The sequence below is a fragment of the Zootoca vivipara genome, chromosome 2, assembly GCF_965207765.1.
Source record: "Zootoca vivipara chromosome 2, rZooViv2.hap1.1, whole genome shotgun sequence".
Taxonomy (NCBI): domain Eukaryota; kingdom Metazoa; phylum Chordata; class Lepidosauria; order Squamata; family Lacertidae; genus Zootoca; species Zootoca vivipara.
The window spans coordinates 102,482,378-102,608,870 of record NC_142584.1 but is presented as its reverse complement, the minus strand read 5'-3'; the positions used below and the strand labels follow the sequence as shown (position 1 = coordinate 102,608,870).

The 126,493-nt window shown below is 46.2% G+C and overlaps 4 protein-coding genes and 1 long non-coding RNA gene across 14 annotated transcripts; 4 read left to right on the top strand and 1 right to left on the bottom strand.

Moving 5' to 3' along the window:
* The first annotated feature begins 19,065 nt into the window (after positions 1–19,065).
* LOC118080877 (serine/threonine-protein kinase pim-3) lies at positions 19,066–33,269 on the top strand. 2 transcript variants are annotated; one of them, XM_060271268.2, is made up of 6 exons: positions 19,066–19,298; positions 24,424–24,524; positions 26,709–26,759; positions 26,897–27,263; positions 29,365–29,541; positions 32,249–33,269. In XM_060271268.2, exons 1-6 carry the CDS (start codon positions 19,208–19,210, stop codon positions 32,404–32,406), a joined length of 945 nt encoding a protein of 314 aa, XP_060127251.1. In that variant the 5' UTR covers positions 19,066–19,207; the 3' UTR covers positions 32,407–33,269. The 2 variants fall into 2 exon arrangements, with proteins under 2 accessions (XP_060127251.1, XP_034962740.1); XM_035106849.3 differs by lacking the exon at positions 19,066–19,298 and adding an exon at positions 24,000–24,219.
* A 3,824-nt stretch (positions 33,270–37,093) lies between these two features.
* Positions 37,094–45,943, top strand: LOC118080876 (epidermal differentiation-specific protein). Its single transcript, XM_035106846.3, has 2 exons — positions 37,094–37,339; positions 42,802–45,943. The coding sequence occupies exon 2, from the start codon at positions 42,847–42,849 to the stop codon at positions 43,981–43,983; it is 1,137 nt and encodes a 378-aa protein (XP_034962737.2). The 5' UTR covers positions 37,094–37,339; positions 42,802–42,846; the 3' UTR covers positions 43,984–45,943.
* Positions 45,944–55,557: 9,614 nt separating this feature from the next.
* Positions 55,558–88,299, top strand: QARS1 (glutaminyl-tRNA synthetase 1). Of its 2 annotated transcripts, none has more exons than XM_060271270.2 (24): positions 55,558–55,708; positions 58,049–58,196; positions 59,715–59,824; positions 60,323–60,398; positions 61,743–61,807; positions 62,984–63,037; positions 64,421–64,481; positions 66,698–66,769; positions 68,154–68,239; positions 69,376–69,462; positions 70,736–70,835; positions 72,799–72,877; positions 73,703–73,811; positions 74,481–74,611; positions 75,743–75,835; positions 76,386–76,523; positions 77,720–77,807; positions 79,211–79,357; positions 79,484–79,588; positions 82,006–82,098; positions 83,564–83,691; positions 85,944–86,010; positions 87,000–87,125; positions 88,075–88,299. In XM_060271270.2, exons 1-24 carry the CDS (start codon positions 55,586–55,588, stop codon positions 88,123–88,125), a joined length of 2,337 nt encoding a protein of 778 aa, XP_060127253.2. In that variant the 5' UTR covers positions 55,558–55,585; the 3' UTR covers positions 88,126–88,299. The 2 variants fall into 2 exon arrangements, with proteins under 2 accessions (XP_060127253.2, XP_088518718.1); XM_088662592.1 differs by having other exon boundaries at positions 55,558–57,265.
* On the bottom strand, positions 83,263–90,675 carry LOC148686989 (uncharacterized). Its single transcript, XR_015948300.1, has 2 exons — positions 90,524–90,675; positions 83,263–83,777 (listed from the first exon to the last, which is right to left on the bottom strand). It is a non-coding gene; the product is annotated as an uncharacterized LOC148686989 (long non-coding RNA).
* Positions 90,239–123,841, top strand: QRICH1 (glutamine rich 1). Of its 8 annotated transcripts, none has more exons than XM_088662594.1 (11): positions 94,804–94,877; positions 96,966–97,026; positions 102,519–102,851; positions 109,653–110,675; positions 115,533–115,710; positions 116,483–116,637; positions 117,395–117,509; positions 118,601–118,709; positions 119,929–120,080; positions 121,876–121,966; positions 122,880–123,841. In XM_088662594.1, exons 3-11 carry the CDS (start codon positions 102,540–102,542, stop codon positions 123,070–123,072), a joined length of 2,328 nt encoding a protein of 775 aa, XP_088518720.1. In that variant the 5' UTR covers positions 94,804–94,877; positions 96,966–97,026; positions 102,519–102,539; the 3' UTR covers positions 123,073–123,841. The 8 variants fall into 8 exon arrangements, with proteins under 8 accessions (XP_088518722.1, XP_088518723.1, XP_088518720.1 ...); XM_035106843.3 differs by having other exon boundaries at positions 94,860–94,961; XM_088662595.1 differs by lacking the exon at positions 94,804–94,877 and adding an exon at positions 95,278–95,621.
* The last annotated feature ends 2,652 nt before the right edge of the window (positions 123,842–126,493 follow it).

The window sequence follows — 126,493 nt, the reverse complement described above, 5'->3', positions numbered from 1 at the left end:
TCTGGTCAGACCTCACCTGGAGTACTGTGTCCAGTTCTGGGCACCACAGTTCAAGAAGGATACAGACAAGCTGGAACGTGTCCAGAAGAGGGCAACCAAAATGGTCAAAGGCCTGGAAACGATGCCTTATGGGGAACGGCTTAGGGAGCTGGGTATGTTTAGCCTGGAGAAGAGAAGGTTAAGGGGTGATATGATAGATAGCCATGTTCAAATATATAAAAGGATGTCATATAGAGGAGGGAGAAAGATTTTTTCTGCTGCTCCAGAGAAGCGGACACGGAACAATGGATTCAAACTACAAGAAAGAAGATTCCACCTAAACATTAGGAAGAACTTCCTGACAGTAAGAGCGGTTTGACAGTGGAATTTGCTGCCAAGGAGTATGGTGGAGTCTCCTTCTTTGGAGGTCTTTAAGCGGAGGCTTGACAGCCATCTGTCAGAAATGCTTTGATGGTGTTTCCTGCTTGGCAGGGGGTTGGACTGGATGGCCCTTGTGGTCTCTTCCAACTCTATGATTCTTTGACCCTTGGTGTCCCTTCTGACTGTGATTCTATGAATGATTTTATGATTCTAACCCATTTGTGGCACACACAAAAATCAAATTTTCTCTGTCTTGAATTGTTCATTATCATCCTCAACATGCTGCTTGCAACCTAAACTGGTTCCAGATCTTGCCATCCACAAAGGTGGTTGTGGTTATTTTATGCACATTTGAAAACCCACCCCTTGGTTATATTATCCACACTTTTTCCTCCCTACATTCTTCCTCACCTGTCATTGGGCAGGTGGGTAGACCTTGCTAGGACTGCCTATATCTCGACACACTATGGGATGATGTAGAATTTATATGCAGTGAGCTTTTCTTTTTGGAATGAAACCAGTCTTTTGAGAAGCGCTTTTTGAAAAAAAGAAAAGAAAAATTGCAGGAGGTCTAGATTGTGTGTGCACTGGCTAGGGAAAAAACCAAGTACTCAAGTCTCCATTGAGTCTAGAATCAAATGTCATGTGTACACAGCCATACTCTGTATTCCCTGACTTTATTGCACACCTGCCTCTCCTCCTGTGCTGCTTCTGCTGGTCGTGGCCTTTGCCAAAACGTTCGCTGAGCAAAAAAAACACCAGCATATGTTTCAATGGTGCAAATTTGAGAAATGTGCACATAATAAGCATGATGCATTTTTTTGTGGTTTTGGCACAGCATTCTCAATCTGGAGAGGGCATTTTGTGAGCAGAATGTGGGGTCCTTTCTGCAGCCCTGTCCATGTGTCCCCCCCTAATCCAGCAGCCCAAGCCTGCCCCCCCACCCACAACCCCCAAGAAAGAGCTGGTGGCACTGCAGCGAAATCACCATCGGGTTTTGGCGAAGGCCGGGCAGCCCCTTAGCATAAATTTGGCCCGTTAGCCATGCAGCCATGCAGAGGCTGGAATGTCTCCAGGCAGATTCTTTCCAATCTGGAGTGCAGAAAAGCAGCTGTCAGCGCAGCAGTGTCTGCTCAAGCTGTCGTGTAAACACTGGCAGACTCATCTTTTCCATCAAGTGGCCGACTACCTGTGCACAGCTGCACAGAGGCTAATTTTAGCCTGCTCTTTCCAGCAGTGAGGAATGAGATGAAAGCATCACCCGGCAACCCTCTCTTTTTAACACCGGCCTCCATTCCAGTGAATCCCGGGGCTTGTAAGAGGATAGCCTTCACCAAGCTGGGGTGCCATCCAGCTTATTTTGGACTACAACTTCCATAAACCCTAGCCCTCAACGGTTGAGGTGGGGATGATGGGAGTTGTAGTTCAAAACCTCTGCAGGAACACCAGGCTGGCAAAGGCTGCACTAGGGGGCTTGGAACTTAATGGCACTGGCAAAACCCTCCAACACTTTGAAGCCCAAGTCCAGGATGCCATCTTCCTGGATCCCGATATCTTCACGTTTTTTATCGCAGCCATTTTTGTTGCCGTGATCTTGCACAATTTCGCGCCGTTTCCCCAGCAAAAAAACAAACAAATGCTTTTTCAGGCACCACAAGAGATCTCAAGCGCTGTCGCATGGAAGAGGGAATAAGCTTGTTTTCTCCTGCACTGGAGGTCAGGACTCAAACAATGGCCTCAAGTTACAAGGAAGGTGATTCTAACTAAAAGTCACAAAGAACTTTTTGACATAAAGAGCTGTTTAACAGTAGAACGGTTTCCCTTTGGGAAGTTGTGGACTCTCTTTCCTTGGAGGTTTATGAGAAGAGGTTGGATGGCTATTTGTCATGGATGCTTTAGCTGAGATGCCTGCACTGCAGGGGGTTGGACTAGATGACCCTTGGGGGTCCCTTCCAACTCTGCAATTCTATGTTTCTACATTGAAAGCTTCCTCCCTGCAGCCACGTGAAAAGTTGCCGACGATACCCACCACCCACACACCTGCCTTCCAAGAGCGTGCCAAATGCCAAGGCTGAATATTCCCACGCAATACATTTCCTACTAACTTGGGGGAATAAGCACGTTATTTCCATCGAGCGTTGCTGAATATAGCATTTGACCTGAATTTGCAGAAGGAAATGTTTCAGCGCTGCTCAAATGGCCTTTGGACTTGAGCGTCTTATAAGGCATTTTAATGAGCCGTGGCCAGGCTCCAGGATGGCAAAAGAGAAGCAAAACCCGGATAGCAGAGAGATCCCGAAGGCTCCTCGGCACCCGAATGGGTGGCAAAATGTCAGCTCCTGAGATTAAAGCCAGGACACCTTTTCTCCCAACGACCAACTCTGGTAATCTCCCTCTCTTCCTAAGAAACATTCTTTCCGACGCGACTTATTTCTCCACAGAAGCCTGCCTGATGGCACATTTTATGTGGCCGTTATTGAATTTGCCGTATTTGTACCTATCCAAGCACACTGTGACATCAGCCTGTTGAGCTGTTAGAAATCTAACCGCTCTCCACATGCAGGACTTGAGTCAGAGATAAAACGCAGACGCACAAATGGGGTTGGGTTTTTTTTTTGTCCCACTTTCTCATGAGGCAAGAGAACAGGTGGGACTATAACAGGATTTTTGCTGGTTTTGCTGGTCTTCTTGCTCCAAAGCATGACTCTATGTCTACAAGGTCTAGAGGTCAGTTAATAATAATAATAATAATAATAATAATAATAATAATAATAATAAACAACCAACTTTTATTTGTACCCCACCCTCCCCAGCCAAAACCGGGCTCAGGGCTGCTAACATCAAATATATAACATTAGTATAAAATAAAACAATAATTGAATTACCTCCTAAAAACAAGTCAGGATCAAATTAAAATCTAATTAGATGGCTTTCCGCAGGATTATGACACACGCCATGTTGCTTTCTAAGACCAGAACTAGCTGGGTTTGTTGGAATCCTCCAAACCTTAGCTTTATGAAGGGAAAGATGCACTATTCTAGTCCTCATGATTTGAGGTTATTTATTTAATTTTTTCAAAGCAATGCATACAGACAAACAGAACTAAAACCTGCTATTCGATGTAAAGAATAACTATGCCTGTGTTGTGTTCTGGCACAATGAATTAACTGTGCACTGTCCCCTTAAGTATAATCTAACCCAGGAGCGGACTTTGGTAATATGGCACCCTGAGCAAAGACAAGGGTTTTTTTTGGGGGGGTGGACCCCAAATATTTCTTATTTTCACAATAATTCCTTTTGGTACAGTTGGTTTTTAAATAGGTCTTTGCATTATATTTATTTATTTTGTGTCCCTTTTGCCCAGCGCCCTGTGTGGGGTAAAGGTAAAGGTAAAGGGACCCCTGACCATTAGGTCCAGTCGTGACCGACTCTGGGGTTGCGCGCTCATCTCGCATTATTGGCCGTATAGCTTCCAGGTCATGTGGCCAGCATGACAAAGCCACTTCCAGCAAACCAGAGCAGCACATGGAAACGCCGTTTACCTTCCCGCTGTAGCGGTTCCTATTTATCTACTTGCATTTTTGACGTGCTTTCGAACTGCTAGGTTGGCAGGAGCTGGGACCAAGCAACGGGAGCTCACCCCATCACAGGGATTTGAACCGCCGACCTTCTGATCAGCAAGACCTAGGCTCAGTGGTTTAACCACAGCGCCAGCCACCCTAATTCCAGTGCTGTCTAACTTGGCCTATAGAACACTGTTAATAAATCCAACTTCAGCTATAAATATGTAGGTCAGCCTAAGCAAGCTTGGTCCAAAGTTCTTGCAACACTTCCCCCAAAGGCTAAAGCTTTGACGTGACTCCTCAAGAGAGTTCTGTTGCTGCTGAGCTCTGTTCCTCCTCTATATCCGCAGGTGGGCCAAAGCACCTGACCTCGGTACAGTGGTACCTCGGGTTAAGAACTTAATTTGTTCTGGAGGTCCGTTTTTAACCTAAAACTATTCTTAACCTGAGGTACCACTTTAGCTAATGGGGCCTCCCACTGCTGCCGCGCCGCTGCCACGCGATTTCTGTTCTCATCCTGAAGCAAAGTTCTTAACCCGAGGACACTGAGATCCAGCGCCGAGCGCCTTCTGGCGGTTCCCTCACTGCAAGAAGCAAAGCTACAGGGAACCAGGCAGAGGGCCTTCTCGGTAGTGGCACCCGCCCTGTGGAACGCCCTCCCACCAGAGGTCAGAGAGATAAACGACTACCTGACATTTAGAAAATACCTAAAGGCAGCCCTATTTAGGGAAGTTTTTAGTCTGTGATATTTTAATGTATTTTGATGTGTGTTGGAACCTGCCCAGAGTGGCGGGGAAGACCCGGCCAGATGGGTGGGGTATAAATAATAAATTATTATTATTATTATTATTATTATTATTATTATTATTATATATTATATTAATATTTCTGGGTTAGCGGAGTCTGTAACCTGAAGCGTCTGTAACCTGAAGCGTCTGTAACCCGAGATACCACTGTACTGAATAAACTGAAGCTGAATCTAGACCAGACTGAGGGACTGTTAGTGGGTAGCTCCCACGGCTGGGTGGGGGGTGGCCTGCTCAGGATGGGATCACAGTCCCCCTGAAGGAGCAGGTGCATTTCTGGATCCACATCTGCCTCTAGAGCAGGCATAGGCAAACTTGGCCCTCCAGATGTTTTTTGAACTACAATTCCCATCATCCGTGACCACTGGTCCTGTTAGCTAGGGGTGATGGGAGTTGTAGTCCCAAAACAGCTGGAGGGCCATGTTTGCCTATGCCTGCTCTAGAGGCTCAGGCAATTTCGGTGGTGGGAAGTGCCTTCCATCAGCTTCAGCCTCTTTCTGGATAGAGACAGCCTTACTTCTGTTGCCTATGCTCTATTAACCTCTAGGTTAGATTGCCGCAAAGTGTTATACATGGTGCTGCCTCTAAAGATGGTTCGGAAACTGCAGCCACTGAAGAATTCAGCAGCAAAAGTAAGACAGTCTGAACATATAACGCCAATTCAAAGTGTGTGTTCTACCAAAGCCTTATGTGGCTCAGGACCCCAATATTTCAAAGACCACGTCTCACAACGGTAACTGAACTGTATGTTCCTCATCTGAGGCCTTTCTCTGTGTGCCCCACCTGAGGGAGGTATAGAAGTTGGTGGCACAAGAAAGAGCCTTCTCGGTGGTGGCTCTGAATTGCTGAAAATGTTACACATATCTGACACCTTCACTATCTGTTTTTAGGCACCAGGTGAAAACAGGCTTATTCACCCAGATCTTTGCAGTTTCATTCTCTGCAATCAAAGCTGGAGCTTTGGTTTGCTCTTTTATGCATATTATTGTGCGTGTTTCAGGTTGTTTTTATTCTTGCTATCTAATCTATTTAAAATAACATTGGGAATGTTCTTTAAATAAAAGAAGTGACCAATTGATTGACTGATTGACTGATTGATAGAACAATATGTCCCGTCCCCCCACCCAAAAATGTTTCATTCTGTGCCTTTGGTAGCCGAATGAACTCACAGGCTACATAACCAAGAGAGCATTTCTTAACAGATATGGACAAATCAGGATGGAGGATGGACAAATCAGGATCTCCAGCTATGCAGCTAGATAAATTAGTTGCAAGGAAGCAGCCAGACGTTCTCTTTCATCTTCTGTCAATGGGAAAAGGCTAACTAAATATAGGGAGAAAAATTACAGGTAGGTAGCCGTGTTGGTCTGCCGTAGTCGAAACAAAATAAAAAATTCCTTCCAGTAGCACCTTAGAGACCAACTAAGTTTGTCATTGGTATGAGCTTTCGTGTGTATGTGAAAGGAAGAAGTGTGCATGCATACGAAAGCTCATACCAATGACAAACTTAGTTGGTCTCTAAGGTGCTACTGGAAGGAATTTTTTTATTTTGTTTCGACTACGGCAGACCAACACGGCTACCTACCTGTAATTTTTCTCCCTATATTTAGTTAGCCTTTTCCCATTGACAGAAGATGAAAGAGAACGTCTGGCTGCTTCCTTGCAACTAATTTATCTAGCTGCATAGCTGGAGATCCTGATTTGTCCATCCTCCTTTTATAGGGAGAAAAGACACATACCGGTATAAAATTTTCCATAGCAGATAAATTAAACTGCAAAAAATATACTACCACGCCTTGCATAAAGTAACAGGCAAGTATTTCAGATACAAATGCTCACCTCATGAATATCACCCTCTCTGTCTGTCTTTCTTAACCGGTTATCATTATTTACATCTGGGGTGCTTTGTTTCCAGACAGGGGCCTTCGATCTCAGGCAGGTTGTTCAGATCCTATGTGTGCGTTTGGTCTGCTAACGCCACACATTCCTGCTTGGGACATTAGCGCCACGCATTCCTGTCTTTTCCGTCATAGATATTCATTACTTTTTCATCACTTGCTGTCCACACCAGTGGGTGGAGCTTGATGGTGCGTATCCAGGGATGTTTAAGGGTGGCTGTTGCTGTTTTGCTCCTTCTGTTCGGTCACTCTTCCCCCAGCCCTCAATGGTATCCATTTGTTTGTTTCTTGCTTGTTTTTTTTAAAATTAATACAGAGGATTTGTGCAAGAGCGATAAAGGAGTGTGGTGGAGTCTCCTTCTTTGGAGGTCTTTAAGCAGAGGCTTGACAGGCATATGTCAAGAATGCTTTGATGGTGTTTCCTGCTCGGCAGGGGGTTGGACTGGATGGCCCTTGTGGTCTCTTCCAACTCTACGATTCTATGATTCTATATTTTGAAGAGAGAAAAAAGAACGAATTCCTATGCCCCACAAATAACCCAGAGATTCATTTTAAATAAAAGGACACATTCTACTCATGTAAAAACACCAGGCAGGCCCCACAAATAACTCAGAGTTGCATTTTAAATAAAAGAACACATTGTACTCATGTAAAAACATGCTGATTCCTGGACCATCCGGGGGCCGGCCTTAGTTTGGGGACCCCTGGTCTATGTGCTGTGATTGCAGTCCTCAGGGCAATCTCCCACACATACTTTGCAGAGATCCTAAAAATGCAGTTGCTCCCAACAGGTTTTCTGAAATTCAAACATGCCTTCAGTATACAGTGGTACCTTGGTTCTCAAACAGCTTAGTTGTCGAACAAATTGGCTCCCAAACGCCGCAAACCCAGAGTGTTCCGGTTTCCGAATGTTTTTCGGAAGCTGAACAGCCAATGTGGCTTCCGCTTGAGTGCAGGAAGCTCCTGCAGCCAATTTGAAGCCGCACCTTGGTTTTCGAATGGTTTTGGGATTCGAACGGACACCCGGAATGGATTAAGTTCAAGAACCAAGGCACCACTGTACAGCAAGCAAATGGAAATAGGACTGTGGCAACAGAGATCACCCACAGAAACGTCCCCAAAAGAGATGGAATGGTATTTTTGGTTAAAAATATGAATGATGAGAGTAAAAATGAATTACAATGTGTGTCTGGATTAAAGATTGAAGGGAAGGTTAAGTATTTAGGTGTATGGTTAACAGCAAATAATATAAATCTGTATAAGGATAATTATTTTAAAACTTGGGACGCTATTAAAAGAAATTTGCAGATTTGGAACAGAATGAATCTTTCACTGTTATGCAGGGTGTCAACTATAAAAATGAATGTATTACCAAGAATGTTATTTTTGTTTCAATCAATTTTGGTGATCGGTAAGGCAGATTGTTTAAACGTACGGCAAAAAGATATTTCTAAGAGTCCACACAATGTCATTGGCATCAAAATATAAGCCTGGATTCCCCCCCCCCCAAATTAAATCCGGATTTGCTCTCTACTGGAAAAAATCAGGTGAGTTTTATTAAAACTCTTACCGGTGACCCATTTGTGATATGTGAATGGCCTGCTTTCTACATTAAATCCCTGTCTGGAGGAAGTTTACTTGTGTCCTGGCTATTTGCAGGCTAGGGTCACTGCAGAGATATGTTTTATCTCCCGGCAAATCTTTTTACATGTAGTGCATACCTGTTGATCACAAACATGGCTTACCTCACCCATGGGTCAAGAGATCCACCGCTCAGTCTTAAACAAAGTGTGAACACAGCTGCTCAAGGCTCGGTGACATTTAATCCTTCGCTGCTCCTGTGGTGCTAAGATGCAAGAGGGAACTATGAAGGTTTCTTGGCCCTAAGAAAAAAGGCCGGTTTTCAAAGTTCAGAGGGTGATACAAATTTAATGGAGAGCACAAAAAATGGTTATTTGGGGACAGCCACGAGCGTTTAAAGTGGTATGAGACAGCTTTAAATGTATAGTTCTGATGGGACCTCCAATGTATCTGATGACTCTGCATCATGAGAGCATCAATCTATTTGGAAAATAATATAAACAGAAGACATTGCCTTGTGGGAGCAGGCCAAGCATCATCATAGAATCATAGAGTCATAGAGGTGGAAGAGACCACAAGGGCCATCCAGTCCAACCCCCTGCCAAGCAGGAAACACCATCAAAGCATTCCTGACAGATGGCTGTCAAGCCTCCGCTTAAAGACCTCCAAAGAAGGAGACTCCACCATACTCCTTGGCAGCAAATTCCACTGTCGAACAGTTCTTACTGTCAGGAAGTTCTTCCTAATGTTTAGGTGGAATCTTCTTTCTTGTAGTTTGAATCCATTGTTCCGTGTCCGCTTCTGTGGAGCAGCAGAAAACAATCTTTCTCCCTCCTCTATATGACATCCTTTAATATATTTGAACATGGCTATCATATCACCCCTTAACCTTCTCTTCTCCAGGCTAAACATACCCAGCTCCTTAAGCTGTTCCTCATAAGGCATCGTTTCCAGGCCTTTGACCATTTTGGTTGCCCTCCTCTGGACACGTTCCAGCTTTTCAGTATCCTTCTTGAACTGTGGTGCCCAGAACTGGACACAGTACTCCAGGTGAGGTCTGACCAGAGCAGAATACAGTGGTACTATTACTTCCCTTGATCTAGACGCTATACTCCTATTGATGCAGCCCAGAATTGCATTGGCTTTTTAAAGCATCACACTGTTGACTCATGTCAAGTTTGTGGTCTACCAAGACTCCTAGATCCTTTTCACATGCACTGCTCTCAAGCCAGGTGTCTCCCATCCTGTATTTGTGCCTTTCATTATTATTATTTTTGCCCAAGTGTAGTACTTTATATTTCTCCTTGTTAAAATTCATCTTGTTTGCTTTGGCCCAGCTCCCACATAAGAACTGGTTTCTGGTTCTACATTCCAGTTCTCTTTTTAAGGGACCAAGGGTATAGGCTAAAACAGGGGTGGGGAACCTATAGCCCTACCCCCCCCCAAATGCTGCTGGAGCGCTGCTCTCATCATCCCTGACCATTGGCCATGCTGGCTGAGGCACTGGAATCCAGAAACATCTCGTTCCCCACCTTCGAAGTACGTAGTGGTTGTATATAGAGCTGACACCCCCACTTGTGTAACTGAAGTGGGCCAGTTAGTGGATTGACACACTCAGTAAGTTAGGTCAGATATAGAGATATGCATATTTTGCATATTTTACTTTCTTGGGCTCCTTTATCACTGCAGATGGTGACAGCAGTCACGAAATTAAAAGACGCCTGCTTCTTGGGAGAAAAGCAATGACAAACTTAGACAGCATCTTACAAAGCAGAGACATCACCTTGCCGACAAAGGTCCGTATAGTTAAAGCTATGGTTTTCCCAGTAGTGATGTATGGAAGTGAGAGCTGGACCATAAAGAAGGCTGATCGCCGAAGAATTGATGCTTTTGAATTATGGTGCTGGAGGAGACTCTTGAGAGTCCCATGGACTGCAAGAAGATCAAACCTATCCATTCTGAAGGAAATCAGCCCCGAGTGCTCACTGGAAGGACAGATCCTGAAGCTGAGGCTCCAATACTTCGGCCACCTCATGAGAAGAGAAGAATCCTTGGAAAAGAGCCTGATGTTGGGAAAGATTGAGGGCACTAGGAGAAGGGGACGACTGAGGACGAGATGGTTGGACAGTGTTCTCGAAGCTACGAACATGAGTTTGACCAAACTGCGGGAGGCAGTGCAAGACAGGAGTGCCTGGCGTGCTATGGTCCATGGGGTCACGAAGAGTCAGACACGACTAAACGACTAAACAACAACAATATATATTGCATATAGAGATATGCAGATATGCATATATTGCTGTTCTGCTGTGAGGGGCAGTAGACTGAAATCCACCCTGGATTCCCAAACATGAAGGGTTTCCCAAACATGGGTCTCTAGCTTCTTCTCTTTTGGGGGACTGCAGTTCCCATCATCCCCGACCACTGGTCCTTCTAGCTAGGGATCATGGGAGTTGTAGTCCAACAACAGCAGGAGACCCAAGTTTGGGAAGCCCTCTTCTAAAGGGTTTGAACACATCCCCCCCCTCCCCCTTAGCGTAGGTTTTCCAGATCACTAGATGCCATTGCCTGACCTGAAAGGCAGGAGGCCAGTTCTATTTCTGGCTTTGCTACCGATATGCTGAGGGATCTTGGAAAGGTCACCTTAAAAATGATCAGAGGAAAAAGCGTGTGTGAGAGAGACTTTTTTGGTATGAGTAAAAAAAAAAAGTGATAAAAGGGCTAATGCGGATGAGGGTTCTAGTATAAAAGGATGAGGGCTTTAGCATAAAGGGCGTACAGCTTTGTGGGTTTCTTTTTTAGGTTGTGGGTTCAAGACCACACTTGCTTTGTTTTAATGTGGGGAAGGGAAGGATTAACAGATGGATCAACCCAAAAGGCCAGATATCGTGACACATCAGCAGCACAGCATGGAAAGTACAAAACTGTAGGACCAGAAATCTGATTGACACGATGGAGTCGTGCACGATACTTACCTATTAAAGGTAAAGGGACCCCTGACCATTAGGTCCAGTCGTGACCGACTCTGGGGTTGCGCGCTCATCTCACATTATTGGCCGAGGGAGCGCGTACAGCTTCCAGGTCATGTGGCCAGCATGACAAAGCCGCTTCTGGCAAACCAGAGCAGCACATGGAAACGCCGTTTACCTTCCCGCTGTAGCGGTTCCTATTTATCTACTTGCACTTTGATGTGCTTTCGAACTGCTAGGTTGGCAGGAGCTGGGACCAAGCAACGGAAGCTCACCCCGTTGCAGGGATTCGAACCGCCGACCTTCTGATCAGCAAGCCCTAGGCTCAGTGGTTTAACCACAGCGCCACCTGGGTCCCTTACCTATTACTAAGCCACAATTGTGATGAGGGTTGCCTGGTGAGGAACACCTCAGACCCTGACATATCAGGGCCCAATCCTGAGATCTAGGGGTGGCCCCTGGTGAGGTCAAGGGAGGGACGGGTGGCACTGTGGTCTAAACCACTGAGCCTCTTGGACTTGCCGATCAGAAGGTCGGCAGTTGGAATCCCCGTGACGGGGTGAGCTCCTGTTGTTCTGTCCCAGCTCCTGCCAACCTAGCAGCTTGAAAGCACGCCAGGGCAAGTAGATAAATAGGTATTGCTGTGGCGGGAAGGTAAATGGCTTTCCATGAGCTCTGGTTTCCGTCACCGTGTCCTGTTGTGCAAGAAGCAGTTTAGTCTTGCTGGCCACATGACCCAGAAAGCTGTCTGTGGACAAACGCCGGCTCCCTTGGCCTGAAAGCGAGATGACCGCCACAACCCCATAGTCGTCTTTGGCTGGACTTAACTGTCCAGGGAACCTTTAGCACCTGGAGACAGAGCTTAATTGGGAGAGGGGAGCAGAGAAGACAGGCACAGGCACAGGCACAGGCACAGGCACAGGCACAGGCACACACACACACACACACACGCACCAGACAGTGTATGCAGCCAGCTCCTGCCAGGCTGAAACTTGCATGCTGCATGCAAAGTCTTCTCCTTCTTTAAAATTAGAGGCCCTCTTGGAAGATGCAGACTGTTCCGGTGCATAAACGTTCCGGTGGACATGAAAAGAGCCCAAAAACAGCTTGCATTGTACAAAAGCCTTGTGCTTACAATGACTTGCACAAATTGGAGCTTTTTTTGTGTGGATTTGGGATAGCCTTCCGTACAAAATGTTTGTCTGCTAAGCTGGAAGCAGCCTTTCTATGAGCAAGAGGGGTGAGTTTGGATCCAAGCCAGAGTCATTAAAGGCACCTAATTGGTATTAAATTATCTTGAGTATGCACGGGGCTTAATCTGAGCTGTTCCTGTTCCTTGGAAACCAATTAATCGCCTTGCCAGTGGTTAGGTCTGGGAGCATATGGAGTAATGAGAAAATAATGTCTCTGAGGTTAACTAATACCCACATACCTGGGATTAGAGGCAAGATTTTCAGGTAGTAGTGTACAGCACCTGCCTTTTTAGAAAGCAAAAAGTGAGTACTGTACTCTGATACAAATCCTGTCTGCATTACGGGAGCCATTCTAGGGCTCATCTCCAGGATGAAAGTTGGGTTTTTCGCTTTGATTTTTGCTCATTTATTAACATAGGGAGATGTTTTCCTCCCTCTCCCACCAGAACCAGGGGTTGGGGGGTGGGTTATCCAATGCATGGTGGGAGATTTACAACAAGCTAAAGGAAGGACGTCTTTGCTCTGTGCCTGGAGAGGCAGTGCCGTGTAGTGGTTAGGGCTTCAAATCCCCACTCAGCCAGGAAGCTCACTGACCTTGGGGCCAGTCACATTCTCTCAGCTCTAACCTACCTCACAGGGTTGTTGGAAGGATAATATGCAGGTGGTGGGTGCAGAGCCATATACGCCACCTTGAGCTCCTTAGAAGAAACATAGGATAGCAGTTGTCCCTCCCAACTTTGGGGGCCCCGGCATGTGTGTGTGACATCACATAGTGGGAGGAGGCCATACAGGGTCTGTTGTAGATGTGGGAAGGCGTGGCTAAACCCACCATGGCTTCAGGGAGGCCGTGGGGGGGTGTCCTGTGTGGCTGTGGGTAGGGGCCGCCAGGCATGGCAATATGTAGGTCAGGGTGGGGCTGCAGGAAGGCTTGACAGGGCCTGTCATAAGGCCGTCAAATATTGAGAGGTCCTAGCATCCTCCCTGAATTTTTTTTTTAGGGGCTCAGCCCCCTGCCCCCCACATGACAACCCTGTAGGATAGATAGATGATAGATAGATAGATAGATAGATAGATAGATAGATAGATAGATAGATAGATAGATAGATAGATAGAGTGGAACCTCGGTTTATGAACACCTCGGTTTACGAATTTTCGGTTTACAAACACCGCGAACCCATCTGGAACGGATTAATTCACTTTCCATTACTTTCAATGGGAAAGTTCGCTTCAGTTTATGAACGCTTCAGTTTATGAACAGACTTCCGGAACCAATTGTGTTCGTAAAGCGAGGTACCACTGTAGATAGATAGACAGATAAGGGTTGCCATATTTTTAAAAGTGATGATTTGTTTGTTTGGGTTGTTTTTTTGCCAAAGATGTTGAGCCTTTTCAGCAAAATTGCAAAAAAAAACTGTTTTAAAGGGAAATTGGCAAAAAAAAAAAAAACCACAAACCCCTGACACTGCTGACATGGGTTGCCATACGTCCAGATTTTCCCATGCATTTTCCCCCGATTTCCGCCCGGACATTGCTTCCGACTGCTGTATTCTGGGAAATTCCGGACGTGTGGCAGCCCTAACAGTTAACCAGTTGACTCCAAGCGCTGAATGGTCAACCCCCCTGAAGGGAAACTATCTTAGTTAGCTTCCGTTTCCCCCGGGGTCAAAGGGCAAGCATGCCACGAAGGACACATCCCAGCAGAGTCCAGCGTGGTTACCAGGTTCTCCCCCAGAAATATTTAGGATTTGTTGACTCTGCCGTGTCAGCGAACTCAGTTGACTAAGTTAATGTCACAACAAACTGTCACCGGGCCCTTTGGAAAGGGACAGAGATCAACATGGTTGATAGTGGAACTTGAAAACAGAGAGGCTTTGAGAGAGTTCTCTTGTAACCTCCAGTTTGGATTACTTGAAGGAGTTATTCGTGGGGCTGCCCTTGGAAGACGAATCGGAAGCTTCAATGAGTGGCCACAATGCCAACTGGACCAGCCAGGGCAGATCATATTGCACCAATCCTTAAAGAATTGCATGGGCTACCTGTCTGCTTCTGAGCCCAATTTAAGGTGCTTGCCTTTAAAACCTAAATGACTTAGGACCCAAATATGTGGAGCAATACCTCTTCCAAGTCACTCTGCTGCTTCTTTAACATCGGTCAGGGGATGGGGAGCTGGGGTGCCAACTTGAATAAAATATTGTGGGGGCCCAGGTGAGTCCTGCCCCGCATCATCGATCACATGATGCAGTGCACACACCCCATTTGAATGGGAATGCCCCTCAAATAGGTTATTGTTGGGGCCGAAGCCCCTAGGAGTTGGCTCCCAAGGTGAGGAGCCACCATTTCTTCCCCACCATTAGGAGACGCTTGTTGGGGGCAGCACAGGATTTAGGGATGGGATGGACATTCAATTCAGTTTGCAATTAAAGCTGAACCCTCGCTCATTTGCAAGTCCCAAAACCATACGAGAACTGAAACAGGGCTGCCTTTCAAAATTTGCAATGAATTTCTCCAGGCGTGTAATGTGTACAGCGCAACATAACATAGCAAAGTACACATGAGAAGGCATTTGTTAGTGAGTATAACATACAAAAATGTAGTATATTAGGGGAAAATGTTTTCTAAAAATGTGTATATATTAATCAAAATAGCATACAAATGTGAATATCAGGAGAAAATTGCATTAAAACACATGGCGGCTTTTAAGTACAGTGGTACCTCAGTTTAAGTACACAATTGGTTCCGGAAGTCTGTACTTAACCTGAAGCGAACTTTCCCATTGAAAGTAATGGAAAGTGGATTAATCTGTTCCAGACGGGTCCGCGGAGTACTCAACCTGAAGCATACTTAACCCGAGGTATGAGTGTAATTGGTTCTGGAAGTCCATACTTAACCTGAAGCGTACTTAACTTGAAGCGAACTTTCCCATTGAAACAGACAGACAGCCACCCAATCTTAAACAACTCCTCACCCACAATAATACAACCACCAGACTTAACATGGGCACTGGTACCAGAGCCTGCAATAAACCCAGATGCCAACTTTGCTGCCACATACACCCGGACAACATCATTACTGGCCCCAACAACATCCAACATACCATCTCAGGACTATTTAATTGCTCATCCTCTAACATTGTGTATGCCATCAAATGCCAACGGTGCCCTTCAGCTCTCTATATTGGACAAACAGGCCAAACCCTACGCCAAAGGATAAATGGACATAAATCTGACATCAGGAACCATAAGACTGAAAAACCAGTAGGAGAACACTTCAATCTCCCAGGACATTCTATACAAGATCTCAAAGCAGCTGTTTTATTACAGAGAAATTTCAGGAACAGACTGGAAAGGGAAGTTGCTGAATTGGAAATCATTACCAAGCTTAAAACCATGGAAGCACCTGGGATGAATAGAGACATCGGATTCTTATCTCATTATGCATGATCAAGCTTTCTTTAGCACCTCAGCACAGGACTAATTGCAGCCATCAGCAGCCATTAACATCCATCTACAAGTTTACCACTCCCATCAGCCCATCTCCCATTCCCACCCACCCCCACCACCCTCTGTATATATATAGGGTCTGACACTTCTGTTTCTAGTGTATCTGAAGAAGTGTGCATGCACACGAAAGCTCATACCAAAATATAAACTTAGTTGGTCTTTAAGGTGCTACTGAAGGAATTTTTTATTTCCCATTGAAAGTAATGGAAAGTGGATTAATCCGTTCCAGACGGGTCCGCGGAGTACTTAAACTGAAGAGTACTCAAACCGAGGCATACTTAAACCGAGGTATGACTGTAAATATATAAATCACAAAGTGAGGTGGGAATGTGGGGCACTTAACATAAGGTTAGAAAAAATTAGGAACTGGGAGAAAACACAATTGACAGATTCACCTCTCCCAAGACAGGATAAGTCCTTCTCATAGCCAGTTAATCACTGTCGCTAAGCCATATAAACTGTGTCTCCATCTATGTACAACCTGTATATTTGTAAATTGATGCAAATATAGCAAAATGCCAATAAGCCTCCAGCGACCTCCTTCTGTGGGAAACCAAGCCCAGGTAAGAGCTGAGAGCCTGGAACTTCTCACCACTTGGAGAAGAGGGGTAGGCGTAACCATACGGATATTACAGCCTTTTCTAGAGCATCTAACTACAGTTAGTGCAGTAGGCAAGATCCCGGAGAAAGCAAATTCTCATGGGAAATAATGCAATTTGCTTTGTCCAAAGTCAATTGCTGGCCCAGGGGCAGCTGAGTTCTAGTGAAGAACATCACACGCTGCCACAAGGAAAGAGAATGGACAGTTTGCTCCGGCCCAGCAGCTTGGACACACTGAGAGCCCTCCGCGGTTGCCATGTGATAGTGAGTAGCTCTGGTTATATATCAGTAAACAGGCCTTTAGCTGCTGCTTTGCTCTGCCAGCATGACATCAGGGAGCTGCTTCATAAGGCGTAATGATTAACCATATTGTATTAACCGTCTATTATGAGGGCTTGTGGGGTGCCTGTACAATTTATAATGTGGTCCTCTGTGTGTGTGTGTGTGTGTGTTTGATTTGTAGTCCAGTCCACTTTGGAAGCTCATGTTGGAAAAGCTAATTATATAAACTATAATTCCCCTATAACAATATAATAAAATGAACTTTATATATGTAATTGTTGTTGTTTTAATTGTTTTATATGTACTCATTGTTGCTTTTAAATAAATAATATAAATAATATTATTATTATTACATAAAAACATAGAATATAGAATAATGTTAGATATGCAATTGTTTTCACTGTTTTTATATAGCCAGCAGTTTTTCATGTGTTTCTGTCTTATTGTAAATTGCTTTGAGGTGCCTCATGGGAAGCAATTAATAAATGTTCTTGTTGTCGTCGTCGTTAAATAATCAATACAGTCATACCTCGACATCCGAACACTTCGACTTCCAAAGGTTTCGACTTCCAAAGTCGACAACCCCGGAAGTCTTTTCACCCCGACACGCGTGTTCTACGCATGCTTCGACAACCAAGAACCTCGACTTATGAAGACGGCCGTGGAATGGATCGTCTTCGTAAGTCGAGGTACCACTGTATAAAAATGCCTAATGCACAATGAACAGTTTATTCTTACTCATCAGGATCCAGTTATGATAGGAAAGATTTACAATGTCTCTAGTTAGTAGATGATCAGGCTTTAACTATGGGGCCACCACCGATAAGTTCTGTCTGCCGGGTAGCCATGTCATTCCCTTTCCTACTTCACAAACCTGCTGTGTGAGGGCAAGCAGCCCAATAAGGTGAACAATGTGCTTTGCACTCTGATTCAGTGCTATTAGCATTTTTAGCCCCCAGCAAGGTCAGTGATAACACAAAAAGAAAAGGGATTGGGAGCAAGGAGGGAAAAGAAGGTAGTGGTTCTTGGATATGGGTTTCTTGTAATGACCAGGTGGAACAGAAGCATGCTTTTAATTTTCCTAAGGATGACACAGCTAATTGGCAATACTTGCAGTACAGTGGTACCTCGGTTTAAGTACACAATTGGTTCCGGACGTTTGTACTTAACCTGAAGCGTACTTAACCTGAAGCGTACTTAACCTGAAGCGTACTTAACCTGAAGCGAACTTTCCCATTGAAAGTAATGGAAAGTGGATTAATCCGTTCCAGACGGTCCACGGAGTACTTAAACTGAAGCGTACTTAACCTGAAGTATGAGTGTAATTGGTTCGTTCTGGAAGTCCGTACTTAACCTGAAGCGTACTTAACCTGAAGTGAACTTTCCCACTGAAAGTAATGGAAAGTGGATTAATCCGTTCCAGATGGGTCCGCGGAGTACTTAAACTGAAAGTACTCAAACCGAAGTGTACTTAAACCAAGGTATGACTGTATTAGAACTGAGTCCTAGTACTGGTTAAATATTGTTGCTCACCACCCCAATCCCCAAGAGGTGCAAAATTCCAGGGATCCAGGGGCTAACCCAGGGCTTGTGTTTCCTTTGGACATGTGGCACAATGGAGACGGTGGTGTCTTTATGATATATTTGCACACACATGGGTCCCTTTACCTTTTTATATATATACAACCTGAGTCTCTGATGGAGTGGGTCACAGTATTACACTCCAAGAGGTTCTTGCTTCTCCCATGGGCCAGTCTTGAATGCCAGCAGAAACCAGCCATGGTTTCTTATTTTCACAGTATTTTTTATTTTATTTTTAATGAGGTGGTTAAGCTGAGAGAGCAAGACTGGCCGAAGTCCACCCAATACTCTTCTTGTCCGAATAGGGATTCAAACCCTGGTCTTCCAGGTCCTAGCCTGACACTCTAACCAATACACCACGCTGCCTCTCCGGAGTGATTATTCCGGGATTTTATTTCACGCAACTAATGAAGTCTACTGGGGTCGGCTTAACCCATCATAAAGTTTTAAGTTTCTTAAATGCCACACGGGTCTTATTTTTAACTCGTGTTTGGCGCACTCTGGCAGGCGACCCCGGCCTTAGATATTCTTTTGCGCCGTTTCCACGTGCGATCGTTGGCGGAGACTGCTGCTCCTTTTTGAAGAATCCGCTTCCAGCAGCGCAAATGCCCCTGACAGTGCATGGAAGCGAAGCCAGAGCGACCAATAGCCTGGCCAAGCCCACCCAGAAGGGCGGAGCTCGGGAAGGGGGAAAGGGGGCGTGGCTGTATCAGACGGGAGGGCGTGGCTTAGCCGCGGTGGGCGTGCCTCTCCGCCCGTCTCCAACCCCGAGAGGCTTCCCCGGGGATTCAGGTTGCGGCTCCGGTGTCGTCGGAGCTGCGCTTCTGCTACAACTTCTTCGCAACTTTCCCCTCGTTTTGCCCGAATTGGGGCCGCGATGTCCTCGGTGCAGGTGCTTTACCCTCCCAACATGCACCGCTGCAGCATGCTCAGCTCGGCGGCGTTCCCCAAAGACGAACCGGCGCAGGGTGAGTTGCTCCGCGGCTTGATAAGAGTCGGGGTCAGAGCGGATCCCTTTTCTTGCAATGGGGTCTGACTCGTCTTTGCAGCGGGCTTCCTGCTGCTCAGTGTCAAAACTTCTGAGAGCCCATCAAAATAAAAGGGGAGGGGGCACCTCTTAGTTGCGCCGCAAGCTTTGCATTATTGGTTTAATTCTCGCAGCCTTGTGCAAACTTAATTTGCTGAGACTTTTCTACGAGAGGCTCCCTAACTCCTTGCGCTCCTCCGAATGAGCCACAGTCCCCTGGGGAGATCAAATGAATAGCAGTCCCACCATGGAAGGTGACATCCCCTCTCTGATCAGATGGCACTAGCGAGGCTGCAGTGGGTGGCCGGATCGTGGACACGAGTCTGCGATCAGATTGCTTTTAGTCAATGCTGGGGATCCGTGAGGAGCGACGCGTCCCTCCGCCAAATGCCTTAAAGCCGCTCGCAGGGCCGTGAAACTCCACTTCTCCTCCCCTCCTTTTCTTTGATCCGCTTGCTAAGAATGCGAATTAACGATGGAAGCCCAATCTTGGGCTAAAAGATTCCTGCATTGCAGGGGGTTGGGCTAGATGACCCTGGTGGCCCCTTCCAGCTCTACGATTCTATGATTCCGTCAATGTGTCGTACATTTGCAGAAGTTGGAGCGGTTATTTCCTTGGCTTGTGGGAGCGGGCGCGCGGCTCTTGAGAAACTCGGCTCCGGGAGATTTCCATTACCGCTCAGTGCTGACCTCTGCAGGCGGCGGCTGGTTTTCTGAGTTCCTTTGCTACTGCGTTTAAAAGCTTCATTTTATTATTTTTTGGGGACCTGTTGCTCACCGTTGGACTTGCAGCTCCCACCATCCACAAAACCCTTGGCTATACTGGTTAGGACTGGCAGGAGTTGAACAGCATCCAAAAGGCAACAGGTTCCCCACCCCTGGAAAACCAGTTAGGCGTGACATTCACTGGGTGACACTGGGCCAGTCACCATTGCTCCGCCTAACCTACCTTTTACAGGACTGTTGTTGCTAAGAGGGCAAGATGGGGGCGAGGGAGAAAGCCATGCAAGGTGGCCTTGAGCTGCTCTGCAGGAAATGTGGGAAAGGTGTACGCAATTTAAATGTGTACGCAAATTAAACACCCATTGGTGTCCACTGAGTTGAATGGTGGGTGGAGGAGGAGAGAAGAATCTTGCCTTGTTTTCTGCACATGGCCTTGAAACCCTCCCAGGGTGGACTCTTTGGTGTCACAACAGCTGTTAAAAAAAAGAAAAGAATAAGCAGTCTGCTGGTTGGGTCGGCAGACTTTGCTGACCAGAAAGAGTGTCGCCCTTAAAAATAATTGACCTCTCTCCTTTGCTGCTCTTTCAACGTATTTCACATAATTGCCTCCTTAATTGTTACGACGACCCTGTAAGATAGGCCAGTAATGTTATCTGCATTAGTGAGTTCGTAGCAGAGGCAAGATATAAAGGAGGCCTTTCTCTTAGCTCTCTGCCTTTTCCATCACTCAGCTGCACATGCAACAACGGGGCCGGCCCAAAACACTTTGCTGCCTGAGGCAAGGGACACAGCACACCTCCCGCCCCCCAACAAGCTGGTCAAACTGGCAGCTCGGCACCTGTCCCAGGACAACACCATCCACCTTCCCTGAGGCTTGCTTAGGGGGACACTCGTCCCCACAAGACTATCTGCTGCCTGAAGGAGTTACCTCACTCTGCCTAATGGTAGGGCCAGGCCTATGTGACACCCCCAGCACCTGTACCTATAGTAAATGGGGTTCTCCTTTGTTTTATTGACACAGGGAGATGACTGAAAATCTGAGCTACCTTTAGCCTAACTGAGAGTGGGGTGGGGAGGGGGGAAATAGGTTGGCATGATCCTTTCCTCCTCTGCTCAATGACTACCTGCCCCTGAGGAAGAAACACATGGTATTTTGCATCCCTCTGGGACATTCCCAGTGATTTATTTTTGGAATGATGCTTTAGGACCCAGCCAGGACTTTGGCCTCGCGGCTTTATCCCATGTGGCTGTGCTTGTGTTGTCTCCCACAAAGGTACACAAACAACAAATTTGCCTGTTTATCTGTCCAGCAGGCAGGAAACGACTGCAAATTCTTGCCCCATCACCAAACCCACAGACTAGCCCTCTCTTGGGGCTGAGCAAACATCGCCCCTGCCTCGTGGCTCTGCCTTGCTGTTGTGCTCTGTGACGTGGGCAGTCCCGTATCAAAGCGTTTATGGCTATTGCTCCCTGTCTTGGGGGCATTCCGGGCATTCCAAGGGAGCTTAGATAGATAGGAAAAGGCTTGGCTTATCATTTTGAAGCTCGCCTTTGCGGGAAAGTGAAACTTGCTCTGCTGCGATGGAAAAGGTGATGTGGTCACCTGGTGTGTCGCTGGATGATTTACACTGATTTGGGGGTATCTGCTCGGCTGCAACGTACTCCTCACTTTGAGTCAATGGGATTGTTGTTGTTAGTCATTTCCGTAGCTGGCTCACGCCCTGCTTTAAAGAGGAAAGGATTTATGGCTGAGAATATGCAACGTGTGCTCGGATTGATCAGTCCCAAGTCCATGCACTGGTGGCAGATATGCATTGAGGCCGATCCTATAATATTAGTAAAATGCAGCCTTTTGAAACGATGATGTGGTGGCAGTGATATACGTAGCTAACTACAAAGCCTGGGTTTCTTTATTATACCGGTAGCATTGGAGGCTGGTCTCTGGTGATATGTTTTAGCTAACTTTTGACCTAGGCAGCCAAGAGAGTGTTACACGCCAGGGCATTTCCACTTCCATTTCCAGAATGCAAAAAGCAGTGTCATAGAAGGGGGTACGTTGGCTAGTGCCGCGGGTTTGCAAAACAGCAGTTTTCGTCTTTGTTGACATACGTTCTGAATGGCTGAGCGGCTGGGTCTGGCTTTGTGGCAGGAAATGCTTTGGGCATCCCCAAACTTCGGCCCTCCAGGTGTTTTGGACTACAATTCCCATCATCCCTGACCACTGGTCCTCTTAATTAGGGATCATGGGAGTTGTAGGCAAAAACATCTGGAGGGCCGCAGTTTGGGGATGCCTGGTCTAGACCTTGAGAAAGCGCTGCTGTGCTCCATATTAGGGAGAGCTGTGCAGAACAGTAAAGGTCCCACGAGCTGCAATACCTCTAGGGCCACCTTTCCCGGTCCTTGAGGTTTGAACTGACCCTGTGCTTACCATTTGAGGCTCTTCTTCATGCGAGGCCTGGGGGGAGCCAACACGAGACTGGGCCTTTTTTGTGGTGGCTCCCCACTTGTGGAATGCTCTCCCCTGGGATGCTCACTGGATGCCTTCATTACAGGCAAAAACGTCTCTCTATAACCAGGCCTTGGGCTAACTAACTAATCAATCCATGGTCTTTTAAACTATGTGTGTGTTTTGGGGGGGGGTATTGATTTTGTTTGTGGCGCTGTGGGTTAAACCACAGAGTCTAGGGCTTGCTGATCAGAAGGTTCAAATCCCTGCAACGGGGTGAGCTCCTGTTGCTCGGGCCCAGCTCCTGCCCACCTAGCAGTTCGAAAGCACATCAGAGTGCAAGTAGATAAATAGGGACTGCTCCGGCGGGAAGGTAAACGGCGTTTCCGTGCACTGCTCTGGTTCGCCAGATGCAGCTTTGTCATGCTGGCCACATGACCCGGAAGCTGTCTGCGGACAAACGCCGGCTCCCTCGGCCTATAGAGCGATATGAGCACCGCAACCCCAGAGTCGGACACGACTGGACCTGATGGTCAGGGGCCCCTTTACCTTTATGGTATTTATATTTGTGTTTTTATATTGTAAACTGTCTTGTGATCCTCAAATGAACAGCGGTATAGACATTTAATAAATGAATAATAAATAAACTTGTACCACCATGGCAATGAAGGGGGCGCCAGGAGAATATGCCTTCTGCTGGACACTCAGGGTCTCTGGTCAAGCAAATCAAGTGGGGGGGGGAGAGCAAATCTGCATTTTAAGACTGCTTTTTTTTTAAGTGGGTGGGTGGGACGCTGGGAGCAGTTGTGCCACTTGCTATTTAATTAAAGAGGCGGAAGGCGAGCAGAGTGCCCCGCTCGCCCGTGAATCAGTGGAGGCTGGGCCGGAGGGCGAGGAAAGTTTCCCCCACCTCTTCCTCCTACTTCACAGCCGTTGATGGTTGCAACTCAGCCCACACTTCGGAAAGACGAAAGAGGGCTGATCGAGCGATGGCTTTTAATGTCCAGGACAGGAGAGCTCCCGGCGAAGCTTTCCAAGAGCTGGCCTCAGGCTGCAAAAATTCTGCCGGTGAAGGCGGGGTGGGGCCCGGGGGAGCGCGTTGATGCAGAGGATTTGCAAAAAGCGGACTTTGCGAGCGCCAACTTTAAAATACTATATCGCACGTGGGTAAAAAAAAAAAAGCGGCGGCGGCGGCGAGAAGCGTAAAGGGTCCTCGCGCGCCTCTCCTCGATTGGCTGCCGTTGCCCTTCCAATTCGTTTAAAGGACTCCTGCCTGCTGCGCACCCCGCCACGTTTTTATTGCCGTGCGCGCTTCTCCCCTCGACTGTTTCAACCCCTGCCGGTTTCAAGCCTCGCCCTGTCGGCGGCCGAAAAGTCCTCCTCCTTTTACCCCACACACGCCTCTTCTGATTGGCTCGGCTTTTTCGCGGCTTTCTCCAGCTCGCCCCGCCATTGGCTAGGGTCGGCGTGGAGTTGGAACGTTCGTAAAAGCGAAGGAATTCAAAGGCGCACGCGGTGGGGGGGAGGAGCGCCAAGCGGCCACACACATACACACAAACACACGCGAGGCAATATTTGGCCGGAGAGGACCCGACTTATCAGGCCATGCTCTTGGCTCAAGGCCCTATTTGCCACCAGGGTCCCGAAGGGCCGCCGACCGCCGATGCCGCCGAAGAGGCGCCTCGCTCCGCGGGTACGCAGCAGCAACAACAAGGAGCACGTGCGGCGGTTTTTGTGAATGGAGCGAGCGAGCTTGGTGGTTTTCGTTGTTGTTTGCAAGCAAACCGCAGCCGGTGTGGGTGAAAGTCTGGGTGTCTGGCTGGCTGGGCGGGTCCCGGCAGAACTCGCCACGCTGATGCGCTTCTTTCCTTTTCTCTCCTCCCCCCCCCCACCCCAGGGAAGGCGACCTTGGAGACGCGCTACCGCTTGGGAGCGTTGATTGGGAGCGGCGGTTTCGGCACCGTCTACGCGGGGACCCGGCTCAGCGATTCTCTCCCGGTGAGTGACCGATCGGCGTCTTTTCTCTATATACCGTATACAGTATATATCAGTCGCGCGTGCATGTGTAGATGTACATTACTTGTGTGTTTGTGTGTCTAGCTACACACACAAACGCACACAAACACGTAAATGTATAATACGTATATCTTACACATGCAGCACGCGCTACTGAAATGGCCAAATGTAGCACGAGGAGCCGACCCGGCGGCTTTTAGGAGAGATGGAAATAAATTGTATACTTGTGCTATTCTGAGGGCTGGGGTGGAATTAATGATCCGCGAGAGAGAGAGAGAGAAAGAGAAGCCAGCAACGAACAAAAGGGGAAAGAGAGGCGTGACTCTTGCTCAATTCGGGGCTGCACCATGCGCGCTGGCTGCTTTGAATCCCAGGTTATCGGCTCGGTTTCCCTTTCTCCAACCTGTTCTGTTTCTCAGAAGGGTGCGTTACTGTCCTCGATGAGTGATGCGCCTGAACTCCTGAGCCTTTGGCTCCACTTCAGGCGCTTGGAGCACACAGTGGCTCATCAATCTGGTTTCCTGGTAATAATTATTAAGGGGGGGGGGGGAGAGCGCTCAAGCAACACTCATCCTGTGACGAGGAAAGCATCACTGCTGTTTAATATATGTGCAATAGCCACGCAGGGCTATGCTGAGTTCCGATCTTGGAAATTAATGCAGCGGTAATAGTTTAATAATATACAGCTGCAGCAAATAATGATGCACACCTGTTTATCTGCTATTGGCTGTGCTTGAGTTACAAAATGTTGCATTGGTTGTGTGTGACTTGCAGGTGAAGTCATGGCTGTCCGTGGGCAACTGAAGGGAGTGTACTGAAGGGAGGGGTTGGGAAGGGGTGGAAATTCCCTGGTTCTGTATTTTTTCAAGAACTTTGGGGGGGGGTGCAGAGTCAAGGGGCAGTATGCTATTTTGAAGCACGAATAAAATAAGCCCTGAGAAGAGAAATTGTGGTTTTCTCTTTAGAAGAAAGAGTGTAGGTCCATTGTGGGGTTTTAAAGGTATTCTTATTCCCAAAGGGACAGAATGGCTACTACACCAGTGTTTCCCAAATTTGGACTACAATTCCCATCAACCCGAACTATTGGTCCTGTTAGCTAGGGATGATGGAAGTTGTAGTCCGAAAGCAGCTGGACACCCGGGTCTGGGAAACATGGATCTACACTTTTAAGAGCTCTTGATCAAGTAAATTCAGGTGTTGTTGAAAAATAGAAAAGCTACTATTTCCAACAAATAGTTCTATGTTGCTGAGGGGTGGGGGTAGGGAGGGGCAGTATACTTTTCCAGCAATTAAATGTTAAGACCTTACTTCTTTCTAATATAGAGCATTGAAACAAGTAATGTGGTACACCCTTTCCTTCAAAATCTTACGTGATAAGGGATATTTCTGTTAGAGCAATCTCAAGCCTAAGATGACTTGTGCTGAAATTGAAGAATAATTAATGCTCTCTCGGTAGAGCCTTTGGTAAGGCTTGGTAAAGAAATGTAACAACTCCATAAGGAAATTCCACATTGTTCAATTTAGACATTTCAGTTTGTTGAAATTCTGGTTTGCATGCCATTAAAATATTTGTGAGAAACTCTGCAGTAGACAAGTACCAAGTAGGCCTTTTTGATAAACTTGCTTGTTTATAATCTTGAAGCTTCAGCAACCTGCCATGGGTTGGAATCCTTGTATAGCTTGCGGAAGATGCCTTTCCTTTGTGCAAAAAGTCCACTAGTAGACGGTTGTTGGATCTGGTCTCACTCCTGGGTTGCAGCAGGGCTGGCTTCAAGTTTGAATGGGGTCCTGAGTAAAGCGCCCCCTGGTGGCAGCATAAATCATTACTCTCTGGCCGCCATATAAATCATTACTCTCTGGGGTATCGTTGGGAAATGGCAACTGGGCTTGGCTGCCCAACGCTGCTTGGAACACCGAGTTGGAAATAAAGAAACAAACGAATCAGAAGGAGCCCAAGGCAGGCGGGGGGGGGGGGCAAACCCCTAGCAGCTGCCCAGCATCTTGGGCGCTTCCCCAGGCTTGCAGCCTGACCTGAGACGGGTCACAACAGCCATGCTTATCTCCATGCATGGTGAAATGGGGATTGTGCTGAAGGTGGATCCAAAATAGTGCTGGGAATTCTGCAGTAGGCTTTGCCTCATAACAGCATTCTCCTTCCTTTTGCAGGTGGCCATCAAATATGTTGCCAAAGACAGAGTCTTGCAATTTCAACACATGGTGAGTTGCTGCTCTTTTGCACCATTTCTCTTCCCATTGAGGCTGCCTGACTCATTGAGCTACAGTGCCAGAGGTTTGCGCTCATGCCTGTCTCCCTTTCTTTTTCTCTCTCTTTCCTTCCTTGCTTCCTTCTCCAGAATGGCACCCTGGTCCCGCTGGAAGTCGTGCTGCTGAAGAAGGTGTCTTCGCCGGGCTGCCGAGGCATCATCCGCCTCCTGGATTGGTTTGAGCAGCCCGACGCGTACTTCATTGTGATGGAGCGCCCCCTCGTCTCCCAGGACCTGTTTGACGTCATCACCGACAGGGGCCCGCTCCCCGAAAGCCTGGCCGCCAGCTACTTCCGGCAAGTGGTGGAGGCGGTGCGCCACTGCCACCTCTGCGGTGTTTTGCACCGAGACATCAAGGACGAGAACATTCTGGTCGACCTCCTGCAGGGAGACCTAAAGCTCATAGACTTTGGCTCGGGGGCGTTGCTTCGGGATGCCCCCTATACAGATTTTGATGGTGAGTGTGTGTGTGTGAGAGAGAGAGAGAGAGAGAGAGAGAGAGAATATGCCAGAGACCACCACTCGGTGACAGGGCGCACGCTTTGCTTGCAAAAGGTTCCCGGGTTCAATTTCTGACATCTCCAGGGAGGGCCGAAAGAGTCGGCAGCAGCTCCACTGTGGTCGGTGTAAGCAAGCTGTTGCCAACCTTTGGGCTTGTGGTTCAAAACATCTCGTGGGCACCAGGTTGACAGCTGCAGGGGACAGTTGCTGAATTGGAACTCATTACCAAGCTTAAAACCATGGAGCCACTTGGGATGAATAAAGACATCGGATTCTTATCTCATTATGCATGATCAAGCTTTCTTTAGCGCCTCAGCCCTTGCTTCCCCCCCCCCCCAGGACTAATTGCAGTCATCAGCAGTCGTTAACAGCCATCTACAGGTTTACCACTCCCATCAGCCCATCACCCATTCCCACCCACCCCCACCACCCTCTGTATATATATATATATATAAGGGTCTGCCACTTCTGTTTCAAGTGTATCTGAAGAAGTGTGCATGCACACGTAAGCTCATACCAAAATAAAAACTTAGTTGGTCTTTAAGGCGCTACTGAAGGAATTTTTTTCTATTTAGCTGCTGGGGACTCAGTGGTCCCGGTGCAAAAGGTGGCTTTGTTTGCTTGCATGCTTGCAGAGAAGCACCCAGGAAGGAAACAAGCCAGGAACTTGAATCGTTTGGGGGCGGGGCAGTCACACTCAGCCAATTTTTTTGCAGACTTTGGCCTAAATCTGAACCATAGTTCAGACCTCTGGCAACAGCTGGTTGTCTCTTCCTCCTAGCAGCCTTCTGGGAAGGAGAGTGAGATGAAGAGATGTCAGAAAGAGAGAAGGGAGAGAGAAAAGGGGTAGCAGGAATGTGCTGCAGTTTCCCTATGAGAGGCACAGGAAGTTGTTATCTGGAGGTTTGAGCAATTCAGTGTCTCCCCGCGTCTGGTTTCCACATAGCAAAGCACATTATGTGCCATTGCCAATGTAAAATCAGAGGCTTTGGGTTGCGCCTTTTGTAGTTGACCAAACAGGTGTGCATGTTTGTGCGCAAAGTGTCGATCTGGGAGTTCTCTTCTGAGCGTTTGTAAAGTATGCTAAAGGCCTAAACAATCTGCTCTGTTCTTAGCTTGACCGGCCTTTTTCTTGCTGAGAGATGCCATTGTTACATCATTTGGAGAAACGCAGGTTGCAAAATAAAGTCTTGTGGCAGCGTAATTCTTGGCCTGAAGGTGTACACTCTTGTTGCTGTCATGTTGGATGAGTTAGTCCTTAATTCATCGTAGCCATCCTGGTTTACGCTCTTCTCCCCCGTCCCCTGTTTACACGGAGAAGGAATTCCAGTTGGTCAGTGGTAATTGTTAGCTGGTCTGTTTGCATGCGCAGTTGCTCCAGATTGCCTCATCTGTATTGGTGTCCTCTTGTGTGTGTGCCCTAAGGTCATTGGCCTAGATGTCACTGGCCTGTAAACATGATCTCACGTTGCAATACCTCAAAATGCAGGTAAAGGTTCGTATGATGGAATGTTGTTCCACACAAACCAATTCTCTCTCGGGGCATTCATTTATTTATGGAGGATCATTTATCATCTTGAGGGTGTTTCCAACGCAGAGTGGATCTGCTGAAATAAATTAGTACCTGTCTGTCAATTTCGGTGGGTTTTTATTCTGAGACACGACCCGCAATTTCACTTATCCCCTCGAAAAGCCCTCCCTTCCCATCTCTCATTCTGCTTGTGTCTTGCTTTTTACGTTGCTTTTAAGTAAATAAGACTGCGGAGAAAACACCCCATTTTACAGATGGGGGAAACCGAGGCTGGAGCAGCATTGTGCCAGTGCCAATTCATCGTGGAAGTCTTTTATATGGGCTTCTTCGGGAAGAAATTGTGGGATATATATTTAATAAATAACACAAGAATTTCCTATCTGGTTCTTGGAATTTAGGCAATGGTGGTAGTCATGCTCAACATGGCTGAGGAAGGGGCAACCTGGGAGGGATTTGGTAGCTCTGTTTCTGCTTCCTTTTGCACCTCTCCAGGTATGTTTTCACCGGCTCCTTTCCATTCTTACAGGCACCCGGGTATACAGCCCTCCTGAATGGATAAAATACCACCAGTACCACGGCGTGTCTGCCACTGTCTGGTCTTTGGGAGTGCTGCTCTATGACATGGTGTGCGGGGACATCCCTTTCGAGCGCGATGAAGATATCCTCCTTGGGAAACTCCACTACCCCTGCAGGGTATCCTCAGGTACGGACACTACCCTAGACCCAGGCCAGTGGATATTTGCAAGGGTGCAAGAAGAGGCTGTATCTCAGTTTACCTTGAGATAGATGTTCGGCTAATTAACTTTGGCATTCTGTGGACTATCTTTAGTAGGGGTCGGCGAGCTACGACCCGGGGGCTGGATGCGGTCCACCGGGCTCATAAATCCGGCCCGTGGACCCTGCCGCCCGCTCGGTCAGTCCCCGCGCTAAGCTGGCACGGCGGCTGACTTCTGTGATGCTGGCATGGCTTCGGATTGGCTTCAGGAAGCTCCTGCATCCAATCCAAAGCTGCGGACGCCTCTGGGCGACGCCCCTTCCTTCCCACTGAGACGGCCGCGTATGGCCAAGAGCTGAGTGGGAGGAAGCGGCAGCAGCGGGGAGGCTGCCTCCACCACCCAGGCCAGCAGCCTGGGCTCTAGGCCTTGTGGACCCCCGGCTGAGGCAGAGGACGATGACGAACACAAGGCGGCGGCGTGGTCCTTTTGGGAAAAGGGGTGTCCTTTCGGGAGAGGGTGGGTCCAGCCCCCCACAAGGTCTGAGGGACAGTGGACCGGCCCCCTCCTGAAAAAGTTTGCTGACCCCTGATCTTTAGGACAAGTTTTGTTTTTCTTTCTTTCTTTTTTTTCCCCAGTCAAGATGCTTATTTTTGTTAGGCCAGCAATTTCACCGCTAGGTTCCTTAAGAATTCTTAATGTATGCTTCTTGAATTTGGCAACTCCTTTGTACTTAATTTGTCACTGAGCCCTGGAGTGCCACAGTGGTTTGGACCATGGAGCGTTGGTAGGCTCATGTGACAGGATACTGCCCTCGGGGGCGGATTGGCCTACCTCGTAAAAGCTGATTGAAGTCTGCTCCATCTGCATAGCACTTCCTGCTTGGTTCAGTTGAAATGAGCATTGTTGAATTGAATAGGCTGTGCTCTACTGTAAATAATGTCCTGAATACCCTTGGGGTAAGTTAAAATCTTCCAACTCCTTATCTCTTAAAATAGGACTAATTGTAGGGCATTTTGGGATAAGTTCTTAATGAGGTGCAAGGCACGAAGTGCTTTGCAAGACAGGGATAACATAACTCAAGTAGGCAGATCATGGGGCTGTTAATCTCAGGGTCATGGGTTCGAGCCCCACGTTGGGCAAAAGATTCCTGCATTGCAGGGGTTGGACTAGATCAGTGTTTCCCAAGCTGTTTTTGGACTACAACTCCCATCATCCCTAGCTAGCACGACCCAATGGTCAGGGATGATAGGAATTGTAGTCCAAAACTGCTGGAGACCCAAGTATGGGGAACATTGGACTTAGATCAGGTATTCCCAAACTGCGGCCCTCCAGATGTTTTTGCCTACAACTCCCATGATCCCTAGCTAACAGGACCAGTGGTCAGAGATGATGGGAATTGTAGTCCAGAACATCTGGAGGGCCGAAGTTTGGGGGTGCCTGACTTAGATGATCCTCGTGGGCCATTCCAACCCTGCAATTCTTTTATTCGATGATATGAGGAAGGGCTGTAGCTCACTGGGAGAGCATCTGCTTTGCGCACAGAAGGCCCCAGGATCAATCCCCAGCATCTCCAGGTAGGGTTTTATGGGAAAGGATCCTTTCTGAAGTTCTGGAAAGCTGCTTGCAGCCAGAGTTAGGCCACGGGCAGTGTTAGAAACTCAGATATGTAAGCTACGCACTAAATGGCTCCTTAAACCAAGGATAACAGTCACCAAAACAGAATGTCTGGTTGCCATTTTGGGGCAAGATGGCTCTAAAGTCTTGCATTTCAAAGGATGGGAGTGACTGTGATTGTTCATCAGTTAAACATCTGGCTATTTCAGATGACAATCTTGAGCTATAGGTTAAGAACTCTGAGAACGTTAAACAAGAAAAGTAACTTGATCCAGGGACAGTCCACATATATATTGGCCTGTTCCTACCTCTTTTTCTTAATGGTGACACGGACCATTCATAACGTCAGAATATTCTTCACAACTGTGTGAGGAGGGCAGTGGGATGGGTTAAGTAAAGACGAGCTACAAAAATTAGCTATAACGTCGTTCGCTACCCCTGCTCGGGCTGCACAAGGAAAGCATTTTGGTTCCTGAAATTCATTCCAATTGTGCCGATAAAATATAACTGATAGAATTCTGCAGGATGTGTTATTAGTGTGCGGAAACAGTCAAGATCCAGTGATTCCCCAGGCTTGCACCTCCAGATGGTGGAGATGTCAGGCGCCATCCTGGTGCCCGGGCATCTTCACTTGGTTGCAAGTGGCCAATAGCCAGGTGCAAAATGCGCCTGGCTAATTTCGAACACTGGCCCATGGGTTCAGAAACTGTGGTCCGCGAGCTTCATTCAGGTGATTTGCAGTGCGACCACATTCGATTTTCATATTTTTTCAAAGTAAATATTGCTGCTTTTGTTTCTTACATTGTGTTTGATGCTCTTCTGATACGGTACTACAATATCTAAGAAATGAAAAAAAGCAATAAAAACACAACCACATCACAACTACTACAGCAGGCAGAAAAATCATCAAATGGTGTGCCAAGACCCTCAGAAGTTTTCAAGTGCTCTGTGGTGGTGGTGGTGGAAACAGGTTAGGAACCTCTGGTGTAGGAAGAGTTTAGCTTTCCTTGACTCTTGTGCAACTTCCTGTGTGTTCCTATTGGGCGGGGTAATAACAATGGTTCTTTCCTACTTTGACAGACTGCCGTCACCTGATTGAGTGGTGCCTCTCGCTTTCCCCGGAGAACCGGCCTTCCCTGGAGCAGATCTTGGCCCATCCTTGGCTCCTTGCCTTCTCGGAACAAGGTGGACGCAAAGCCCAGCAGCCCACAGTCCCCAAAGCTGGCACGAGCCTGTGACTCTGGTAGCCTCTGGACAGCAGCACTGGGGCGGGCCATCGCAGAAGGGGATGGACGTAGCTCGGTTTCTCCTGCGACGACGGGCTGACGTACTCGTTGCCTTGTTATTCCTGCTGATAGCTGAGCTCCTGCCCGTGGGGAGGGGGGTGACTTGTGAAATCCCAGGTCTGTGGCAGAGACGCTGCCCACCCCAACTGGACAGGGGGTCTGACGTGCAGCCCCTGACCCCCCAAGACAAAAGAGACCAATGAGCACTGCTCTGTTTACACAAGGACTGTCCCCGTTCACCAGCGGGGGCTGCAGAAGACTGGCGGCGAGTGAACAGTGTTTAAAGCTGTCCGTGCCGGCATCCTCTTGTTACGCCTTTGTCAGTATTGGGAGTTTGGTGGACCCCTGGACCGACCTTCAGGCACCAGGACTGGATCGGCGTTTTGATGTGACGCGGGTGCCGGGGGTTGTTTCTTCTGGTGGTCAGCTTCTTATTTATTTGGCATGACGTTCCTTTGGTGGGGAGCCCCGGGTCCTTCCTTCCTTCCTCCTGTTTTTTTTTTTTGCTAGGCCATCATCTACCTGCTGTGGTTTTTTTGGGCGTAGAAACGTTTTCTCCGGCCCAGCCGGGAAAGTGACATGGTTATTGTGAACAGCCCCCATGCTTCCATTCCTGTCCAGCCATTCCAAGTCTGAATCCAGTTTCCTCTAGTGCCTTGACTTGGTGGGGTGTGTGAATATATATGTGTGTGTGTGTTTTACCCCCTCTTCCTTTCACTTGGGGGAAGTTAAAGGGGTGGCAGGGGGAAAGCAGGCCCCACTTAACCTCATCAATAAGTGAAAACGAGAAAAATAATAAATCCATGAGTTGCTGGGTTTCTTTGTCGGAGTTGATCAAAACCCCTGGTGCCAGGACTGTCCCGTACAAATGAGGACCTGGAGTTGTGTTTGCCGCTTCTAACTTGAAAGGCAAATCGAAGGAAGATTTTGGAACTTCGGAAAGCACTGGCGCTAGATATTTTCGACCTGCCAGCCAGCCAACCACTGACAGATTCTTAGAATCTGAGAGAAGAATAGGATCCCATACCATTGACTCTGAATCTTGGAGGTATGTTTCCCTTGGGGCACCTGAAATGATTAGGCCCCATGCCTCCTTGTCTTTTTAATGGGAGGTGGTTCATCAAAAGAGTGCTGGCAGGGCCTTCGCCAGCTCCTTGCATTGGCCCCAGAGAGAGTCTGGGATATGTATTTTTAAGGATAGCTATAGTGGGGCCCAGCCTCTGGCAGATTCAAGCCTGAGTGGCGGAACAATGCCCTTCTCTTAGCCCAAGTCTCCAATCCCTGTAGAATTTTATTTATGTCAAATCACAGGAGGAGAGGCAGATATTGGCGCTAGGGGCCATTAAATCTGACAGTGGCAAATTGACTTTAGGCCACTTTCACTGTACATTTCAGGCACCGTGATACGCTTTTAAACATTCATGGCTTTTTCAAGAGAATCCTGTGAGCTACAGGTTAAGGGTGCTGAAAGTTGTTAGGGGACCACCCCCAATTCCGCTACAGTTCCCAGAGTTTCCTGTGAAGAGGGATTTAATCTCGGTGAAGGGACTATTGGTTTCTTAACAACTCTCAGCGCCCCTTAAACTGCTGCTCCGCTAGAATTCTTGGGGGGGGGAGCCATGGTTGTGCTTTTAACACACAATGTGTAGTGGTCTTGGATGTTCATCCAGTTATGTCCTCATTAGAGAGGAGAGCCAGTGTGGTGTAGTGGTTAAGAGCGGTAGACTAGTAATCTGGGGAACCGGGTTCTCGTCTCCACTCCTCCACATGCAGCTGCTGGGTGACCTTGGGCTAGTCACACTTCTCTGAAGTCTCTCAGCCCCACGCACCTCACAGAGTGTTTGTTGTGGGGGAGGAAGGGAAAGGAAATTGTTAGCCGCTTTGAGACTCCTTCAGGTAGTGATAAAGCGGGATATCAAATCCAAACTCTTCTTCATTAGCCAGGCATCCACAAATCACGGCCAGCCTTAAGAAGCCAACCTATCGCGTGCTGGTCACAAACATGCCCCTCTGCAGTACGAAAGGGACACAGGTCTTGCATGACGCCACGCTGTGTTCAAGATAGCTTCCTTTTCCCAGCTCTTGCATTGGAAAGGAGAGCCAGAGCTCAACCCTCTTTCCTGAACCTCCAAGACCTTTGGGGAGAAGTGAAGAAGCCTTTTGCAAGTGTTTCCAGGGCTCAGTGTGGCAACGAGACTATTCCCCCCTCACACACCCACTAAGGACGATGCTTCCCTTGCTATACTAAAGCATACATCCCATGGGGGCAAGCCAGCAAGTGCCTGTGTAGATCTCTGCACCCACACCAGCCTGAGACCCCTGGTGAGTTGAGCAGCCTTGCAATGGTTTCTAATACTGCCTCTCTTAAGGCATACTGACACAAGCAGAGTGCTAGCCAAGGGAGATGGGAGCTGTCAGATTCCAGCCTGGGAAAATGCCAGCATCACTTTCTGAGCCTGCTACCTCCGGGCAATGTTGCTGAAGAATTGTTTATATGCCAGTTCAGGGTTTCATTTCCGTATCTCTGGATTTTTGTGTGTGCGCGTGTGAATTTTGTTAACTGCCTCCCGTGCACATTTGTGCAACCACATAACACAGTGCCTCGCCCATTGTGGGCTCCCATCAGCTACAAAGCCCCTTTCCGGGATTAAATAAACTTTTTATAAGAAAGAAGAAGCAAATCTTGTCTTTCGTTCTTACGTGGATCAATCGTAGTGCTCTGCATTTCTGGCAGGGCCGGATTTGGGTTTGATGAGGCCCTGAAGGTATTAATGGGGCCCTTTATATGTCCAGCTGTCCTTTGTCAACAACAAATCATTGCTGTTTATTGTGTTGAATGTATGCTATATAGCAGGGGTGGCCAACTCCCAAGAGACTGCGATCTACTCAGAGTTAAAAACTGGCAGTGATCTACCCCCTTTTGGGGGGTTCAGGGCAAAGTTGTTGAGTTTTTTCAGGGAGGTAAAATGTTGAGCTTTTTTAAGGGGAGCCACAGTTGTTCTGCTTCTTTGGGGGGAGCCAATGATCTACCAGTGATCTACCGCAAACGTCCAGGGATCTACCGGTAGATCATGATCTACCTGTTGGACATGCCTGCTATATAGTAATTTATGGACCTAATGGGTATCTAAAGCCATTTGCACATGCAGAATGTAGGCACCCTATATACTGTATAGAAATGAGCAAACCAGTGATATTTTAGGGAGCAGGCTAGCAGACAAGGGCCATTACTTACATTATAGGAGCTGCTTGTTTAGTCATTTAGTTGTGTCCGACTCTTCGTGACTCCATGGACCAGAGCACGCCAGGCACTCCTGTCTTCCACTGCCTCCCACAGTTTGGTCAGACTCATGATTGTAGCTTCGAGAACACTGTCCAGCCATCTCGTCCTCTGTCGTCCCCTTCTCCTTGTGCCGTCAATCTCCCAGCATCAGGGTCTTTTCCAGGGAGCCTTCTCTTCTCATGAGGTGGCCAAAGTATTGGAGCCTCAGCTTCAGGATCTGTCCTTCCAGTGAGCTCTCAGGGCTGATTTCCTTAAGAATGGAGAGGTTTGATCTTGCAGTCCATGGGAATTTCAAGAGTCTCCTCCAGCACCCTAATTCAAAAGCATCAATTCTTCAGCGATCAGCCTTCTTTATGGTCCAGCTCTCACTTCCATACATCACTACTGGGAAAACTATAGCTTTAACTATACGGACCTTTGTCGGCAAGGTGATGTCTCTGCTTTTTAAGATGCCATCTAGGTTTGTCATTGCTTTTCTCCCAAGAAGCAGGCGTCTTTTAATTTTGTGACTGCTGTCACCATCTGAAGTGATAGGAGCCTACACAGCACAAAACACTGTTGCTGTATGTATGTTTCATTTTATTTCTTTTTTATCTTATATTTTGGAAATGTACATCCAGCTTTTTTCCCTTTAAATTTTTTGAGGCCCCTAAGAGAGTGGGGCCCTAAGCTATAGCTTGTTTAGCCTATACGTAAATCCGGCACTGAATTTTCTGGTGCTGCATGTGTACCCTCCGCCGCCGCCATATCAAGGCTGTGGGTGCATGAGTTTAAGGGTTGCTTTGCAGCTGAGGAACACCCTTGCATTGAGTTCGAATGAGACCAAGAAATGGAGGTTGGGCTGAGGTGTGGTGGTTGGCTCAAGGTCACCTGGCGAACTTTGTGCCCCAGTGAGGATTTGAACCCAGGTCTCCCACTCCCTTGCCCGACACACTAAGCGCCATGTCACGCTGTAATTCATTGCACGGGGAAGCTTGATCTGCTCTGATCAAACTCTGGCCTAGCAAGTTTGGTCTCTTCCATCCTGGAAGTCTGTGTAAACCCTTTCCTGCTTCCTTCAAAGTTGCAGTGGTAAACCTTCCCAAGGGAGTGAAGGGAATTAACTGGCGGTGTTGCAACAGCAGCTGGAAACAACTGCAGTGATTGACTTGGGAGTTGCAAAAGCTTTTGAGACTGATTCAACCTGTTCTCAATAAATTATCTGGTTGCACACAGGTTGATGAAGCAGAGGGAGTTGTCCCTTGAGCCTTTGCTGGGGTAGCGTCCGGTGGGAGGGGTGGAAATGTTGGATGAGGTCACAAGCCAAGCCTACCACAATCTGCGGTAGTCGCCCTGCTAAGGAAGTGGGCAAGAGTTGGTGTGACACGATTGCTGCACGCCCAGGGCGAGGGAGAATCCGGCTCCCCGAGATGTGTGGGATGTGTCTGCTGTTGGCGTGAGGCAGATAAAACCTGTAGTTTTGCTGTTCAGGTCCTGACAAGATCAAAGCCCAGCCTTCAAAGCCCCATTAAAAGGGGTGTGTTTGTAACACGGGGATATAAACACTTCTTGTGCTGGGACGGTCGTTTTTTAAGACACAGCTGTTGATGCCAGTCGTCTCAGGTAAGCCATGCCACCTACCTAAATGGGGTTTAGGAGTGGGGAGAGGGTGTCCTGCTAAATCTGTGGTGGGTTGCTAACAGTCTGGCTAATTCAGCATGGTGATTTTTCAGCAGGAAAGGAACTTAAGAGTCCATCCCAATTTACCCAGCATATTTGCATTTTGTTATTTTTTTATTCTCAGATTCATGGAGTACAATATTAGAGTAACCTCAATTCAGTCTTTGAGCACATGGTTAAGAACTGATATGCCAAGTTCTGCATGCCCCCTCCCACAATAAGATCGCTGCTGAGATTTGGACCAGCGGCTTCTAGTTTGTAGGTGATGGGCTTAATTGCTGTTCTGTGTCAACTTGCACACTTTTAACATGCACAGGAATGTTGTCCTTGCTGTAGATCAGGCATAGGCAACCTTGGCTCTCCAGATGCTTTGGAACTACAACTCCCATGATCCCTGACCACTGGCCCTGTTAGCTAGGGATCATGGGAGTTGTAGTTCCAAAACATCTGGAGAGCCAAGGTTGCCTATGCCTGCTGTAGATCATTCAGCTTTCACAGCAGTTGGAACACTTGGGCAATGCGTACTGCAGAAGGAAGGGAAAACAGCACAGGGAGATGAGATGCAAGTCCTAAAAATAGGACAAACGAGTGGGATCTGCAACAAAATGTTGCAGGGTAGCCTCACCTAACAGGAATGCTCTGTTTGGGGTTCTGCCAGCCAGCTACGCCGTTCTCTAGGATGAAATGTTCCACCCCACCCCACCCCCATTTTCTGTTTTTGCTATCTGTAGCTTGTTAGGGTTTTCAGCATTGTTTACAATTTAAAAGTACAGTGTGTAAACAGACATTTTACTTTAACCATGACTCCTGAGCAAGCTTGGTCCTCACCCGTCCCAATTAAAATATAATAATAATAATAATAATAATAATAATAATAATAATAATAATGCAAATTTTGGGTTCATCTGAGCATGCTTATACCACACTTCTGCTTTTCGGTGGTACTATTTTAGTTACAATTTTGTCGGCACCCACCCACCCTGAGTTCGGTATTAGAGGGAGTGATTATGTTTGTGTATCATTTTAGCAAAAGAAGCTTAGGGAACCAGTATCTTGAGCCTTTGTTAAATGCAGGAAATATTTTTTAAAACTTTTTTTAAATAAAAAAATTGCTCTTTACCTGCCTTTTGCCCAGTCCTGCAGAGAAATTAACCGAACCAGCTATAGTTCAATGCCACCTCATTGAGAAGCTCTCTGCAATATTTTGTAGATATTTGAAAGCCAAAGGAAGAGGGAAAGAGTGGGAAAAGATTTGGTCCACACACACACCCTACAACTATAATTTCAAATAGTGTATAGGAAGTAGGGATGGAGGAGAAACTCAACTCAGTTCGCATTCAAAGGTGAATGTATCAAATCTGCATTTGAGATTTGAACTGAAACTTAACCATCCTTTGAAATTTTCATGTACAGCATCTAAATTTTGTAATGCAGTCATCCAACCAATGTTTACCAAAAAAATAACATTAACAAAAAATAGGGGAAGTCCTGCATGAAAATGATTATGTTTATGAAAATTGCTTGCCGGAATATGCTATGTTAGTCAAAGCTACCCCTAAATGTGTGTTACTGGGAGAAATTCGATCTAAAACACTGGTGAATTTTCAAGAGGGTTATTTTTCTTAATTGCAAACTTGCTGCTGGAATGTGGAAAACTGAATTTGATATTGGGAAAATGAAAAACCGAGAGAACCAGTGTTGTTATTACAACAATTAAAACACAACGATAGAGAGTTTGATCCCTGATGGGAGGAGAGGAATTAGGTGCCTGGTGGTGGGAGCGCTTAGTAACTTCAGTTTGGTCTTCCTTTCTGTTGTTTTACAAACTCATTGCCTGCCTCATGCTTGACTCTGAGCCTCTGGGATAGACAACCGAGTGGGAGTTTGGGGCATGCTAATCCTGCAGTCATTAGGTTTATTACTTGATGACCTGTTTGAAACTACCATAAGTTGCCTCGCCAGGATTTCTTGGCGCCCTCGGGTGAGAACCAGCCAAGGTGGGTAGTGCCAAGAAGAAGGAATGGCTTGGTTTACTCACACACCCAAATTGGCATGCTGGAAACTCAAGCAGGGTGAGGAATCTGCTGCTCATCCAGGGAAATGGTCAGGGTCATTGCTCATGAACTTATCCAGCTCGAAACCTAACACACATTTCCCGAGTCAGTGGAAAGCAGCCAAGAGCATCGGTGCAGTAAATATTGTTTTGGGGCATGTGCTCAGCATGGAGGTTGAGTGGAGCTTACCTGTGCAGCCACGTAACCTGCATTTTTTTGCGGTTGTGTGAATGAGTCCTGCATCACTTATTTAGTTTACTTCAAAAAGTATCTGTTCCACAAAAAAAAAAGAAATGCCACAACACATTTGTTTAAAAGCTATGGATAAATATGATACTTTTATTTGCTTGGGGGGGGGGAGTACAGTCATACCTTGGAAGTCAAACGGAATCCGTTCCGGAAGTCCGTTCGACTTCCAAAACGTTTGGAAACCAAAGCGCGGCTTCTGATTGGCTGTAGGAAGCTCCTGCAGCCAATCGGAAGCTGCAGAAGCCCCGTCGGATGTTCGGCTTTCCAAAAAACTGGAACAGTCACTTCCGGGTTTGTGGCGTTTGGGAGCCAAAACGTTCGAGAACTAAGCTGTTTGAAAACCAAGGTACAACTGTAGTTTTGTTATAGTCCTCTGGATCAAGGGAGACATGGTTGTCTGAATGCTTCACTACTGTGATCATATCCCAATTTCTGCTTCCTGTGACATACCCATGTTCTCCCATACCAGGTGCTTACATTTTCCAAAACTTAGAAGGGGTGAAATAAATTGGGTTCTGTGTTTGCATCTGTTGGCCCAAAGCAAGCGGGGGCTGGGGGTGGAGGTGGGATTCGGCCTCACTTCTTTCTACCTAGAAATTAACTGGAGTCCTGAGTTCAGAGGTGCTGCGCGGCCAACATGGGTAATGTAATAGGTGAAACTGGCTCTGATACGTTGAGCCTTCAACATCTGCGAAGGAGTAGGTTGGTTTCTTCCTTGGAGCCCTAAGCTCATTGGGTTGTAAATCTATATGGCTTTGCAAACAACATACATTTAAAGCAGTGCCTGCCCCAAAGAATCATGGGAATTATAGTTTGCTAAGGGTGCTGGGAACTGTAGTTCTGCACCAGGAGTGAGCTACAGCCCCCATTATTCCTTTCTGGGCGGGGAGAGGCTTAAAGGTGCTTCAGAAGTGTGCTGTGTCTGCAGCCTAAGTGGCGCCACAGAAGATATCCAGACTGTTTCAATCCAAGCATTGCAATACAGGGGGAATGGGTTCACATCTGTCACAAGGCTCAGATCACCTTCCTCTCTGATGAAATGTATTAGGCTACATCATTGCTACAGGGTTATAGTGGACAGAATCCTTTTAGAAAATGGGAAGTCAATCTTAGGCAAGTCAATCAAAAAAATTCCTCTTTTTTTGGCTCAACAATTTCAGTGGTTTCTTTTAGGGGGGAAACAACAACTTTCGGGGTGTTCTGGTCTTTACTTTTGGAAACAGAGCAACCCTACCTGATCATTAGATATGGCACAAAAGTCTCCCCCCCCCCCCGCCTCCCTGCCTGCGACACAAACTGCTGCTTAATTGGCAGCTCAGTAATTCAGATTTTTTAAAAAAGCAGCATAGCAAAAGAACATAATAAAAGTCCTGCTGGACCTGGTCCTCTTCATGCAGGCAAGATTCCCGGAGGCTGGTTTTCAAAGGCGCGTTGCCTCCAAATGTGGACGGAGAACAGAGCCATTGCGGGAGTGAGTACAGAGGTCTGTCCTGAAACTTCCAAAAGCAGGAGAGAAAATATGTCTCTCTCCACTTTCTACACACATCTGATTTGGTCCCAAGAATTGGACGCAGGGCCCATCCTCGCCAGCTCTGCTAAAGGGAAGGCCCCATTGCTCTTAGTTGTGAAACCTGCATTTCTTTAGCATCCACATTTTAAAAAATGCGTACCAATTATTTCTGTAAATTGAGCAATCCGATCTGTATTTGTGGGCTAGGAATGAGTGAATCTGACCATTTCAGTTTCCTGTTTCTTCCAGATTGTGATTTCTTTATTATTTTTAAAGCCAACATGGGCATTCGTCAGCATCTTAGTATAATTTTCTCCTAATATACATATTTTTGCAATGTTCCCATATGCAATACATTTTTGTATGTTATTTCACTAATATATGCATTTCAGTGCACAATTTAGCATTCACATACACAGCGCCGTCTTAAGCGCCCCTGTTGCCATGGTGCGCCGGATCTCTCTGGCGCCCTTCCGCCCCGTTTCCCAGTGCGGTGGGCAGGTGGGCGCCGCGCACAGCTGCGCAGCGGACCGGCGAACTGGCCGGCCAGCGGGCGGGCGCAGCTCGCGGCGCCCTCCTGGCGGGCCGGTGCCATGGTGCCCTGCGCCACCGGGGGTCTACGATAAGCCGGCCCTGCACATACTTGTACACGTTCCTCAGCTGAGAGCTGTGTTGCAAAATTCAGAGGAGTGGGAATTTTCAAAGGATGAGAGTGTTTTGATTTGTGTATTAGGTAGATTTGCCTTTGTATGAGAACTTAATCGAATTTCTCTCCTATCAATACTATTGGTCTCACTTCACTGATATGTTAATATGTGTGTCATCTTGGCTGGTTGATCTCTCTTTTTTAAAGTCCTTGGAAACTGTTTGGATCTGGTATGTTGACAGAAGAAAGTTTGATGCATGTACTGAATGAAGAGGACAGTTTGAAATGTAATCTCAGTTTATGGTGCAATGTGGCCTAGTTGCTGCTGCACCGTAAAATCTCTTAATCCTGTCTGTCTACTGACAACGGAAAAAGACAATGAAGGTTGGGTGGGAATGGTGGCAAAGGTAACAACAGATGAGGGCTTTTGCACTTTTGTACATTTCAGTTACGAATGAGTGTATTTCAGGTAGGGGTGAGGACTAAGGCCACATTCACGCCATACACTGAAAACATTATGATACTACTTTAAACACTCGTGGCTTCCCCCAAAGCATTCTGGGAGCTGTAGTTTGTTAAAGGTGCTGAGAATTGTTAGGAGATCCCTATTCCCCTCACATAGTAGTTTAGCAGTCCTCTTCTTTTCACAAGGAACTCTGGGAATTGTGAGTGGAATAGGGATCTCCTAACAACTTTAACAAACTACAGCTCCCATAATTCTTTGGGGGGGGGAAGCCACTCGTGTTTAAAGTAGTATCATAATACTTTCAATGTATGGTGTGAATGTGGCCCTGTTTTAACCAAAAACATAGATTATTTTTTTTAGAAGGATTTGGAGGAAGAGGGAGAAAGGTTGCCCCATGCAGATGCATGCAAAGGTCTTTGTTTCCATGTGAAATTGGTACAACTGAACCAAGAAATTAAATCTTTCCACTTTTATTTCTAGGAGTGGAGACTTGGGCAACACCACCGCTTCTGACTCCCATTTGCCATGGGAGACGCTCCTGCAAAGGTTGGGATGCCTGCCAAACAGCCCAGTGTGAACAAGATAATTGTGTACGACAAGGCCAATTTTGAGGGGCTTAGCAAAGAGTTCACCTGTGACATCCCTGACCTTCACGACCTGGATTTTGGCGATTGCATCTCCTCCCTGAAGGTGATTGGGCAGCCTTGGGTCGCCTACAAAGCCTCCAAGTTTGAGGGGGACGGCTTTGCTTTTGAGGAAGGGGATTATGAAGCGATCGATAAGAACAACAAAATCTCCTCCCTCCGACTGGTCCACTACGATCTCTCCGACCCCCAGATCACCCTCTACGAACTCCCCAACTATGAGGGCCAGAGCAAAGTGGTGAAGGAAGAGACCAACCTCACCTATGGCTACTTCAATGACCGGGTCTCTTCCCACGTGGTGCAGAGCGGCGTCTGGCTCCTGTATAAGCACCCGAACCGTGGCGGGTGGTGCCACATTGCCTGGCCCGGGGAGCGTGTCCACGACTACAAAACGGAGCTCGACTTTGACGACAGCTTGTCCCACTTGCGCCCCCTGCAGGCCGGCCGCCCCATCGTCACCACCAAGCTCCTGTGGGACCAGAAGAAAGTAGAGGACGAGAAGGACATTCTGATCGATGAGATCGTGGGAACCAATTGCACAGAGTACGAGCAAGCGTTCACCGCCAACACTTGCCGGGAGTACAACGCCACTGTCATCCAGAGCTTCCACTTCAGCAACACCACGTCCCTGAAGCTCGGCTTCTCCTTCCAGGTCACCGTGGGAGGTGCCAACATCTTGGTGGTGGAGAAAGGGAAGCACGAGTCGACCACCACCAGCGAGAAGGTGGAGGTCATGCTGCCTGCCAAGATCCCTCCTTGCACCCAGCTCACGATTCAGGTGGTCAAGAAGGAGACCACCACCTCGGTGCCGGTGGAGCTGACCATCTGCCAGAATGGGAAGGAAAGGAAAGAGCATGCGGAGTACCGGTGTGTGTCTGGACGCACCATCAGCACCAGATACACCATGAAGCCTGCCTCAGCAGCGCAGGGTGCTGCCGTCACCAAACCTTCTCGTGTGGGAATAAGGGAGCATTCCCAGGCTCAGCCTAAACCAGGAACATCTGGGGAGAGATCCTAAACCCCTGCCTGAATGAGTTTTTTTGGTGTTGCTCAAGGACCTCAGTGGGGTGGCCACTCCCATATCATACTCTGTGGGTGAAGGGGAGTCTTGTTTCAAGGGTGTGGGACCTGTGGCCTCCAGGTGTGGCTGGACTCCCAACCATAGCTGCCAAGTTTTCCCTTTTCTCGCGAGGAAGCCTATTCAGCATAAGGGAAAATCCCTGTAAAAAAGGGATAACTTGGCAGCTATGCTCCCAACCCTCCTCCTCCTCCTCAGCTGGCATAACCAGCGGTCAGGGGATGATGGGAGTTGTAGACCTGCAACATCTGGGTGGCCACCGGTTCTGCATCCCTGCTAGGCCGATTTATCGCTGGCTGCGGTGGTGGTTTCTGGGTTTGTAGGATTGGTTTAGAGAAGGGTTGAAGATAGCATTGCATGGGAGTAAGCTACTATGGTAGTTCAGAGGGCAACTTCCACATTGAAGAACACATGAGGTTGACGAACAAAATGTAAATAAACGAATAATGACTCAAGTCTTCTCTCAAGGATGTTCCAGCAGACAATAACAAAGCCAAGAATGAGTCTACTGAACTGCCTCTCCACAAACATCTCCCAGTATATTTATGCTTATCTGGCAGGAGATGGTCAGTGAATGGTCCACCTTGGAGGAAGATTAGTTCAGGCGTCTCTTTAATCCTGGGCTGTCCAGTACCAGTCCTAGACTAGCAGCAGTAGAACAGCAGCAAGGCTATCCAGGTCAAAGGTAGCAGGACCAAGAAGAAGGGCCATAACTCAGGAGACAGAGCCTGTGCTTTGGATGCAGATGGTCCCAGGTTGAATTCCTGGCATTTCCAGACAACAGGGCTGGGCAAGGATTTCAGCTGAAATTCCGGAGGGCTATTGCCAGTCATTGTAGAGGTAATACTGGGCCAGATGGAGATATGACTCAGGATAAAGCAATTCCCAATGTCTTTACATACCCAAAGAAATGGACTACAGTGGTACCTTGGTTCTTGAACTTCATCCGTTCTGGAAGTCCATTCCAAAACCAAAGCGTTCCAAAACCAAGACGTGCCTTCCCATAGAAGGTAATGCAAAATGGATGAATCCATTCCAGACTTCTAAAAACAACCCCTAAAACAGCAATTTAGCATTATTTTTACTATCTAATGAGACCATTGATCCATAAAATGAAAGCAGCAAACAATGTACTGCAGTCAGTCACACAATCAATCGATCAGTAGCTGAACTGGGTTCCACACAGGCACAAGAACAAAACGAAAAAGAGCCGCGAAACAAAAACACAAAACAAATAGCAAAAACAGACAGGCCTCAGCGTAACACTCAGAACGGAGCACGTTTGGCTTCCGAAAAAAAGTTTGCAAACCGGAACACTGACTTCTGGGTTTGCAGTGTTTGGGTTCCAAGTTGTTTGAGGACCAAGGCATTTGAGAACCAAGGTACCACTGTACATCATTCCAGGATGACTGGTTGCAACAGAGGTGAAGAGCAGGAGCATTCAAGGTGCACCACATCAGCATGGAAAGCAATAAAATAAAATTCCTAATGTTTCGAGCAAGCGAGCACAGGTTGCAGAAAACTCTTCATGGTCACCTGTCAATTCTAGGATTCTCTGGGGTTTTTTTTTTTTAATGTCCTGACTGCCTTTCTTTGACCACGCATCTGCTTGGGAGAGACAACGTCACTGTCATGCTGGGTAGCAACAGGTCTGAAACGGGATTGAGCAACTTCTGGCCCACCCAACGGTGTTGGACTACAACTCCCATGATCCCAGGCCATTGGCTATGCTGTCTGGGGCTGATGGGAGATGTATGTGGAAGACCACAGGTTTGCCACCCCTGGTCAAAATGAACTGAGATTTTTCTCTGCTGCCTGCTTTCCAGGAAGAAAGGGGGAGAGGAGCGCAAGGAGTCTTGATTTAAAATAAAATAAAAGTGCTTTGTGCATCCGCATCTAATTTTGCCCCTTTCTAAAATTTATTTATTGGTGTGTGTGCTTCCCCCCCCCTTTTTGTAAAATTACCAAGCAATAAAATAAAATTGGGATTAAGGGGTTTTCTCAGGACATTGGAAAGTGTTGTGCTGTGTTCCAAGTGGTGGTGGCACTCCTCCTTTTGCGGGGTGGGAGATGACAGAAGTACCCCTATTTTCATCTCAGGAATATTGGAGTGCATAGGATTATTTGTTCCTGGCAATTTGTTCCTGACAAAGTGCTCACTTGTGCCCATCTCTCCAGGCTGAGCTTCCTGCTCTCCCCACTGTGCTAATTCTCACCGCACCCCAATTTTGCATTCACCTGGTTGTGCAAACGTCAAAAAGAACGAAAGGCAGATGACTCAAAATCCTGATCCCACGTTGGCTTAAGTAATTGGTCGGCTGGCACAAGAATTGAGAAACGAACAGGATGTTGTATGGGGTTTCTGAGAAGGATTGCTAAAACGAGAAGCGTCCCCATTTGCTTAGTTTGTCAAAAGGAGTTTTTAGCCCGCGTGTTCGCACATTAGTCATCATTAGTGACTAATCATTAGTGCGTCTAGATCCAATAACAGGAAACCGGATTAGGATTAAATGGACAATTCTCACCATGGAGGGGTCCTGCCTGGGCTGACCAAGAGGATGGGATTAAAGGCCAGTCGAGAAAGAGAGACTACAAATGGGAAAACTAAATCAGCCCTGAACATTCTGACAGTAAGAGCTGTGTGCAGTGGCAGAGCATTCCACACTGGTGCCCGGGGTGGATGGGTGTGCCAGTGCCCCCCACCCACTGGAGCTAAACAGGGCCATGCTGTGTCACCTGCCCAGTGGGCAGTCCGGCTGGCTGACGCGGCCTTGCTTTGAGGGACGCACTTGCGGGGTCCTGAGAGTCCAGCACTGCTTTGCGAGACTCTCCAAAACTGTGCAGGGCTTGTAGGGCGCTGTGAGCTGTTGTGTCCTTCTCATGGTGGCCTCCAACTGGAGTGCGATGTGAGAAAGACACAACAGCTCATGACACGTCAGGGTGTTGTGAGGAATGTGACTCCCTCAAACTGTGCCCTCAGTGATGGCTCCCCCAGCCTTGCCCACGCTACACCACAGACTGTGTGGTTGTGAACAGACTACCTTGGAAGGTGGTGGACTTTCATTCATTGAAGGTTTGTCAACAGAGGCTAGATGGCCATCTGTCAGAGATCCTTTTTGCATTGCTGGGGATCAAGCCTCGTTGAACTTTGGGGTTCCTTCCAGCTCTGCAGATCATCTTCAGGACATTGTCAAGAACAGCGTCGAGAAAATACAAGTCATTTCGCTGTTCCCGCTGTTTCTGCTTGCTCACGCTGTTGACCCTTGGCTTGCACCATGCTAGTATTAAACTATGACCCCTCTGGGGTTGCCATGCGATTGCATCATGTGAGTTTCAGGTGCACGGAAGAAAAACATATAGAGTTGCCAAAGAGGGGGGAAAGGTCCGTGCTGTTCATTCAGGTGTAAGGGGAGCAACTTTGCACTTGAGCCCCACTCGCTCTGTGGGTCTTGGTCCACCCATTGAGCCTGCAATGGGGGAGGGGAGGCAGTTAATGGGGTCTGTTGATGTTGCCGCTGGAACTGAAAGTTGGCCCCTTTCTGCTCTTTGGAAGGGTCAGGTCACCACTACTTGGTGATTCAGTGCTGTCAATCATTGATCCAGCGGAGACCTGGCCGTGTCGTAACCTTTCGCCTAGTTAAATGTTCTGCAAGGGGAGGGGAGAATCCTGCCTGGTGAAATTAAACAGCCCTTTGGTCTCAACAAGGCATGACATTGATGACTCTGTGGAAAAGACACAGACATTTGGCCCAATTTTTTTTTAAAAAAAATGTTTACAGCCTTGGGAGCCCAATCCCCCTCTTGCAGGGACTGCTGAATCAACTTCGGTGAAAGGACTGGATTTGTACATGTGAAGGAATGAGTCTACCTCCTGAAATTATTCTGGAAGGCCTCGTGTACAATAATATGAGGAGTGTTCCCCGATATCCCTGTTGCCCTCTACCCATTAGTTAAAGGTTGTTGCATCCATATAAGAATAAGATGTGTGAGAACGAGAATAGGCATTGCAATTTTTTTAATGTGATGGGAAAGCTGCCTTAGTTCTCCCAGGTCTTGAAAGGGAAGAAGAAGAAGAAGAAGAAGAAGAAGAAGAAGAAGAAGAAGAAGAAGAAGAAGAAGAAGAAGAAGAAGAAGAAGAAGAAGAAGAAGAAGAAGAAGAAGAAGAAGAAGAAGAAGAAGAAATATTATTGATATTATTTATACCCTGCCCATCTGGCTGGGCTTCCCCAGCCACTCTGGGCGGCTTCCAACAGAATATTAAAATACAATAATCTATTGAACATTTAAAAATTCCCTTCAGATGTCTTCTAAAAGTCTGGTAGTTGTTTTTCTCTTTGACATCTGATGGGAGGGCGTTCCACAGGGTGGGGGCCACCACCAAGAAGGCCCTCTGCCTGGTTCCCTATAACTCGGCTTCTCGCAGCGAGGGAACCACCAGAAGGCCCTCGGCGCTGGACCTCAGTGTCCGGGCAGAACGAATGGGGGTGGAGACGCTCCGTCAGGTATACTGGACCGAGGCTGTTTAGGGCTTTAAAGGTCAACACCAACACTTTGAATTGAATGGGACAGGTTCCCAGCTCAGTTTCTGAAGCCTCAAGACCAATGTGCTGTAAAAGATCTCTGCTGTAGACTCCAGAGAGCTGCTGCTGCTCAGGGGTAGACATTACCGATGTCAGGCGTAAGCCAAGACGTATTGTAAGGTGGATGACTGGCTTCCCAAATTGACCAGACGAAATCTCAGGCAGTTGAACAAATTTAGTGTATCTGAAGAAGTGTGCATGCACACGAAAGCTCATACCAAAATATAAAGTTAGTTGGTCTTTAAGGTGCTACTGAAGGAATTTTTTTATTTTGCTTCGACTCAGACCAACACGGCTACCTACCTGTAACTAAATTTATTATTGGTTTGTCGGCAAAACAATATGGAGCAGCAGGGAAAAAACCATTCCTCATTCTGCCCGACCCATGGGCATACACAGAGTGCTTTTATAACAAAACTTACCCACCCCCTCAAAATGTAAGTTACAAAGCTTCTACAGGATGTGCTCTTGTGGTTTATGCTAGACAGGATGGAACAAAGTGTGGTTTAGCTAGAATTTCTTAGAAGTGCTGTGCCTGTCTCTTTGTGCAAAATGTTGCTCTTGTGCTGAAACAGAGAAAGAGAGAATTCTACTGGCTGCATAACATGGATTCCCTCTGGTTACTTAGGGCCTGTGTGGCCTGACCAGGATTATTCTGGCCCTGGTCATTGCCACCCTATAGTATAGAGGGGTTTAAAATCATGTAGAGAAAGTGGCATGGGAGAGGTTTTTCTCCCTTTTCTCCTTCTCTCTTATAATGCTAAGGTCACAAGAACAGGAGCCTGCTGGATGAGGCCGGTGGCCCTTCTAAACCAGCATCCTGTTTGCACTGCGGCTGACTGGATGTGTGCGGCGAGCCTGCAAGCAAGACCTGAGTTTCCACCGCCACTCTCCCCACTCTGGGATTCCCTGCAGCAGGTACACAGAGGCACTATGCCTCTGGCAATGCTGGTCAAGCAGATCCTCCATGAATTTGTCCTCATCCTCTTTGAAAGTCTTCCAGTCATCTAATGAAGCTGGATGGCTGACAAAATGAGGTCTCCAAACACCACACAGTTAAACTAATTTGCTCCCGTGTAATGTGATGACAGCCACCAACATGGATGGTTTTAGAAGAGGGTTGGACCCATTTGTGGAGGATAAGGCTTCTAGCCACAATGGCTATGATCTAAGTTTCAAGCAGCGTTTTGATTAACGACGCAGAGTTCTTCATTGAAGGAATAAAATCTTTACTAAGTTTAAAATAAACATCTTCATAACATAGTTCCAAAAACGTTTAAGAGATCACACACTGAGTACAGGCTCTGTTCCATACTAACACGACTGAGACTCAGACAAAATGGCCGCTACATATGAGGTGAGTCACATGGTTCAAAATGACTTTTACAATTAACAGTTAGGCTTCAACAGTTTTACCAGGCCGAATGACTTTGATGTTCCTGTTCTCTAGTGTCTTTGTCACATGACACTAAGTACTTCTAATGTTGGTAGCAGTAGGCCTCTATAGCAGTGCTCCCCCCCCAAAAAAATGTTTGGGGATACTCTCATTTTGACTCAAGAAAATCACCATTTTTATAGTTCAAATCGGGGAAAATAAATACAGTAAAGGGACAAAAGTACAAAGATTCACAAAATGTTTAAGGGTATGCGTACCCCTGCATCCCCCCAGAAAAAACCCACTGCTCTATAGTAATAATAAATAATAATAAATTATTTTATTATTTTTACCCAGCCCATCTGACTGCGTTTTCCTAGCCACTCTGGGTGGTCTACAGCACATATGAAAACTTAGCAAAAAGTCAAGCATTAAAAACTTCCCAATACAGGGCTGCCAGTTGCTGGATATCACAGTTGGGGGTAGCCAACATTTGGAGCCAGTGTGGTGTAGTGGTTAAGAGCAGTGGACTCTTAATCTGATTAACCGGGTTTGCGTCTCCGCTCCTCCACATACAGCTGCTGGGTGACCTTGGGCTAGTCACACTTCCCTGAAGTCTCTCAGCCTCACTCACCTCACAGAGTGTTTGTTGTGGGGGAGGAAGGGAAAGGAGAATGTTAGCCACTTTGAGACTCCTTTGGGTAGTGATAAAGCGGGATATCCAATCCAAGTTCTTCTTCTTCTTGGCTCCTGCTTGTGGGTGTCCCAGAGGCACCTGGCTAGCCACTGTGAGAACAGGAGGCTGGACTAAATGGGCCTGATATGAAAGGGCTCTCTTTATGCTCTGATTGCACCTATGGAGGAGGTGCATGGTTCTGTGTGACAAGACTGTGCCTCTGCCCCTCTTGTCTCCAGCTCCGCATCTGCCTCCAACTTGGCTCCCTCCCATTGACTGGTCTAAGTTCTCTCCCATCCCAAAGGAGGCTCTGTGCTCTCAGAAGGGGCAATGGAGAGTGTGGGTGGATCTGCTCCCCTTTTCCCAACATTTGGAGTCACAAGGGGAGAAACTCCATCCCCAGAGAAGGACCTTAAAGCTGGCCTGCCCTGCTTCTTCTCCTTTCTCCTCTTCCTCCTCTTCCGTCCGCAGCCATCAAACCTTGCCAGATTCTGATGGAACAGAGGCCTTATGGCAACTTCTCCTTTTCTATTTTTTCAGCCATTTTGTACTTTTGGGGCTGAGCCTGATTTATCCTATGATCTGCATGGTGCCTCAACAAACTATTTCAAGTACAGTATAATAATTTGTGTGATTATTAAAACAGGGTGGTGCTGTTATTTCAAAATCCTTCCCGTCAGTTCAAAGTAGGCTACTTTCAAAGTGGTTTATGATCAACAAAAATTTAAGTGTATGTAAAGGTAAAGGTAAAGGACCCCTAGACGGTTAAGTCCAGTCAAAGGCGACGATGGGGTTGTGGAGCTCATCTCGCTTTCAGGCAAAGGGAGCCGGCGTTTGTCCAGTCAGCTTTCCGGGTCATGTGGCAGCATGACTAAATCGCTTCTGGTGCAATGGGGCACCGTGACGGAAACCAGAGTGCACAGAAAGGCCGTTTACCTTCCCGTCACAGCGGTACCTATTTATCTACTTGTACTGGCGTGCTTTTTAGCTGCTAGATTGGCAGGAGTCGGGACTGAGCAATGGGAGCTCACCCAGTCGCACAGATTCAAACCGCCAGCCTTCTGATCGGCAATCTCAAGAGGCTCAGTGGTTTAGACCACAGCGCCACCCGCATTCCCCCTTAAGTGTATGTATGACACAGCAAGGACAATAACTAAACCAGGGCAACAGAACTGGAAGAAAACAGAAGCCTCGGTGCTTTTAAAAGGAATCTGTCCTAACCAGACAACAATCAAAAGTGGTTTCACCAGATGCCTTATTTTCTTTCAGGTGGTGTTGATCTTTATCTTCTAACCTGCCCTGGGACCTTGTGGTGAAGGGAGGGCAAGGAATCAAAGTAAATAAACAAGTTCGGTCCTAAATAAAATAGACCCTTCATTTCTGTAGCAGTAGTCTGCGGGAGGCAGTGGAAGACAGGAGTGCCTGGCGTGCTAGGGTCCATGGGGTCACAAAGAGTCGGACACGACTAAACGACTAAACAACAACAACAAGTCTGCTTTAGGCCTGCATATTTTGACAGAGTACGTTGCACGCTGTTGTGAGATACAGAAATGTTATTGTTATGTCGTGGTTGCAGTGCCTATACGATTTCAGCTCTTCGTGTAATCAGCTCTGAGTAGTGATTCAGCATGCTAGCAAGGATATGCTAGGAGTCAAGTCTAACAAGAACAATCTCCTTTATTGCAGTAGGAACTTGACTGACTGGAGGGAAAGGGTGAGCTCCTTATATACTGTAATCTCAGGAACAGGAGTTGGGGAAAGGATACATTCAGATTTTGGCGGGACCCATTCAGAGTAAGGATCCAAATTGTTCTAACAAGTTAATCAATAGCAACTGTCACCGCACCCATTTGAATCACCTGGAGCGGGAAAGGTAGTTACAGAACTCATGTACACGTATTAAATCAATAAAGGTAAAGGTAAAGGGACCCCTGACCATTAGGTCCAGTTGTGACTGACTCTGGGGTTGCGCGCTCATCTCGCATTATTGGCAGAGGGAGCCGGCGTATAGCTTCCAGGTCATGTGGCCAGCATGACAAAGCCGCTTCTGGCAAACCAGAGCAGCACATGGAAACGCCTTGTTTCTGAAGTATCTGAAGAATCTGAAGTATCTGAAGAATCTGAAGAATCTGAAGTTGTTTCTGAAGTATCTGAAGTATCTGAAGAAGTGTGCATGCACACAAAAGCTCATACCAAAATATAAACTTAGTTGGTCTTTAAGGTGCTACTGAAGGAATTTTTTTATTTTGCTTCGACTCAGACCAACACGGCTACCTACCTGTAAATGGAAACGCCGTTTACCTTCCCGCTGTAGCGGTTCCTATTTATCTACTTGCATTTTGACGTGCTTTCGAACTGCTAGGTTGGCAGGAGCTGGGACCGAGCAACGGGAGCTCACCCCGTCACGGGGATTCAAACCGCCGACCTTCTGATCAGCAAGCCCTAGGCTCAGTGATTTAACCCACAGCGCCACCTGGGTCCCTATTAAACCAATACATAACAGTTATACTGTTAAAATGGACTATAAATTAAATTTGCTTCCATTTTTTCTTTCTCCCTCCAGAGTTGCTTGCCCCAAAGTCAAATAGTGAGTTAAGCCTTGGAATTTTTCTGGTGAGCAGCAATCAGGGCCAGATCTTTCCTGAAACAAGGAGTGAAGGTACTTAGTAGCCTGTTACTGTGTGTTACTCTCCAAGTAGGCAAAAGTTGCTTCACATCTTAAACACAGGCACTCTCTCCCTCTCCCTCTCTCCCAGACATAAACAAGCCCTAGACGGACAATTCTTCTGTCTGGAGATGGGACTTCCTGATGACTTTTGACACTATTTATTTTCTCCTTTGAAGGTTGCAACTGACAGCTTGCTCCCAGGGCTCTATGATATCTATGGTTTTGCAATAGCACATGGTCTTACTGTGTTGTGAGAAATCCATTTTTGTTGGTTTGTAAAACATTTCCACAGTCTTCCATCATTTGCCTCTAGCAAATGGGGAGATGAGACTGCAGGGCATCTCTGTCAGCTCTGATGAGAGATCAACAACTTTTGGCTCCTTTTCTCCAAATGGTTCTATTCCAACTGGTCATAACAAGAACGAGTTGCCAAGCTTGCTTTCCCCCCCTCTGCCCTCTCAATCACTTTTCCTTTTGTGTCATGTTTTTTAGATTCTAAACCTCAGGGTAGGGGCTGTTTTATCACTGATATTTGTAAGCTGTCCTGGAAGCCTTTTCTGACTGAAGAGCAGGATAAAAACGCTATACTGTGAATGAATATTTTTTTTTTAAGCCCTGCAAATGCTTCCTGACTGAGAGGTCAATTAAAATCATTCTTATTGAATATAGAGTGGAAAAGGTTCAACAGTATTATCTCTATATTGTGGGTAAAGGTAAAGGGACCCCTGACCATTAGGTCCAGTCATGACCGACTCTGGGGTTGCGGCGCTCATCTCGCTTTATTGGCTGAGGGAGCTGGCATACAGCTTCCAGGTCATGTGGCCATATTGTGAGTAGTGCAGAGTTATTTGTATTGTGGGTAGGTCAGAATTATCTGTATTTCCAGATGTGGAGGGGGAGTTCGTGATAAGAGAGAGATGATGCTATGTAGTCCAGAATTATTATTCCTTACTGTAATACATAACAAAGAACATCCTTATCGAGACAGAAAATTAGGGCTGTTTTCAGAATTTAAACTGCTGCCTTCACTAATGTTTGAAAACACTGCTGCAAAGGATTCCTCCGACGATTCCTCAGGTTGCTGCAAAAACCCACATCAGCTCTCAAAAAGCAGGTAGCTGTGCCCATGCGCCATTTACTTGCACAACACTCAACACTTCCCATAATAAACCTCTTTATAATAAAAGGTTTTAAAGCGACAATGTGGTGCAATGCCAAGGTTGCAGGTTCGATCCCTGTTCTTGCATAGTCCTCAGGGTTCCTTCCAACTCTACAATTCTATGATTACACAAGTCAAAACATTGGTCCATCTAGCTCAGTATTGCCTACACTGACCGGCAGCAGTCCTTCGGGATTTTGGGCAAACCTACGCCAGAGTCGTTTGTGACTGGACCTAATGGTCAGGGGTCTCTTTACCTGGAGAGGTCAGGGATTGAACTCAGGACCTTCTGCTGCCTTTCTCTCTACTTTCTTTCTTTCTTTCTTGATAACAATTTATTGGTTTTCCAGAAATAACAATACAAAAAAAACCAGGGGAAAAAATCATAACCAAATTAAACCATAAATTTTGATCGACTTTTCTCCACTCTCCGTCTTGATTTCATTATAATATACTTGTTTATACACGTCCATAAAACCTTATAAACAATCCAATTTTAAAACCTTCTTCATCTTATTACAAGTAACTTTTAATGTAAAAATCTGTACACCAAGCTCGATCTTTTGTTGTTGTTGTCGTTTAGTCGTGTCCAACTCTTCGTGACCCCATGGACCATAGCACGCCAGGCACTCCTGTCTTCCACTGCCTCCCGCAGTTTGGTCAAACTCATGTTCGTAGCTTCGAGAACACTGTCCAACCATCTCGTCCTCTGTCGTCCCCTTCTCCTAGTGCCCTCCATCTTTCCCAACATCAAGGTCTACCCTCTTTCTAACTCTATGGCCACCTGATCCCTTGGTCTTCAAAAAAAACGTCACCTTCGAGTGATGATGCAACGAGAAGCAACCCACCGCCCCGCCCAGCGCCACATTCGCCTCTCTCCGATTTGTCGCGGGGCCATGGGGAGGCGGGCGTTCATGGCGGCGTTTTCCATTGGTCGCAAAGACCGACGGCAGGCTCGGGTTGGCTTTTCCCCGCTCCTTGCCCCGCCCCCTACCCACTCTGCGCATGGTTGGTTGGATCGATCGGGCTGGGAAGCCGGCGCGCCCTACGTCGGGCGGAAGTGGAAGCGGCTGCGAGGAGCAGCATGGCGGCCGACGAGACGGGAGCGCTGGAGCTCTTCGTTAGCATCGGTCTGAGCGAAAGCAAGGCTCGCGAGACCCTTCGGAACCAGGCGCTCAGCGCGCTGCTCCGCGAGGCCGTCCTGCAGGTATCGTTGATTTCAGTTCGCAGACTGCCAACTCTCCCCCTCTAGTCTCTCTCCCCCCACCGGTAGTGCTCCTGTATCTTTGAGATCAACCTGACAGGCTGAAATCCAACAGGTGTAGCTTACCCCCACCCCCATCACTGCATTTCCAGGCCAGAAAATGCTGCAGAGGGGTTGAGGTTTTGCTTGTCGTATAGCTGCTCGAAGAAGGAGTGGGGGGGGGACTTTACCCCTTCAAAAGAACAAAACAAAACAAAAAACCCTTCACACTCCTCCATTCCTCTATATATGGCACAGTTCTGAATGATCTCTCATTTTTATCATGCTTCTGTGAGTCTTCACGGAGACAAATAACACAGTTCGGCAAACCCTCTAAAACTAGGAGATCTGCAAGTCTTCGTCAAAGATAGGGCAGAGGATAGATAGACAGGGTGTGACTGTAAAAAAGGATGGTTCAGTGTTCTGTCCTGTGATCTCCTGCAAAGGGCGAGAAGATCTTTTGATTTTAAAGGTTTCTTTCAAATCTGAACTTGCTGCACCATCATGTCTCAGGAGCTGTCCCTAGCTATTTTAACAATGCAATCTTAAACACACTTCCTGGGCAGTTGGACCTACAGTATTGAGCTGAATGACACTCACTTCTGAATACGCCTGCATGTAGTCCTGTCCTACTCAGATGTGGCTACTATTGAATTCAGCAGGGCTATACCTCTGCAGTTTGAAACTCCCAAGAATTAAAAGGAAAAACAGAATAATAATTTGTTGTTGTTTAGTCTTTTAATCATGTCCGACTCTTCGTGACCCAATGGACCATAGCACGCCAGGCACTCCTGTCTTCCACTGCCTCCCGCAGTTTGGTCAAACTCATATAATAATAATATCAAATGTTTAATAAGTATTATCAGTTGGGTATGGAACTGAGTTTTGGAACTGAATTTATTAGGGCCTCCTGCGAGTCCCCAATGGGGGCGATTCAAAGCACAGATAACTTCTGAGGAGCCTCTTGTAAGTCCTCTGACTTGGTTACTGTTGTAGGCTGGACTCAAATTCTAGCTGTGGTTCCATTTCTGCCCCATTTCATGAACTGTCTTGTTTTTATTGGCCCTACATAAGCCACTCTGGGACTTTTTCTGGCTGAGGAAAGAGGTAGAAATGCTTCAAATAAACCAATTTCAGTTGTTGTTTCAGATGATCAAGTTACTATGAGTTTTTCCAGCTGCTACGTGAAGGATACATTTCATTTGCTTGTAGCGTAGCTTGCAGTTTGTGGTGACATGGGAAGGAGAGAGAAGGGGAGCTATATGTACTTGGGATTAATTCAGTTTCGGGATGAGGACTAAAAAGCAGGTGTGCATCCAGATTTACTGTTAAGGTCAGCATATGCTTCCACATTTATGCGATAAAAGTAAGGTTGGTGGAAATGTTTCTGACATATTCTAGCTTATCACATTGCAACTAGTGACTTTTCAGGCAACATCAGCCCTGTTCTTCTGCAGCGATTTCCAAGAAGCTGAAAGTGAAAGTCCTGCTGGTGCTGAGAGGAGCTCCTTGAGAATAAAGGCGAGAGCAAGAAGTCAGCTGATTTTTGCACTTGTTTCCTGTTTTTCTTGAGCAGGATGAAATCATTGGAGTGGGGTGGGATTGGCTGGTGTCTACTTACAAAGCAGGGTGTACCCATTTCTTCTGTCATTGGAGAGAAGACTGTTTAAATGACAGTTCCAAAAATGCACATGATGAACCTACATTGCTGCAGAGAGATGCAAGAGTTTCTTCACAGGGTTTAAAGAACCAAAGCCGTATCCGTTTGGGGCTGTCGTAATGCAACAGCATGCTGGGAATTGCATGTTGCATAGATATCCCTTGTGCATAGACACCCAAACACAACGGTGCAGCAACCCAATGAAACGACATGGGCGTTACATAAGAATCCCTCTGCTGGTTGCTGGGACCTTCCCCTCTGCAGCCAGAGCAGTTCTGTAATGCTGGCTCTTAAGTTGGGATGGGGCAGGGGGGAGGTGGTGTCCTGCTGTTGCACAAGACGTTAGCAGGGAAGAGAAGGGTCATAGCTTAGTGGCAGAGCATCTACACAAGTTCAATCCCTTGAAGGGAGGATGGGGAACGTTTTCTGCCTGAAACTATGGAGAGCTGCTGCCAGCTAGTGTAGACAATACTCAGCAAGATAGACCTCAGTGGTCTGACAGTAGAAGTCAGCTTCCTATGAGCTCCTGTGTCTCATTCTACAGTATCCTCTCCTGTCACCTCTTCTTAACATATTTAGATGGACACCAGCTGTTATACCACGCCAGCTTTTAACTCTCCTGTTGACCCCTCTCTCCCTTTTAGGCTCGAGGAATCCTTGGCTCAGCTACTGACAAGACAGTTGGCACCCTGTTATACAATGTGGCCTCCAGGCTTAAGGACCCAAAGCACCTTGGCTTCCTTGTGGAGTATATCGCTACCAAGAAGATCGTTACAGACCTGCAGCTCAACGGTACACATTTAGGGTTTATGCTGGCTACGGCAAAGATGCCCCCTTCACAAATTTCACCCTTTTAATTACACGGCTCTCTCTTAAATCACCAAGCCTTGCGCTGAACGCGCAACCAGGCATTGGGGCAAAGGTCGCCGACGTGCTGCCTTCCGTGTGTTGTGGACTCCAACTCCCATCATTCCTGATCATTGGCAAGGCTGAATGGGAGTTGTAGTCCAAAACATTGGGAAGGCACCTTGTTGGCTGTCGGTATATTAGGGTTGTGTTTGAGTTTCTGGAACAATAAAGTTCTCTGGCAATGTAATTCACAGTCCACCAGTACTTTTCTTCTCCTGCAGCTTAATCCTAGGGTAGTCAAAATGGTGCCCTCTGGATGCTTCAGACTATAGTTCTTACCAGCCCCACTCAATGTGGCCAATTGTCAGGGATGGTGGGAGTGGTCGCCCAAATATCTGGAGGCCAGCACACTGGCTATCCTAACAGCCTCTTGAACCCAGGGTGTTCCATGCAGATAGCAGCGTTTGGCCTGGTCCTCCCATGCCAGAGGCTTCTGAAAGTGGCTTAGTAAAACAGTCTGGGTGGCTCACACAGACTGTCACAGGGAAACCTGGCACAAGAACCTGCCAAGGCTGCTAGCTAGTCTTGCCTGTGGACAAATCCTTCCTTGAGCCCACGCTGCGAAACTTACTGGAAGAATTAAGCAATCGAGATAAAAAACTTTTCAGAAAAGAATGGAAATGGTTTGCTGAATATTTACAGATAAATTGTAAACAGACAAAAACATTAGCAGGGTTATTGTAATAACCTGCAGTTTTATGAGAGTATATATTTACAGTAGATAATTCAATGAGCAGCTTAAATGAATTTGGAAATGCAGAAGATATTAAAAAAATAAATTTAAGGAACCACAGAAAGAGGGGGAAGGAAGTCAAATTTTGAAATGTTAAAATGGTCGTAAATCTAATGAAATGAATAAATTTGAAAAGTGTAAATAAAAAGCTTTTTTTAAAAGGAACTGAATCCTGAGTATAATGCAAAATGCTGCTGCAGGCCTTACATTGAGAAGGCTTGTCTTGCAGGGCCAGGGCTGCTGCTTGTTCCTCCCAAGGACTTCTCTTTCCTTTGATTTGTTAATGTGTTGATTTATTGGGGGTAGCTCAGTTGGTAGAGCATGAGACTTGTCTTAATCATAGGGATGTTGGTACGAGCCCCACATTGCGCAAAATATTCCTCTGTTTCCAGGTGATCCTCGTGTTCCTATGATTTAATTGTAGTCTCGCCCTCCAAGGAGTCGGGGGTGATGAATATTGGCGGTTCCTCTCTCCCCACCCTGATGTTATCATCATAACAACCTTGTGAGGTTGGTTAGGCTGACAGACACTAACTGGCAGAGGAACACCCGATGAGCTTTAGAGCTAAGTGGGGATTTGAACCCAGGTCTCTCCCCAGTCCACTTTATCCACTCTTAACACACAGCCATTCCTTCTCATAATACACCTGCGTTCTTTGTGCCTGCAGCGGCTCTGGAGTACGTCAAAAGCCACCCTGTGGCGCCCATTGATGCAGCAGACTTTGCCAGGGAATGTGGCGTTGGCGTGATTGTGACGCCAGAGCAGATCGAAGAGGCGGTGAGTGTGAGCCCTTGGTAGGGGCAGCAAGTGGCACCATGCCCCCATCCCGGGCCCATCTTCCACACTTGGAGCTGGGCAAAGGGTGCCTACCCAGGCCTCTGTGTGTCTTTGTTTTTTTTATCAAGAGAGACGTGTGCAAGGCCTGTGACATTGCTTAAGCCTGAATCACAGAGAATCCTGCCAAGCACATCCACTTGGGTAGTTGCCCGGCCAAAAGAAGATCAGGGCTTTTAGGAAGACTCAGATATCCAGGCAGCATCCTTGCCCAAAGGTGGGAGGTTGTCCTAATGGCTCAGTAACATCCCTCCAGTGTCAGGGAGGTTTTTTTGGGGGGGGCTCTGTCTAGCAGGGAAGAGGCTCTGTTGTTCGGCAAAAAAGAAAGACCTTCCCCACCTCGCCTCATTGCCTTGTATTTAGCTTCGTCTGGAAGCCACTTGAACTGGCTCTAGTTTCTCTCTCTCATTTTAAAATCAGAATTTCTCTTTTCCTGTCTAGGTGGAAGCTTCCATCAGCAAACACAGAGACCAGCTCCTTTCGGAGCGTTACCGCTTTAACATGGGGCTTTTGATGGGTGAGTGACAGGCCGGGCAGGGGAGCCTGCAAGTACGTTCCCATTGTGAGACACCCGCTTACTGCTGGCACGCCACTCTGCTCATTCTGCAACCTGGCCTTGTGCGCTTTTCCAGACTCTGCTCGTTTCTTCTTAAACCCGCCTGCTCCCTTGCAAACTCAGGCAGTGCACTCCGCAATAGGGCTAACCGTGAACACAGGAACATACAGGTGAAACTCGGAAAATTAGAATATCGTGGGAAAAGTGCATTTATTTCAGTAACGCAACTTACAGGTACCTACAGAAACTATTGTTTCTGACGTAGTCGAAACAAAATAAAAAATTCCTTCCAGCAGCACCTTAAAGACCAACTTTTATTTCAGTAATGCAACTTAAAAGGTGAAACCAATATATGAGATAGATGCATGACATGCAAAGATATGTCAAGCCTTTATTTGTTGTAATTGTAATTATTTGTTGTTAGGCGGGTCAATTATAAATGGAATGTAATTAATGAAGTGTAATAGCGATGTTTATTTTTGTTTATTTTTGTAAATATTTGTTTTATTACTGTGGAATTTCTAAAAGAAAGCATTTGTAAAAATTAAAAGAAATAAAAAATAAAAAGTTGCATTACTGAAATAAATGCACTTTTCCACGATATTCTAATTTTCCGAGTTTCACCTGTATTGGAAGGGGCTGTAGCTCAGTAGTAGAAAATCATCCTTGCACGCAAAAGGTCTCGGGTTAAATCCACCCCAGGTAGGGTAGGGCTGAGGATGCTTCCCTGCCTTGAAATTCGGGAGAGCCACTGCCAATCAGTACACACCAGGCTTTCCCAAACTGGGGTCTCCAGCTGTTTTTGGACTACAACTCCCATCATTCCTAGCTAGCAGGACCAGGGGCCAGGGATGATGGGAACTGTAGTCCAAAAACAGATGGAGACCCCGGTTTGGGAAAGCAGACAGCGCTGAGCAAGATGGACCAATGGTCCGATTAAGACAGCTTCCTGTGTTCTTAATGTAGGAAGGGCCCTGCTGGGCCAGGCCAAAGGACCCTCTAGTTGATCACCCTGGTCCCACAGTGGCCAGCTAGATGCCTCTTGCCACAAGCAGGGCATGGGGGCAACAGCCATCTCCCACCCATGTTTCCCAACTGCCCTAAGAACACCAGAATATCCCTGCCGGATTAGGGCATCATTCCAGGATCCTGCTCTCACAATAGCCAGCCAGATGCCTCTGGGGAGCCTGCAAGCAGGGCCGGGGGGGGGGGGAGCTCCATTGGGCCCTGGACTTGCGCTTCAGAGTCCTGCCCAGAGTTCAGCGGATTGTCAACGACTGCTCTGATTTCCTTTCTCTTTTGCAGGGGAGGCGCGGAGCAAGTTGAAGTGGGCTGATGGCAAAACCATTAAGAACGAGGTGGACCTTCAGGTATGTCAAGGGGGGGCCCTGCAAATCTGGACAAGGGATTTTGGAGAAGGCAGGTGGGGATTGGCTGGGTCGTTGCAACAGAATCAGCAGGTCCTCCCCCTTAAAGAACCAGGGTGATGCAGAGGCGGCTAAGTGCCAAGGGTCAGCCCTGGGGAGATCTAGGTTCAAATCCCCCATCGGCTGTGAAGCCCGATGGGCCAGTTGATCTATCTTAGCCTAACCTACATCGCAGGATGGTTGTGCAGATAAAATGAGGTGTGGAGATAACCTGGTGCACCACTAAGCTCCCTGGAAGAAGGGTAGGATTAAAAACGTGTTTTAAACAAAAAAAAATAGGTTCAATAACCAAGACTCGGCATTGCAAATTTCTCCTGCAGTGCTGCCCTGTGACCTGTATATATTATGTAACTACATTTGCATGCCCCTGTTTTGCATATCCATTTCTCAGATTTTTGGGAGGGGCCAAGGTGCTAAAGGTCCGCCCTTTGCACACTGGGACTCCTGCTAAGTCTACAGTGATGGCCAAACTTGGCCCTCTAGCTGTTTTGGGACTACAACTCCCATCATCCCTAGCTACCAGGACCCGTGGTCAGGGATGATGGGGATTGTAGTCCCAAAACAGCTGGAGGGCCAAGTTTGGCCATCACTGTGCTAAGACAACTGCCTTGGTTTCTGAGATCTTCATCAGCATCACCCACATCCCTCCAGGTCTATTTTTGTAGCTGGAAACTTAAACAAAAATTAAAAATCCTGGCATTCTCAGGATGCTGTTTTTTCTACCGAATACGGTACTTCCTTGCCCAGCAGAAACACTGCATTCACAGTGGAACCACAACTGCATAGCCTCCTATGCAGGCTCGAATCGGGAAAGGAGGCTGTAGCACCAGACTAAATTTTGTGTTCCTACAGAGGCACGCTGACATTTATGCCAGATCAGTGGGATTTGCTCTCTTGCTGTGGCCTGGTGTGTTTTTTGTAAGGCAGTGTTGGGCCAGCTGTCACTGAACTCCATTGGCCAGGCTGACTGGGGATAGTGGGGGCTGGAGGCCAGCAGTATCTGGTTCCCCATCTCTGACATAAGAAGAGTTCTTTCCCAGGGAGGGGAGGTCGAGAGAAGGAACTTAGAGGGCCAGGTCAAACCCAATTCCTTCCTTCTGTGATTTTCCTTTCCTGCAGGTGCTCCACTTGCTGGGCCCAAAGACAGAAGCTGATCTGGAAAAGAAATCAAAGGTGTTTATCTTCCTTCCTTCCTTCCTTCCTTCCTTCCTTCCTTCCTTCCTTCCTTCCTTCCTTCCTTCCTTCCTTCCTTCCTTCCTTGTGTGTGTTAGTGGCTTCCACTCCAGTGTGCAATAGAGCGCAGAGGATTCATCTAAAATTCCCAATCCATCGGCTCTCCCAGATGCTGACTACAACTCCCACCATCCCTGACTCTTGGCTATGCCGCCTGAGGCTGATGGGAGCTGGAGCGCAGCAACATCTGGAGGCCACACAAGTTCTCTCCAACCTTGTCTAATACGGGCACAAGCCATTAAGGGTGGGGATGTGTGAGCCTTTCTTTGAAACCTCTGCTCCCTCGGGGTGCGTAGGTAGTGGCACCCATGCTCAGGACAGGAAGTGGTGTCTGGGGGCCAATGAAACATCCGCCCCGTACCACCTCCCAGTCTTTAAAAGCATGCTTTGTTGATTCTTCCCATTTATTTTGGCCTGCGTGTCTCTGAATCTGGGAATAAGGCAGCAATGCAAACTTGTGATTTCCATTGTATGCAGTAAGCCGGGGAGAGCAAAGAATTGTCACTTGACGTAGGAATTTGGTTTTCTTCTAAATATATATTTTTATTAAATTTTTGCATATAATTTCCATATATCATTTAACAATCATTCATATCTTATGCAATATTTCTTAGACTTCCGTTAACCACGTCTAGAGATTTCCCCCCCAAAATTTAACCTCTTGTATTTCATACATCACTATTACTTTAATAACCATTAATTTACTTTTATCTTCCTAAATTATCTTGTAATATTTCATTCAATTCTCCTTACAAAAATTCCTGCAAACCTACTAGTGTAATTTGTTGTTTACCAAATATTTCTCAAATTTAGTACAATCCTTCAAGAACTTCTGGTCCCGTCGGTTTCGAATTCTCCCTGTCTTCTTATCCAGTTCTGTGTAGTCCGACATAGGGATTTGGTTTTCTAGGGCAAAGGTTGAGAGTCCAGGGCAGGCATCCCCAAACTCCGGCCCTCCAGATGTTTTAGACTACAATTCACATCTTCCCCGACCACTGGTCCTGTTGGGCGCAGTTTGGGGATGCCTGGTCTAGGGCAAAGTTTTTTTTAGGAAAACATTGGCCTCCTCGTCTTTAATTCCCCACTCTTCCTTTCACTGCCATTTCCCCCCCAACCTTCCCTAGTCCTTTAAAACGAAAAAGAAAAAAAGATAAGAGCAGCAGATAAAGCTTCTTCCATGGCTTGTCTCTGCACCAGGAAGAGCTTTGGCTGCTAGGTTTCCGTGTGCAGGGCTGCCTTTAAAACCTTGGCTCCTCTTCACCACGGAGGCCCTCAAGGCCAGGTCCAGTTAAACTCAGCAGCTCTTCCTTGTTGCTTTGTCAGGCCCCGAAGTCCCATGCCACTGAGCCAGACAAGAAGGGAAAGGCAGCAGTGGTGGAAAACGGTAAGTCCTTGGCTGAACCTGCTCTCCCTTGTGTTTGTTTTGGAGGCCTCATAGCTGCTCTGGATGTTTGCCTGTTCCTGGCAAGCACACAGCTCTGCCCGGACCCAAGCGCCCTCCTCTCTTAGGAAAGGGCACACAGAGGACTGGGAGGGTAGATTGCTGGCCGCAGTATCTGTTCGGTTTTCTCATGGGAAACTTACAGATTCTTGCTTCATACAATTAACTCAAGGCAGTGTCAATTTACTCTTGGCAGAAAGCCAAGGTCTGCCTGACCTGGAAACAGCTCTCTGATTGGTTAATGACCAGCACTGAACTATGTTATCTAGGAATGCTAGCACAGTTGTTTCTTGTTGGGTGTTAGGAGTAGGAGTGCTGTGTATGGTTGGAGAGAGAGAGACAGAGAGGATTTATTTTGCTTTGCTTTGTATGCAGAAACTCTGCTGGTTTTATTTTCTTTTAATAAATCCTGTAAATAGTTATTCTGCGTCTAGCCGACTAGTCATTTCCACCTCAACTAGCTTCTGCTCTGTGCAGGAAAACTCTGCTACGTTTGGGCTAATGCCACTAGAGCTATGCCTGACACTCTTAGAATTTTGAAGTATCTTCTCATTGTGTTTGCTGTGTCGCTTTTAAAACATCATAATCACGCAGTGCACTATGGAACTCGCTCCCCCAGTGGTGGCCATTGACTTGGATGGTTTTAAAAGAGGGCGAGAGAATTTCATGGAAAGCAGGGCTGTCAGCGGCTACTAACCATGATGGCTGTGCTTGCTTCCGAGTACCAGTTGCTGAAAATCACAGGAGGGCAGCGTGCTCTTGTGGCTCATGCTCTGGTCGCTGGGCTGATCCAGCGGGTGGTTCTTAACGTTCTTAATAATATCTTGCTGCCTTGGAAAATTCCGCCCACCTGCTGGAACCTTCATGTGATGAGCTTTGGCAGAGATCTAGTGTGCCCTCTAGTGTTCTCAAGAAGTAATTCATTGTGACTACAGCCTTACAAAGGCTTTCTGCAGCTGTGGGTGACAAAACTTGGTTTTCTTCTCTGCCTTTCTCCTGTTGTGAGCACAATTCAAAGTATTGGTGCTGACCTTTAAAGCCCTAAATGGCCTCGGTCCAGTATACCTGAAGGAGCGTCTCCACCTCCATCATTCTGCCCGGACGCTGAGGTCCAGCACCGAGGGCCTTCTGGCGGTTCCCTTGTTGCGAGAAGCCAAGTTGCAGGGAACTAGGCAGAGGGCCTTCTCGGTGGTGGCGCCTGCCCTGTGGAACGCCCTCCCAACAGATGTCAAAGAGGAAAACAACTACCAGACATTTAGAAGACATCTGAAGGCAGCCCTGTTCAGGGAGGCTTTTAATGTTTAATAGATTATTGTGTTTTATTTTTCTGTGGGAAGCCACCCAGAGTGGCTGGGGAAACCCAGCCAGATGGGCAGGGTATAAATTATTATTATTATTATTATTATTATTATTATTATTATTATTATATATTTCCCAAGGTTTATATATAGGAAGGACAGTATCTCAGTGGTAGAGCATATGCTATGCATGCAGAATTTTCCAGGTTCGGTCCATGACTTTCTCCAGGTCGGGCTTGGAAAGGGAGATGCTCTACCAGGCAGTATAGTCAGTACTGAGCTAGATGGACCAGTGGCCTTTGTCCAAGGCAGCTTCCTACATTCCTGTGTAGGGAGATCAATGTAGGCACGAAGCAGACCCAGACCTGCATTAGGGAGCTTGCTGCACCACATGACCTCTGATGTGAGTCCTTCAGGCTGTAGCACGTAATACAGCTGGAAACAAGGGCTATGACAAAGGCCTTCCTTTTACTTCTGCCTGTCTCCCTCCCCCACTATGAATGCTGGCTCTTTGTTCTACAGTATTAGTGTTAGTTAAGGTATGTGGCCGAGTGATAAGCAACAAGAGAGAGAAGTCCTGCCTGGAGGAGTTTCCAACGGGAGGAGAGGAAAGGCATAGGAAGCTGCCTTATACCGAACCAGACCATTGGTCTGTCCAACTTAGCATTGTCTACACGGACTGGCAGCTCAGAATTTCAGGCAGGAGACTGCTAGCCGTATGTGGAGATGGCAGAGATTGAACCTAATGTTAAAAGATTGCAAGGGAAGGAAGTTATCCCAGTTGCTGCTTTGGCAGATCTGTTTCTTGCGTCCCTGGCTTCTGCAGTGGTAGAATCCTGACCTCAACTGCTTTCCCTCCAGGCGATGCAGGCCAAGAGACGAAATCTCTTATGGAGCAGCTGAGGGGCGAAGCGCTTAAATTCCATAAGCCAGGTAAGCTGCCGTGAAGGTCGTGTCTCTCTCCAGCCAGGTTCTCACCTTCACCAATGAGCTTCCTGATATTCCAGGGCCTGTGGAAACCACAGATATTGCCTGATGTCAAGGAAAGGGGTGATTGGTGCCGGGAGGGCCAGTATCCAGTTGTGCTGTGCTCACGCGTATGGTTATGGGAAATGGCACACCAGGACCCTGCCTGTGGGTTTAGGAGACATTTTATTTATATATTGGGGTATATTTGCACCCTGCATTTCCATGGCAAGACAGAACTCAAGGCAGCTTACTGTACAAATCCGTGGATGTTATCATTGTAGGCTGTGGTGGGCCTATAAAGACAGATGAAAACAAAATTGTATAGTGTTGGTCAGTATGGGGTTGCTGTTTTATCTTTGATGTAACGGAAACGTCCCATCCCCCCAATAAAAACTTTAATACGTGTCTACAGGCGTACAGATATTGTACTAGGGCCAGGGCCTTTTCAGTATTGGCCCCAACTTGGTGGAACGCTCTTTCACAGGAGACCAGGGCACTGAGGGATTTGTCATCTTTCCGCAGGGCCTGCAAGACAGCTGTTCCACCTGGCCTTTGGGCTGGACTTAGTCTTACCCCTGTGTTTTTCCTCCCTCGTGGTTTGGATTTATGGACTACTTAAAATGAGGCTGCATTTTAAATTTTAAAATTGTATTTTAATCTGTATTTTAATTAATTGCTTTTTATGTTTTATTGTAATTTTATTGGTGTTAGCCGCCCTGAGCCCGGTTTTGACTGGGGAGGGCGGGGTATAAATAAAATTATTATTATTATTATTATTATTATTATTATTATTATTATTATTATATATAGAAGCTAAATCGCCGCAGAATTTAAAACAAAACAGCAGAAAAACTGCACCATAGCACAATCTGCTTTGGGGCAAAATTGCTGTGGCCTTGCTTGTGCTTTTGAGTGTGGACCTGGACCCGGACCCCTGCTTCCAAGTCCTGCTCTGATGGTGACACTGCTTATATTTAGGCTTTCGGTGGCTTATCTCTTGTAGGTGGAGTTTGCTCCACTTGACACCAGGTGGCACCCAACAGCACCTGACTCTGCCCAAAAATACGAGTGCGTTTGGGGGTGGTACGTAGGGAAGGTCGCTTATGAAGCCACAACCCCCACATTACTAAGCCCCACAAACCTGGGCAAATGATCAACTAAAGAATGACAATGAAGAAACTTGAATGCAAAATTATCCCGGTTCTGTGACTGGTGTCGTGTCGCCGTTTTTTTGTTCCTTCTGGGCACAGAGATTAGATTTTAATGCAGAAGACTACTCTAACCGCCACTGCCTGCCGTTCGCTGATTTGCATACCGTGTGCTGATCATGTCCCTTGTACCTTTCCAGGTGAGAACTACAAAACGGAAGGCTACGTTGTCACACCCAACACCATGAACTTGCTGAAGCAGCACCTGGAGATAACAGGCGGACAGGTGCTCTGGGGTGGTGGAGATCTTCCATCCTTCTTCCTTTGGGAGGCTGGGTTCACGGAGCAGCTGGCCCCTGTAACTTGCATCTCTCACTCCCTGTGAAACCCTGTGCCCCCCGAGCTGCTGTTACAGCAAAACCGAGATTTGGAGAAGCAGTGAGATGCAACAGATGCATGGCTCTAGCAGGCTTTAGGACAAGGGTGTCTGTGCATGGGAGCAAAAACTCGGCATTTTCCAGGTGCCAGATTTACTCTCTCCTGCCCAGCAACTGTTTCCATTGGAAGAATAGATCTGATGCCAATCATGGGCAGGTGAACAAGGGTTCGCCTTTGCAAAAGTTTTTGAGAAACTGCAATCTCTGTTTTCCTGGTCCTCACTTCCTTAGTGGTGAAGCTGCTGTTTTCCATGTCCTTAATCCCTAAGGATGTACTGTGCATAAGGAGAGGGAGAGGGACCAGAATCCGTGCATATGAGGCTTCGTAGACAGCCAAATTTTCTCCCCTCCTGCCTTTAGCATATATGTGATGTCAAGTAGTGTAAGAAAAGAGGACACAGCCATGGTTGCTTAGTGAGCTGGATGTTGCTGCAGACTCCTGCGGGGTCCGCTGTGGTCTAAACCACCGAGCCTCTTGGGCTTGTTGATCGGAAGGTTAGCGGTTCAAATCCCCAAGACGGGGTGTGCTCCCGTTGCTCTGTCCCAGCTCCTGCCAACCTAGCAGTTCGAAAGCACGCCAGTGCAAGTAGATAAATAGGTACCGCTGCGGCGGGAAGGTACACGGTGTTTCCGTGTGCTCTGGCACTCGTCACGGTTTTCTATGCGCCAGTAGCGGTTTAGTCATGTTGGCCACATGATCCAGAAAGCTGTCTGTGGACAAACGCCGGCTCCCTCAGCATGAAAGCAAGACGAGTGCCGCAACCCCATAGTCACCTTTGGCTGGACTTAACCATCCAGGGGTCCTTTACCTTTACCTTTTTACCTACTGTACATTTTTGTCATAGCTTATGATCCTGGCGGGCGGGGGGCGGGCTACCCTGGCATTTGGGTGTGGCTAGGTGTGGCGTGTCTTTGAGGGTTTTTTTGGGGGGGCTGCATCCAAGGAGATCTGAGATAACCGCGTTGAAAATGTCTTCTGCCACAGGTGCGCACTCGGTTCCCTCCAGAGCCCAATGGCATCCTGCACATTGGCCACGCCAAAGCCATCAATTTTAACTTCGGCTTTGCCAAGGTGAGAGACTGGGCACTTTTCCACACTCTGCCCTGCTGCAAACTCAGCGTTTTGCTGAACTGGGGTTGGGGTGGAAGGCGATAGTTAGTGGGGGGAGGGATAGCCTCATCTTCATCTGGCGATGTGTGTGTCATTTTTCAAAAAAAGATAGGCCCCAAAGTGGCTCATAGGACATATGATAGATGAATAAGCCAGAAGACATAACAGTTGGATTATTGTTTGAAAGCAGGCATTTATTAATTTGCTTCAGCATTTTATACATCGTTAGTGTGCAATGTACTCTCTACACGTTAAATTGAAGTTTCAAATTGGAACATGTCAATTCTATTTATTTATTTATTTGTTGAGGTAACATCATTTTTCTTCTTTTTCATCTTTAAACTGTTTTAACACGTTTGAGCTGAGCTATATCTTTGTTCACATTAAAGCATATCACATGCAACTATTACATAAAATGAAAACTAAAAATTAAAAAGACAGTGAACACTCAGATAAACATTTCCGAATATATAGACCAAGTTGCGTCGAAGTGTATATATATCAGCTTTATTACAGATATGAAATTATATATAGCAACATGCATTGCTTAAATTGGCTGCCATAAGGAAAAGATATTTTGTATCAGTAATTATTATAATTTAAAGCAGGCATCCCCAAACTTCGGCCCTCCAGATGTTTTGGACTACAATTCTCATCATCCCTGACCACTGGTCCTGTTAGCTAGGGATCATGGGAGTTGTAGGCCAAAACATCTGGAGGGCCACAGTTTGGGGATGCCTGATTTAAAGGGATTTGTAGGAAGAGGGGAGGGAGGGGAATGACAAACAGAATTACTTTTAGGTAACACGGGTGGCGCTGTGCTCCAAACCACTGAGCCTAGGGCTTGCCGATCGGAAGGTCGGCGGTTCAAAACCCCGCGACAGGGTGAGCTCCCGTTGTTCGGTGCCTGCTCCTGCCAACCTAGCAGTTCGAAAGCACGTCAAGGTGCAAGTAGATAAATAGGTACCGCTCCGGCGGGAAGGCAAACGACGTTTTCGTGCGCTGCTCTGGTTTTGCCAGAAGTGGCTTAGTCATGCTGGCCACATGACCCGGAAAAACTGTCTGTGGACAAACGCTGGCTCCCTCGGCCAGTAAAGCCAGATGAGCGCCGCAACCCCAGAGTCGTTGCGACTGGACGTAACTGTCAGGGGTCCTTTAACTTTACCAAATTGACATCTTGCTGAACTCGTGGGTGGCTTAATTGTGCTGCTTAATTTCTCTTCCCCACAACCAGGCAAATGGTGGGATTTGTTTTTTGCGCTATGACGATACAAATCCTGAAAAGGAGGAAGAGAAGTACTTCACGGCCATCCGGGACATAGTGGAATGGTTAGGTGTGTGCATCTTGTGCTGCAAAATATGGAAATGTTGCCTGGGCGAAAGAGAGCTCTGTCTCTGGATGGGCCAGGGGGTGGGGTGGGGAGGCTGTTGGCTTTGTGGACCCCATGGTAGGTTAACACCAGTGCTTTCCTTCTAGAGAAACAGATGTTGGTACTCCCCATGAAGTTGTTACAATAAGTGCCACACTTTTAGCCAGCAGCTTCTCTTCTCTTTTGTTGGAAGCCGCCTAGAGTGGCTGGGGGAAACCCAGCCAGATGGGTGGTGTATAAATAACATATTGTTGTTGTTGGGTCGTTTAGTCGTGTCCAACTCTTCATGACCCCATGGAAGATAGCACACCAGGCAATCCTGTCTTGCACTGCCTCCCGCAGTTTGGTCAAACTCATGTTCGTAGCTTCGAGAACACTGTCCAATATTATTATTATTATTATTATTATTATTATTATTATTATTATTATTATTATTATTATTATTATTGTCAGGGGAGTTGCTGGCTACCCTCGAGCAGCGACACTCCAAACCAGGCATCCCCACACATGTTTTGGACTACAATTCCCATCATCCCCGACCACTGGTCCTGTTAGCTAGGGATCATGGGAATTGTAGGCCAAAACATCTGGAGGGCCGCAGTTTGGGGATGCCTGCTCCAAACCACCTTGTCTTTAAGACTTTTATTGTGGATATTATTTACAGTGCAAGAGCTTCATGAAAACATGTCTACTCAGTATCATCAGATTCTCCCAATGGCACTTTTCGGCTCAGATTCTCCCAATGGCACTTTTCGGCTCAGATTTTCCCAATGGCACTTTTCGGCTCCTCCCCCAGCAGAGTAGTTTGGGGACCCCAAATCTCCGCCCCTCTGCTGGCCCCTCCTCCCTTGCTGGTATCACAGGCTGTAGGCGGTGCTCCTGGATGCTGCCTGAGCCCGGCCCCACTCTGCTCATTTCCTCCTTCCTGTTTCCTGCCCCTCCGCTGTTGTCAGAGCCGTTCGAAGAGCTGGATTTGATGAGGGGTGGCTGTTCCCTGTAAGCCCAACCCCTTACAATTATTCTAGAAAAAAATGGTGCTGGTAACCACAGAAAAAACAACCAAATTGGTTAGTCCAATTTGCACCACGGTGAGAAGCTCAAGTGCAACAATGAGGCCCTTACGCAGGCATCCCCAAACTTTGGCCCTCCAGATGTTTTGGACTACAATTCCCATCTTCCCCGACCACTGGTCCTGTTAGCTAGGGATCATGGGAGTTGTAGGCCAAAACATCTGGAGGGCCGCAGTTTGGGGGTTTCTGCCCTTACGGATGGCTTGTTTACATGAAGCTTTTAGGACTAGCAACACCTTGTTATACGAGAGGAGACTGCTGGATCAGGCAGTCAGTGGCCGCATCTAGTCCAGCATCCTGCTCTCACAGTGACCGACCTGATGTCTGAGCGTGGGTTTCGGGGATTTGTTGCCCTAAGACAGGGGTCCCCAAACTACGGCCCCCGGGCCGGATGCGGCCCAATCGGCCTTCCAATCCGGCCCGCGACGACCCCCGCCGCCCGCTCTCGCGGCGCGCGGCGCAGCGGCGATCTAAAAAATCGGCAAAAAATCGCCGAAAATTCTTTGTGCGCATGCGTACGGGCCTCTCCCGACCCGGAAGAGGTCATTTCTGGTGCACTTCCGGGTCGGGGGAGGCCCATACGCATGCGCACAAGCGATTTTCGGCGATTTTTTTTCCCGCCCGTGTGCGCGTGCGCATGCGCACGGGCGCGCACTCCCCCGCCCTCCGGCCCGCTGCGCGCGCACTCCCCTGCCGTCCGGCCCACCGCGCGGTCGGCGCGGCGGGCACCGGCCCGCCGCTCGGTAAGTCTGGGGACCCCTGCCCTAAGATGTGGGCTTGAGGGGAGCGGTGGGGACTGGGCCAATGACGGCATAAAGGGTGCACACTTTCTTATGACCTAGCCTTATTTTCCCCAGGGTACACCCCCTGTGCGGTGACGCACGCCTCCGACTACTTTGACCAGCTGTACACCTGGGCAGTGGATCTCATCCGGAGGTGAGGAGGGTAGATGATGAAAAGGAGGAAATAGCTAAAATGTATAAAACAAAAGCTAACCTGTGTTGGAGGTGTGATAAAGCGGAAGGGACATTTATACATATCTGGTGGAGCTGTGAAAAAAACCAAAAGCTTCTAGGATTTAGTATATAATGAACTTTTAAAAAATGTTTAAATATAACTTTGTGAAAGCTTTCCTATTAGGAATAACAGGAATAAAGAAGATCGGAAAATATTCCTTTATGCCACAGGTGCAGCGAGGACCTTAATTGCCAGAAATTGGAAAAAAGAATTTGTGCCAACAAAAAAGGAATGGCAGGATAGATTACTAGATTGTACTGAATTGGCCAGATTAACAGAGACAATTAGGGGGCAACCCAGACAACAATTTCAAAAAGAATGGGGGAAATGCAGAGAGTACTTTACCAAACAGTGCCCCAAAATATACACCTGGACTTGTTTCGATTAATTTCTACAGGAGACTTTGAGGTTTTTAAAGTCATAATTAGAAAAAATTGTAATGATCACATATAAAAGAAACAGTATACAAGAAGTAAATAAGGAGGCCATTTACAGGATAAAGGAAGTCTTTTATTTTTATGTCATGTTTTCTTTGTGTAAGGGGATAGAAGTTAATTTTGATAATTAAATTGTCAATGGTGGTGGGTTTGTTTGTTTGTATGTATGAGTTGTGGACTGTGTTGTAAATAACGTAATTGTATAAAAAAAAGAACATGGGGGAAAGGGTTTAAAATAACACCTGACTTCCGCCACAGGTGCATTCTTCCTTCCCTTGTGACGGGTTGTGTCCTTTCCCTCCGTCAGGGGCCATGCTTACGTTTGCCACCAGAAGGTGGAAGAAATCAAGGGACATAATCCACCCCCTTCTCCATGGCGAGACCGACCGGTCGAGGAATCGCTCCTGCTTTTTGAGGTACTTCCATTTCATGTGCGCAATCTAGGGTGGCTTCCCCTGCTAGAGAATTCAGCATTCTCGGCCTTGTCTTTTTGGGGTTTTTAAAAAACAACCACTACAACAAGTTTCTAGCCCTCATGGTTATGCCTGTAGTAATTATACAGGTGTGCGTCCAGCAATCAAAGTCCTTATTCCTTATTTTGTACACCTCTCTCCCTGCCCTCCTTAGATGGCTATTGTCCTTTGTCCTAATTTGGGGGTAGCCAACATGGTGCTACAACTCCCATCAGCTTTAGCCAGTGTGGCCCATGGTTGGGCATGATGGGAGTTGTAGTCCAACAGATATCTGGAGGTTGACTACCTCTATATGGGCCCTTCCACTCAGTTTATTTCCTTTCATTACTGGTCAAAAACTCATTGAAACAACCGAATCTTGGAAGCAGGATTTTGTAAAATAATTTTTTTTTAAATACGTTGCTCTGATTGCATTCCTTGGGCTTCATTGGCATTTTGGGGAGCAGCCTTTGTGCACAGTATATACATGTGTCTGCCTGCAGAGCAGAACAACTAGAAGGCTGCTCCTGCCGGGGCAGAAACTGAGGCAGCAGAAGCTGCCGTTTTTTAACCTCGCGGTGAGCTTCCACATCTGACTGGCTCAAAGCTCCAGCATGGGTTCCTCCTCTGCAGGACATGCGCAAGGGGAAGTTTGCGGAGGGCGAGGCCACGCTGCGCATGAAGCTGGTGATGGAAGACGGGAAGATGGACCCCGTTGCCTACCGCATCAAATACACCCCACATCACCGCACCGGGGACAAGTGGTACGCAAGACGGGGGGTGTCTGGTGCGGGTAATGGAGGGTTGGGTTGGGTGGAAACCCTGTGGAACATCTCGCTTGGGGTTGATGGTGCAGAGACGGGTTAGGCAAAGCAAGGTGTTTCTGGCCCACATTTTCTGTTGGGATGGATGGCTGTGCCACAGGGCTTTCTTAAGAAAGCCCTGCATGCCCTGAAGGGAAATGGAAGTGAGGGAGACTAGGCACATGGACCACCAGGCCCTGACAGAACCATCCATGGCCTGAGGAGAACCATTGCGGCGAGAACCTTCCCTGGGCCTGCTAAAGACCTGCGTGCTCTGAGGGAAGGTGGAAGCGAGGGAGGCCAGGCCGAGGGTGCCCCCATTCCATCGGCTCCCAGTTGCCCCCATGGGACTCTTGTCCCTTTTACGTTTCATATCGTGTGTGTTTTGCTGTTTAAAACTTACAAACCACCTCAGGGGCTCAGAAGCTCCCAGTACGTTTCCGAGCACAATTCAAAGTGTTGGTGTTGACCTTTAAAGCCCTAAATGGCCTCGGCCCAGTATACCTGAAGGAGCGTCTCCCCCCCATTGTTCTGCCCGGACACTGAGGTCCAGCGCCGAGGGCCTTCTGGCAGTTCCCTCACTGCAAGAAGCAAAACTACAGGGAACCAGGCAGAGGGCCTTCTCGGTAGTGGCGCCCGCCCTGTGGAACGCCCTCCCATCAGATGTCAAAGAGATAAATTAAATAATAATAAATAATAATAAAATAATAATTTTAATTTTTGTTGGAAGCCGCCCAGAGTGGCTGGGGAAACCCAGCCAGATGGGCAGGGTACAAGTAATAAATAATAATGCTGGGGCTCTTGGATTTGGGGAGGGGGGAGGAAGGGAGAGTGCTTCTGAATTTGAGCAGGATGCCATCCCCTTGGCCACAGTCGACCCTTGCTCTCCTCAGGTGGGAAGGATGGCTTTTCCCCCAAGCAGACTTAAAAGCAAGGGCACACGGCATGGTAGGACGGTGGATCTGCAAGAGCATTTTGAGGGAGGGGTTGATGGCTGGGTAGGCTGGGGGGGGGAAAGAGTTGAGCTGCATAGAGGTGGGCTGTTTCTGGTTCTGGAGGTCTTGACCTTAACGGCTGTACCTTGGGTTCCAGGTGCATCTATCCCACCTATGACTACACACACTGCCTCTGCGACTCCATAGAGAACATCACTCACTCGCTCTGTACCAAAGAGTTCCAGGCCAGGTGAGAGGCACAGAGCTCCTTGCTCGATTGGGAAATGGCTGCGACGCTCTCCTGTTGTGGGGAGCAACCACAGGCATATAGCGGAATCCCTTATCCTATGAGGAGAAATAGAACCCCAGGTTTAGAAGGCTTGGATTTCTATGGATGTGTAGACTCCTCATCTGTACAGGGGCAGAATCTGCCACTTGGGTATCCTATCCTGAGGATTCTGGCTTTACCTCTAGTGGACCGCAAGCTTCTAGTCCTCATGGCAAAGGAGAAAACTAGATCTAATGGGCTTAAGTTAGAGAAGCCAAACGCAAGCCTTGTTGAACTCGAATAGAACCTCTTGGCGGCATGTAAGGAGGATAGGGAAAGCTGTGTGACAGTGTAGAAAACAGACTATTGTATGAAGGCAAAATGTTCCAGATGTTCCTGTGACCAGTTTTGTCTCCGACCCCATCCACCACGCGGCCCTCGCCAGGTTGCCCAGCACAGAATGTAGCCCCCGGACCAGAGAAAGGTTCCCCATTGCTGCTCTGATAGCTGCTTCTCTCTCTTCTCTCGGCAGACGCTCCTCCTATTTCTGGCTGTGCAACGCCCTGGATGTCTACTGCCCCGTGCAGTGGGAATACGGGCGCCTCAATCTCCTCTACACAGTGGTCTCCAAACGCAAGATCATTCGCCTGGTAGATTCAGGGGCTGTCAGGTGAGGGACAGGGTTTGAATTTTTTAAACTATTATTATTTGAAGTATTTGTATGCCCCCTTTCAGGGCAAAGCACCACTGCCAAGGTACTTCACGAAATATAATCGGCCTCAGGTCCATAACAGGAACATGAGGCTCCCAAGTAATTTTATGGAATAATCCACTTGCAAGAATGAGGTTTTTTTTTACCTATTTCTGGGCAAAATCTCTGATCCATCCCCAAGGTTGTTCCCAGCCCTTAATGCTGCCCCTCCCCACAACCCTGGGTTCACGTCCCTCCTTGGATGGCCCAGTGCCTCAGCCTGTGAAGTTTTGTTCGAACAGCGGAAAGGGCTTTTGTAATATGAGCAGCACTCCCTTCCAGGTGCCTCCAGACGTTGTTGGACTACAGCTCCCATAATCCCTTGCCATTTAGCCGTGTTTGCTGAGGCTGGTGGGAATAGCAGTCCAAGAACACCTGGAGGGCTTTCTGAACACCAAAGCCCTTCACATCCACCTAAGAAGGCAGTAATTCAGCTGGATGGAGGGGTGCTTTGCTACTGCGTCCTCTCCCTCTGGCGGCCTCAGACATTTTAGAAGATCTATAATCCCACCTTTTGATGTAAGGATCCTCAAGGTGGCTTATAAGAGAATCTAGCAGAGGGGTCCCCAAACTTACCCAGCTTTGGGCTGGTGCCCGCTGCACCAATTGCGCAGCGGGCCGGAGCGTGCGGGTGCGTGCGCCCATACGCATGCACACACGCGATTTCCAGGCCACTTCCGGGTTGGAAAGGCGCCAAAAATAGTTCCTCCGGCCCGGAAGTGCACCGGAAATGACGCTTGCACATGCACACAAGCTATTTCCAGTGCCTTTCCGATGCGGAAGTGGGCAGCCGTGCCGTGCCAGTGAGAGCGGCCAGCGGTAGCGGCTAGCAAGAATCCCCGGGGTTTCTAATGAGCCTCAGCCTGCGGGCCTTATTTTGGGGAACCCTGATCTAGCACATGCATATTCCAAACCCACCCACCCAAGCAGCCCTTAGTCCCTTGGTTGCTGCACAAGGCCCTTTTTCACTTCAGTACTGTAGTCCCAGGTTTGTTTGTTTTTGCAGGGGACGAGGGAATGTGTGCATAGCATGCTGGGAAGGGACTGGGCAGGTATGTTTTGGAGCAAGGCTTCTTTTTGCCTCTTGCCACTCACTGCTGCCGTTGCCATTCCAGGGACTGGGATGACCCACGACTCTTTACGCTGACAGCTCTGCGGCGCCGGGGGTTCCCGGCAGAGGCAATCAACAACTTCTGTGCCAGGGTAAAGACATGTCCTTTGGGGTTCGCTGCAGCTCGGCCAAGGGGAAAGTGTGGGTGCCTAAATGCTATGGGGTGCTGGGTATAGAGTTCAGGCCCTGTTCCAGATTTTGCTTATGCGTCATGGAGCTTACGCACCACTTTTTCCTTTGGGGCATGGCGTGAGCAGCAGTACGCACTCCCAGCACCCTTGTTGTGGAGATGCTTCTCAGTTACAGTGAGGGGGGGAAGAGAATTTGATCCCCTGCTAAATTTGCCCGTTTGCCCTCTGACGAAGAAATGACCAGTCCATAATTTTAATGGTAGGTTTATTGTAGCTGTGAGAGACAGAATAACAGCAGGAAAGCCCACAGAAATCCAGAAGACAAAAGTCAAGAGGTTGATGTGCGTTATAATGAGTGAAATAAGTATTTGATCCCCTTGCAAAAGACGACTTAGTACTCGGTGGCAAAACCCTTGTTGGCAATTACAGAGGTCAGGCGTTTCTTGTAGGTGGCCACCAGGTTTGCACACATCTCAAGGAGGTATTTTGTCCTCTTTGCAGATCCACTCTGGTCATTTCTTCGTCAGAGGACAAACGGGCAAATTTAGCAGGGGAACAAATACTTCCCCCCCCCTTACTGTACATGGCTTCAACGCGGACCTGACTAAAGAACCTCTTGGATTCCTGCTAAGCTGCCTCCAGAGGCAGCGGGGGAAAGTGCCATCTCCCTGGAGCTATATGGGCATTGGAGAGATTGGGATTGTGGCCCCTGAAAACAGCCTAGGTCTTGGCATAGGAACATAGGAGCCTGCCTTAAACCGAGTTGGGCCATTGGTCCATCTAGCTCAGTATTGTCTGCCCTGATTGGTGGCGTCTCTCCAGGGTTTCAGGCAGGGAGTCTTTCCCAGCACTGCTCGGGAGATGCTGGGGATTGAACCCGGGACCTTCTGAATGCAAAGCAGATGCCCTGCCACTGAGCTACAGGGCGGCTATCTTCCCCTTAGAGCCGGGATGAAGAATCCCTGCTCCGTGGGCCTAATCTGTCTTGTCAGGCATCTTCATCGAGACTGCCCCGCACTCCCTCCAAGCCGTGCCTCTTTCCCCCCGCCGTTCCTCTGCTCAGTGAGCTGATCATTCAAGAAGAGATTTATTCCCATGTCATCAGATCCCTTTCTTTTCAGTTCCCTGTCTTTGTGTGGAAGCCAAGCAGAGGAAAGTTTGTGATGAGTGGATGGGGTGTGCGTATTTTGGCACCTCCCACCACAAGTGTGTAGGCCCCCCCATTTCCCCTGGGGACCACTTTCCCCAAAGGGAGTTCAGCCCTTGGAGAGAGAGATGGGGGGGAAATGTCCTTCACCCCTTGCTTGGAGCTAGTGGGTTGGCCTTTCCCTGTTGCTTGGCTCACTCCAACCTCTTCTCGACAGGTGGGCGTGACAGTCGCCCAGTGCACAATGGAGCCTCATATGCTGGAAGCCTGTGTGCGGGATGTGCTGAACGAACAGGCGCCCCGTGTCATGGCTGTGCTGGAACCACTGTGCGTGACCATCGTCAATTTTCCTGCACCGCACAAAGTAAGCCTGTGGTCTTTGCAGCGTGGGGGCTGGGCGGCTTGCCACCTTGCCCACCTACCTGTAAAATCTAGACCTCTCTTAGCACCCCCGGCGAGTGTGCACCAACCCTTCCTTTCTTCCTCACAGGCCTTAGAAATCGACGTACCCAATTTCCCCGCCGATGAGACCAAAGGTTTCCACAAAGTCCCCTTCCAGCCAACCGTCTATATTGAGCAGAGTGACTTCCGGGAGGTGAGCCTGTGGGTGGTGGTGGTGCGGGGAGGGAAGGAGGGAGAGGCAATGCATTGAGGAAGAGAAGAAAGCTGATATTTGTGATGCTGGGGGCACAAAATGGGGTGCTGAAAAAATTGTGGGCGCCTCAACCAGTTGCCAGCTGGGTGTACTTCATCCTGCTGTAGGACTCTGGACCGGATGAGGCATAATCCAGGCATCCCCAAACTGTGGCCCTCCAGATGTTTTGGCCTACAACTCCCATGATCCCTTAGCTAACAGGACCAGTGGTCGGGGAAGATGGGAATTGTAGTCCAAAACATCTGGAGGGCCAAAGTTTGGGGATGTCTGGCATAATCTCTTCCTTGCTATAAAACGGGGTTTGTAAAATGCGTTCCGGTCAGCACAAAGGCTCTCTCTTATTTTAAAGGGACTTTGCTGTCTCCACTGATCCCTGTATGGGAGGGTGTTTTAGGGTATGTATCTTCAAGTTGCCCATAGTTCCTGGTGGTCTTGGCCGTCACCATTGTCATTTGCCGTTCCACCTTTTCTTTCCCCCCCAGCAATTTTGTGTAGCTTTTGCATTCTCTGGACGGCAGCCATGCCTGCACTGCAGATTAATTCACTTCTCTTTGTAGCGCCGGCTCCTCTGACTCGGAGAGTGTATTTTGAATCCGTCATTGGCTCTTTGTATTAGAAGTCCACCTTGTGGCCACTTCTACTGGCCTGGACCATCTCTGCACGATCTTTTGAAAATGCAGGTTTTAAAAATGAGAACCATGCACACAAGAAAACATCTTTTGGCACCCAAAGGGGCCCTGTTCATGTAGGCTGGCTTTCCTGCCAAAACTAGGCCTGGTGGTAGATGAGCTGAACCCCAGATCCATGCCCTTTGCTCTGTGTTTGGACAGATTGGCAGCTTGTAATTGGCACCTGTCTTACTTGGAAAGATGCTCCTTGTCCTAATAACACCACATTTGAGATAAAAAAAATATTAAAAAAATCACTGCACTGCCCAATATAAATGTTATACACTAATATGTTCCTGAGTATTTGTACAGTGGAACCTCGACTTACAAACTTAATCCGTTCCAAATGCACATTTGTAGGTCGAAAAGTTCGTAAGTCGAAAAAAAGCGGTTTCCCATAGGAATGCATTGGGGGGAAAATATTCGGAAAAAATTCGTAAGTCGAGGAAACCGCATCTAAAAATTCGTAAGTCGAGTAAACCGCATCTAAAACCGCCAATGGTTTTCGTTCGGATGTTCAAAATTTTTTTAAGCGTGCAGCCATTTTTTTCATTCGTAAGTCGAAAAATTCGGGTGTCAAGTTGTTTGTAAGTCGAGGTACCACTGTATACACACACATGGTTATATTATTAAAAAGTATGTTTTGTCGTGCAAACATATTATAATGAGGCTTATTCCAACCCGCCCCCTGCCAATCTTCTAAGGGCACACCTTTCCCTCTCCTCTTGTTTTCTGTCTGAGCTTCATTTGACTGTCTCTTAAACAACCGGAAGCAAATTGTTTGCCTTTTTTGCCTGGAATATCCATGCCCACTTGGGACTAAGGGCTGTTCTCTGACCGCCCACACCAGGCAACATTCTGCAGGCATATTAACCAGGTCATCATCTTGGCCAGATTTCAGCAGGAGCCCTAACTCTGCCCCCTTCCTGTGATGGGTGAATCCTGAGCTATGACAGGATCTGTCCCTACAGAGCGTTGGAGCTGTGGGCCAAGAGTTCAGGTGCCCAGCTGATTGCTAGCTGCGCTGTTCTGGCCAAGGCTGCCATGCCCTGTGGAGAGATGCTTCTGAAGGAGCATCTCCACCCCCATCGTTCAGCCCGGACATGGAGGTCCAGCTCCGAGGGCCTTCTGGTGGTTCCCTCACTGAGAGAAGTGAGGTTACAGGGAACCAGGCAGAGGGCCTTCTCGGTAGCGGCACCCACCCAGTGGAACACCCTCCCATCATATGTCAAGGAAATAAACAACTACCTGACTTTTAGAAGGCATCTGAAGGCAGCCCTGTTTAGGGCAGTTTTTAATGTTTGATGTTCTATCGTTTTTTTGAAACAAAATAAAAAAATCCTTCCAGTAGCACCTTAGAGACCAACTAAGTTTGTCATTGGTATGAGCTTTTGTGTGCATGCACTTTTTCAGATATTGTGTTTTTAATATTCTGTTGGGAGCTGCCCAGAATGGCTAAGAAAACCCAACCAGATGGGCAGGGTATAAATAATAAAGTATTGTTGTTGTTATTATTATTATTATTATTATTATGGGGATCTGTGAGAATAGCTACGAGGAGCTATGTTGCAGGTCCCTGGAGAACTGGCTCATAAGAACTGGCAGTTTAGTACAGAACGTTTTTACATCCATGTGCCAGCGGATTAAAGTGATTTGATTCCCTTTGTTTGGTCTCCACTTCCACGCCAGGTGCCAGAGAAAGGTTACAAGCGCCTGGCGCCTGGCCAGCCAGTGGGTTTGAGGCACACGGGCTACGTCATTGCTGTCCAGAACATAATTAAGGTGAGTCTGCCGTGGCATCTCCTTACAGCCCTCTTACCGCAGCTCTGCAGCTATCCCTGTAGATCAGGGCCCATGAACTTCCCATAAAAGAAAGCATCGGTTGTGGCTCCCAGCTTAGATCATCCTCATGGACTGTTCCAGCAGCTATGCTTACAGCTCTGGATGGACACCCCTTGAGCCAGCTGTGGCTCTGCTAGGTCCTTCTCCCAATTCTCTACCTGCTTAGTGGTTTTTGTCTTTTGCAAGTGGTGAAATCTAATTCTTTAAAATAAAATAAAAAAACCCAACAGATCTCACACCTGTGTTTTGATCAAATAAGCTTTGCGGTTGCTTGCAGTAGTAGAAAACACACACACACCAGTTCCCTGGTTCTCCTCCACAGTGTTTTCTGAAGCTTAAGTTTATCTCTCTTGCTAAGGCTGGAACTACCCAAAGTTGCTGCAGGCACTGTGTGATTAAGCTCATCTGCCCCAACATCCTGTTCCAGTTGAATATTTCATTCCTGAGATTGGAGTAAAAGAGGGGGAAATCCATTTTTCTGGTGCCTATGCAGTTGCATAAACCAGTATTAGTGTGGTGTAGTGGTTAAGAGCAGTGGATTCGTAATCTGGGGAACCAGGTTCGCTTCCCCGCTCCTCCACATGCAGCTGTTGGGTGACCTTGGGCTAGTCACACTTCTCTGAAGTCTCTCAGCCCCACCCACCTCACAGGGTGTCTGTTGTGGGGGAGGAAGGGAAAGGAGATTGTTAGCCGCTTTGAGACTCCTTCAGGTTGTGATAAAGCGGGGTATCAAATCCAAACTCTTCTACTATGATGTGTTATCTGCAAGAGCACAGCAGGGCCTTCTCTGTGGTGGCCTCTACATTTTTCCAAATGAAATTCAGCTGAGCCCAAGTCTGTTTATTGGAGTTTCCCAACCTCATCCCATGCTTTTGAAAGAAAGTGCTGTATGTCCAAACATGATATATTTTTGTGGCCTGGTAATTTTGCTTTTGGTTCCTGTTGGGTTGTGATTTTTATGAATAGTGTCTTGAAGTGTTTCATATTTGTAAATTCCTAGTTTCTTCTGTGTCCTGTTGAAATAGCTTATATGTGTGCCAGATCAGCTCTGAATCAGCTTTTGGGCTGCTCTCTTGATATGAAGAAACAACCAAAATGTCTCTATTATGAGTTGGAAAATAATTTATTGACTTCTCTGCAACTGGCCAGATGAGCTAGCCAGTCACTTAAATGGAACTGCAATGAACTTTTAGGGAGATAACAGCCATGGATTTGAGGTCATGCAAGAGCAAGTGAGCTGGTCGTGGCGAATTCATTCCTCTCCTCTGCACTGAGCAGAAGAGATGAGGAAGGCAATCTGCTCCACATTGCAAGGGAGTGTTTTGGGAAAGGAGCTAGATACCCGAAGCATGATGGCAAAGTGGCTGGGTGGCTGCATGGAACTGACCTTCATATCCATGCCTAGGACACCAATGGACGTGTGAAAGAGTTAGAGGTGACCTGTACAAAGTCGGAGGCAGCAGAGAAACCCAAAGCCTTTATCCACTGGGTGTCAAATCCTCTCGTGTGTGAGGTTCGACAGTATGAGCGACTGTGAGTATTAGGACCACTCCCTCTTTTGCAAATCTGTTGTTTGAGAAGGCTCTCCATGCGTCTCTTGACCTTGGATCTTATTTATCCTGGGAAGAAGAATAAGCAACAGGGGTCAAAACCACTTCCTTATCTTGTCTCTCTCCTCCCCTGGGTTTAGCTCACAGATGCTATACAGGTGAAACTCGGAAAATTAGAATATCGTCGAAAAGTGCATTTATTTCAGTAATGCAACTTATTGTTTTTTATTTTTCTTTTAATTTTTACAAATGCTTTCTTTTGGAAATTCCACAGTAATAAAACAAATAGTTACAATAATACAAAAATAAACAAAAATAAACATCGCTATTACATTTCATTAATTACATTCCATTTATAATTGACTCGCCTAATGACAAATAATTACAGTTACAACAAATAAAGGCTTGGCATATCTTGCTTTGCATGTCATGCATCTATCTCATATATTGGTTTCACCTTTTAAATGCACTTTTCGACGATATTCTAATTTTCCGAGTTTCACCTGTATATTCAAGCATTGCATGGTGGTATTATGTAATCAAAGGAGGGTTGACAGTACTACCCTGTTTCCCCAAAAATAAGACATACCCATAAAAAAAGCCGTAGCAGGATTTCTAAGCATTTGCGCAATATAAGCCATACCCCGAAAATAAGACATAGTGATAGGCACAGTTCTGGAGGGCGCCAAGGAAGAGGCGAGGCTGGACATGTAATTAAAAAATAAGACATCCCCTGAAAATAAGCCATATTGTGTCTTCTTGAGGAAAAATAAATAAAAGACAGCGTCTTATTTTCGGGGAAACAGAGTACGTACCAACACTTTTTGAGTTTATCTTGAAACGCCATCTGTTTTAATCAAACATAACTATATCCGGAAAGGGGGTGGTGGTTCTGGGGAAACTTGATTATATTGTTCCAATTTATTTACTTGTTTCCTTAGGGAATTTGTACGCTGCTCTAAGGACCATTCTTTCAGAGCAGTTCAAATAACTAAAATAGTTATAAAACTCATAAAAACAGAGACAGCAGAGATGACAGCCATGTTTGGATGAACTATGCACTAAGCTTCAGGAACCTGTACACGGCTGCTTTGCTTCTCCATTTGCAGGGGTAGCAAAATAAGCCAAGAAGCCATAGCTAACCATAGTTTCCTGTTACGTTCAAACTAGGAAACCATGGTTTCTGAACAAGCCAGAAACCACAGGCCAATTTTAAACCATGGCTTCAGATACCAGCTTGCTTGGAAGACATTAGCTACCATTTCCCAGTTCTGACTGCAATTAACTATGGATTCCTGGTTGTTTGCTCAGTCGCGTGAAGGGAGCAGCGAAGCAACTACGCATAGACGTAGCCTTATTGAACCAAGATTCACTAATCTGTACTCTGCCAGAGTAAAAGTCAGGTTTAAACCTTGCAGAATTCTCGTGGAATTCTGGGTAGCCTGGGTAAAAAGAAAGCTATCTGGCACCAGAAAGACTTCAGCTCAGTGCCTCAGAAGTCTCCAGGGGAGGGAGGGGGGAGGTGTTCCAGATGCTACAGCTGAAAGAAGCTTATTACTGGAAAACACACACACACACACACACACACAATGTAGGGCCTCTGAAGATGATCATCATGTTTCATGCTTTATGTTCAGATTCATAGGGAAGTAAGTCAGTCTTGGAGGCCACTGGGCCCAAATATATGCAGGGCTTTAAAAGTTAAAACAAGCACCTGGAGATGAACTGGAAACCAGTGCAGATCTCCATAGATTGGCAAAGTAAGACTTCAGACACTAATCTTGGCAGAGAAAACCCAACCCGGCAAGGCTAATTGCCTCCCGACCTAAAGCAAAGTGTCTCCGCTCCATCAGCTTAGTAACTAATGGGGGAGTTTACATCAACTTTATCAGCCGCCCCATTACAAAACAGGAGTTTCTCCCCGAGATAACGGTTTTGCTGTTGCTTCCTGCCAAGTCAGGGCTGAGATGAGCTCATTGAACATGGGCTGGACCTTCTGTGAGGCGGGCCGTCTGCATTGCCCAGCTTTCTCCATTCCACCGTGGGTAGAAGGAACATTGAGCTTGGCTCGTTCCCCAGGGCCTACAGAGAGCATCTGGAAGAGCCACGCTTAGGATACGAGAGTGTCATTGGCTGGCCTGGGCAGCAGAAGCCTCTTGTCTTTTGTTCCGGCAGCTGAACCTCATCCTCAATGTGACTATAAACCTTTTTTTATTTTCTTTTTTTGGCTTGCAGGTTCCTGCACAAGAACCCCGAAGATCCCGCAGAGGTGCCACAGGGTTTCCTGAGCGACGTCAATCCTGTGAGTGCTGAACCCAGAAGAGTGTTTTTTTATTATTAATGCCTTGGACTAGGGAGGACAGAAACAGGGAGGAGGAAGAGGTGGAGCTATGTTGGGAGAAGGAAATGCTTGAGAAGCAGGGGGTACTCCATTTTTTAAAAAAAATGGAAAAGGATAAAATTGCAAGAACAAGAAGGCATCGCATTCCGTTATATAATATGACAAGATTAAAGGAGAGGAACGAGAGGGCATAAAATAGTAGAAGTTGACATTTTTATTATTAAAAGGTAAGGTTAATATAAGGCACTAAGAAACTGCCAGGGAAGCATCTCCTTGTACGAACAATGTACACCTTGCTAAGGAGTTTTGTAAGGTGGTTCCTGCTACTAGGCCAGCACCTTCTGCGTGCGGCCGTGCAATTTGGTAGGAAGTATATAAGTGAATTGGAGTGTGCGGATGCCTGCCAACCTGGGCATCTCCTCTCAAGCAAGCCATGCAAAAGTTGGTGAAGGCAGGTAACCACAAGAGTTCATGCGCTGCACCCGTGAGGAGCAGGGCCGGCCCAATGCACTTTGGCACCTGAGGCGAACCGCAGAATGGCGCCCCCCCCATTCCGGGCCAGGGAAGAAGGGCTGAGTGAAGATCTACATCGGGAACAAGGGCAGGAGGAAGAGGCTGCTGTAGAGGCAGCATGGTGGGGGGCTTCCAAGGAGGTGGCAGATCTGGTCTCAAAAGGATCACACCACAGCCGTTGCTGCCACCGTGGCAGCAGCAGGTAGTGTGTTCCTTGGAGGCCGGATCTGCTGTCCCTGTGGATCCCGTTTCCTGAGGTGATCACTTCACTTTGCCCTTGGGTGGGGTATCCTTGGTGAGTAAAGTACTGTTGCATATTTTAATCAGAACTAAAGACTCTCTGGCCCGCCCATCTGTGAGAAGTTCTGTTGCCTTGTTTTAGTCTTCTCTGCCCCCTCCTTTCCATCTTTCTCTCTCTGTTCTCTCTCCCATTCCAGAACTCCCTCTCTGTGATTGAAGAGGCTCTGGTGGACAGGTCTGTGTGTGGAGCCAAGCCTTTTACCAAATTCCAGTTTGAACGGCTTGGCTATTTCTCAGTCGATCCTGACAGCACGGGTGCAAAGGTCAGTTCCCAAAAGGTGCAAAAACCTGGAAGGGTTTTTTCTCTCCTCCGACCCCCCCACCCCACCCCAGTTCAAATGGCAAGGAAAGGAAAATTCAGCTGCACAAGAAGGGATAACTTCTTGACAGGATGAGCGGTTGATGGTGAAACAGACTGCTTTGGAAGATGTCAGGCTCTCTCCTTTGATAGAGGTTTTCAGCCAGAGGTTGAATGGGGCCTCCTGCCAGGGATGATATACCAGTAGAGACCCTGTGTTGACAGGGAACCTTTGACTTTCCAGGTGTTGCTGAACTACAACTCCCATTGCACCCGACCGTGTTGCCACTGTTGCTGCAGCTGATGGGAGTCATTCAGCAACGTCCGGAAGGCCAAATGTTCCCGGAACCTGCCTTTGAGGTTCCTTCTATCTCTTAACGGTTCCTGTAAGACAGGGTCCCCAAACTACGGCCCGCGGGCCAGATGCGGCCCAATTGGCCTCCCAATCCGGCCCGCGACGACTCCCGCCGCCCGCTCTTACGGCGCGCAGCGCGGCGGCGCACTTCCAGATCGGAAAAAAGCGCCGAAAATCATTTGTGCACATGCGTATGGGCCTCTCCCAACCCAAAAGAGGTAATTTCCGGTGCACTTCCGGGTCGGGGGGAGGCCCATACACATGCGCACAAACAATTTTCGGCGATTTTTCCGACCTGGAAGCGCGCCAGTAAGTGTGTGTGCGCATGCGCATGGGCGCGCACTCCCCCGCCCTCCGGCCCACTGCGTGTGCACTCCCCTGCCCTCCAGGCAATCGGCGCGGCGGGCACCGGCCCAAAACCGGGTAAGTCTGGGGACCCCTGCTGTAAGACCTCAAGTTCAGATTATTGAGAGAAAAGCCGCTCTCTAAAATGGGTGATGGGAGGAAGAACTTGGCTGGCAAAGGACTCTTGCTAATGTCGCTTGCTTTCCCCCCGCAGCTTGTGTTCAACCGGACGGTGACTCTGAAGGAGGATCCTGGGAAAGTGTGATGCTTCTTCTTCAGGCGGTTTCTCACCTTGCCCCAAGTTGCTCAGGAGTCACGTTCCTCCCCCTTTCTTCCCCTGCATGGCAGGGGGTGATGGTCGCATGCAGCGCCAGCACAGTTGCCTTAACATGCATCCTGGTTTCAGATCCATCACATCAATAAAAGAGGAGCCTCTTTATGTTTTCCCGTGTTCTTGGCTATTGTATGCAAGGTTTGTGTGCTTGTGTGTGTGTATGTACGCTGATTTGAATCTGCAGGTTCAAATAATATTTATTGCCCTTCTGAAGGGGGGCTGCAAACTAGAATTATGATTTCCCCCGCTCCCCTTCAATTTCTTGGTGGTTGCCACATACCTGAGGGGTGTGTTTGGAGAGGGGGGCATGTCGTGGAGAGAGTCCTGATGGCCAGATGAGCCACATCCGATTCTGGGCCTCTCCACACCTCCTCAACCCACAGTAAGATTCTAGGTGGGTTGTATGTCTAGGACTAAGGATGAGGCTACCACCCAGACTTAGATGGGGCTAAAGGTATGAATGATTTTTTAAAGAGTGTCCTCATCTCTTTCAGAGATTATTTCCAGCCCCCATCCCTCCTTGCAGTCTTTCCGCACTTTATCTCCATCTGAGAGTTGCCTTGGACTTCAGTAACAATGGATCAGAAATGGGCAATGGGGGGGGGGAGAGCCTTTCTCATCGGTATTTTAAATCAGACCACTCTTTCAACCAGTGTTGTTTTCAATAGTGTTTGTAAAAGAAGGCAACCAAGGTCTGACCTCGTAGCTCTGCTTTTACAGGGGAGGATATTTGTTGGCCACATGCCCTCTTTTTTCCAGGACACATCCTCTTTTTTCATGGATATGTAAAATGAGAGTTGTGTCACAGCGATCCATAATTAAAAGCAGAAGTCTGCAAAAGTGTCCTATTTTTTGCTCTTCAAAAGATGGCAGCCCTATAAGGAGCGCCAGGTGGCACAGATAGTTCCCCCTGCAACTCTCCATTTTATCTTTAGAACCTTGAGTTTTGGCCCAGTGTTGATTTTGTTAAATTAAACAAAATCAACACTGAGGACGTAAGACAAGCCTGCTCCATCCATCCAGGGTTCCACATAGTCACCATCCTGTTCTCAGTGGCCAAGCAGAGAGGCCTTTGAGCAGCCTGAACGCAACAGAATTCTACCCACTTGTGATTCCCAGCATCTGGCATTCAGGGGCATACTGCCCCCAACTGTGGAGGTACAGCCTTGTCCCCCATGATTTAGATCTAGATACTCAAAATTGTTAGTAAAAAAATATGTGGGCTAGAAAACGGAAATGTCAACAAATCCTCACGGACTGAGAGCGGCTATTAAAATATTCAAAACAGGCAGAAATGGATAAATTAACTGAACTGATAGAAGAGAAGGAAGATGACAGAATACCATCTGTGTTGGGAGGTGGGGGTGTAGCAGTTTGGGGGGGTGTAGCAGAAGCAATATTGGGGGACAGAGGGGAGGAAGTGGATCCCTACCCTGCACTCAGCTCCCACCTGTGACACAACCAGCAAACAGCTTTGCTGGCTAAACCAGGTGGGAAGTGAGGGGTAGGTGGGGGCCTGTCAACCTGGGAAGATAGCCCATCCAGGAGAAGGCAGACTCTGATCCTAAACCTCCTCTGCCTTGCGGGACATCTTCTGGAGAAGGGGGGGGAGGGAAACCCCTATGGAATAAACCCTACACAAATCCCTAAGAGGGTTGGCAATTCCTGCAGCCAAGCTGGTGCGTTGCTCTGCTTTCCTTTGGACCGCATCAGCAAGTCTTGACGCCTGGGCCTCCATACACACTGCCCACCCAGACTTGCACTTTGGTGCTGCTAACGCAGCGCTTTGGCTTCAGCCCCGGAGGTGCACGCCATTGTCTCTTTAGATAAACGGATGCCAGCAATTCCTGGTGTCCGTAAGGGCCGCCCCCACCTCCCTGCAAGCCCTTTATCAATGACAAAGGCAGGAAAAGCTCCTTCAGCGTCTGTCCGGCTCTGCAAAAGGCAACCGCTTCAAGCGCCTGATTTGCAACCCAGTCCAGCCGCGCGGTGCCCTTTCGGCTGCACAATTCCGGCTTTCTCCCTCTCCTCCTCGCCAAGCCCCGAATCGAGCCCGCCCTCCGCTGTCAAGGCCTGTCTGGCTCGCAGTACCCATTGCGGCGCTTGCTGCTTCTGGGAAATGCCGACTGCTTCTCCGCACCCCGCCCTCCGCCCTCGCCTTGCCCGGAGCAAGCCACAGGGTCGGCGCTTGGACGAAGCAAAGCGCAAGACACCGGCAGCACCATCGCGGGGTCCGCGCGCGTAAGAGCCGCTGCTGCGCACGAGGCTTAGGGATCCGACATCGGTTGCGCAGAGGCCGGCTCCTCTCTCCCTCCCTCCCTCGGTTCACCTTTGGCCCTTCGGAGAGGCCTGATCCCGGGCCATCGCTCGCTCCCTCTTCCCCGGGTGACTCGCCCGCCTCGTCTCCCAAAAAGAAAGGCTCGAAGCGGGAGGGTCGCTGCACCTTTAAAGTCCTGCACATTTTCTGCAGTGTGTACAAACACCGAGGTCTAGCCGCAAAGTTAACAAGCCTAGGCCCTTGTTAAGGTGGGCTGGAGGAGGGTTGGCTCGGAAAGCCGCGCGGGTCGCTCTGTGCGCTCCCCCACCCCCCGCACCAACCAAGCAACCCACGCGCGACGGGTGCTGGCTGAGCAAGGTCGCTGCTGGTGCAAAATAAAAAATAAAGAGCGCGAAAGCAAAACCCGCGCGCCAGGGGCTGCCGAGGAAGCTTGGCCGGAGGAAGCCGAGCGGCGGCGTTTCGCTCTGCTGGAGTGATGGCAGCCGAAGTTGTGTCACCTGCTGCTGCTGGCCCGTGCCACCTTAAGGGCCGGTTGTTGGTGCTGTGGAGTGGGAGGTTGTCAGCAAGCACATGGGGATATTAAAGCAGCCCGTGCTTTTCCTTTGCAGGCTTGGCACAGCCGGCCTGGTCCCTGGGGTGCGGGCCATAAGAGATGGAGGCAGGCTGGGCCCTCTCCCTCCAGCGCTGGCCCTGGGTGAAGCACCTGCCGGAAGCCTCGTGGCAATCGTCCCGCAGGGCACACGCAGGAAAGCTGAACTTTCACCAGAGCCATCTCTGATCTACATAATGGGCTATTGCCAGCTTGTATTTTAGGGAGCTGGTTTCTTGTTTTCAGCTATGTCAGCGGCAGTACCCAACTGCACACACTTAATGTGACCTCACAACAACCCTATGAGGTAGGCCTCTTATTCTCATTGTAGAGGAGAGGAGAAACGGAGAGATATAATGCCAGTAGTAGTATAAATATGTCCCCAGATATGGACCAGACCACCATACAGGTTTTCCTCCATACTGGAGAGAAGGTATAATTGATACTTTTCTAGCAAACTATGTACTTACCTTACATTTAAAGCACATGAGCTCCCCCAAAGGATCCTGGGAATGGTAGTTTTTAAAAGAGTGCTGAGAATTGTACCTTTATGAGGGGTAAACTACACTTCCCAGCATTCACGGGGGGGGACCATGTGCATCCAGATGCTAAATCATTTCCCATTTTAAGCAAAAAACCAAACTTGGACATGTTTATTAATTTCTCTGTACTGACTTCTCTGGTCTCTGTGTGGCCAGTGAGCTGGCTAGGTTTGGTTTGTCAATAATGTGATACTCTTCAAGAGAGAGTAGCTTTACTGTAGGTTTGGGAGAGAACGGTTGCTTTCATGTGATTGTTAGAGTCCTCTCTCCAGCCATAACTTGTGTGATGTTTCTGAATAGTATCAGTGAAACTAAAATATTCAGCCTTTGGTTGAACTGGCTTCAAGTTCAGGTGGACTCAGTTTGGTCTGCTGAGCCCACAGCTGCTTCTGTTGTCATTTCAGATAATAGAGACAGTAGCCACTGGCAGCATAATTTAACAGCAGGAACTGCTTAAATGTTCAATTAGCCCATCTGAGAGATATTGCTAGGTGAGTTACCTTTGTTTTCAAGGGGAACAATAGTGAAATAACTACTCTGCAAGAAAGGAGAGGAAATGTGCTTGTGATAAAAGAATGTGCTTTCTAATTTCCATTTTGTGCTGTGGGATTTTGTTGGAGATCAATTATTATTTATTAGCTTGCCAGTCTCCCCCTGCTTAATCCCTTTTCACTTGAATAAGGCTATTGGGAACAAATGGAAATCAAGTTAATGTTGCAATCCTGAATCCACTTGTCTGTCCCACTGAATGCAATGAGAATTCAGAACAGATTTTACATTATTACATACAAATTAAGTTTGTGCATCTGAATGTCACATATTTGCATAAATCTCAAATGAGCAAGCTGCATTACTGCTATTAAGATTCCTTGTAAACTATTTCTATTGCTAACATGCATTGGGAAGGGCGGAGTTCTGTGTGAACCAAGCTGGGGCTATTTCTCTGAATTTCTTAAGAGAAACTTTGCTGAAGCCTAGGGAAAGTTTTTGGATGGTGATGATTGCTTGAGATGCGGCTCTATGTTTCGTGGACTTGCTGGGAAGATGCGGAACACTGTGTTGATCATTCTCTGAATTCTTTATTCCTGGAACAGACTCCGTGTCTGCAAAAGTGTTTCCAGAGCAGGTGTTAGCCTCCTTTATTATATGATCCGATCTCTCAATAGCTGTAAAAGTTTTGTGCTATTCTGAAAGCTCTTCTACTGACCTGTGCCCTAGAGAACTCTTCAGCTGCTTCAGCATGAGAACTCTTCTAAGATTTATCTATAACTTTGTATTAGCTGAAAATTAGGGGCTTATTCTTCCTCAAATTAAAGGGATGCTTCTGTAGCTTCAAACTGTGAGTTTTCAAACTATGGCTAGGCAGCTTTAAATTTGTGATAGCAGGATTTTCCCTCTTTGAACTACCAGTAGCTATAAAGTTTCAAAAGGGGTGCAACTATGCAAGCTGCTGATTGGATATTACAGCATTTTACCTAAGCTGCAGACAGAAGCCTATAGCTGCTTGGCTTTTCCTTCACTCCAAATTGGAGTTCATTTCAACTGAAAAAGAATAACAATCTGCTCTGCAGAATGGTATTTCAAATCTAAATGTGCATATTGCCTGCTACTCATGAAATGAAAACAGTGTATGAGTTTGGGATTTTATCTGAACCAGTGTGCTATGGAAATCTAGATCTTTTATATAAGGTTCTTTTATAATACAATACATAAAGATGAGTGATTAATTGAGAATTTCCTACAAGGTTAGTTCGCACCTTTCTTCTTGAATAAAAACATTGTATATTTTATTAAACAACTCTTCCTGGCCCTAGGTAGTGTTTCTTTCTTTTAGGAATGATTCCTGTAATACTTTCAAAGCTTCCTAGACTCTGTCAGGCTTGCCCAGAAGCACGGGACTTGCACTGGAAACTATGCAAAAATATACTGCAGAAAAATGTCAGGTTACAATGGAGGGGTGTGCGGGGACAGTGCTGTCTAACAAAAAAGTTCTGTAATGGCTTATACAGTTGTAGAAGGGACTGCTTATTCTTGCTAGGATATTTACTAGAGAAAAATATTATTAGTCTGTAAGGTTGTGTACGATTCCTCATTTGTTGTGGGACACCAACTCTTATTAATCTGCGACTATTAGCCATATGTCTGGCTGTTGGAACGTTGACCCAGCCATATCTGCCCTAGGAGTACCGTGTTTCTCATATTATAAGACATGTCTTATATTTATTTTTTCCTCAAAAAACCACACTATGGCTTATTTTCAAGGGATGTCTTATTTTTTTCCTCCTCCTCCTCCTGCGGCCAGCATTGCTGCTGCGCCTATCACTATGTCTTATTTTCAGGGTATGGCTTATATTCCTTGAATGCTTAAAAATCCTGCTATGTCTTATTTTATGGGTATGTCTTAAAATATGAGAAACAGGGTAAGTGTCCTTAAATTCCTTGGTGCCGCAAGCTTTTCTGAGCCAGCGTCACAAAGGAGCCCTATGTAGGGGTGAAGCAGAGTTTAACCTTCTTTTGGGGGAAGGGGGCACAGTATGCCAGGGAAGGGGAACCTGTGGCTCCCCAAATGATGCAGGACTGTCCCTAACCACTGGCCCTGCTGGCTGCAGCTGATGGAAACTGGCATCTAACAACCTCTGGAGGGGCCCAGGTTGGGGGGGGGAAGAGCTGTAGGATTGAAGTGGGTCCTTGAACTAGAGATGGGCAAGAGCAGGCAGAGGGCAGCCAAGCCAGACTACCTGCCCCTTGGCCCCCTGACCAGGCCCTAAGCATAACACTACTGAAGGTAATGGGGCCCTTTATATGTCCAGCTGTCCTTTGTCAACAACAAATTGTTGCTGTTTTTTGTGTTGAATATATGCTATATGGTAATTTGTGGACCTAATAGGTATCTCAAGCCATTTGCACATAACAAAATATGTACAGTATTTTATCAAAGTAACTGTTGAACTGAAATACAATGAAGAAGTATATTAATAGTGAAATGCAATTAAGACGAAGTATATTTTGGGGGGGCCCAAGACAGTGGGGCCCTAAGCTATAGCTTGTTTATCTTATACGTAAATCCGGCCCTGGGGCCCTGCCCTGGCACCCTCTTCCACCCCCATCGCTCTTTCCCCCTTTCTGGTCCCTCCCTCCTTCCTACCCCTCCCGTCCCCTCCGTCGTCCGCTTTAAGGCGAGGGGCGTCTACTCGGCGCGCAGTTCTCGCGCGGCTTGGAGGCGGAGCTGTCGCGAGCTCGAGCCCGGGCGCCGATTGGTTGCGGCGGGTTGAATGTAAGATGGCGCCCAGGGACCTGTGAGGGGAAAAAAGACGCGGGGCCTGAGGTGGCGACGGCGCGAGGCGGCAGAGGGGCCGGGGTGAGGCGGCGCTTGGCGGGGACGCGGAGAGCCGAGCGGCGGGCGTGTGGCGGACGGGAGGGCTGGAGTGGGGCGGGTGCTGGTGCTGGTGAAGAAGAAGAGCTGCCTCAGACCGGGCGGGGTGGAGGAGGAGGCGGCGGCGAAGGAGAAGAAAAAGAATAGCGGCGGCGGGGAGGGGGAGGGGTAGCGGGGCCGAAGCGCGCTCCCGCGAGCCCGGACCCGGCTGTTGTGTGTGGCGCTGGGGAGCGCGTGCGCGCGTTCCGCGGTGGGGGGCAGGTGGTGGTGGTGGTGGGAGAGGATCTCTGCGTGCGTGTGCGTGTTGGAATAGGAAACTCGTAGGGCGGGATCGGGCCGCGGCGCGCAGACTTCGAGGCCTGCGTCGTTCGTTCCACGGTGCCCGCGGCCCCGCCTTGCGCTCCCGACTCTTCCCCTCACCAGCCCCCCCCCCCGGTTCCAGAGGCGGCAGGCGCGCGCGTTCCCGGTGTTTCGCGCGGTAGGAAGTCCACCAGGGCCGTGGGACCGGGCGCGCGCCTTGGTCTGCTGCGGGCGCGCTCGCGCCGCTTCTCCTTCAAAGGCGCGGACTCGGGTGCAGCAGCAGTAGGCGAAGTTCCAGGATGAGGCCGGCGGGCCCTAGTGCTGCAGAGACCCTGGGGAGGCGGGGTGAGCTGCCACGGCTGCGGCCAATTTTCCTCACTCTTCCCGAACCCCCTACCCCTTCGGCCGCCGCCGTTGCTTCTCTTCCTCCGCCTCACCTAGCCATTTGCGCGCGAACAAGGATGCTCATCCCCACCCTTTGCCAGAAGGCTATAATAAATGGAGGCGAGGCGGATCAAGGCGGGGCCTTTCGGTGTGCGGGCCTTGTCTAGGAGCCTGCAATATTTACAATATCTGAAAGCGCTTCATGCTGTGATTACAGTGGACCGTTGAGTGTAGCATTGTACAATACCTCTGACAGGACAGTTAGGCTTACTTGAGTGATTCTCTCTCTCTCTCTCTCTCTCTCCCCCCCCCCCCAAGCTGAGTAACTTTCCCTATTCAGCTGATTGCAGCTCTAGATTTCGTTTTCCTGAAAACCGATAGATACCTTTTAACACTGCTGTTTCCCTGCAACCAGTGACTGGGATTATTTGCCCTATTTATCATTACTAATGATAGAGATGGGTGAAAGAATCTATTGTGGGCCCTTTCTTGGGTTGCAATTTCTGTGGGTCTGTCATGTGAACTACAGTATTCCTTTAGCATTCCACAGAGTTTTGTAGTACTTTAAAACCTAGGTGTTTGTGGATAAGAGCACCTTTTGTTCCTGTGCATTTTCTTAGGGCTCTTCTAGGCTTTCAGACCCTTAGCTAGAGCATTTTTAAATGTAAAGCACAGTATGCTACCAGTACTATGGAAATATACTAATCTACTTTTACGCTAGCATGTGCCTAATGTCAAAAACATGTCTTGATCAGTAGGGTGGACCAAATACTTGTGCTGCTTACTTGTGCTGCACTAGTAATAAACAACTGAAGTGGGTGGGTGCACATATACAACAGGTTGCAGGTTCAGCCCCCACAATCTCCAGATAGGGCTGGAAGTTACATTATTCTGAAACTCTGCGGTCCTGCAGCTGTTGCTTGACTACAACTTGCTTCATCCCAACCCATTGGCTGTGTTGATTGGGGATGGTGGAAATTCCATCAATATCTGCAGCGCCAGAAGTTTCCCACACCTGGTGTAGACAATACAGACTTTCAATGCTTCCTGTATCTACTGCAGCCATGCCTGTGTTCTTTCACTTGCTACCTCATTCAAGGTTTCTGAAATGCCTTTTTAAAACAATGGAGTCTCTAGAAATGTGAAAAAATTGGGGAAAGGTGGGGGATTGGACTTTTTTTGGGGGGGGGGTGCTTCACATCTCTACCAACTTTGTCATATAACATTGTCTTCTCCCATTATATTTCTTCAATAAATACATTTAAAGTGGGGATGGAAAGGGTTTCTTTGTTCTGTCTTCTCCAGAATGTCACGAGTCTAAGAGTTCAGGACATGAATATCAGAAATACATACAGCATGGTGCCTGGTGAGTTTAGATTGTCTGCATACTACAAATGTGTGTGCTTTCAATAATGTTTAAGTTCTCAGAACTAACTGCTTGATAATCCGCTTGGCCTGACTTTCCAGATTTAATATTTACATGAAAATGCAGATAAAGGAATACTTGCTTCCTTAGGCAGGAGTTGTTGTTTTACATATAATTTATTTCAGTTTTTCCTGAAAGTTGATGGAATGCACATTATACCAAGGTCATGTAAGGATGAAAGCTCAGTAAACAAACAAACAACTGACCTTTGATTCATATATGATTTCTGCAGCAATGGTATCATTAACATGAAGAAGTGTGCATGCACACGAAAGCTCATACCAATGACAAACTTAGTTGGTCTCTAAGGTGCTACTGGAAGGAATTTTTTATTTTGCATTTCTATATTTATGGATGTTGGCTAGAGCATTAACACACTTGATGTGCATTACTTTTTTTCTGGATGGTATCTTGGCACAGTGACACTAGGCTGAAGAATATCTCCTGCAATTCACTGGTGCTTGTAACTTATATAACAGAAGACTTCCAGAAGACTGGAAGATTCGAAGGAGGTAAAACAGCTTGTGATGGTTCAACTTGGGATGGGCAAATTTCCATTGTAGAATTCTTGTCAACTTTTGTCCTATACCACTCTAAGCTTCCCCCAGAGTTCGTCTTGCTACCGCTAAAATATTTGGTAAATGAAAGTTTCAAATGTTTAACTACTAATCTGCCCCAGTTTTATGCAACAGTGGTAGTGACAGTAGCACCTGTGAAAAGAAAAGTTGTTTCCTACCAGTAACATTAGGTTACAGAGGTGTGGACAAGGTAGGGAAAAATGTGAATTTCAACTGTTCACCAGTATTTAATTGGGAAAAGGATCTTGGAAGCAGTGGTAAAGTATTTCATGAGTTGGTCAAATCTTCTTAGGTAGAGAGTTATCAACCCTTACTATATAATGTGCCTAGATTTACAGGAAAGGAAAGATATATTTCTGGGTAAAGGTAAAGGTACCCCTGACTGTTAGGTCCAGTTGCGGATGACTTGGGTTGCGTGCTCATCTCGCTTTACTGGCTGAGGGAGCCTGCGTCTGTCCGCAGACAGCTTCTGGGTCATGTACCTATTTACTTTGATGTGCTTTCGAACTGCTAGGTGGGCAGGAGCTGGGACTGAACAACAGGAGCTCACCCTGTTGCAGGGATTCAAACTGCCGACCTTCTGATCGGAAAGCCCTAGGCTCTGTGGTTTAGACCACAGCGACACCCTGGATAACGTCTGTGAAACAATTTAAACTTGCAGTTGCTTCTTTTTGAAGTGGTGGCAGAAAAAGGCAACAGTTATAATGTTAGACCAGATTTTTATTTCAATTTTAATCATTGGTTCTCAAAAGTATGAGTTGTGTGATCCATCCTTTAATAGCTTCATAGAAATAGAAATTAAGATCTTAAGTCCTAATTGTATGTAAAGGTACTTCAAAATGCAGGAGACAGAAGGCTCTTGAATATTGTGTGGCATTCTCTAGCTAGTATATTTGTGGAAATCATATTTGCCCTAGAAAACTGGGCCCATGAATATTTCCCAATGTTATAATAATACTTTATTAAGTATCTTAGAATCTTATCTGTGTACATAAGATCGAGGCAAACTAAAAGGGTCTGCATTTCAAAATCCACTGATTTGAAAACAATGATGACTCCTTCAGTGTCTTGATAGCCATAATGTTCCAGAATCCATATTGCCTTCCATTAGGCCAACCCAAATGCCCACAAAATAGTGTTTATCAGGTTATTTGATTGGGGAAGCTACTGTGTCTGCATCTGGTCAGAGTCCTAAATGGAATGTGGGAGGTAGTAAACATTTAAATCTCTTCTAGATACTACAGTATACAGGTTTCAGGTTGCACCTAGGACTTATGGGAAGAAGGAACATAGAATGGTTAATTCCTCAAATCCAGCCGTATGTCTCCATAGTTAGCTATTCCTAAAATTTGCACAAATTGCAAAATTAAGGTGGTGTGCAGGGGAGACACACAGACTGTTCTTTTAACTTTTACAGAATCTGACTATCCTTAGCAGCTTGATTAGATGTAAATTCCCTTGAGTACCAGTGGGGCTTAGCAGTATGTTTGGAATTGGAGTATAATTTTATTCCAGTGTGAGATCCAATACAGTATTAAACCTGAGAATTATTACCCCATTCTGTGACGGCAATGCATTTGAAAAGGCTACTTCTTTGGCTAGAATCAGCTGATTCTAGCCAGTGCCACCAAATGCTTTTCTGCTGGAAAAAGCGGTGTGTCAAATATGTTAGATTTAATCTCCTTTGCTGTTGGGGAATTGTGTTTACTGGGTCAGCAGCAAAGGGAATAGCATCATTAGTTCTGCCTTGCACAGGCAGAACATTTTTGCCACCTGGAACCTTGATTGGAAAAGTGGGGATCTTTTTTATTAAGCATCTTAATTTGAATACTTAAGTGGCTAAAATATGGGAGCAATATGTTTCACTTACAACTTTCTAGAAAAAGTAGATCAGAGTTACTAGCTAAATATAAAGAGTTCTCTAGGCAATGTGTAGATTTTGCCCCTCCAAACTTTAACTATTAAATAGGCCTGATTTGAAAAACATTCTGTTACAGTGGCAGTCATGTTATGTCTCTTATTTTAAAAGCATAATTGCATTTTTGGCTTGGGTCTATTTTTGGATCCATCTGCATCTGATGATGTATCTGGCATGGCAAGTTTGCAACTATTCTTGTAGCAATTGGGCCTCGTATATGTTAAATGTAATTGTCTGATTCCTTTAGGTTTGCTTGGTGTGATATTGATGCCCATGATCTGTGGGAAAGTTTCTAGTGCTTTACTTTTCTGCAGAAAATTTTCCATAAATTCTTTAGTAACAATGAACGGGTGCCAATTACAGATACAATATTATGCAAGTGTGGCAGTTTCAAAGTTTTTAGCTTTGTTCTCTAAATACAAGTAAAATAAGTATTCTAAATTAGATCACTCTCTAATTTGCATAGGATCCCCCCTGAAAATCCCCATACCGTATTTTTCCATGTATAAGATAATATTTTCCCCCCTAAATTTTTGAAGTTTAAAATAAGGGGGTCGTCTTATACACAGATAGTGCATGGTGTATTTTCTTAATTTTGGGTTAAATTATACATGGAAAAATATGGTAATTGTTGAGGCCTCATTTATACACGGAGTCCTGCATTTGCTGCCATCCTGATGGTTGCTGCCACATGACGATTGGTAGTAACTGCAATTCGCATCCTCTCAGTTAGAATCATATAGTTATACCATGATGCCAATTTCTGACCCAATTTGGGTATGCATTGCTGGCATGGTGTGTGTTCCATCCTAATAATGTAGATGGAAGTTGCAGATGATACCAAGAGTAGTGCAGGAGCACCCATGGGGCAGCAGCATTCATGCTGCTCCAAATAATATGTAGCCAGGGCCAGAGACATCTGCTTGACTTTTCAAAAACAAGAAATTTGATAGAGGGCCCAGACATCATCCTCTGGTCTCAATGGTAGCTGAAATCTGAAACTTTTATTTGAGTCCTACAGTAGTCCACTGCAGGTAATTATTATTAATAATATTGTACAAAGGGCTACCTTTGTACAATAAATATATTAATGTGAACAAATAAATGCCTAGGTGCTGGGTGGCTTCACTTCAATGGCTATTGAAGTGATGACTTTTCTCTCCCCTCAGGCTTTCTCACGGTGTAGTAACTGGTGGTGTATCTCTTGAGCTTTCATTTCTCTTTAATTGCAGAATTTCTTTGGTAGTGGAAACTACATATAATGCTTTATGAGTGAGAAATTCTAGTTCGTACGTTGCTATGCCTTGTAACTCAGTACTGTTAAGTGTTCAGAATTATTAGCGACGCTTATGTTGTTTAAAAAACAAAGACTGCTTCTCAGGATTTATGCGTATTGACCAGGGATGTGTGTGTTCTGTATACATTTTTCACCCCATTTCATATTTTTCATAAGGAAACACAAATTCCGTACTTATACAGTCGTACCTTGGAAGTCGATTGGAATCCGTTCTGAAAGTCCGTTTGACTTCCAAAATGTGTGGAAACCAAGGCGTGGCTTCCAGTTGGCTGCAGGAAGCTCCTGCAGCCAATTGGAAGCCTCAGAACCTGCACCCTGCAGCCAATTGGAAGCCTCAGAACCTGCACCGGACGTTTGGGTTCCAAAGAACGTTCGCAAACCGGAACACTCATTTCCAGATTTGAAGCGTTTGGGAGCCAAAATGTTCGACTCGCAAGGCATTTGACTTTCAAGGTACGACTGTAATATGAAAAATATTAGCCAACCTAATGTGTATATATATTTACTTTGAATTTATTTTCTAAGATCTTTTGACTTTTTGAATGGCCTATGTTGTTCAACTGTAAGTCAATAGATTTGGCAAAGCCTTTGCCAAAACAATTAATTTTGCTTAATGAAAACTTTACCACTGTGGCCTGCCCACCAATTGATGGAGGCCTTTCAGCCTGCAGATTTAGTGAATCTATGCAAGGCTCAGTGGGTATACACGAAAAAAAATACCATAGCCTGTATGAGCTATGCAGATTACCTTGCTTCGCATAATTATTTTAGTCATTAGGATACATACTAGGCAAAACAATAAGGTCCTACTAGTCTCTCCCAGTTCTTGAAATTTCCACACTTTAAAGAGAAACTTGGTGTGCATGTTTAGTGGAAGCTAAGACCATTAAGGCATTAAATTGTACACTTGTGCAAAATTTCCAGGCCCTGATGAATCATTTCTACTTAGTGTGTGGTTGATACTGAAGCCATGAAATAATGTGTTAGAGCATCCACAAAAAGGAAGGTCTCTTTACTTGGAGCAATGATCCACTTACTCTCTGAATCAGAATTACCTGTGCAGAGCCTGAATGTTTCCCTTTTGGAAATTGGGAACCTCCACCTCCTGGAGAGATTCTCCCATCTTTCCTCTCCTCCCACCCAACTTCCTTTCAGATTTTCCTGTTCTTGCACCATTGTGGCTTGGTTTTGTGTGCTGAGTAATGTTACGCTACGTTGCAAGGAATGGTTACCTTTTTTGCATGCACAGGGAGACAAACATTTCAGGGGAATCAGTAGCCTATTGGAGTTGTGGAACCTTTTTAAAAAAACAACAACAAAAAATTTATTCCATGCCTAGTGGGAACTTCCCAGTTTTTACAGAGGGTACCATATATCAGTGGAGACTTTAATCATCTGATTTGGATTGGGCTTGACTGCCTTGAGTTGAGGTTCTCATTGAAAGACAATGGATTTGTAGATTAGTGGATCTTAATAGAAAGCTGCATGTGTCTGTTATGCATGACTTTTCAATAAATTAACCTGTGGTGAGTAGTCAGAATGACCTGAATAATATTTCTACCTTATTGATAAAGACATCAGAAATGTAAAGAGAGTGGCTTAGAGTGTAATTGTAATGGCTTGCTTTGTTTCTTTTAAGGAATCCTGAGTACCTTGCAATATGAATAATTCTTTGGATAACACCATTTCCTTTGAAGAATACATCCGTGTGAAAGCACGAACAATCCCACAGCATAGGATGAAGGAATTCCTGGACTCCCTTGCCTCCAAGGGCCCTGAAGCCTTACAGGAGTTTCAGCAGACGGCTGCTACCACCACCATGGTATACCAGCAAGGTGGCAACTGCATCTACACAGATAGCACAGAAGTGGCTGGATCTTTGCTTGAACTTGCTTGCCCAGTTACAACAAGCGTCCAGCAGCAAACACAGCAAGAGCAGCAAATACAAGTGCAGCAACCCCAGCAAGTTCAGGTAATCTTTAAAAGGATGCACGTCTTATTCTTTGCTGCTTTCATACATAAAAATATGCAGGAATTTGAGATCTGGGCAGCTTTCATAGACAACTATAGAGACATACTCCTTGCATTTCCTCCCCTCCAAAACAAAATAATTGAAAAAGAACGTGGTTATTAGGTTCAAATGTTTTTGCTCGTCATTCAGATAGGTTAAAGATTTTGTTTAGTTTTCTATATCTCTGTTACATGGACCAATCTAATTCAAATGGGAAACTTAATTTAAATTTCTCCACCCTGCTAATTTTTCTTTTTCTTTTCATAGTGCATAAAGTACCTGTGTTAAGTACTTGGGTGATATTCAGCTGTCCAAATGTTGGGCATGCATGGGGCTGCAGAGGAGAGGAAGGGGAAAGTCCTCTCAGTGTTGGATATCTGTGAATGTTCTTTAAAAGCAAACATGACCATAAGATACGGTAAATTATTAAGAAGAGTACTGTATAGTCCAAAGAGCACAATAATAAGGCAAATCAATTTTAACTTTACTTCCCAAATGCCATTCTTTCAAACATTGTATCCATATTTCTAGAGGCCTGGTGTATCTTGAATTTTCAGACATATTCTTCTGCAGAAGTGACTTTTAAAGCACATTTGCACAAAACTTCCTGACTGCTTCTAGTGTTTCATTTAAACCAATAATACCCATCATTCTGGTGAATACCTAATGGTAAACAAATGGCTTACTGTAACTTACATGATTCAGCGTTAATAACTGGGTCATGCGTTCCTTAGGCACTTTGCATTTGCCTGCTGGTGAAAGGAAAGCAGAGAGGGGGCCAATCTGGGAGCAACCACTCAGAAAGCCCTCTCTTGTGCCTTCACTAAATTTACCTGTGATGGTGGTGGAACCGAGAGCAGGGTCTCCCCTGAAGATGATAAAGCCTGGGCAAGCTCATACAAGGAGGTACAGCCCTTCTGATAGCCTGGATCCCAGCCATTTAGGGCTTGTCTAGCAGTCAGGTTCATAACTTCTCTGTCTTCTTCCTTTCCCTTTCAACCCTTACTGAATTCAGTTAACATAAACCTGATCACAAAAGTTTTGAGTCTGCCATCATGGAGCTTTACATTTTGAATAGTAAAGAGAGATTCTTTCAAGGCTCTGCATCAGCACTGGCAGTAGGACTCCTGGAATCAATTGGCAGTCACCTGAGGCCAAATTCTGCTTGTGGCCTTATGGTTGCCAGTTCCAACTATATATGGAATCATAATTGCATACATACATAGATCTGAGTAACAGGGATGATTAACCTTAGATTTGTAATACTGACTCCTAATATTTGATTCTGCCAGTCCCCAGTAATTGGAAACACAGTGAGCAGTTTAGTTCACCCTTGATTTAGGAATTATTTTTCCCCATTGAGGAATTTAGAGCTTACTTTATTATACTACTTGAAGCAAACACATGTTTTGTGGCCATTTTGTGTTTTGTGGCCATATTGTGTTTAACTTGAAGTACAGACAATAACAAACTAGCAGAAAATGTAGTCATGCTTCAGAGGTTAGTAAACTAATCCTATATTTCTCTGTATTATGAAACCTAATGTGATTCAAAAGTACATGGCTCTTTGCTACTGTGTAAACAGTTACAGGCTAGCGCTTTCATTTGAATTTCTTCAAAGAGTTTTATTTACATTAGAAAAACAAGACTTGTTCAGCAAACCTAGGTGCCCCTGACATTTAATTAAATGCAACAATACCTAGGCATAACACTTAGCTGTAGGTCTCCATTGGAGATAGTTCTAACTATGTTGCCTTACCTGGATGCTATTTGCACTTTCAACCATCCATCTGTAATAGTGAACTTAGCATATGATATTCCTGGCACTGATATATAGATAGAATCTGTGTAAGAATCAGTTGTGGTATACTGAATGCTTAAATTTAGGATTAGGCCAGTCTTTTATTTATATAGAAAAACAACAACCCTATTGATGCACAGAATATAGAAATATCTTATAGATGAAATAATGAGGGTGTTGAACAATACTCTAATTATTCGAACCTTTTCCATCGGACCTGGTATAGCTTGAAGGTATCCCAAATATTGCTGTTCTAAACCTCTTCGGACCATTAAAAATAAATTTTAACAAAAGAATACAATCTAGTTAAAAACAGCAGCACTGAAGTATAATGCAATACAAAGTAGAACAGCGTTTCTCAACCTTTTTTGGGCCAAGGCATACTTGTTCCATGAAAAAATTCACGAGGCACACCACCATTAAAAAGTTTTAAAAAAATTAACTCTGTGCCGCCCTATATTGACTATATAATTATGACTGTAAGAAACACTTGCCAATTGCTGTGTTGGTTGCAATCTCCTGTAATAAGGCTTCACAAGCCGCTGATTTCTCTGCCAGCACAATCCTTTGCTCAGCAAGTTTCAGGTTGAGCTCATCCAGCCAGCTTCTTTAAGTTTGTCTAAAACCACCCTCCCGTGGTGGTGGCTGTTGAGAGCTGCGCTCGCCCCGCGTCGTGACCCGGCCGGCTTCCTTTCCCGCGGGTCAAGGCACGTGACAATGCAAATAGCCCTTCTCGTCGCCGCACGTCGCGGCATACCAGCTAGCGTCTCGCGGCACACTAGTGTGCCGCGGAACAGCGGTTGAGAAACGCTGAAGAAAGCACTGGGGATTTCATTCATTGTGAGCAATGCATAAGCAATGTATTGACTACTCTACATATCTATTTTGCATTAGCTAGTTGCATATTATATTTCTTCTTTTTAAACACAAGAGATATAAAACTCTAATCACTTTAAGTATTGAACTTAATTTAAGTATTGAACTACAATGTTCTTACTCTGCCCTCAAATATGAAATTAAAATTGATTCAACTCTGTGTGGCAAGAGAGTTCTATGGACAGATAGTTACCATCACCATGATGTGAGAGGCTGATATAGAAATGTGCATTTGGGAAAATTAGCGCATGCGTCCAATTCCAGACACACAAATATTGTCAGAGCTGTTTTGTTCAGAGTTGGGTTGCCTTCACATGACTAAAAAAATGGGACTTTTTTTTTGAAAGATAAATAGCTCTGAATTTGTGATCTGTAGCATTTTTGCCATTATATCTTCTGGGCCAAGCTAAATGTGACTAAGAAAATGCTCTGTGAGTGTCCAACTGCATATCTGGTTTGGCACTTAAACTTGTCTCTGGATAAAATACATTTTATTTCTCAAATATGAAAGCTGTTGCAACTCACAAAAGCACCTGTGGGCTGCCGAAGAATTTTTTTTGGGGGGGGGGGCACTTGCATATTAGCAGTAAGGCATAATAGAAATGAGGCATACCAATGCGAAATGATTTTATAAGTTGTTACCAAATTTTATCAAAAGTACGAATTGGGTATCATATAGAGAATTAAAGCAAACTAGTCTTCCTTTTTAGTTCATATGATTCTATACTTTTTCTCCATGTGCATGTAAGGCATTCCTAGTCAGGTACCTGAAAGGACGTTTTCACAGATGAGCACTAAAGCTGCTGAATGACATCTATACAGTCTTACCTTGGAAGTAGAAAGGAATCCATTCCGGAAGTCCGTTCGACTTCCAAAAAGTTTGGAAACCAAAGCACGGCTTCTGATTGGCTGCAGGAAGCTCCTGCAGCCAATCGGAAGCTGTGGAAGTCCCATCGGACATTCGGGTTCCAAAGAACGTTTGCAAACCAGAACACTCACTTTTGGGTTTGTGGCATTTGGGAGCCAAAATGTCTTGAGTACCAAGGCATTCAGGATCCAAGGTATATGCAGTTAAGGTATCTCCCACCCCGCAGTCTGCCCTGAAGCACAGCATTAAAAACAAACAAGCCTGCAATGTGATATTTGCTGGTAGTCCTTTGTAAGCTTCAGAAGAAACCAGTTTCACTACCTTCCTGAGATACACTTAAATGTAAGATATAAGTAGCTGCCAGCAATTTATCAGGAAGCCTATGCCCCAGCACCAAGGAGCTTAAACAATATAAAGCTTTGTCTTGAGGAGGAGTAAGAAGGTGCCTTGTTAAATATTTATTAAACTAACAAGAAGCTGTCTTAATTTTAAGAACAAGATAAGCAGTTAGCACCTATGAAAATAAAGCACAGGAAGTTTTAACTTGTTTGCTTTGATAGGCTACCCCAAACAGTTTGACTACACAGTATTCCTGCTCCATACATGCATATACATAGCTTGGTTTCTCATTGCTTAATTACTCAAATTTGTTGGTTTTCAGCTGAATTTCTATTTACTAAAAACATTGTTCGAGGTAACACAAAGGTCAATCTGTTTGATCTTTGATGCTGCAACCATGAGTGATAAGCATACATTTGTGAACTATGCTTAGATTGTTCTTCTGTCACTCCACCCCCTTTGCCTTACACTTTGAGAGTACAGTGGACGCTTGGGTTGCGAATGTGATCCGTACGGGAGGCACATTCGCAACCGGCAGCGCCACTTCTGCGCATGTGCGGGTCGCGATTTGGCACTTATGCACATGCGCAAAATGTGATTTAGTGCTTCTGTGTGTGCATGAATGCCGAAACCTGGAAGTAACCCATTCTGGTACTTCTGGGTTTGGCACAGTGCGCAACCCGAAAACGCGCAACCTGAAGCGTCTGTAACCTGAGGTATGACTGTATCTTTGAAACAATAGGAGACCTTTTTTGTCATGTTCATTCACCACCACCACTTTGGTTCTATGTTCCATATATAGCTGGAAACTAAAAGCAAATGCTTCTGTATTGATTATATCAGTGGACATGAGAGAAGTCTGTCTGCTTTGCTGATTATGCTTTGGTTTGACCAGCAGGATTATTACAGACACATTCCTTTCTACTGCCTGTGTAGAGTTTGGGTGAGATTAGTTCATATTCTACATACAGATTGCTTTAATCTTCATAGAAAACTATTTGAAGCCTTTTTGTGAGTGAGGGGAGCTTCACAAATCTTGTGTGTGATAGGAATGTAATTATGTGCTTGGTAGCTTCTTCTTTTTATTTATTTCCAACAAATAACATATGAAAACAAAAACTTTTTTAAACTTTCTTTTAAAATGGTCAATGATGTTTAAATTAGACAACACATGCTGGACAAAAAAAGGTAAACCGTTTGATACATGTGGCACTGAGAGGTTACTGCTTCTAAAAAGGAGCTCCTGAATTCTGCAGCGGTAATCCCAAAATTTATATTTGGGATAAACCTAGATTTCAAGCATGCTCAGTTAACTGAGTATATTGAATGTAGTTCAACACTTGTGTCTTATTACGGAATTTGGAAACTGCTGGGATTAAGTCAGAATTTGTTGCTGCTTCTCGTCAGTTTCATAACTGACTTAGAGCACTTTTTAATCATATCTAGAAATGTGGTTTTGCTTTGACTTATATCTACATTAACTTAGCTGGTCTTTGTATAATCAGCTATCCTTTCTGTTTTCTGCTTTTGACTGTTTCTCTTTTCTGCATTTCAAGATTAGCATATAAGAGTTTTGAGTGATAGCATGTCCTCATTACTATATTAATTTTTCATATCTAGTATTTCCACCCATAGTTATTTTTGTGGGTAGTATCTGCATATTTGTGGGACTCAACACATTTGCAGAAAAATTAGTAGTTTGTAAATTAAAGACCTGTAAATGTTAAAATCTTCTAAAAAAACACACCTCAGTTTAATTTGGGGATCAATCTGTTCGCAGGTTTTACACATAAAGTTACCATCTTAGATTTGTGACTTCAGACAAAAGTGCACTATTATATTTCCCATAGGAGTATGCAGTGCTAGAAACACATGTAAGAATTTGTCCCTAGTTTGGTGTTAACAAGAGGACAATAATGTGAAGTTTGGAAAGTATTACTGCCTCTGTTGCAGGCTTTAAAGCATTATATGTGTTACTATCACTAAAAGAAAGTAAGAATTTCTTAAGTTTTATTGAGTGCTTCAGCTATCACTTCTTACTGCAATTTTATTGCATTATACTCATTCAAAAACATTCCAGTATAGCAAGATGCCTCTGTAGGAAATCCATTCCTTCCATTTTCTTATAGTTGCACTATTAAGCCTTTTTGAGAAGTTCTAACTACATACACACACTTGTAAGAAAATGTTGTCTGAATAATAAGTTTGTGGTATCCTGGGAAGGTGCTATTCAGATCTCAAGCCAGCCTAGAACAGAAGATTCATAGTGCTTTTCAGGACTCCTGGGGATGGTTGGAGTGGTTGGGGAAAAGTCTCATTTTATCATTCTGAAAACATCCCTTGCTCTTCTGTATATCACTAGAAATTTAACTGTCTGCTTCAAACCAGAGTTCTTTTTCTGGAGAGTGGGAAATTGAAAAAGTGCCTATTCTCTCCCAACTTCTCTTCCCAAACCTCCACATATAGTGCAGGGAAGATGAGTTATTTAGCCTCAGATGCACATTCTCCGATCCCAATTTGTGCCACCAGCCCCTTTCCAGGATGCTGCATGTGACCTGTTTACAAGCTTGACTACACTAAATTCTTTCATAGCCAAAAACTGATGTACAGCTGCCTTCAATATTCTGTGGCTGTTGAAGGCCACTGAGAGTGCTCATTCTTCACTGGGATATTGTCAGTTTTTCTCTCTTGCCTTAATTTACAAGTTACAGTAATTTGAAATATTGGGTGGTCCCCAAGTGTACAGAAATGACTGCTCTTTATGTATGGCCACATTCTGATACCCAACTGACAGTTCATTTATATTATAATCGCAAGAGTCAGTGGTTCAGAGGTTTTGGAGTTAATGAATGCTAACTTTTGAATCCTTGTTTTACAGGTGCAAGTTCAGGTTCAGCAGTCCCCTCAGCAAGTCTCCACTCAGCAGCTTTCTCCCCAGCTCACTGTTCACCAAGCCTCAGATCAGCCCATACAGGTACAAGTGCAGATCCAAGGTCAGGCACAACAGCCGACACCTCAGACGATACAGGGTCAAGCACTTCAGAGTCCTAGCCCTTCTCAGTTGCAGGCGGCTCAGATCCAGGTGCAGCATGTGCAGACTGCTCAGCAAATCCAGGGTGCCGAAATACAGGAGGAACATATGCAGCATCAGCAAATCCAGGCACAGCTTGTGGCAGGACAGGCTATTGCTGGGGGCCAGCAGATCCAGATCCAGACAGTTGGGGCGCTTTCCCCTCCTCAATCTCAACAGGGCTCACCACGCGAAGGCGAGCGAAGGATCAGCACCGCCAGTGTCCTCCAGCCAGTAAAGAAGCGCAAAGTGGATATGCCTATTACTGTGTCATATGCTATTTCAGGGCAGCCGGTTGCCACAGTCCTGGCCATCCCCCAAGGCCAGCAGCAGAGTTATGTATCGTTAAGGCCGGACTTGTTAACGGTGGATAGTGCCCACCTGTACAGTGCCACTGGGACCATAACCAGCCCTACTGGAGAGACTTGGACCATCCCTGTTTACTCTGCGCAACCACGTGGCGACCTGCAGCAGCAAAACATAACCCACATTGCCATCCCCCAGGAGGCCTACAATGCCGTCCATGTCAGTGGCTCCCCGACGGCCCTAGCCACTGTGAAGCTGGAAGATGACAAGGATAAGATGGTGGGAGGTGCATCAGTAGTGAAAAACTCTCATGAGGAAGTGGTGCAAACCCTTGCCAACTCCCTTTTCCCAGCACAGTTTATGAATGGCAATATCCACATTCCAGTGGCGGTGCAAGCAGTGGCAGGGACATATCAGAATACAGCCCAGACGGTCCATATATGGGACCCACAGCAGCAGCAGTCCACACCGCAAGAGCAGGGGCAGCAGCAGCAGCAACACCAGCAGCTGCAAGTTACTTGCTCTGTAAGTAAACTACTTTAATGAACAACCAAATGTGGAGTGTTCCAAATGTAGAGAGCAGTAGCTTAGCCAAGAGCAGGACTGTCTGAAGTGTGTCAAAGACAGCAAACCTTTCCTCAGAGTAATGCATACCTTGTTTTTATGTAAAGGTACTCCGCTTGCATGCACCTATATGTTCTTCCAGAATTTTGTATGGAAGGGTGGGCATACGATGAGGATTTTGAGCTTTAGGGGTTCAGGTAGCAGCATGGGGCACATATATTCTGCTCTTTCCTGCTGTAAAGAAATATGCAGAAACTTGTCTGCACATTTTGAAATGTAATGCCTATATGCCCCTCTTCTCCCTTTTGAGAACTATGTAATATACTTGTGTTTCTGCAAATGGTTTTCTGCAAAAAACAAACTAGAGGGTGGTTTTTTTAAAAAAAAGAGCAGTCAAGACTATTGGACCAAACTCTGTAAATTGCAAAAGGTAAATGTTCCTGCCTCAGGGTGCTAACTATCAGAAATGCTGAAATCGTACAAATTCCACTGATTCCCAGATTTGAAACTGGACTGGGACTAGACATCTATTACTGTTCAGGGTGAATGAAACATTTTTTGTTCTTATATTGGGATGGCAGAATGGGGTAGGGGTTAATATTACACTAGGATGCAGAAGGACAGTGTTGTACTTCTTCCTACCCTGCATTTAAGTATTTCATTATTCTAATGGTGTACATAAGGCAAGCCTTTCCAATCTCTTAATATTTATGCTAAATCTTCCGTTGGGCTAATCATTAAGCTTTATTAGCTGCCATTATAATGGGTTGTATTGAGACTAAATCACATCAGTGATTTGCAAAACACTAACTCTAGAGTCAGGTGCCATTACGGAGAGAGACATTCTTGTCTGAAATCTGTCATGGGTTGTACCTGGAACTTTATACAAAGCATATCCCTGTTGGAACTGCAGTCCCTCCTTTGTACGTGTTAGTGAGGTTCATATACAGTGGTGCCTCGCAAGACGAAAGTAATTTATTCTGCGAGTCGCTTCGTCTTGCGTTAATTTTGTCTTGCGAAGCGTGGTTTGCTGTGGCAAAAAAAAAAAAACTCGCAAAAAAAACTTAGTCTAAAAACATCGCAAAACGCAGTAGCAAGTTTTTCGTCGCGAGAGGCATTCATCTTGTGAGGTACCACCAGGGTTGTGGTGTTTTGGTTGAAGTAAAAACAGGTTCTTTAGTAAATACATGGTGAAGTGGCCTTTGAAAATGCGCCTCACCCCAAATATGGAATGGCATATGATAGAGCATGCTGTACTCATGCTAAACTCACTCCATAATTCAGTTGTCCGTACAGCAATGTGGGGTATGGGTAAAAAAATGGGTGTGGCTACAATTGCCATTATAACGGAATACTTTGACAGAAATATTCCACTATGAGTTAGTTAGGAGTGATTACCACTGGTTCAAAATTTTCAAATGCAGTTATGAAATGACATGTAGAATTTCCTTTGTTCTAAGCTCTTAAGTACTTCCAGTGAAATATAAACTTAATTGGATTTCTCTATTCTCTGTTTATTGTCCCAAATTTTTGCTAGAAAGCAAAATGTAGCATGTTTGTGGTTCTCTAACATACCTTGCAGCCTGACTTGCGAGAGTGTTGGGTTCCCACGGCTACTCTCATATTAGCCCATAGGATTATAGGAGGGTTTTGGTGTTGTCTTAGAGCATGTAGAAGATTCAAGTTTTTTGTTCTAGACCAGGGGTCGGCAGGGTTTACTGGCCATGGGCTGGATCACTCCCATGGAGATCGTCCATGGGCCGGACTGGCGCAGCGTGACGCCGGAAATCGTGTCTGTGCATGTCTGTGGTGCCAGAAATTGCTTCTGCGCATGCCTAGACACCGAAAATTGCACCTGTGCAGACACAATTTCCGTGGCCATGCACAGACACAATTTTCAGTATCTATGCATGCGCAGACACAATTTCTGGCGCCGCTCGGCAAGTCGCCGTGCCGATTTAGCGCAGTACACGGAGGACTCGCAGAGCGGGTGGCTTGGTTCAGGGGTGGCTCGTGGGCCGGTAAAACAGTCTTTGTGGGCCCCATCTGGCCCATGGGCTGCACGTTGCCGACCCCTGTTCTAGACTTACTGAGGCCAATCCTTGTTGGGTCCAGTAGCATCACCAAATTTTCTCAACTCCCATGTTGTTTCTTGCATTTCTTTTGTCTTCAACAAGACTACTTTCTGTGTGCCATCTACCCCACTGGAAAAATTGTATTGCTTGGTAAAGTACCAGCTATATATTCAGTAAACTGGGAGCTAAAACTGAATGGCTCTTGAGACTAACAAAAGGATAAGCAAGAAGAAAAAAGCAAGGAATAATAATGAGGCATGGTGAAGAAAGCCAATAGAAGTCACAGAATCAAGGCAACGTTTGGCATAATCACATGGCAGTTACTGCCCTTATCTTCTATTTATAGCCAGTCCTTTTTTCAAAATTGCTAATACCGTACTTCAGCCTGCTCAAACCAAGCACAGAGATTGGTTGTGGAGGTATTGTGACTCAGCATTCTTGTTGCAGGCAGAATTTGCTGACCCTGAGGCTCAATGTGGAATGGGCTTCTTATTTTATTTTTTAAATCTTCTGTGGTATTCTTACTATAAGATCTCATATATTGATCACAATTTAGAGCTAACATGTGTCCCAGCTGAGATAACAATTCTCACTGCCCCCAGCCATTGTGACTGATGGTTAGGAATGATGGAAGTATTCCCAATAATATCTGATGGGCCACTGGTTAGCCACACCTGCTTTAGAGGCTTTTATCATAGCGTCAAAAATACTAGCTCAATTCCTCTTGAACTGAAAATGCACCATTTAAAACGAATGAATTGTATGTTAATTGTGGGATATGAAAAGGGGGGAAGGAAAAAGTAGAAGAGAAGGATTGATTATAGGAAATTTGGAGCAGGGCACTGCTATCAGTCTTGTATAGGTTTCAGTTATGCTATTCCAGGCATCCCCAAACTGTGGCCCTCCAGATGTTTTGGCCTACAACTCCCATGATCCCTAGCTAACAGGACCAGTGGTTGGGGAAGATGGGAATTGTAGTCCAAAACATCTGGAGGGCCGAAGTTTGGGGGTGCCTGTGCTATTCAAACTTCTAAATGTTTATGCTTTCTCGCCCTCGCACTGCTAGGCATGTCAAATATGGGAAGGGGGTCATGTATTAAAAATTACAAACTTAAGCTACTGTATTAGCCTTATTCCATGTTGTTTTGGTTAGGTAAGACTTTAGGTAAGTGTGTATAATCAATGATCGAAGCATTCTCATGTTTTGCTATCATATTGTTTTGTTCTGATAGTAGTCTACATCCAGGTAGGTGGGCAGCCTTATTTTTGGTTTTATTACTATTGTCTTGTTTTATCAAAAGGATTGTAACTGAAAACTTGAATAATTGCCTGGCCTGCACTAAGATACAAAATCACAATTTGGCAGGGCACCTTTATAGCATGCTACTCTTAGACACAGGGCCTTCTTGTACAAAAATCTATTCTAATGGAAATATTGCACTTAGAACTGTGGGCAAACCGATGACGCAGTGACCTTCAGATCCTGTGTTTGCTAGCTAAAATGATTAGCATTCAGCTTTCCCCCAGCAGAGGGCAATCTGTTTACTCTGTTGTATCTCTATTCAAGGTTTGTTGACATCTTCTCCCTCTTTCACCCAGCTGCAAAGATGGTTTCCTAAATCAGTTTACAGTAATGTCTGAACTAGGAAACTGATTTGACAGCAACCAACAAACCAGAATTGAAGTAACATTATGGAAAACTGGTTTTAAGAAATTAGCAGTCTGCTTTGCAGCTGGCCTCATTAGAAGAGGAAGGAATGCTTGAACTTGCCACCCATTCACATGACAACAAACCATGGTCTTTTTTTGCGGGGGGGGGGGGAGCTTATCTTCTCTGAACTAGACCTCAGTAGTTGCAACAAACTAACAAAGGGTAGTAGACACTATGTTACACGGGGTTTTGATTATGCATTTTGACTTTGTAAAGTCAAAATGAGGTAGCAAGCTAAATACTGTACAGTGGTATCTCTAGTTGCGGACTTAATTCGTTTTGGGGTGCTGTTTGCACCCTGAAAAATCTGCAGCTAGAGTGCCTCTTCTGCGCATGTGCGCAGTGTGATTGAGTGCTTCGCGTGCGCAAAGCGTGCCACGTTTGTAAGCTTGAAAGTCTATAATGAGCGGAATGCAACACGAGGTATGACTGTACAGTGGAACCTCTACTTACGGACATAATCAGTACCAGAGGTCCGTCCGCTGGTTGAAACAGTACACTAGAAGAGGCATCTTGTGCCCACGCACAGATGGCGGTAGTGCGCTTCTGTGCACACGCAGACAGCGGCAGCCACTTCCACGCATGCACAGATGGCAGAGACCACTTCCACGCATGCACGAACTGTGGCAAACCCGGTGTTTACTTTCGGGTTTGCTGTGGACGCAACTTGGAACGTTTGTGAGACGAGGCGTATGTAAATCGAGGTTTCACTGTACATGGAATTGAGAATGATCAGTATTTGTAGTGAAATATCAGGGGCTTTTGAGCATTAGAATTAAATGAAGAGCAAACAGCCTGAACCCACCTCCTATGAAGATTATCATTTTTATTATCTTCTCTTCATTGAAATACTTTATAAGCCACCTGGAGGACCGTTCAATTAAAACTGCCAGGGTGTAAATCAAATATAGTACAGTTCTTCTAATGAACTGAAGTCAGGTGAGTAGCTCTAGAGGCTGCAGGAAGATGCTACAGTACTGGTAAGCAAAAGCTTTTCATACCTATGTGATCAGAATTGACTTTCTTCCACAGGCTCAAACTGTTCAGGTTGCTGAAGTTGAGCAGCAACCACAGCCTCAGCCTTCACCTGAACTTCTCCTTCCACACTCTCTCAAGCCAGAAGAGGGACTAGAAGTGTGGAAGAGCTGGGCACAGACTAAAAACGCAGAGCTAGAGAAGGAGTCTCAGAACAGACTTGCACCTATTGGCAGTAAGTGTTGTGAGCAGGGAAGTACTGCTCCATCTTTCAAACAATAGGAATCTTTTGCTTTGTAAAGATTAGTTAGAGTGTTATAGGCTGCTGAATTACAAGGGCTTTGGGTGGGTTATATACAGTGAGTGTGTGTAAGTCACTATAATCAACAGTTTCTAGAGTTCTTGCTGATGATCAGGGCTTAACTTTTCCCTTCAGGCAGCTCAGCTCATTCTTTAATAATTTTTCTGCTAAGTAATGGAGTCTCTGCTCTTCTTGCTGATTTCATTCTTAGCTGCCTTCTTGAATTTGTTTTGGTGTGTTTATAAAGCAAGGCAAACTTTCGTTATGTATGTTAGGTTTTCAGCTTAAAATAAAAATATGAAAGCCTTGTTAACTTTAAAAACAGTTCAGCTTATATGCAATGTTTGTGGCACCCAGGATTTTTTTCATTGACACAGCAATATGAATTTAAAAGGATACTAATGTCAGCCTTGCTTTGAATTGACTCTTGGTACTCTGACCTCAGACTCCTTCCCATTGTTATTGAGGAATACTCAGGCATTTGTTAATTGTCAATTTACTCTCTGAGTGGAAAGTTGTGTGTTTGAAATCTATTCAGTTTCCATTTCAAGCAAATTTTGGGGTACCTTTGTATATGCTGGGGACAATGAGAAGTGCCAGTATAGGCTTATTGGGAAGGTTGCAGCAGGAAAGCATGATTGAGTCTACAAAAAGACATCTCTGCTGAGAAATGCCAATTAATAACCTTCTGTGCTATGATTTGCAGGACGCCAGCTGTTGAGATTCCAGGAAGATCTCATATCCTCTGCTGTAGCAGAGTTGAATTATGGGTTGTGCTTAATGACTCGTGAAGCTCGCAACAGTGAAGGTGAACCCTATGATCCAGAGGTTCTGTACTATATCTTCCTGTGTATTCAAAAGGTATGGTATTTTGGAAGCCCTTTCTATAAATAATGTTAAAAGTGGTATGCTGGGCATATGTTGTCACTGGGAGGATTCTTGTGCAAGGCTGGAGTGAGAGAGGCAGACATTTGCTTCCACTCCTGAGATCCTTGGTTTTCTCTTTGGCTTGAGAACTGTTGACTGGATTCTGTTCTGATCTTTAGAACGGCAGATTACTAAACATACTCTAATCATCATTATGCATAGAAACAGGCTATTAATAGCTGCAAATTCTGGAAATTAGCTCAGTATCACTTTAATGCTTTGTAAATGGTAATTCCATTAATCTGAGTTTCAGATGCTTCATGGCCTAGCCCAGGCATCCCCAAACTGCGGCCCTCCAGATGTTTTGGCCTACAACTCTCATGATCCCTAGCTAACAGGACCAGTGGTCAGGGATGATGGGAATTGTAGTCCAAAACATCTGGAGGGCCGAAGTTTGGGGATGCCTGGCCTAGCCTTTCAGGCTCTTTGAATAAATGTGTTTGTTGTGCACTATAGGATTTACATAGGAAGGCGTGATAAGTAAAACTGAAGCTAGAGAGTTAATGTTGAGTTTGTTAGATGATTCCTGATCTCTATTGTCAGCAGGGGGGTGAAGGATTTCTAATCCTCATGTTTCACATGTGCACTTCAAACACACAGACAGTCTGACTAACTGATTGTTTTTTATTTTTAAAAAATTAATTCTATGAGGAGCAGGTTTGCCTGACCTCTGTGTAACTGTTTCTTGCAGTATCTATTTGAAAATGGGCGAGTCGATGACATTTTTTCTGATCTATATTACATACGGTTCACTGAGTGGTTACATGAAGTGCTCAAGGAGGTGCAGCCTCGGGTCACTCCTCTTGGTAAGAGACTCTTCAGTCCACAGATAGGCTTGGTAACCGCTGTCTAGACACAAAGGTCCTCAGAGAACATTTGAATACGAATGCTCCCTTAATGGACCTAGGAAGAATCTGCAATAATTTCAAATAATTGCTTTTTGTACTAGACTTCTAGGCCCCAAATTGTCCTTGCTTTTCTGCAGAGAAGTACGGGTACCACCGTATAGCTGGACCCATATTGTCACTTTCCAATATATTGTCTATAGTACAAAGTGCAGGCTTGCATTATTCAATATGGATGGAACCACATCTGGGCACACATTGTGCAGCCTTTGCTGTAGTTTTTACCTGGCTCATCCCAGCCATCTGGTTCTCTTCTTACATCTGCCCAAACTCTTTACTGATCTGATGCCAAATGGTGGAATTTTATAACAGAGCTTGAAACAATGAAAATGTATGGTAAGGCTAACATTCAGAAGCAGAACAGAATAGTCCTCATCTGTTTCCAGAGAGCGGGAGCACAAATGAACAACTATTGAAAGTGTCCCAAAGCTTTGGGGTGCTAATTGAGAAAGTCTTCTGCTTGTAAAGCCTGTTCTGGTGAGATGGAATTTGAAGTTTTTTTTTTTTTTTGAGGAGGTCGCATTTTCGGTGAGAACTGGATCTAGAATGTTTAGGGCATCATAAGTTAGGCAAGCCAATGTCTGCCTTTATCTTCATCTTTGTGTAATGATATGCTTGCATAGTAGTTGCAACAAGATAACATGAAGTATTTTTGAGTGTATAATGATACAGAGCTACATAAGGTCAAACATTCTACTCGGACACACTAAAAGTAATGAACATGTTTAACTTAGGTCCATCAATGTCATTAGGTTTGTTCTGAGTTGTATCCAAATAAGCTATACTTACAAACTATTTGTTAGAAATATCAAACCAGCTAGTTAGACTTGATGTCATTGTAAACTGAAATGTATGCTATATATGTAGGAGTTGCTGTCGCTAGTCAACCTTTGTAAATCAGTTTTCTTTCTTAATAGGAACTTTGGGGTGGTTGATTGGAAATGCTACTTGGTTTCCATACATCTGTTGAAATTATCTTCTGATCTTCACAGGCTATGTTCTTCCTAACCATGTGACAGAAGAGATGTTGTGGGAGTGTAAGCAGCTTGGAGCTCACTCTCCTGCCACTTTGCTGACAACGCTTATGTTTTTTAACACAAAGTAAGTACTAATAAATATGCCGTCTTCGTGGAAGCCTCTTCTTTAGTGAACTGTGAATTAATGTGCACATGTGAACACAAACTACCAGTGAAGAATCTCTTAGATGCATTTTGGTATGAGGTATCAGAGCAAGTTTAGCATAGTTAACTACATGATGTATGGAAGTGAGAGCTGGACCATAAAGAAGGCTGATCGCCGAAGAATTGATGCTTTTGAATTATGGTGCTGGAGGAGACTCTTGAGAGTCCCATGGATTGCAAGAAGATCAAACCTATCCATTCTGAAGGAAATCAGCCCTGAGTGCACACTTGAAGGACAGATCCTGAAGCTGAGGCTCCAATACTTTGGCCACCTCATGAGAAGAGAAGACTCCCTGGAAAAGACCCCGATGTTGGGAAAGATGGAGGGCACAAGGAGAAGGGGACAACAGAGGATGAGATGGACAGTGTTCTCGAAGCTACCAACATGAGTCTGACCAAACTGCGGGAGGCAGTACAAGACAGGAGTGCCTGGCGTGCTCTGGTCCATGGGGTCACGAAGAGTCGGACACAACTAAATGACTAAACAACAACAACAAACTACAAGATGAACCAGTGAACCAGCAGGTCTCCAGTTTCCCTTCTGTGAACTTACTAGGTGGTCATGGGAAAATCAGTCTTTCCCAGTGTGCAATATGGTCATAGTTCTGACTTATTTACATGGTTCCAAGCTTTTCTCTCACTCACACGTACATGTTTGTATGTGTGTAAGTTTAATCAATCTTTGAATGCATGACAGCAATCAGTCTAGCGTTCTGTTTTCAGAGTGACTTCTGGGAGTTCACAAGCATATGATGTTGGTGCTCTATCCTGCCACCACTTCCTGTTGTTTGGGTTATACTGTCCCAAAATATGGAGATTCCATTTAGATATTGAGACTGATAGCCATTGTTAGCTGTATCCTTCATGGATTTGTATGACCACCTTCTCAGTTCACATCGCCCATATGAAGCTAACTATTGCTTATAAAACATGCCAAATGAGCTGTCTATTGAACTTCATATGTCTGTTGAAATAAATGCACGTTTTAAAAACCTTACATGCCATCAAATGTTGGCTATTAACAGCCTTGTTTTGTTCCTGATAGGAAATAAGGTTTTTCTGCCAGTGTTGGAAAAGTTAAGATTTATTGTGCATCTTTAACTGATCTGTGCCCTCCACCTTTTCCATTTGATGTTCAGATACTTCCTGTTGAAAACAGTAGACCAGCATATGAAGTTGGCCTTTTCAAAGGTCTTGAGGCAGACCAAGAAGAACCCTTCCAATCCCAAGGATAAGAGTACGAGCATCCGGTACCTGAAGGCACTTGGCATACACCAGGCAGGCCAGAAAGGTAGAACTTAACATGGAAAAATAAAGCTGTGCTTTAAGTAGCTGATCATATTTGTTTTGCAGTGCTGGGGGGGGGGAGGGAGGGAGATGGAGAAAGAACCACAGGATTAAAGGAAGACAAAAAAATGGGATTCATAATTAAATTTGCAGCCCAGTAAGCCTGGGTGGTGAGTATGGATAGAGAATTTCTGGTGCTGATGGTGATTGACTACAAAGCCACCTTCTGGGACTTGGACTTACTATATCATGGAACTTTATTATGAGATATCACAGGTATTTGATCTGCAGATGCAAGTCCTGTTGCAGATGCAATCATCCCTGAAGATCAACTGTAGCACACAGTGGGGATTTCTTTTTTCTTTTGGTAATGATGCTTTTCTCTTACTTTCTGCAAACAAAAATATTTCTTTGCATTCATACATTTTATTGAAGGTCCTTTGCTGTCTTACCCTGACTTTTACTGAAATGAGTGCATGTGTGTAGCTTACTGTTATTAATTGGGTTATATCAAAGCTAGTTGTTTGTGCTTAGAAAATGCAATATTAATTAATTGTAAGGGGGGGGGAGTAAAGGACCCCTGACAGTTAAGTCCAGTCGCGAACGACTTTGGGGTTGCAGCGCTCATCTCGCTTTACTGGCCGAGGGAGCTGACGTTTGTCCGCAGACAGTTTCCCCAAAGGTCATGTGGCCAGCATGACTAAGCCGCTTCTGGCAAACCAGAACAGCACACGAAAACGCCATTTACCTTCCCGCTGGAGCAGTACCTATTTATCTACTTGCACTTTGACGTGCTTTCGAACTGCTAGGTTGGCAGGAGCTGGGACCGAGCAATGGGAGCTCACCTCGTCGCGGGGATTCGAACCTCCGACCTTCCGATTGGCAAGCCCTAGGCTCAGTGGCTTAGACCACAGCGCCACCCGCGTCCCAAATGTATCAAAACAGCATCTAAAAGCTTTCGGTATGCCAAGCTTCTGAGATGACACTGTAGTGGTGCTTGTTTCCTTGCTCTATATGCCCCTGAACTTATGTTGGACTGCCCTTGGGGGCACAGTTCTGTTACTATGCATTTATATCTATTCAGAGATTCTCTATGAAGCCCCAGTTGCTTTTCCTTCTTATTTATTTATTACCTTTTACACTTGTCTCAAGGCAGTTTAGAAACATACCATAAAAACAGCTATAAATAGTTTTAAAACAGTACACAAAACAGCTGAAGACCTTTTAGTCCAGCTGAAAAACCTTTTCATGAATGATACTGCCATGGATCCTACTGCAAAGAAGGTGAAATTTTGACCACCAAACTGTTCCTGGAATGATTTTGATAAGTAGGACTCCTATCTCCTTGCCAAGAACTAGACAACACACTGAGATATTTATGTTTGAATGTACAGTGGTACCTTGGGTTCCGGAGGTCCGTTCTTAACCTGAAACTGTTCTTAACTTGAGGTACCACTTTAGCTAATGGGGCCTCCTGCTGCCGCCGTGCTGCCACCACACGATTTCTGTTCTCATCCTGAAACAAACTTCTTAACCCGAGGTATTATTTCTGGGTTAGCGGAGTCTGTAACCTGAAGCGTCTGTAACCCGAGGTACCACTGTAAACAGAACTACAAAAAAAGTACAGGTTGCAATGGATGTGTTATTTCTTTAATGGTAACAGTTGTCCATCTGCAGCAAGAAGGCCATTGGTGTTGCTGTGTACCATCTTTTCAAATTGTGGGTTTACTTAGGTTTTACTGACATCAACTTCATCTACAAGGTTTCTGATGTTCTGTATTGTTGGGATTTACTTGCAGTTACTGATGACATGTATGCAGAGCAGACAGAGAACCCAGAGAATCCATTGAGGTGTCCTATAAAGCTCTATGACTTCTACCTCTTCAAATGGTAAGTGTTCCTGACATCCAGAGCCACAGAAAGATAACTTATCTGCATGTTCAGGGTTTGTGTGTACTTTCTACTATTTTAATCAAACTTATCTATCTGTTTCTTGGAGTGATGACCTTGTATAAAGAAGACTACCTTATGCTTCCTACTTGAATTGTCAAAAATGCAAACTTAATGGCATGCATATTCAGAGGCTTGTAGTGTGGCTTATTTTAAATGCTGGGCATTGCATAATTCTTGACACTGTGTTTTACTGGAAAGAGTTTGGGTATATAACATAGTGTGTTTGAAGTCGGCAAACACTTTGTATTGAGTAAACTGGAACTCGGTATCCCTGGCAGAGGTCTATAAAATAGATGGAAGTATACTGGTGTGGCACTGTGGGAAAGGGTGCCCAGCATGTTGATTAGTGACTGGCAGTTTCTGGTCTTTAAACTTTTTTGGACTTGCTCTTCATTTCCAAAGCCTGGTGAAATCCCCAAGTTAGTGTGAGAAGTCTGTGGTGTAGAATGTAAAGAATGCACTATACAATTTGAGCATTTCAGATAAGACCTGAATTCCTCTGCACTCACAATTCACCCTTTTTTGAATACTTTGAAATGTATTACCAAAGGCTAGGGTTGCAGATGTAATACAGGGGGGTGGACATAAGAGGGGAGACAGGTGCTAGAGCAGAAAACCTCATGGGAAGGCCTGTCCCAACTCTCCAGTTTTAGTCTTCAATGCCACAGCCAGCTTAAACTGTTGTAAAATGGAAGTTGAAATGATCAGGACGTCACTTTTTGTATTGTGTTACATGTGGATCCTTTGGAGGTTCAGAAAAAAAACGTAGATGTTTGTAAGATAGCGTTCATAGCTGTTTCAAGTGTATGCTGTCAAAGTAATTGCTTAACGATATTCTCTGTCTTTTCAGCCCCCAGAGTGTGAAAGGCCGGAACGATACATTCTATTTGACTCCTGAACCAGTGGTAGCTCCCAACAGCCCTATCTGGTATTCCATCCAGCCAATCAGTCGAGAGCAGATGGAGCAGATGCTCACCCGGATTCTGGTGATACGAGAGATTCAGGCAGCTATTGCTGTGGCAAATGCCAGCACCATGCACTAAGGCATCCCTCCCAACTCAGAAAAAGGGTGAGGGTAGGACAGGGTGGGAAGGGAGGCCAGGCCATAAGGCCAGGATCAATTGTACAGCCTTTTACACTAAAGGAGATGCCTAAGGTTTTTTTCGGTTTTTTTTTTAATTGGTGTAGTTATGAAGCCCTTTTAGGCTTCTTCTGTTTAAAGGAGACCCTCCCCATTGTGTATCTGACCCAACTGCATCAGCCTTCTGGACGCATTGAGGGCTGCGTTCTTTCTCTGGGAGCTGTGAGGTGCCGTAGATTGACTTTGGGATTTTTTATGATGTGAAGAAAATGAAACAAATCTAATTGAGGGACTTGGCCTAGCTGGGCCATTACTTTGGAGCTCATGCACTTGGAAAGAACGGAAAATGGTGGATATCGGCCAAGAGAGGCAGTTTGCAGTTTCCTTGTGCTCAGAAACTGACATGATCTGGAGGGGAGAGGAGAGTGACCTGCAATTATGATTTATAAGGAAAAAGAAAAACAATTTCTATTAAGAACTTAAAAGTGACATTTTTAGATGTTAAGTACAAACTACCACACTTCTCTCTCAATCTCTCTATCAATCTCTCTCTCTCTTTTTCTTTCTTTCTTTCTTGGCCTGATGTTGAGGCCTTAAAACCTTGAGGCTCCTGTGCCTGATGGAATTCTTGTAACATACACTTGTGTATCATATAAAGATACCACCCTGTTTCTCTTAATGTATTCTTATGCTAGTTGTTTATTAAGAATGACGAGCACGTCTTTTCAACATGCCATTGAACAATGTGTGTTTATTTGGGCGGAACAAATATAAAGGTGTCCACAGAAGATTAGTACAGTGGTACCTCAGGTTACGAACTTAATTCGTTCTGGAGGTCCGTTCTCAACCTGAAACCGTTATTAACCTGAGGCGCGCTTTCGCTAATGGTGCCTCCTGCTTCCACCGTGCTGCTGGTGCGTGATTTCCATTCTCATTCTGGGGCAAAGTTCTCAACCCAAGGTGGTACTACTGGTTTAGCTGAGTTTGTAACTCGAAGTGTTTGTAACCTGAGGTACCACTGTAACTGATTTGTTATTTTAAGAAGAGTCCTGCTGGATCAGAGTGAAGAGTCCAGCACCACCCAGCATCCTGCTCCCACAGTGGCCAAACAGATGCCTTTTGGAAGTCTGCTACTGAACATGAGTACAGCAGTGCTTTCCCCACTCGTGTTGCTCCAGCAGTTGGTGTTCAAAGGCATGCTGCCCCTGAGACTGGAGGTAGTAGTCCACAGCAATCATGACTAGTACCTGTTGATAGCCTGATCCTCCATGGATTTCTCTAAACCTCTTTTAAAGCCATCCAAGTTGGTGGCCACACCACATTTTGTGGGAGTGATGTCCATACTCGAATTCTGTGATGTTTCCTGAATCTTCCGGCGTTCAGGTTGATTGGGTATCCCCAACTTCTAGTATCATGAGAGAGGCAGAAATGCTCCTTTCCACTTTCTCTACACCATAATAGAAGCATAATGTTACATGCTTCTATTACATCTCCTGCTCAATGTGAGCCTCAATGTGATCTTTCCTCACAGGGGAATTGCCATAGCCCTTAAAGCATTTTGGTTACCCCTTTCTTAAACTTTTCCAGCTCTACAGTATATTTCTGATGTAAGGTGACCTGTACACAGTATTTCAAGCAGTTTCACCACAGATTTGTATAATGTCATGATATAAGTAGTTTTAATTTCGTTTCATTTCCAAATGATAACTGGTATGGAATCCACCCTCTTCACCGCTGCAGCATAATGAGTCAAAATCTTCATTTTTTTAGAAATTATTAAATTGTTCAGACCCATGAATGTATGTAAAATTAAGACACACACACACCCTGGTATGCATCACATCATGCTTATTTGCATTCAATTGCTTTTGCTATTTTGCTATACACTTCTATTCCCATTGCACCCCTTTCTATCTGAATTTGGCGTTATGTATAGCCACTGCAAGGACACGGGTGGTGCTGTGATCTAAACCACAGAGCCTAGGGCTTGCTGATCAGAAGGTTGGTGGTTCAAATCCCTGCGACGGGGCGAGCTCCCGTTATTTGGTCCCAGCTCCTGCCAACCTAGCAGTTCGAAAGCACGTCAAAGTGCAAGTAGATAAATAGGTACCGCTCTGGCGGGAAGGTAAACAGTGCTTCCATGCACTGCTCTGGTTCGCCAGAAGCGGCTTAGTCATGCTGGCCACATGACCTGGAAAAACTGTCTGTGGACAAATGCCAGCTCCCTTGGCCTATAGAGCGACTGCGCAACCCCAGTCATCCGCGACTGGACCTAATGGTCAGGGTTACCTTTACCTTTTATAGCCATTGCAAATCATATTTTAATCAAGGGTTGGATTAACTGCATTTAGAAACTCCACTTTGTTGTCTTCCTTGACAACAGTTGCATGAAATGCTGAACTTGGAAAGGGCAGGAAAGCTGGGAGCACACAATCCTGTGACCCACTCCCTAGTTCTATTTTACGTTTGTATGTGTGTTCACTTTCAGTAGCTCCTATGTATTTTTCAGATAACCACAGATGCCTGTATTAACTACCAAAATCAAATTTTGTGCTGGGGATAAAGGTTGGCACATAGGATAAATATCATTGGGCACAACTCAGATCTCCTTTCTCCAAATTGGTGTTAAATCTTGGCAGAGAAGGTGGCAAAGTGTAATATAAAGATTGGGTTTGGGGTTAAGGAAGGTCTGGGGAAATGTTGAACTACAGCTATTATCCCTGACCATTGCCCATGCTGGCTGGACTGTCTAACAATTCATGAGGGCCAGAGGTTTCCCACCACTGGATTAGAGTTAAAGTCTCTAATCCTCTACTATAATCCCCACATTTTCTGAACAGTGTGTAAATTTAAGGCTGCAGTTACAGGTACATTGCAGCAGAGGGCAGCTTTACTAGCTATTAAAGGTTTTCTTGGCCCCTCCTTCCTTTAATGCAGAATTTGGAATGAGGGAGAAAAAACTTTTTAGACCTGGAAAAAATAGCCAGTACAGTACATGAAGCCTGAAAAATAGATAGCCGTGCATGGAGGGTCAAGAGCCCAAATCCCAGGAAATTGTTTTTTCCCCTCTCCGCTCTCAAACACACCTGACCCTCAGATGTGTTTTCCTGGGTCAATGAAATTCTCATGGGGTTGTCTTTGACCAAAAGAGATGTCTAACATCCTCATATGTATGTATGAAATAAAAGGTAAAGGACCCCTGGACGGTTAAGTCCAGTCAATGGGCTGCAGTGCTCATCTCGCTTTTCAGGCCAAGGGAGCTGGCATTTGTCCGCAGACAGCTTTCTGGGTCATGTGGCCAGCATGACTAAACCACCTCGGGTGTAATGGGACACCATGAGGAGTGCCAGAGTGCACGGAAACACCGTTTACCTTCCTGTCGC

What these genes read in the sequence shown, in the direction of transcription:
- LOC118080877 (XM_060271268.2), top strand. Translation starts at nt 19,208, where the DNA reads ATGTCCTCGGTGCAGGTGCTTTACCCTCCCAACATGCACCGCTGCAGC. An exon ending in CAAAGACGAACCGGCGCAGG is followed by an intron (nt 19,299 to 24,423) that starts GTGAGTTGCTCC and finishes CCCCCACCCCAG; the next exon opens with GGAAGGCGACCTTGGAGACG. An exon ending in TCTTGCAATTTCAACACATG is followed by an intron (nt 26,760 to 26,896) that starts GTGAGTTGCTGC and finishes TTCCTTCTCCAG; the next exon opens with AATGGCACCCTGGTCCCGCT.
- LOC118080876 (XM_035106846.3), top strand. Translation starts at nt 42,847, where the DNA reads ATGGGAGACGCTCCTGCAAAGGTTGGGATGCCTGCCAAACAGCCCAGT.
- QARS1 (XM_060271270.2), top strand. Translation starts at nt 55,586, where the DNA reads ATGGCGGCCGACGAGACGGGAGCGCTGGAGCTCTTCGTTAGCATCGGT. An exon ending in AGAACGAGGTGGACCTTCAG is followed by an intron (nt 61,808 to 62,983) that starts GTATGTCAAGGG and finishes CCTTTCCTGCAG; the next exon opens with GTGCTCCACTTGCTGGGCCC. An exon ending in ATTTTCCTGCACCGCACAAA is followed by an intron (nt 79,358 to 79,483) that starts GTAAGCCTGTGG and finishes TCTTCCTCACAG; the next exon opens with GCCTTAGAAATCGACGTACC.
- QRICH1 (XM_088662596.1), top strand. Translation starts at nt 102,540, where the DNA reads ATGAATAATTCTTTGGATAACACCATTTCCTTTGAAGAATACATCCGT. An exon ending in AGCAACCCCAGCAAGTTCAG is followed by an intron (nt 102,852 to 109,652) that starts GTAATCTTTAAA and finishes CTTGTTTTACAG; the next exon opens with GTGCAAGTTCAGGTTCAGCA. An exon ending in ACACCAGGCAGGCCAGAAAG is followed by an intron (nt 120,081 to 121,875) that starts GTAGAACTTAAC and finishes ATTTACTTGCAG; the next exon opens with TTACTGATGACATGTATGCA.